General features: G+C 44.2%; 1 protein-coding gene and 1 long non-coding RNA gene across 2 annotated transcripts; one reads left to right on the forward strand and one right to left on the reverse strand.

Annotated features, from left to right (window-relative positions):
* Positions 1-14,894: 14,894 nt before the first annotated feature.
* On the reverse strand, positions 14,895-108,291 carry DKK2 (dickkopf WNT signaling pathway inhibitor 2). Its single transcript, XM_053253360.1, has 5 exons — positions 108,045-108,291; positions 105,502-106,166; positions 24,323-24,473; positions 20,535-20,684; positions 14,895-19,474 (listed from the first exon to the last, which is right to left on the reverse strand). The coding sequence occupies exons 1-5, from the start codon at positions 108,289-108,291 to the stop codon at positions 19,224-19,226; spliced, it is 1,464 nt and encodes a 487-aa protein (XP_053109335.1). The 3' UTR covers positions 14,895-19,223.
* On the forward strand, positions 28,863-67,114 carry LOC128327294 (uncharacterized). The gene is made up of 2 exons (XR_008308571.1): positions 28,863-28,909; positions 66,942-67,114. It is a non-coding gene; the product is annotated as an uncharacterized LOC128327294 (long non-coding RNA).
* Positions 108,292-129,432: the final 21,141 nt, after the last annotated feature.

A 129,432-nucleotide genomic window follows, 5' to 3' on the forward strand; every position in this document is an offset into this window, starting at 1 on the left:
AGCAGGATAGAGGGCATGCTCTCAACTCCTGCCTGTAGGCTTCCAGCGGCATCTGGTGGGCCACTGTGTGAAACAGGATGCTGGACTAGATGGGCCTTGGGTCTGATCCAGCAGGGCTGTTCTTATGTTCTTACATCAATCACTGGCTACTATTCTTAATGGCTATGTGCTATTTCCAGGTTCAGAGGCATATGCCTCTGAATACCAGATGCAGAAGAACAATTACAGAAGTGGGGGAATGCCTTCATCTTCTGCCTATGGGCTTCCTGGAGGCATCTGGTTGGCCACTGTAGGAAACTGGATGCTGAACCAGACAGGCCTTGGGTCTGATCCAACAAGGCTCTTCCTGTGTTCTTAACTGCCTTCTCCTGACTTAGACCATTGGGCAATCTTGCCATGTACTTACCTAGTGGTAGCCCTCCAAAATCTCTCTCAGCTCTGCTGCTTCCTGTCTGATTAACTGGATGTGGACCTGTGTGCCTGCTCTACTACTGAGCTTTGGCTCCTCCAAGAAGCCACATACTTCTTCTTCCCAGTTTGCAAAAAGGGCTGATGCCCCAAATGACACCTCTACAACTGCTGAGGAACATATGGGCTACTGGCCTGTCTTTAAACTGTAGGCCTGCTTGGCCTGCATTTCTACTCCCCACCGTTCCCAGTCATAGAAGGGGTGGGGGGGTGGAGAGCTGAGCTGTCAAGAGCAATATCCCAACTCGGAAACCAGAGGCAGAAGGATTCTCTCTCATGCAGAGCAGAGGAGGGAGGATGGGGAAGCTGCTAGTGATAGCTCAATCTCTCCATGGGTGGGGCAGGAATACAGAGGAAGCCGCAGCCGATGGCAGCCCAGAGTGACCAGCAATTGTGCCAGATTCAAAGAGGAAGAGAGAGTGAGAAGTAGTCGGCCCAGACCAGCAGTCTGAATGCTCTGAAGTGCTATATAAATGATAAGTGTTATTATGATGAACGTGGTCAATTTCCTTCCCCTCCTGCAGTAGCCTCTTCCATATGTTGTAGGAGAGCTTTGAGCACAGAAGTCTGTTTCCTTGCCCTGATCTCGTCACTCTGGACTGGGGCCAACGTGTTTAGGCCTGGGAATGTTAGAAGCTTCGGCCAAACTGTCTGTGCTCCATAATCCATGAGAGCATCTTGCGAACTCTGCTCTCTCAGCCCATTTTGTCTCAATGACTTTGCAACCGTTCTGACATTAGAGAGATTGTGTTGCAGTCCTGCTGTTGCTGGGAGGGTTTCATCAAACAATAAACCAGAACCTGAAATGGGACCTAGAAATGGGGATTACATCTGTAGCCTTGGATGGGAGCCTCTTTCTTGCATTGCTTCCCTGACATGGAATCTTATGATAATGACATTTGAATTGTCCAGTCCAAGGTCTCAGCAAAGACAGGATTAGCTATATGTGAGTCAAGAATTCCAAGGCAAAGAAGAATGGAGGTGCTCTGAGAAAGAGAGATTGAAACCTAGAATGCAACATTTTCTGAATGCAAGATGGAAAGGGGAAAACGACTCTGAGGTCATTTGCCATGTTTGCAGAGGAGACACAGACAGTCCAGTGGCATCCACTTGCCTCTGCTTAGTCCCTAAAGCTTCCTGTCTCACTTCCCACCATACCCTTCCCATGGTTAACCCCAGTGAACCCATAGGAAAATTATATTCTATACATTACAGAGTATAATTTTAACTGAATGTGGGGAGGGGTGCCAAAGTTGTAGTACACCTAGGGTGCCAAAAACTCTAAGGCTGTGGTGGGGCTGGGGCTGAGTGAGGCTATGAATTCAAATTAACTGGGGAAGGAGGTTCTGAATATTGCCAGGCAGCCAGTACCAGTGACTTCTAGGTCTGGGCACAGACTTCACAACCTCATTTCTGCTCTTTATGTGGTTGAGAGCAGTGGCCCCTCTAATTTTTCTCATCTCTGTGCGGAATGAGTTTTGTTCTGGGCTGCAGTAACAAGGCAGCATGTGCGCATGTGCATTCAGAATGGGGCCTTCCTGATTCAACCTGGTAAAGGTAAAGTGTGACATCAAGTTGATTTTGACTCCTGGCACCCACAGAGCCCCGTGATTGTCTTTGGTAGAATACAGGAAGGGTTTACCATTGCCAACTCCCGTGCAGTCTGAGATGATGACTTTCAGCATCTTCCTATATCTCTGCTGCCTGATATAGGTGTTTCCCATAGTCTGGGAAACATAGTCATCCTATGGGAAACATTTCCCATAGTCTTGGGCAGTGTTCCCTCTAACAGGGATTCCCAGATGTTGTTGTCTACAACTCCCACAATCCTCAAGCCAAAGCCATTGCAGCTGTGGATTTTGGGAGTTGTCGTCAACAACATCTGGGAATCCGTGTTAGAGGGAACACGGGTCTGGGAAACATACCAGCAGGGATTTGAACTAGCAACCTCATGCTTGCTAGTCAAGTCATTTCCCATGGCTGACCTGAGCGGGATTTAAAACTGAGCCAATTTTGGAAGGGAGGTATATACAGTAAATAAAATAAATAAAACTAACTGAGTGGACCTCAAAAAACTTGTGAGCGCATGCACATGTGCACGCCTTAGAGGGAACAGTGGTTGAGAGATATGTCTCAAGCATGAATCTCTTGTGCTTGAGACATACTGCTTTTTAAAAGGGAAATTCAGAACTGTAATTTGCACACATAGCACATGCCGCTATAACACACACCTGTGCATTTTTCTTGTTGTGCATACATCACTTTGTTGCCTAGAATCACTTTCCATGACATTTGGAAGCCTACATACAGTTGGAGAAAATCCTCAGACCCTGGGAATTGGATAGCACTGTTGCAGAAGAATGTGATAGACTCCAAGCGGTGGAGTCTGCAGGGAGCATCTTTTGCAGTGGGGGGAGAAATGGGTCTGGGTTCTAGGGGAACTTGGATTACTCACTTTACTTTTCTCATTGTTATCAATAACCTTTTACATCATCTAACATAATACAACATTTGCATGACTTGAACTTTTGAACTGCAGAAGTGTTGAGAACTGCACTTTTTCTTTTTTCTTTTTTTTGAAATTCAGGTTTTGTGGCTGGCTGCGCATTTACAAAAAACTGTGCCCCACATTGATTCCTCAGAGGCTTGACCTATTTAGACATTACATTGTGTGTGTGAACAGATGTCCGTAGGACTTGTACATGTTTTTGTGTGGATGACTGTACATGAGTTCATTTTTAAATGAGGGGTGAACCTGGATACAGGCCCCTTCAAACGCAGGATACGAATAGGAAGTGTACTACTGTAGATACCTTGATCATAATGTGTGAACATTATGCACATGGTTACACTGCACACAGAGGGTATTAGCACTGAATAAAATGCATGAATAGGGCTATGTTTTCCTGTAGCAACTGGATATGGTAAGTTAGATTGACAGAGTGGTGTCATTGTCTATACCAGGGCTGGGCAAACTTGGCCCTCCAGATGTTGTTGAACTACAACTCTCATCATCCCCTGAGACAATTGTCTATACATAACACTGCACCACACAGACGTGTGGCACTATAAGCTAATTCACTGTTTTCATGGCACTATGGTGGATACATCAGTGTTTGCTAAGGTAAGCACATCAAGACACTCTACACACAATCTGTGTGTAGAGTCTAACCGGGGTCTGTGGGGAGAGCGGGCTTAGCCTGCTCTCCCCGCAGACGAGCAGGGAGCTTGCCATGGGCAGCCGGATCAGCCATCCACACGATTACCGGCTCCATCACAGGGCTCTGTCATGACGGGGCATTCTGGGGAGACCCCCCGAGGCCAAGAGGCTTGCTGTAGCCTACCGGTCAGGTGTCTTCTTGTGAGTCGGTGCAGCATGGAGCCACGCTGCAGCGTCTCCCAATCGGAAAAATGGGGTTAGTGGAGCGCTTGCTCCGCTAACCTCGTTTAATGGGGGTGGAGTGGTACTTAGTGAGGTTTGCTACCGGGAGCCATGTGACTCCCTTAGCCCACTTTCCTGCGGTTGTGAGAATATTTATTTATTTATTTATTTATTTATTAAAACATTTTTATACCGCCCAAAACTTACATCTCTGGGCGGTTTACAACAGAATAAAAACAAAATAAAACATTTGTTAAGACAAAAATGGGAGGGTGGACACACACATTACAACAATTAAAAAATTTTAAAATAATATTTTAAAGCAGGATTAAAACAATTAAAAGAACATTAATTAAAAGCCTGGGTGAACACATGTGTTTTTAAAGACTTTTAAAAAGCTGTCAGAGATGGGGAGGCTCTTATTTCACTAGGGAGCGCATTCCAAAGCCTCGGGGCAGCAGCGGAGAAGGCCCGTCCCTGAGTGGCCACCAGACTAGCCGGTGGCAGCTGCAGACGGACCTCTCCAGCAGATCTCAGTGGGCGATGGGGTTCATGCCGAAGAAGGTATTCCCTTAAATACCCAGGGCCCAAACTGTTTAGGTCTTTATAGGTTATAACCAGCACTTTGTATTTTGCCTGGAAACATATAGGCAGCCAGTGTAGCTCCTTCAATACAGGAGTTATATGGTCTCTCAGAGATGACCCAGAGACCAGCCTGGCTGCCGCATTCTGGACCAGCTGTATTTTCCGGACTACGTACAAGGGCAGCCCCACATAGAGTGCATTACAGTAATCCAGTCTGGAGGTTACCAGCAGATGTACCACTGTTTTGAAGTCATTCACCTCAAGAAACGGACGCAGCTGGCGTATCAGCCGAAGCTGATAGAAGGCACTTCTGGCCACCACATCAACCTGGGACACCAGGGAGAGGCTCGGATCCAGAAGCACCCTTAGACTGCGTACCTGTTCCTTCTGGGGAAGTGTGACCCCATCCAGAACAGGCGATCAAAATCATCTCTTAAGTTCCGACCCCGCACAATGAGTACCTCCGTCTTATCTGGATTCAGTCTCAGTTTGTTATCCCTCATCCAGCCCATCACCGACTCCTGGCAGGCATTTAGGGAGGTTATGCCCTCTCCCCATGATGCTGACGTGGAGAAATAGATTTGGGTGTCATCAGCATACTGATAGCACCCTGCACCAAATCTGCTGATGATCTCTCCCAGCGGTTTCATGTAGATATTAAACAACATTGGAGACAATATGAAGCCCTGGGGAACACCATACAAAAGTTCAGATTTTGAAGAACAGCAGTCTCCAAGGGACACCATCTGGAACCTGCCCGAGAGGTAGGAGCGGAACCACTGCAAAGCAGTGCCTCCAACTCCCAACCCCCTCAGACGCTCCAGAAGGATACTATGGTCGATAGTATCGAAAGCCGCCGAGAGGTCCAGAAGGACCAACAGAGTCACACTTCCTCTGTCAATTGCCAACTGGAGATCATCCATCAGGCTGACCAAAGCAGTCTCCACCCCATAGCCAGCCTGAAAGCCAGTTTGAAATGGGTCAAGATAATCAGTTTCATCCAAGACTGTCTGGAGCTGGGAGGCCACCACCCTCTCAATTACCTTGCCCAGCCACGGAAGGTTGGAGACAGGCCTGTAGTTGTTCAAGTCCGAGGGATCCAGGGTAGGCTTCTTCAGAAACGGTCTAATAATTGCCTCCTTAAGACAAGGAGGCATCCTACCTTCCCTCAGAGACGCATTTATAATCTCTACCAGGCCTTCTACAACAACCCCCCTGCCAGATAATATAATCCATGTCAGACAAGGGTCAAGAGAACAGGTGGTAGGCTGCACCATTCCAATCAGCTTGTCCACATCCTCAGGAGTCACAAACCAGAACTGATCCAACCTAATCACACAAGAGGAGTCACTGGACACCTCTACATCAGACACTGAGGGAATTGTGGAGATGGAGTCTAAGTCGGCCTGAATACGAGAGATTTTCCCCACAAAGAATTCATTAAACACATCACGGCAGGTAATCGATGGTTCCAGATTCTGATTTAAGGGAGGAGGGGCACTCACTAGCCCTCTCACAACCCTGAACAACTCCGCCGGACGTGAACTTGTGGATGCAATACGGGCAGAAAAGAATCACTTCTTTGCCACACGTATGGCCTGAACATAGGTCTTCAAATGAGCTCTATGTTGCAATCTGTTGGATTCAAGCCGAGTCTTTCTCCACTTGCGCTCTAGAGCTTCAGAATAGCCTGAAGTGTGAAAGAGAAACACAAAGCTCCAAAAATATGGTGCATCCAAACCAGGAAGCTGATCTGTATTCACTGTGTGACCTCAGAAAGAACAGAATAGGACACATCTCCTCCTCTTCATACCTGAGATGCTAAAAGGTGAGGCAGTTCTAAATGATCCCACGTAATTCTTTCTAAGATTCACCTTCAGCCTGGGAATTTCTACTTTCAGATCTGCCTGCAAATGTTATGAAGAGTGTTTCCTGAGCCGTTTTGGCTCTCCCACAACCTTGGCTTGAACAGGAAAGTCCAGGGGTGCTGTGAAATGAAAACAATGTGGTAAATAATATATCACGACTGTCAGTGTGATGCACACAATGGCTAGAGCATACTTCAAGGTAGCAGCAGGACAGAATGGAGATTTCCCTGTTCAGTTCCTAAAACAAAAAACAGGTCTGCTTCTTAAACTTAAAGGGAAACCATTGACATGGAGTGGTTTCTCATCCATGCATACAGATTGATGGAGCTGGCCATTTAAAATCTGCTCATGCTCTTTTATTTCTGTTTCAAATGCAGACTCAAACATTTGAACAGAGGAGTATTTCAGATACCACATGCAGACACATTTCTATAAGTTGCCAATCAATGGCAAGAGGGCTTGATCCATTCCATGCCATAGGCTTTGAAGCCCTGGATACTCCCACATGCTTAGGACCAGTGTTCTCTCTAAGTTTTTTCATCTGTGTGCAGAAGGAGTTTTGTTCTGGGTTACAGTATCAAGGCAGTGTGTGTGCATATGCATTCAGAGTGGGGCCTTCTTGATTCCACCTGAGTGGGATCTAAGATTAACTGAGCACACATCAAAAAATGTGTGAACATACGCACATTTGCACGCCTTAGAGGGAACACTACTTAGGCCCTCTCAGAAGGCTGAGACTTGCACATCATTCATGGGGGTATCCCAGACCCCCCCCCAGTGACCAGTAACAGGGATTCCCAGATGTTGTTGACTACAACTCCCACAATTCCCAGCTGCAATAACCTTGGTCTGGGGATGTAATCAATATTGGGTAATCCCTGTTTTGGGGAACACTGGTGATATTTATTTATTTATTTATTTATTTGACATATTTTTATACTGTCCAAAACTTACATCTCTGGGCAATTTACAACAAAATAAAAACAAAAAGTAAAAGATTAGTTAAAACAAAAATGAAAAGTTTACAACATTACAACAATTTAAAAATTTTAAAAGAATATTTTAAAACAGCATTAAAACCATTAAAACAATTTTAATTAAAAGTCTGGGTGAGCAGATGCGTCTTTAAGGACTTTTTAAAAGCTGTCAGAGATGGGGAGGCTCTTATTTCACTAGGGAGCGCATTCCAAAGCCTTGGGGCAGCAACGGAGAAGGCCTGTCTCTGAGTGGCCACCTGACAAGCCAGGGGCAAATGCAGACGGACTCTCCTGATGATCTCAATGGGTAGTGGTGTTCATGCCAAAGAAGATGTTCTCTTAAATACCCAGGGCCCAAGCTGTTTAGGGCTTTATAGGTTATAACCAACACCTTGTATTTTGCCCAGAAGATACATGATTCTGGGTAGCAGAATGGGAAATTTGTAGAGCAGAATTACTCATTAGAAAAGGGATTATGCTTTTCGAGCACAAATTGTTACATTTTTAAAGGGATTGTTCTGGCTGTTTAACCAAAGTGCCTCCCCGCCGCCCACCACTTTCTGAAGAATGTTCCCTGTAATCCAAGACAGTCTCCTGTGTCAGGTGACTCTGCAAGCAACAACCAAGTCCACACATACAGGCAGTGAGGTTGTATTTTCTCATTTATTCCTGGCAGATGCTGGCATAATGTGCAGTGGTATGGACCAATCTGAGGTTGTCACAGCCCTGAAAGGCAGCCCTGGTGCCATAGAGAATGGGCGGTTGCTCAGGAAGCCACCGTTTCCCCCCATGTGCGTCAATGAGATTAGCTGTAGTTGGAGTAGCACAGCTGTCCATTCTCTACCGTATCATAGGAACATAAGAAGCTGCCACATGCCGAGTCAGACCATTGGTCCATCTAGCTCAATATTGTCTTCACTGACTGCCAAAGGCCCTCCAAGATTTCAGACAGGACTTTTTCACATCCCTACCTGGAAATGCCAGGGATTGAACAAAGGAAGCTGCCTTATACTGAGTCAGACCATTGGTCCATCTAGCTCAGTATTGACTGGCAGCGGCTTCTCCCAGGTTGCAGGCAGGAATCTCTCTCAGCCCTATCTTGGAGAAGCCAGGGAGGGCACCTGGAACCTTGAGCCCCATCCCCTAAGGGAAATATCTTACAGTGCTCACATGTAGTCTCCCATTCTAATGCAGACCCTGCTTAGCAAAGGGGACAGTTCATGCTTGCTTTGCTACCACAAGACCAGCTCTTGTGGTAGCATCAAGGCTCCTTTGAAAGGTCTGCAACAGCCCCAGTGTGATGCACAGTGACACTGTACCACTGCACACATCATATCAGCCAGAGGCTTTAAATGAGGGCTTTAAATCAACACTCATGCCATAAAGGCAAAAACTCCAAAAAATAGTGGCTGACACCCAGACCAAATTACTCCTGAGTAGTCCTACTGAAATTAAGTCATCCTTTAGAGTAACTCCTGAGCGACTGAGTGAGGGACTTAGTCTGGATGTCTGCCAGTGAACTGCCAGAACAAACATATTTCCAATCTGCTCCACCCTGTGATGCATTTCTTTTGCAGTAGGGGGGTGCCCTTCCACACTATAACCAATAGTGTTGAAGTTCACAGAGTAAAACTCTTCAATTGCTCTCTTCTCTGTCTCTCCGGGATGCAGTCTTTTAGCAGAAAGGGGTGGACCCCAATGAACACTCCTGTCCATAGGGTTACCCAGATAGACATGTCTTTTGAAGCATTTCTTTGCTAACTAGTACAAGATTGTTTGTAAACACTTTGGAAAATTCAGTGCCCCCCAGAATCCCCCTTCACTAACTGGTCTTGGCATCCATTGAGTAAGATGGACCCAGGCATAGGCGCTCATACCCCTGGACTTCTACACTGAAGTCCAAGGCCTCCACACCCCCTGGGGGCCCTCAAATCCTCTTTAGTCTGTCCTGGGTGGTGTGGTCACCATGTCACACTGCCGGCCCACACTGTGCTAGGCAGCTGAGCATGACTATGACCTGTGCCAGTCAGTTGCTGTTTGCCCCAAAGAATCCACATGTTAAAAAATATTGCGTGTGTGTGTGTGTAGCAGGAGGATGCTTAACTTGCAGTGGGTTGTGGGGGGGGTGGCTCCAAAGGCCTTTAGGTCCAGGCTCCAGAATTACTTAGTTGCACCTCTGGACCTAGGAGGGAAATTCTGGTGGCTCCTAAAATGCTGGATCCTGCGTGTGGAAACCACCCCTTTCTTCAATAGGTGCTCTTTAGGGGGGCAAAAATGAGCATTCAATTGAGAAATGAATGGTGGCTGTAATTTGCAGTTTGGCAGTAGGAAAACATCCCCCCTCCCCACCATGTAAAGCATGTGTAGAAAAGCAGCTGGGTAAAAGCAAATTGGCTGGACGTTTCTGCTCAGAGGGTCACCCGCTATGGAAATAAAGCCTGCTGGATTAAAAAATCTCGTGTCTGCTAAAGCTATTGCTAGTCCCTGCACTCCAGTTCATCACTGAACCTGCTGCGTGAGGTTCACCATTGAGTTCACCACCTTGTTCTTCTCTTTGCTTTCCCATCCAGGCTCTACATTCTTCATCTAGATGGACATAACAGGAAGGAGGAAGAGAAGTGGATGGAGGCAGTTAGGGGACAGGTAATAATTCCCTTCAGAGTTTTGCAGCTGATACTACCTACGTCCTGTGTCTTGGAATTGGCTGCTTCTACATTTGATTATTCCCATTCCTGATGGTGATTCATAAAATAGTGTCCAAGTACTTTTATTGACCAGTCCTGTCCTTTGCATGTGGCCACCAATCCAATGTCTTTATAAGATTTGGGCAAGATGACAAGGCTGGTTTGCCATCAAAAAGAATGAATGATGCCAATCAAAGATCTCATGTTGCTGCTTATCAGCTACACACTGTGGCAGAACTCTCCAGTCCAAACACCCTTCATCACTTCAAGAAATGGAAAAGGCAAATGTACACATTTCAAAAAATCTCTCAGATCTGTGTTCAGACATTCAGGCAATTGTTAGTCAATAAAAATGAAAGCATATGTGTCAGAGTTCTATTTTCCAAGGTGAATCACCCCATGAATGAATTGGGGGCAAATGTAATAGAATAGGCTTTGATCTACATCTCAGTCAGGATTGCAAATAAATCACACAGATATCCAGATGGTTGCCTAAGCTTACAAACACCATATACACAGTTTGGAAGCAGAAGCATGGAGGATGAAAAGATACATTGGGTATCTTTCATTCATCCAGACTAGTACTTCTGTGAATTGAAGAAGTTCCGCTCTTGCAAGGGTGGGGGTGATTTTCACTTCTCCCACCACCACCACTGCTCTGCTGCCCCCTGCACACATGCCCCAAATCTGCTCCTGATGGTCCCTTACCCTCTGAAATAATTTTTTGGGGTACAGAGGGCTGCAGTGAGAAGGGTGAGATTGGATAAAATCACTTTTCAGAGACAACCACAGGGCTCTGTGGTCGCCAGGAGTGGACACCGACTCGACGGCACACTTTACCTTTACCACTTGCTTGAGCTGAGCGTCTTCCATTTGTGCAAGTACCCACCCACTACTGTTTTCCACTGCTGTGTTAATGGTTCAAGGTCATGGAAAGGGGAAAAGGAAAACAACTGGAGGGCAGAAGCATGCAGGAGGCTCTTGTACGTAAAGTGGCTCTCCAGTGAAGCACAATTCACTTTAATTAGGCAGAAGACTTTGATGAGCAGGCTTGAATTCTTTCCAGGAGTGTGAACAAACAATAATTATACATTATAAAGGGAAGATCTTTTTACAAAGCTTACTAACTTTTCTGTATGTATGTTTCTGTTTATCTTCTGGGCATTTTACAGTGTTATGTAGATGGTGCAATAAAACAATTAAAAAGACTCATTAGGTTTCTCTTTGTTGAGAACAAAAATAATAATAATCAGAATGGCTATTCTGTAATAGGAGCCTTTGAAGCTCAGAAAATCAGATGCCTTTATCTTCCTACTATGCCTGTATGCCTGTAAAAGGGAGGTGTCTGATTAAAGATGGGGAGCTGAAACATACAGCCCATCTTCATACTCTAAGCCACTCTGAGCCATTTTTGGAAAGGCGGTATAGAAATCAAATAAATAAATAATAAATACTAACACTAATGAAATCAAACACTAACACTAATGAAATCAAACACTAACACCAACACTAACTAAATCAAATAAATAATAAACAATAACACTAACACAGAACACAAATCATTAGGACTGGTTCTCACTCAGTCTGATGTACACTAGCCAGAAAGTCCCAGATAGCTGAGGTCCATGTGCTCCCATGGAGTGAGTCATGTGAATTCAAGATTTTTTAAGCCAATCCCAGAGCCACACCATGACTGACCATCATTTAACCAGGATCATTGATCTCAGATCTGAACTCGGCTGGTCGATACTGATTAAATGTTGGTTGGTCACAGCACAGATCTGGAATCAACCTAAAATGTCTGAGTTCATAGAATACACATGGCTTGGTGATCTAGAACAGGTGTCCCCAAACTGCGGCCCTCCAGATGTTGCTGAACTAAAACCCCCAGCATACCCAGCCACAATAAATTGTGGCTCGGGATGCTGGGAGTTGTAGTTCAGCAACATCTGGAGGGCCGCTGTTTGGGGAAGCCTGATCTAGAATTTACCAGTAAGCAGACATTGGACTGATTGAAAGAACCAGCCCAGTGTATGCAGTGGTTTCTCTCTCCAGATCCCTGTTGGTGAGAGCCGTGATAATGACGTGTCAGTAGGGAATGTACATTTTGTTCTTACAGCAAACAAACTTTGGTGCAGCACCTTCATTTTTCTGCCCCAGGGATATGTGGCAATGCTTCTCTTCTCAGTCACCCTCTTCAAATTGTATGCTCACTTATGGGAATGAAGGGCTACTTTAGCTCATGATTTGTGTCAGAATTAATTTTCTACCTACGGTATGACTAACATCTATGATTTTTTAAGATATGCATCAGTGCCATTTTTTTAAAAAATGCAGGTCAATTTCATGTCAGTTTCATTCCACCTCCAGAGCACAGTCAAGAGGAAAATGACGCAGTGCTCACAATTCCAAGCTAAAAGCTGTGGATCAGGACATGTGGCTGGATCCCATCCATGTTTACTCAAACTAAATCTCTTTGGTTAAATGGAACCTACTTCCATGTAAGTGTGCAGAGGATAGGATTGCACTCTTAGTCAAGATTGTTTTGTGTAGAATGGATTTCAGTGACCTACATGATACACATGCTAGCAAAGCTGTAATGCTGTGCCCTGGGCCTGCCGCAGTGCAGACTTCTAAGGTAGCCCTGATGCCTGTTAAGATCAGGTGGTAGCACGAGCAGCACCACTGCAATTCCCCCCATTGCAACAAACGTGGAAAACTATGGAAGTGCTAATTGTATGATTGCCCCCATCTTAAGAGGGTCTGGGCTGCCTTAGAAATCTGCAGTAGCCACAGGGTGCAGTAATGCTGCATAACAAGTTGGCGATGGGTTCTAATTCCACAGTACTGTGAATACTTATTAATGTACCATTGATCACACTAGAACTTAAAGATAGTGTGTCGTTGAGTCATATGCCTAGAATTTGACTATAAATCTTAGATGTATAGAGAAAATAAGGTTGGTTGCATCAAGCTGGCCTTTCAGATAATAGCTTATGGCCAGATCACACATAACAAAAGTCACCTAAGAAGTTGTACACCTCCCACATGCATGTAATCATGTTTTACATATTTATAAACCGTTGCGTGCCCATGCAGCAATTTGCATGTGTATGGTTGTCATATGTGTTGATCGACATGTGGGAGCTGTGTAATTTCCTACACGGAAATGACTTTTCGTGTAGGATTTTTGTCATGTGTGGGGTAGACATTATTCACAGCACACTTCATGTTCAGATAGAAAATATATTAACCACTGGAGGGCTAACAGTCTGTTGTAGTGATCGAAGGAACCCAAGTCCCCTGTTTTCTCTGCCATAAGGTTATAATTCAAATGCAAGTTAAAATAGATTAATTTTAAAGGTGTTTTGTGGTCTGTGTAAGAACCTAGAGGTCAAAGTGAGGTCCTTGCTGCCTTTTCTTCTGTTCATTTTGTGCAATTAACCTGCTTTGGACTGAACCAAAAATCATCGTTTTGTGGCAACATTTGGATCTAGTGGCTATTCTAATATTAAAATGAGTAAAAACATATGGTTGAAAACATATGGTAAAAGCACACCCTGGACCTTCAACTGGACAAGGGTCCCTAATGTCTGCTCACCATATGTTTTCAGGCATACATCTTCCTCCTACACATTATGGTATTCACTGGGGCACACGGTGAAGTAGAAACTTGACTTGCCTATAACAGTCCTAAGACAACCAGCTTCTAACTGTGCTTGAACTACAAGGAGGCCAGAGGAGATCTGGTCCTGTTTGCTTTTGTCATGGTCCCCTAGCTACTATTTTTTAGAAGGCGATGGGGAATATATTTGGCTACAAATGGGAAGTCAAGGAATGCGACTTTTGGATTTCATTATGAGCCCCCACCCCCGGTCAAATAATTCAAGCACTGAATTCTGGCCAGGATCCAAATAGTGAAATGTTCTGTGAAGTCAAGGAGGATTTAGACCTCAGACATCACTGCTCCCTGCTGCATAGTTAACTGCTTTTGAAACTAAGGCAAGGTTTCTTCAACTTGGGTTGTTGGGCTACAACTTTTATCCTCCCCAGCCACAATGGCCTCTGGGAAGCCAAGTTTGAAAATTCCTGAATGAAGGTGATTCAAAAGCAATTTGTGATGTAATGCAGAGCTCACTTGCTTCAAGAAAAAAGTCAGAGTAGTGCAAGCCAGTAGACTCCATGCTCCCATGTGAACCTGCCTGGCAGCTGAGATCAACATTCAAAGTAGGGATGTGCACAAAATTATTTTTTTTTTAAAAAAATCAATTCGAGTTTGAATCAAATCAGCCTGATTCAGTTCATACTAGAATCTGCTACCCTTGAATCAGGGTAGATTTGATTCCAATTAAATTTGAATTCAAATCAATTTGAATTCAATTCTAATGGGCTAGGGGGCAGCAAGGCAGGTTGGGTGGCAGGGCACCATGGGTGCTGCCTACCACCCAAACCATAAAGCGATTAGGCAAATGGTTGATCTTTTAGAATTTTTTTTAGTTTTAAGTGATTTTTTATTTTTCTGCCATAGGGAATAATGGGAATTCAAAGGGGCCCCATTATTTCCTGTGTGTAATGCCTTGGTGTTCGAAAGCGGGTTGTGGGTGTAGAGCACCATAGGTGCCAACTACTACCCAAGCCGTAAGGCAGTGGGGCACCCTGGTGATTTTTAGGGAATTTTTGACTCTCTGGTGTTAAATAACTTTTTCTCATAATGAATCCTTATGAAGAAGGAGTGTAACATCTGTGAATTTAATGTGTTTAGACTCTTGGATGTTACATTACTTCTGTGTGAAACAGGATGCTGGACTAGATAAGCCTTGGGCCTGATTCATCAGGGCTGTTCTTATGTAACACAAATACAAATATGTACTGCTTGCCAATCTCAAATGACCAGTGATCTTGCATAAACAAGCAAGAATGCAAAGACAAATGTGGAAAACGGGGCACTTTAATATATTTAATCTTATAATACATTTCTTTCTAAATTACAAAGTCAACAAGTTGCAAGTATAGTTTGCTACAAAGCTTTTCGTACGAAATATCTTCTATAAGAAAATACATCTCATTAAACATTTCCTGTAAATAAATTACTTCAAATACAAGGTCTTGCAGGAAAAAAAGGGAAGGGCATGCAGAAGCTGTCAGATAACATTTAAATGAATGGGAGCTTTACTTTGTAGCTGCTGGCTGTACTTAGGGATATGGACTCCTTCCCATAATCTCACAGAGGCAAAAGGTTTGCAGATATGTGGTTCCATAAGTAAAGGGTGTCTCACTGAAACAATACACTTTATCAGCCTTATTCCAGATTTCATTGCACTTACACAGACTGGGTAGCACTCCCTGTATCAATCTCAGATAAGTCCCAGTGTGATTCAGCATTCAGCATTTGCTTTTAAAGGTTTAAATTCATCCTCCATATAATCTTATCTTTTTGAATATAAAAATAAAAGCTTATTGACCATGCCTCAGACCTAGGAAAAGTCTGTTTAATTCTGTTCTCAGCTAATTACATCCAGGGCATAAACTATTCACGTTGCATACAAATGATTGTAATGAAGCCATGACCTTTTTTATTTTTATTTAAATGAAAAGCAGCACGGGGAGGCTGCAATTTTGTATGGAGGAGTGGTGTGTGTGTGTGTGTGTGTGTGTGTGTGTAAGAAAGTGCAGTGGTGGCTAGTTTGGGGGGGGGGATGAGCCACAGATGTGGCTGATCTGCACTCCCCTCACCCAGTTGTTGCCCCACCCAGCTGCCTCCCTCCTTCTTGCCTCACTCCACCACAGCTTTAACCCCATGTGCATGGGCTTCACATTCACCTGGTTCCTGTGTGAATGTGTAGTGACTGTGCAGCCTGCATGCCTGGGGTTAAAGCAAATGCAGGATGAGACAAAAAGCAGGCAAGGGGAGTGATAATGAGCTGCACCTGCAGCTCATTTCCTGCCCTGCCCTGCTCTGATTAGCCCCTCCACTGTGGGTGGGTGTTTAATCCTTTTCCTGCTGCTGTTTCCTTGCTCAAAATTCACTCCAACTTGCTTCCTCTCCATGGGGTTCCAGTTGTATCTGTACAAGGGTAAATACATGTCTGGAACCTTCTTGGGGAGGAAAGCAGCTTGTGTAAGGGCCAGCAGAGAAAGGGTCAAGTATCCCCTACCCCTGCTGCTCCTTTCCATTAAAAAAACACCCCTGTCTGGATATGTTCAGACATAAATAATCTCAGCCCAGGTTCTCCCCGCCACAGCCCACCAGCCGCGCTCCCTATATCAGCACCTGGCATAAGAAGTGGTTAGCCACGCCCCCACACCTGACATCAGACACAGGGGGGCATGTCAGGGGTGCAAGGCACGGCCCCTGAGGGGTGGCTGCCTGGGTTCTTTGAACCTGTTCGTTCAATGGTGGCTCCGCCCCTGTGGAGGATACTATGCGAGGTCAAGAGGCTTTAGCAAATATCTCTTTTTCTTTTTCCATCAAAGAACAGTAAAGCTGGGAAAGGAGGGGCTAAAAACTTAGGGAATTCTCAGCATTCGCCTTCTTTAATGACATGGAAAAATATTCTTTTTTATTCCATATATATGAGCTTTTAAAAAGAGAAAATGTATCAGAAGGCTAATAATGAAGAATTTTGATTTATGTATGCCAGTAACAAACAAACAATAGGTCTGTTCACACAACCATTTTGGGGTGGGTTGTAGGGTTAGAGAGCTCATATCCCAGAAGCAGTAGATGAGCGGAACCCCGGTTTAAGTCAGCAAACCCAGGAAATACATGATTAAGCCAGCATTGTTGAAATGGGGGGCTGCAAGTATGGAAATTCCCTGCCAGCATGCTTTGCACTGCCAGTAGACCGAAACATCTCATTATATCATCAGCTCCCCACTGATTGGACACAAAGAAGCAGGAGGCAGACCCAGCCCTGTGGAAGCAGCTGCAGCTACAGAATCATAGAGTGTGCTTTGCAGAATGGCCCAACTACATACCTGCCAACATGTCTCTATCTTCCCATTCTGGTGAATGGGAAAATAGGGACATGTTGACAGGTATACATCCATGGTCGACAGCAGTGTTCTCTTTAATTTTTTTCATCTGTTCCTGGAATGAGTTTTGGTCTGGGAGGCAGTATCAAGGCAATGTCTACACACGTGCGTTCAGAATATGGACTTCTTGATTCAACTTGAGCAGAATCTAAAATTAACTGAGTGAACATCAAAAACCATGTGAGCGTGCACACATGCACACACCTTAGAGGGAGCACTGGTCAACAGTCTCTGTAACCACAGCTCTATTTTTTCTAGGCATGATAGGTCCTGAAGACTGGATACAAGATGTAAATGGATCCATATGATCAGAAAATAAAGGTAGGAGAGTTCTCCTCTCCTCCTACCTTGGTTAAGAGCAGATACAACAGCTGGGCTACCCTGCTTTGAGCAACCTGGGGTGGATGGATTTTAATGAGTTCAAACACTCATGAAAACCAGGATAGAATACTTCCTACCCTGATTTTGATGACTGTGAACAGGCCTAATAATTTGCAAGATACATTGGCATAAGGTGGATCCAGAAGGGCTCCAAAATATGGCTTGCAGAATGTGTTAGACTTTTTCAGAACTATGTATTTCCATAAGGATTTGTTCACATTGCAACTGCAAATGACATGCCATAGTGGGGGGAAGTGGCAATCTGAATCCACCTATAGAGTAGCACAATTTTTTCCCCCAAAAGGAAAAAATTGTACACTGTTCTCTCCTCCAACCAACCATATTGCTTGGGAAGCAATCCGGCTACTCAATTCCACCCCCCACCCCCTGATACGTACATATATAACACATTTGAAAACTAACTGAATATACTAAGAGAAAATACAGGGGTGCTAGGGGAGAAGGTCAAACAGCAAAAGTCATCATTCATTTTTGTCAGTCTATTAATACTGCTGCGGTGATAGCAATCCTTGTCATCTCCTACAGTCAGTGGAAAGCCAGGAGCAAATGCTGCTCTACCCACAGCCCTAGCATGCATTTGAAAGAAGAACATGCGTTCACCAATTCAAGTTGTAATATTTCATCACATGATGTCATTCTACTAGAAACAGATCACGTCTCCATATCCACCCTGATACCTTTTCTTTTATTTATTTGCTTGACATTGGTGCATTATGTTTCTAGTTTACTGTCTCCAATCCCATAGAAGTTCTGTACTAAAAGTTATACTAACACTGTTATTTGGTAATATTATAAGTCTGTGGATATAGGCAGCCTCCTCTAGAGGTAAAGACGCAGAAGAGTTCACAATGCAGCCCAAAATAGCCCAGTACTCACAACTAGCAGCCAGTGTTCCCTGTACGAGGGATTCCCAGACGTTGTTGGTTACAAATCTCATATTTCCCAGCCAAAGGCCATTGCAACTAGGGATTATGGGAGTTGTAGTCAACAACATCTGGGAATCCCTCTTACAGAGAACACTGCTAGCAGCTCAATATATACCATTCTGGATGCATCCATAGACAGTTTGACATTAGCCCAACATGTAGTAGCAGTAAACAGAGACAAATAGAAGCCATTCGCTGAAGTAAATAAAGATGAAATGATTACGGCATTGCAGTCCAAACACTTAGATGTGAAACATGATCATCAGCCCTGCTTAAACACCTCTGTTCGAGGCAACTTCTGCCTTGAAAAAAAATTACTGTGCAGTGAGATGTTCCTTTTGTCACAGCAGCCTGCAACGTCTTGCACTCTTACTTAGTAGAAGTACTTTTCCATTCAAGGGATTGTGTAAAGTTAACAGGTAAAGACATTCAAAGTCACTTTTCCCTCTACCTCTAATAGCTTCGGTTGACCGGATTTGTTTTCCCCTACTACCTAACAATGTGTTGGTAGAAATGTCTTTCAGCAAAGCACTGCTTTGTGTTGTAAATATGTAGTGTAGCATTTATTTTACAATCATAATGGGAAAACCTAACCACAATTAATGCTGAGAAGACACAGGGCCATACCCAGAGCATGGTAACTGTCAAGACGTCATTGGAGTTGTGCTTTTCTGCAAAAGTTTGGCACCACTGGCAGAATGCCACTGTGTCGTGAAGAAAGTCCAGCTGCCGTCACATTCAGCCCCAGAGCAGAAATGTAATTCTGTTGAGGAGGAGGCTTAGTCCTGCCAACCATGGGCCAGTCTGTTCTTATTTACAATCCTCATGCTTTGCCATGCTGAGATGCGTCCCGAACGCAGGTTCACAGTCTGTTCATTGCACTCTCCCAGATTCCCTCAGATCTTCTGGCACACATGAAGTCTGGCTTTAGAAGAATAGGTGGCATCTTTCCAGATTTTGCAGGACAGTCCTTTGGCACAGTCACATCTCTGGAATATCTCCAAGCCGTGGGAGCCTTTCTTGCGCTGCTTGGTGCACACCTCCCCCTGATGCAACACAGGCTTGCAAATTTTGGTCCAGAAATGGCGAGCACAACAAAAGCCCTCAGCACAGTCAGAGGACCTGAGGCAGCGGTCTCCTTCCCGACCTCAAGGAAATGACGGCAGGAGTTAGAACACAGGAAGGAGGAACAGAAGGAATTCAACATCTGCTTTCTAAATACATTCAGATAAATATAAACTTGTACCACTGTGCAAAGGTGTCATTTAGGGAGCAAAGTGGCAATCCCCATCATCATTGCTCTACGCCAGAGGTCCCCAACCTGTGGCCCTCCAGATCCAGCTGAACTACAACTCCCATCATTCCCCGCTACAATTTATTGTTGTAGTTCCGCAACATCTGGAGGAACACAGTTTGGGAACACCCAACTGCTCCATATTTTGGGCAACCCAATTATTCAGGCTATATAAGATACACTTCTCTTTATCATTTCATATTGCATATTGTATTATTTAAATCTTTATGCTATCCTTTTTTTTATTATAAGAAGGGTAGGTTCTTATAAGAGGCTCAGTTGCAGATCCACCCATCTCTGACTTCTTTCACTTGCCTCTGTATATTAATATCCTTTAGTATTCTTTTGGCATCGTATTTCAAATCTATCTCTATGACAGATGAGCTAAGTCACCATATTTTCAAATCTTTCTCTGCAATGAAGATGATGGCTGGAAACATTAAAAGAGCTTTTTAAATTCCAGACATTGTTGACTACAACTCCCAGCATTCCCAACTGTGATGGCCTTTGGCTGGGAATTATGGGAGTTGTAGTCAACAACATCTGGGATTCCCTGTTAGAGGGAACCCTGTTTGAATGTTTGTACAATGGAGCGGTGGAGCCTGCTTTTTGTTTGCCATTGTAAGAACCCCTCTTAATGCTTTAACACAGGCCTGCTCAACTTCGGCCCTCCTGCAGATGTTGGCCTACAACTCCCATAATCCCTGGCTATTGGCCACTGTGGCTGGGAATTATGGGAGTTGTAGTCCAAAAACAGCTGAGGGGCCTAAGTTGAGCAGGCCTGCTTTAACAGAACGCCGCTGCACTAACTCTCAAATGGTAATTATAAGCATTTTATAGCAAAAGACACTCCCTTGTCAGCAAACAACTACCATGCTGTATAAAGTATGGTCTACTGATAATCCATTCCTACCTTTTGAGTGTGTCAGCTTGGACTGTCCTTTACCTATATTCTGCCAGCCCAGGTCCTTGGTGGGATAGTTATTATTTTTCTTGTTGCGAGGTACTTCCAGGGCCGGGATATGGGGTGTGAGAATGCTTTCAGTCACTGGTATGCAAATACCTAGGTCGACAAGAAAAATGAGTCAGAATGCTGGGGAAATTGAGATGTTCCTATGAGATTATAGACGGTATATTGTGTAGTGGAACGAGAACAAGAACGCCTGTTTCTTAGGAAACAACTGCGCCAATCTGAGGTGATGAGAGAGGATGTTCTCAACTGTCTTGAAAAACTGAAAATTAACAAATTGCCTGGGCCAGACGGCATCCACCCAAAAGTTCTGAAGGAACTCAAATATGAAATTGCTAATCTCCTAGCAAAAATATGTAACTCGTCCCTACAATGAGGCTCTGTATCAGAGGACTGGAAAGTGGTTAATGTAACTCCGGATTTCAAAAAGGGATCCAGGGGGGATCCAGGAAACTTTAGGCCAATTAGCTTAACTTCTGTGCTGGGTAAATTGACAGAAAGCATACTTAAGGACAAAATTGTTAAACATATAGAAGAACAGGCCTTGCGAGAACCAGCATGGCTTCTGCAAGGGCACATTTTGCCTCACCAACCTTTTGGAGTTCTTTGAGAATGTCAACAGCCATGTGGATAAAGGTGATCTGGTTGACACAGTATACTTCCAAAAAGCTTTTGACAGAGTTCCCCACCAAAGGCTTAGCAGTCATGGGATAAGGGTACAAGTTCATGTGTGGGTTGGTAATTGGTTGAAGGACAGGAAACAGAGGGGTAGGAATAAATGGACAGTTCTGTAAATAGAGGGAAGTAAGAAGTGGGGTCCCCTGCTTCTTATGGTGCAGCCACATTTGGAATACTGCATACAGTTCTGGTCACTGTATTTTAAGAAGGACATTGTAGAATTGGGAAAGGTGCAGAAGAGGGAACCAAGATGATCAGGGGCCTGGAGCACCTTCCTTATGAGGCAAGGCTACAGGCTCTGGAGCTTTTTAGTTTGGAAAAGAGATGACTAAGGGGAGACATGATAGAGGCATATAAAACAATGCATGGAGTAGGGAGAGTGGACAGAGAGAAATTTCTTTCTCTCTTGCACAACACTGGAACCAGGGGCCATCCTATGAAAGTGTAGGCCTTGACATTTAGGACCAACAAAAGGAAGTAATTTTTCACACCGTGCATAATTCATCTATGGAATTCTCTGCCATGGGTTAGGGTTAGAGGTGATGGCCCCTAGCTTGAGTGGCTTTAAAAGGGGCTTAAACAAAACATGGAGGACAGGTCTATCAATGGCTACTTGTCTGGTGACTATAGTCCACCTCTAGTCTCAGAGGCAAGATGTCTCTAAATGCCAGTTGCACAGGAGCAACAGCAAGAGAGCGGGCATGCCCTCCCCTCTTGCCTGTGGGCTTCTCAGAGGCATCTGGAGGGCCACTGTGTGAAACAGAATGCTGGATGATATAGACCTTGGGCCTGATCCAGCAGGGCTGTTCTTATGAGAGTGGTGCTATAGCTCAGTGGGAGCACATCTGCTTTCCATGCAAAAGGTCCCAGCCTTGGCATTTCCAAGTAGGCCTGGGAAAGACTCCTGTTTGAAACCTTGTAGAAGCTGCTGCTGCTGCTCATTATAAACAATAATGAGCTAGATGGACCAATGGTCTAGCTAGATCGGAGAGGAGAGCAGGTCTTGTGGTAGCAAGCATGACTTGTCCCCTTAGCTAAGCAGGTTCTGCCCTGGTTGCATATGAATGGGAGAATAGAAGTGTGAGCACTGTGAGATATTCCCCTCAGGGGATGGAGCCGCTCTGGGAAGAGCAAAAGGTTTCAGGTTCCTTCCCTGGCTTCTCCACAATAGGGCTGAGATTCCTGCCTGCAACCTTGGAGAAGCTGCTGCCAGTCTGTGAAGACAACACTGAGCTAGATAGACCAATGGTCTGACTCAGTAAATGGCATCTTCCCATGTTCCTATGTTCCTGGGGTCTGCTTGTGCTGGTGCTTTATCTTAATTTTGAGAGGAGAGCTGGTCTTGTGGTAGCAAGCATGACTTGTCCCCTTAGCTAAGCAGGGTCTGCCCTGGTTGCATATGAATGGGAGACTTGATGTGTAAGAACTGTAATAGATTCCCCTCAGGGGATGGAGCCGCTCTGGGAAGAGCATCAGAAGGTTCCAAATTCCCTCGCTGGCATCTCCAAGATAGGGATGAGAGACTCCTGCCTGTAACCTTGGAGAAGCCGCTGCTGCCAGTCTGTATAGACATGTCTGTATAGACATTGTTCGAACAAATGGAGGAACAAATGGAGGAACAAACTAAAGGACGGCCAAGGACAATTTCAAATCTTAAACTTGAATGGCTTTCAGATAGTAATACTGAGTTAGATGGACCTATGGTCTGACTCAGCTTCCTATGTTCCTATGTACGTATAAGGAAACTTCCTATGTTCCTATTTGCAAAAACAAATTAAATAATTAGTAGGTCCATTCCATATTTGATTGGATACATTATCTCCGTAATGGACAGTGCATGGAATAGTCTGCCTGGTGCAGTGGTGAGCTCTCCATGGCTGGAGGGGTTTTTTTTAATAAAGGCTGGACCAGCCACCCCTCAGGGAGTCTGTAGCCGTTTCCTTCACTGAACAGGCGGCTGGACTAGAAGACCCCTAAGGTCCCTTCCAACTCTAAAATGTTTGTGGCTGAGGTGAGATTTGAGATGGTGAGCTTTTAGCTCACAGCTCCCACCTGCTCTCCATGATACCAAAATTTCTTTCCACACTTTCTAAAATGGGTCTATCCCACCTTTCTCACCCAGGCAAACCAAGGCAGCCGGCAAATATTCTTTTTCTAAAGTAATAATAAACAAACACAACAAAATGCAACAAAAATTACACAAGAGTACAAAAGACAACCCAGGACCCCAAAAATCTCAGCAGCCCCATCAACCTATATGACAATGTCAGCCCACTTCAACGCTCAGCAAAAAAGCAATGTTTTTAAACTGGCTGCCTAAAGGAACATAACGTAGGAGCCATATGGGCATCCAATGGAATGGAACGGGCAAACCCCTTCCTGAAACGTTGGAGGAACAAAGGATCATAACAAGCTGCCCTCTACTGAGTCAGACTCGGGGGCATAGCTATAATTGAGCGAAAGGGTTCAAAGAACACAGGGCCCCAACTCCTGAGGGCCCTGCAGCTCCATCTCTCCCTATTTTCTTCATTATCTCCCTCACTCTGGGGGGCCGCCAGAGAGAGGGATGAACACGGGCCCCCTCTCGCCTAGCTACGCCCCCGGTCAGACTATTGGTCCATCTAGTTCAGTACTGCCTACACTGTCTGGCAGCAGCTTCTCTGTACTTACATACAGAAGTCTGTCTCAGCCCTATCTGGAGATATCAGGGAGGGAACTTGGAACCTTCTGCATGCAAGCAGGCAGATGCTCTTCCCAGAGCAGGCTCATCCCCTAAGGGGAATATCTTACAGTGCTCACATATGTTGTCTCCAATTCAAATGCAACTGCACCAGGGCAGACCCTGCTTAGCAAAGGGGACAATCATGCTTGCTACCATAAGACCAGCTCTCCTCCCCTAGAGAGCACTGCTGCTAGTCAGTGTAGTAGACAATACTGAGCTAGATGGACCAATGGTCTGACTCCGTATATGGCAGCTTCCTATGTTGACATGATGATCAACTGAAATATTCCCTGGATGCATTTTGCCATTTATATTTATAACATGCGGATACCATTGTTGCAGCGGTTTCCAGGGCAGCACATGCCATCTCTGTGGCAACGCTTCTTTTTCCTCCTACAGATCATGCAGGCAGATGTTGCTTGATGGGGACTGTGGCAATATTTCCCAACTTCACATTCCTTGTCATTGGTGCAAGGGTATGCCTAGAAAGTGGGAAGGAAAAAGGGGGAAAGAATAATGAGTTAAAAACCTCGCCAAAGACTTGATGGAACAAATGGAGGAACAAACTAAAGGGCGGCCAAGGACAATTTCAAATCTTAAACTTGAATGGCTTTCAGATAATAAGTGTTTAATGGCACCAAAAGAACTGGATTTATGGCCCTGTAACCAACACTTGTGGGATCTGAAGGATATCAGAGAAATAAATATGTTTGCAGCAGGAAAGAATGCTAGACCAGATGGGTCAATGGTCTGTTTGGGTGACAATATGTGCCCTCAAAGGTTCTTGTTGTTCCACGAGTTCCTCCAGCTGACAAAGGGTGGATAACTCAGCAACTGGGAGGAATACATCTTATTAAGTGACAAGACTGGTTTCCTGTCACACTTATTTAGCTAATACATCAGTTAAAACTAAAATAATAACAGACATCTTGAAAGCCCTACTCAAACATAGTATAATCTATGTACAATCTATGTATGTACAGATCTGCATACATGTACATTGACATTCCAAAGGTGGATGGAAATGACCTCCAAAGCCATTTCTGGCCACCTAGGAACCATGGATACATTCAAATGCAACGTATGAGGAGGTTTTGAAGAGGCCTATACCCAAATTCCGTTTTAAAACTAACACATGTACAGGCATTCACACAAACACATGTCAAACCTGCATGCACATACAACATAATGGGTCAGTTCACACGGTCATTGGGAGGGCAGGAGGGCTCCATTCAAGATGAGGTGTGAGGCAGAGCAGGCAATCATCATCCCAGATGGAGCCCTCTGTGGCCAGGCAGCAGTTTCGTGTGACCACAGCCAGCCCCAAACCACCTGGTCCTCCAAGGATCAGGATGCCTTCCCAGTGGCCCCCACTTTGCTCTCAGTCGAGCTTAGGCTCATGACATCACCAGCCTCAGTTCCATTGGGTATGTAAAGATATGTAAATAAGATAACTCTTGTAAGTAAGTAGCTCTTACATACCCACTAAGTATGTAAAGATAAGTAAGAAGATAGCTATACAGGTGGACCTCACTATATGAACAGTTCCGTATATCCGTGGGTATCTAATTGACACCTGGCCCCATTATCTGTGGATACAAAAGGGTTCAAACTCATGTATCTGTGGTTCCTAGGTGGCCAGAAATAACTTCAGAGGTCATTGCTGGCCGCCATTTTTTTCAAGAAAAGCCACTTTGTGGCTCATTTGTTTTAAGAGCATATATTTTTTGCAATTTTTCATGGAAAATGGAGAGCATTCCTAGACAGCTGGACACCCATGGAGTATGGAATGACACTCTATTTGCCTTTTTGCCACGTTCTAAAAGCATTTGGGGCCCTTTTTCCAGACTCCAGGAACCTAACCCATTCAATCCCATTGACTTTAACGCCCCATTATCTGCAGTTCCCCCATGGAACCGAACCTCCATGGATAATGGGGTTCACCTGTACCTATAGCTAGGACACGTGCAGAATGTTTTTCTCATTTCATATAGACTATGTCCTGAAGAGCTGCACCTCAGATATCATATACATTTGCCCCAATTCAGCTGTTCTTTTTGTGCACAAAGGCTTGGGGTGCACATACAAAATATTCCAAATTCACGGCCATTCGCATACAACTATGACTCTAAATACAGCTTGGCTCCATGGTATTTAAGAGAGTTCCTTCTTTGTCATGAACTCTTCTGCTTACTTGGATCACATGGGGAGGTTCGCTTATGGCTACTACCAGCTCGTTTGGTGGCGATGCAGGACCGAGCCTTTTCTGTGGTTGCTCCAGGGATTTATAATGTGCTCCCTGTCAGTATAAGAGCTTTTCCATCTCTGGCTGCCTTTAACAATCACTTAAAGACAGTGTTTTCTAAGGCCTTTTGCTAAAACTATTTTAAAATGGTTTTTGTTAAAACTATTTTTTTTAAGTGCCATGATTTTGAAATAGTTTTAATTGTCTTGAGTTTTATTTTTTGTTTTAAGCTATGTAAGCCGCCCTGAGACTTACAGTTACTTGCACTTGTAAATTCCACTGAAATTAAGAACATAAATTCCATTCCATTCCATTAATTTCATTCCATTGAAATTAAGAACATAAGCACATAAGAACAGCCCTGCTGGATCAGGCCCAAGGCCCATCTAGTCCAGCATCCTGTTTCACACATTGGCCCACCAGATGCCGCTGGAAGCCTACAGGCAGGAGTTGAGGGCATGCCTCTCTCCTGCTGTTACTCCCCTGCAACTGGTACTCAGAGGCATCCTGCCTTTGAGGCTGGAGGTGGCCTATAGCCCTCCAATTATTAATGGAACTTTAATTAGTTATAACATTCAGCAGAACCTTATACAGGCTTACTCTGAAGCAATTCCACTGTGTTCATCCGGGATTCAAAAGCAAGTATGCAGCCTTTCTCTATATCCTAGCACTCCTAGGGCTATCAATAATTTCATCGCATGTAATGAGGACAAATAATCTCCAAGACGTGTTATTTCCAGGTAATGAGAAGTGTTAAAGGTAAGCACTAGTACCTTGAAATGGGCTCAGAAGACTGCAGCCAGCCAATGTAGTTGTCACAGAATTAGTTAAATATGTTTTTGTTTCCCCACATTCAGGAGGTGAGTTGTGGCATTCTGCACCAATTGCAGCTTCTGAGTCATCTTCAAGGGCAGCCCCATGTAAAGCGCACTACAGTAGTTAGTTCTCAGGGGTATAGAACATGCAGCAACTCTCTCAAAGATCCCAGTCCTCTCTAACATTCTCCTGCAAATCCCTCAGAGCATTCTAGAATCCTATAAGCTCCATACATCTCTAGCATGGACCATCACTCTTCTAGTCCTGTGGAGATGGGCAGTCATCCGGGCTAGATTAAGGCATGCTGAGGCCCTGGGCTCTGTGAAGCTTGAGGCCCCATAGCATTTAAAAAAAAAAATCTAACAAAAAGGATATTAAAAATAGAAATAATAAATGATTATTTTTTTTACATATACTTGGCAAAGATGCAATGAAAAACTAATAATCTAAGAAAAACTATTAACTTGCAATAATTTCTATTTGCATTAGAAATACCTTTTACTGAAAATACATTGTGATCTCTTAACTTCAAAAATTTCAGAGATGCTTATGTACAAAAACACAAGAGCAGTTAGCTCTCCCGTCACACCAACTCAGGGGCAAGCAGCTGGCTCCTGATCGTGGTGTTTTTGGTTAATCCATTCCTCGATCCAGGCCAGCTTTTGAATGGGGCTCTAGTTACTTGTATTCCAGTCCTGGTGTAGAGTTGGGGCTAACAAACAGCTAGCAGCAAGAGCACTGAAGAGCAGTCTGCACTTGCCTCTTTGTATAGTAAAGTGTGCTGCCAAGTCGGTGTCGACTCCTGGCGCCCCCAGAGCCCCCAGAGTGGTTGTCTTTGGCAGAACACAGGAGGGGTTGACCACTGTCATCTCCCGTGCAGTATGAGATGATGCCTTTCAGCATCTTTCCTATATCGCTGCTGCCTGATATAATCTGGGTTTCCCATTGTCTGGGAAACATAACAGCGGGGATTCGAACCGGCAACCTCTGGCTTGATAATCAAGTCAGTTCCCTGCTGTGCCATTAGGTGGTTTCTATTTCATTAAACTATTCATATTTGTTATTCCACTCCACCGCCTTGTCCTTACATACCACAATTCTTTCCCTTGGATTCGACGCTGATCAGGGTATGGAGAGTGTATGATATTTATTGGCACTGGAGTGAGAGAAAGGGTGAGAGAAAGACACCCAGTGCAGGGGAGAAGGCAGCAGCAAGGGGCCAAGGGGCCCCCTCTCCACTTCTTCCCTAGGGCCCACTTCTACCTTGCGATGTGCCTGGTACAACGAATGGCAAAGCTGTACTTACCAAAATGTATATACGATAATTGTATTTGTTTTATACACACTTTATTTACAGTTCCAGTCACCAAACTGTTCAGGACTCTTTGTTATTGTAACCAACTGACTGAGCACCCTTACAGCCTTCTGTATCTTGGCCTTTACCCCTCCTCCTTCTGCATACCAGGATGTTGCCCTCCTAAATGTAACATGATCTCTTAAAACAACACTACCTCAAAACCATCAGTAATAAAACATACCTTTATACTCCCCCCCCTTCTCCTTTATTTTTTCAACCAATTATGTAAAACTTGAAATTTAGTCATTTTCTGTATTCATGAGGCCCTAAGCTATAGCTGATTTAGCTTGTGCCTAAATCCGGCACTGACAGTCATAGCCGCATGTGACTTAATAATCAGGCAATGACCAATCGTTGACACAATAATGCAGGGGAAACTACATTTCCCAGCACTAACCTGTATCACAGCTATAGCAGCATGCAATGTGCTGGCCTCTCTCTCTCTCTCTCTCTCTCTCTCTCTCTCTCTGCCGTTCCATTCCACTAAAGTGGCAAGCCACGTAAGTAGATGGGGATAATGCAGTTTAGAGTGTGGGGAGTACTTAATTTTTTTTGAACTCATCTCACATTTGAGATGTCTTACTTAATCTCACAATAAAGCTAAAGACAGAGTATGTCTTGGTTTGTGAATGTTTACTGCATTCCCCCCCCATGCTGTCAGGCTATGGTGTTTAGCAGGAAAAACACCACACCAAGGCAATTGCCCTGTCACAGATATGCATGTGACACTTCTACATCTTTTGTGCACCAGCTACTAGGAACAATATTTAATTATTTGGGCAATCATTAAAAATCCTTGGGTACCACTGTATCTGATTAGGGGTTATTAAATTACATAAGCAGATATAATGTGCTATCTCATATTAATTAATTCAAGACTTTCACCACACATGTTACTAACGTGTGAGTCTTTTTAAACTCATAAAGTTGGCATGCCACTCAGGAAAAGCACAAGCTGAAAAAACATTTTATGGGAAACTCTTGAAGCTATTTTCTGGAAAAGCCCATGTTTTGATGCAATTTAGAGTTTGCTTTTCAGCATATTTGATTGAAATAATTAAACACATCATTTCTTCAGATTGTTTTCTCTATTCAATAACACAAAATAAAACAAAAATATCATTAAACACTGGCCATGATCCAGAGAACTTGCTTTACATTTTTGTGGCTAAAAAACAGCTTGTGCAAGAGGAAAATCAGTTCTGAAGAATCTGACCTGTAAGTACAAGTTGGTTTGCATCAGTGTTCCCTCTAACAGGAATTCCCAGATGTTGTTGACTACAACTCCCATAATCCCCAACTAGAGGCCATTGCAGTGGGGGATTCTGGGAGTTGTAGTGAACAACATCTGGGAAGCCCTGTTAGAGGGAACACTGGTTTGTATAGATAATTATTTCTAAAGGCAGCTCAAATTTCATAATTACTCATACAAGAACATAGATATCTGTGCCGAGAACTGTGAGATTCTCCCCCCCCCTCCGGTTCTATTCACAGCTCTCTGGATTATGGCAATTGATTAGTTTTTACACAGAATATATTCTAATAATAATAATAATAATAATAATAATAATAATAATAATAATACCCAGCAAAAGGTGCAGTTCCAAGTAATTATAGACCGATAACCTGTCTGCCAACCATGTTCAAAATATTAACTGGAATAATAGCAGATGAAGTGATGCAACACTTATTAACTAACAAACAGCTTCCAGTTGAACACAAAGGAAATTGCCCGAACACCAGAGGAACAAAAGACCAGCTGCTGATTGACAAAATGATTTTAGAAAATTGCAAGAGAAGAAAAACAAATCTAAGCGTTGCATGGATTGACTACAAGAAAGCCTTCAATTCACTGCCTCACACATGGATACTAAAATGTTTAGAAACAACTGGTGTCAGCAAAAACATTCAGATATTTATTTTAAAAAGCAATGAGCATGTGGAGTACACAGTTAACAATCAATGGCGAGACACTTGGACAGGTTAGCATTAGAAGAGGCATTTTCCAAGTGGACTCACTATCCCCTCTGCTGTTTGTAATCGCCATGACCCCACTTTCACAAATATTAAACAAAACAGGCCTCGGATACCAAACATCTAAAACATCAAGTCAAATCAACCATCTGCTGTACATGGACGATCTGAAGTTGTATGGAAAGTCCCAGTCAGAAATCGAAACACTGTCCGTATATTCAGTAGCGATATAGCAATGGAGTTTGGACTAGACAAGTGTGCTGCATTAATAATGAACAGAGGGAAAATAACAAAAACAGAAGGAATAGAACTGCCCAATGGAAGCAAGATCAAGAACCTGGAAGAGAACGAACCTTACAAATACTTGGGCATTTTCCAGCCTGATAACATCGCACACACTGAAGTTAAAAGAAAAATTGGAAGTGAATACATCAGGAGAGTTAGAAAAATCCTCAAGTCCAAACTCAATGGCGGGAACACCATACAAGCCATAAACACCTGGGCTATACCTATTATCAGATACACTGCAGGAATAATAGACTGAATAATAATAATAATTAATAATAATAATAGACTGAATAATAGACCCAGGCAGAGCTAGAGATGCTAGATCGTAAGACCAGGAAAATCATGACCATCAATTATGCTCTGCACCCCCGCAGTGATGTCGATAGGCTATACCTCCCTCGCAGCTCAGGTGGAAGAGGAATGCTGCAAGTCCATCAAACAGTAGAGGAGGAGAAAAGAGGCCTTGAAGAATATATCAAGGACAGCGAAGAAGATGCACTTCAAATGGTCAATAATGCGAAACTATTCAACACCAATGAAAGAAAGCAGGCCTACAAGAAAGAACAAGTCAAGAACCGAGCAGAAAAATGGAAAAATAAGCCACTGCATGGGCAATATTTGCACAATATAAGTGGAAAATCAGACATCAGCAAGACCTGGCAATGGCTTAAGAATGGCAACTTGAAGAAAGAAACAAAGGGTTTAATACTGGCTGCACAAGAACAAATGCAATAAGAGCAAAAGTCAAAAAATCCACCACAAACAGCAAGTGCTGCCTTTGTAAAGAAGCAGATGAAACCGTGGACCACCTAATCAGCTGTTGTAAAAAGATCGCACAGACTGACCACAAACAAAGGCATGACAAAGTAGCTGGGATGATGCACTGGAACATCTGCAAAAAATACAAGCTATCTGTAGCCAAAAATTGGTGGGACCATAAAATTGAAAAAGTTGAAGAAAATGAAGATGTAAAAATATTATGGGACTTCCGACTACAAACAGACAAACATCTGCCACACCACAATACAACAGATATAACTGTAGTCGAGAAGAAAGAAAAACAAGTCAAAATAATCGACATAGCAATACCAGGGGATAGCAGAATAGAAGAAAAATAAATAGAAAAAATCACCAAATACAAAGATCTACAAATTGAAATTGAAAGGCTGTGGCAGAAAAAGACCCAAATAATCCCAGTGGTAATTGGCGCCCTGGGTGCAGTTCCAAAAGACCTTGAAGAGCACCTCAACACCATAGGGGCCACAGAAATCACCATCAGCCAGTTACAAAAAGCAGCTTTACTGGGAACAGCCTATATTCTGCGACGATATCTATAACAATTGACAATAAAATTCAGCCATCCCAGGTCCTTGGGAAGGACTCGATGTCTGGATAAAACAAACCAGTCAATAACACCTGTCTGACTGTGTAAACAAGAAAAAATAATAAAATTTAAAAAATCACCCTGAGCCGTTTTTTGGAAGGGCAGTATAGAAATCGTTCTTCTTCTTCTTCTTCTTCTTCTTCTTCTTCTTATTATTATTATTATTATTATTATTATTATTATTATTATTACTATTATCTGTGTAAAATAATAATAATAATTATTATTATTAGTTTGATTTCTATACTGCCCTTCCAAAAACGGCTCACGGTGATTTACACAGAGAAATAATAAAATAAATAAGATGGCTCCCTGTCCCCAAAGGGCTCACAATCTAAGAAGAAACATAAGATAGACACCAGCAACAGTCACTGGAGATACTGTGCTGAGGGTGGATAGGCCAGTTACTCTCCCCCTGCTAAATAAAGAGACTCACCACATTAAAAGGTGCCTCTCTCTCTCTCTCTCTCTCTCTCTCTATATATATATATATATAGAGAGAGAGAGAGAGAGAGAGAGAGAGGCCCACATGTTATGCAGCAATGAGGATGGAAAAAGGGCTACACCCTCATAGAGAAGCTGGACAGTAGCTGTGGTGAAGCTGGTGGTGTTCCACAGTCCAGCACATGGGGACGGGGTGGAGGAAGCCATTTTCACTTCTATCCCCTCCCTGCGAAAGCCCGTCTTGTTTTTCAGAAATATGATTCTAAGGGCTGTGCAAAATGCAGTTTCCCATCTTGCATGCTGAAGAACAAGCCTTCCATCCAGCTATTCTTCAGCTTCTCTGCAAGAATTACCCTTCTTCTGCCTTTATATCTCTGTACAACATGTGGGGCACAACATATTTTCTTCTAAGGAATAGAAGATGATGCGTCCTCCTCTTCCTTCTTCTCCTCCCCCTCCTCTCTCTTTGTGCACATGCAAAATTTAAGCTATGGTGACAAGTTTCCATACACAACTTTTGAACAGAAAATAGATAATTGAAAACATCATTTTTAATCCCAATGAAAGCATCAACTCGTCCCTTTACAAACATTCTGTGTGCATTAAGTGAAGATGCATGGGGGTGGCATAATGACAAGAGGTTCCACCCCAACCTAAGCAAGTTCATTAGAACATCTGTAGAAAGCCCCCCTGAGAGCACTTGGGGATGTATAAATGTTTCCTATTTTACAATATTCTCAAACTGAATTTCTTGTAAAAGCTCTCCAGTGAAAACAAATTATTCAAAAAGGAAGCAAACGTTTCTCATGACTAACTGAAATAACCTTGTATTCATCTTACATAGGACAGAAATGAATTTCTTTATTAATAATCAGTTAAGCTCCATTGTTGATCCTCGTCAGTATCTGTAGATAGTGATGTCTCCTTTGTCTTTTAAAAAAAAACACAACCTTCATATTCTCACATAAATCTTTCCCTCTAACAAAGAGCCACATTTTGGCAAAACATTATAAAGCTGAAACACTTATCTGAATTTATTGTAGCCACTTTGATCTAGAAAACTTGGCATGAGGATCATCTTTCTTGTGAGAATCCCAGTAGGGCATTTCTGAATATGAGGAGGGAGAGCAGGAAACACTACTAAGGAGTATAAAAGATGCTCAGAACAATCATTTTAAAGTGTACAAAAAGGAGTACTTTTAAATATAATCAGATTTTCATTTGAGATATGGACAAGGACTTTGATATTATTTATAGTTTCTTCAAAAATATCTTCATATGTGAATGAAAAAGCCAAACCACAGTACTGACTTTATTATTTATTTCTTTTATTTCTTTAAGACCTTCAGATTTATTGTGTAAAAACAGGTGATAAAACCTTGTAAAACATTGTTTAAAATGTTGTTTAAAGCATAATAAAAACAGACGTTTGGGCATCTGCCTCAGTGTTGTTCCCAAGAAATACTTGGGAGTCCTTTTAAATATGTGTGTTGCATCGCCAGCTTACCAATTTTTTTATTTATTTAATACATTTGTATACCGCCCACTAATGAAAACTCTAGGCAGTTTACAGCATAAAACAAACCAAGAATGTTAACAGTTAAAACATAAAACCAGATTAAAATATCCATTAAAACACCAACTAGCTAAAAAGATGGCTAAAGAGATGTGTCTTCAGTTGTTTCCTAAAAGTGATGGAGCAGCTCTAATCTCAGCAGGAAATGCATTTCTCAGTCCCAGAGCAACCACAGAGAAGAAGTGCCTTTGAGTCGCCACCTGACGTGCTGGTGGCACCCTCAGATGAACCTCCCCTGAAGATCTGAATAGGTGACGGGGTTCAGAAGAAGGCATTCTCTTACATACCATGGGCCTAAGCCATTAAGGGCTCCAGAAAACTATTGGTAGTCAGTGTAACTTTCTGTTCAATCATATCAATATCTGCCACTCTTGCAACAAAATCTACTGGAAATTCACCCTGGATCAAAGCATCTTTATTGTTGTCGCATTTGCATTAAAAATCTGGTGAAATCTGCATTCTCCCACTATTCTGCTACTTTCATGCCAAAATAATCCACTCTCAGAATATTTTAGCCCAATTCTGCTAAACATTTCCTGGTCCCACCTGATATAAAGAAAAATAGGCAAGCACAAGAACATCCAAGTGTTTACAAAGCTTTTGGACAGCAAAATATATTATGCAATGTGGCCTTGAGTTACATGTATATGGTTGCGCCTATATGTTTGCCCACTTCTTTGTTTGTTTATTTTGTTTGTTTGTTTTGTTAATGTATGGCCCATGCTTCCATTCTTAGGAATGCCCACGGTCTTCAACCTACAAACATATAATTCATTAACTTGCCCCAATAAACATACACATGAAAATATCTGCTGCTTTGAATCAAAGTGACTATTGAAAAGTATTGGGGAAATGAGACATACAGTACAGTGGAAGTGGAAGCTAGTCTATCTATTAGCAGATAGACTTTGAACAGGCTTAGACATTACACTAAAAAAAAAAAAAGCTTCAATCTTCACGTTAAGATCACAAGCCCTAGACTCATGCAATGGACAGAAAAGTGAACCTTCCCTTGTTTAGTTTAAAACAAGTTGGGATTTGCTGGGTTTGCACTCATTGAGAAAACCTAGTTTGGTTTAAGTCAGGACTAGAACTTGCACATTCCCTGCCTTTATGGGAAGGAGAAGCACACAAACCTGAGGCTCATGATCACATCACGAAACCATGCTGAAATAGTGGCTTAGCATGATGTCTGAACTTAGCCTTTCTATGGAAATATCTGGCTCTGGATCTTGGCATTCATCTTGCAGTTTTGCATGGCTAGTCTTCCTTCTGCCCAACAGTACCTTAATCCAATGATTTCAAATGGACTCAAGAAACACACAGAGGACCACAGAAATGTCCACATTCCTTCCTTTGCACGCAAGATTTGCAAGGGTCCTCTCAGTGATTGGCCACTGTTATGTAATCTCACCCCTTGGAGAATTCCAAAGTCCAAGCCAGATCTTTCAAAAACTCTGTATGACCATTTTCTTTGGCCTGGATTTGGTAACTGAGGTTTTGTTAGCATGGAGGTTGTTTTATATACAATGCAATGGTTATTTAATTTTGTAAAGTTATATGTGGCTGGTGGATATCCTTGCCCTGAGACCTAAGGATGGGGTGCCAAAAGAGTAACTAATTAAATTATTGTAGCATTCACGTACAGTTTGATGTTCTTTCCTTCCTATTCAGCCAACAAAGTTTGTCTCTAGTATTGCCATTGCAAACAGGGTAGATTTGAGGGTAGATTCACATGGCTACTTATTAAGCCTGTGCATCAAAAGAAATATTGGTTCTAATCTGAATCCCAATACCAGAAAAATAAACAATGGCGATCAGAATAGGACTGGAGTGGGCTGCATATTTTACCGATATATTATGGGCCAGGTTCTTTAACTCCCTGTGCTCGCCTGTCCCCTTCCTTCACCCTCTTCCTTCACCCCTTCCTTCACCTTCCCCCCACCCTCATCCCATCTCCCTTTCTTATCTTGGACTCTCTGCGGGGTGGAGATCAGCAGACAAGATCTTCTTCATTCCCATGGAGCCCTGGATCAAACCGAAAGCTGCATTCCCTTCCTGCTGCTTGGGGTTTTTTTTCCTTTAAGGTTTAGCAAGTGCTAAAATCTGGCGCCGTAAATTTGAGACATGTAGTTCTGTTAATAGGTGTAGTTATGACACAGTGTGATGCAGATCTGTGTGAACTATGGTTAGGAGAAAGAACCACTATATGTCTGTCTCCTCAATCAGCCTCAAACACCAAGTTTGCCTATCCGCAACCTGAACCATCAGGAACCAAACGTAGAAAGTTGCCAAATACTGAGTCAGACCATTGGTCCATCTAACTCAGTATCATCTACAATGACTGGCAATGGCTCTCCCAGGTTTCAGACAAGAGTCTTTTGTAGTCCTACCTGGAAATGCCAGGGATCGAACCTGGGATCTTCTCCATGTAAAGAGATTCTCTACTACTAAGCTACAGCCTTTGAATATCCACCCCCCATCAATCCATCCTAAATGGTCCCTTCCTGGAAGGGGGGAAGTAGTATGAACTCACCTAGAATTCACTGTTATATGGATATGATTTATTTCACTGAAAACTATTTATGGCTGAAGTATGCTGCAAACACTCCCCATGCTAGAGCAAGGGAAAGGAAAGAGGACTCCCAACATCTGATTGTTTTAAAATGTATAGAGATATGAAGAAAAAGCTTTTCAGGGAGTCTCTGGGGAATGTTTCTCTCATTCTGTGCCATGGCATGTTCTTCTTGGATCGTTCCTCAAGGAATATGGTGTGCCAGCCAAGTCATGAAGAGGCCTGGACGTTAAAGGCAGAAAGAGCCTCCAAAAATAGTGACTTAAGTTGTGCTTGTAATACCAAGGGCTTTGAATGAACCATAAGGATACCCAAGGGAAATTATAAAGTCATAATGAAAAGCCAGAACTCCTGGATGCAAACGACAGTCAGTCTGTGGTAAAATGAGCCAATCTATTTTCCACTTTCAAACACTAGCAATAACATCACTTGGAATTGTTGGAAAAGATCTTCATAGAGCTCAAAAGCTTATATGTTCCCTCCAGCAGAACTTGTAACCTTCAACACTAATAGAATTGGTTTCCTAACACATCTCTCTCACAATATCACTTTCCACAAGTGTTTTATCTTTCCACAGTTATTTTTTAAAATATTCATGCCAAGTGACCTGAATGGGAAAAGACGATCCGCCACAGAGAACATTCTTGCAAAAACAGCCTGCCATCTTTCTGATCAGACATCAACACTCCCTTGCTGTCTTTCCACTACCACACTCAATTTCCACCTTGTGACAAAGGTGTCCAGAGACACCGAATGGGCCTGAAGACAGGAACCAGACACAGAATGGGCTTGATGGTAGAAGCCATAAAGAACAATGTGGCTTCCTGTCAAAAGCGTACTACATCTTCTGAATAGCATCTTCTGAACTGCCTGCTTGAATTACCTGAATTACTAAACAGTGGCCAGCATGGCGTGCAGAATAGTTGCCAGAAGACTCTGCCCCAGAACCTGCAGATTCATAAACAGCAGAAGCAGAGGGAGGCTGGCAGTGGCCCGTGTTTGGCTGCCACCGCAGCCCCCCTGCCCCCCACATCGGACTTCAGATGCAGGAGGCCGGCTAGCCACACCTCCCGTGTCTGACATCAAGCGTGGGGGCGTGGTCTCCCACCCAAATAGGGCCGCCAGCCATGAGTGTGGCAGTGCTGCTGGGGCTACAAGCAGGAACGCTGCAGCCCAGCACGCCCACATTTCTGGAGAGCGCTAGCGGGGGGGGGGTTGACAGGTAGGCAGCACCTTCCTTATCATTTAAAGCAGCCCCCGCCCTCAGAACCGGTTTGAACACCAGTCGGCGGAACCGGTTCGGCACTCCAGGAAGGGAGCGCCGAACCAGTTCCATGCACATCCCTAGTGGGCTAAGCCATTCATGAGGAGAGGAAGAGAGGAGGCTGCTACCCGACACACACTCCTCCCTTTTCCTCCCCCGCTCTCTTCCCCCCTTCCAATATGAAGAGCAACAAAAGATCTAGCAAAGGCCTCTAGCTGATCACTCTTGTTTGATTTTTGTCTTGTATTGAGCAATTGAACTATGCTTTACCGGGAGCCAAAATTCTATTGCTTTTCACACTGAGGAAGGAAAGGTTGAAGCAGAGCTCTTTGCCTTTTTCCAGGCCTGAATCACTGTTGTCTGCACATCCGCCTTCCAGTCCCCTACTAAAGATTAATGTTGATCAGGATTGTATAATTACTCTGAAAGCGGGCCTAATCTGCTGCAGTGAGGCACCTTTAACAATAACAATTTTTAGAAACTCTTTCTTACTCTGCACAGCTGCCAGATGGATCCTATCACACACACACGCACACACACCCAGCTGCAACTGTTGGTAGTGTCAGAGTATGTCTGTGTGATTTATGTTGTCAAAACTGCCACCCGTAGCACTGTCACCAAGCACTTACAGTAAGCAATGTTCTGAAAGCCATGAAAAAGATCCACAGTGACACAACGGCTTTATCACTTGATTTTATGTCATATATTAGTGCCTCACCAAAGACTCCCTAAAAGATAAAGAAACTTAATGCACTTTGTTCCTCATCCAGCTTCTTTTCAAAAGGCTCTTGCTTCTCTTTCATCTCTGCCTTCTCTTTCCCACCCCTCTCTGCTAGTTGGCTTTTTAGTTTTATCTCTGACTGGTTATTTATCATCTGGCCCAGAGTTAGCCTTCTGGCTTTTTCAACAATCTGTTTACTGCCCAGGGTGAACAGTGGCTTTCAAAAACAGATAGGAATAATTAAACCCCCAAATACGTTAGGTGAGTCTCTGGCTGGACTCAGGCATAATATTAAGACATGATTACCCCATAGTCTAGCATTGTAAGCACAAGCTTGGGAATTAGGAAGAACGTAGGAAGCTGCCTTACTGAGTCAGACCACTGGTTCATCTTTCTCAGTATTACCTACACTGATTGGCAGTGGCTTTCCAAGGCTTCAGGCCAGAATTTTTCTCAGCCATGGGATTGAACCTGGGACCTTCTGCATGCCACGCTGATGTTCTACCACTGAACCATGACCCCAACCATATTGCAGGCCATATCACACATAAGGAGAATAAATTTTCTGTTTCTGTTCTTATTCACAAAGCTGATTAGAACAAACTGTGATCCACTGAGTGCCACAGAATGACAAATCACAATTTGCTTTAAACCAGGGATAGAAGCAGTAAATTCCCTTTTCCTCATGTGTGTACAGTTGAGGTGAATGTTAGGAACACTAAACTATGGGTTAATTGTGATTTAGTGCCTCACCTGAACTTGGTCTATTTTTCTGCTTGGAAAGACTAAGTAGAATTTCATACAAGATGAATTTCCTAAATAGAAGTTGTTTGTTTTAAAAACATATCTTTCCTTTCATAAATATTCTGAGCTGATTTACAGAGTCTTATATATAGAATAAAAATGCTACAAGTAAAAAACAAACAAACCCTCAATAGAACAATTAACATTGCTAAATACAATGCCTGTCAACAAGAGTTAGCCCTTTAAAAACAGTTTCTCAGACAGCAGTAGGGGAAAACATCTGCTGGAAAAGATATGTTATAAGCAAATGCTGAAAGGTCATCAAGGAGGGGACAACCCAAATCTCTCAGGGAAGGGAGTTCCACAGAGCAGCCAAGTAATGTTATATGGGTTGCATTCTCACAATCATGGTGATCCTTGTTAAAGAGTTCAACAGGATTGCTGAGGCTCATAGAGCCGGTTGTGAGAACACAGATTTCCCAGGCAATCCTGGTTAAACTAGGATTTAACCATAAGAACAGCCCTGCTGGATCAGGCTAGTCCAGCATCCTGCTTCACACAGTGGGCCACAATTGCTCCTGAAAAGCCCTGAAGCGAACAGGTGAGGGCATGCCCTCTCTCTTGCTGTTGCTCCCTTGCAACTGGTATTTAGAGGCATCTTGCTTCTAAGCCTGCAGGTGTCCTATACACAACAGACCAGTAGCCAGTGATAGACCTGATAAGAACACAAGAGCCCTGATAAGAACATAAGACCATTAAACCACCTAACCAGTATAGATAACTTCCTAGCCTGGTTAAATGTGTTTTAACCACCGTGGTTTGACCAGGATGGTCACCAGGATTGCCTGGGAAATCTGTGTTCTCACAACTAGCTCTGTGGGGCTTAGCAATCCTGGTTAACCCTTTAACAAAGAACATTGTGATTGTGAGAATGCAGCCATAAGACCTAACATTCATAAGGCTGGGTTGGATTATCCTTTCTTCACCATCCTACCACCTGAGATAAGGACTTGTGTGTGCCATGCCAGGACACCTTTCCCTAATTGCTTGGCGGAAACAAAGCACCCTTCAACATGTGCTACAAGTATGAGTTTAAATAAATCTCCCCCTCATGTGATTAGGGAAAGGCCTTTGTCTGCCAGCAAGGCGGGGTGGGGGGAATGACTTGTGCGCTCATAATATGCACACGTTCTTATGACATATGCTTGGGCTGGTGGAACAGCCCACATCGCATTTATTGAGTGTGCAAAGTGTTGAACCTAGGACTCTGGCAGCATCAGCACTCAACTGCAATGTCTCATAGTGACCACTGGGGGGATGTTTTAGGGTCATGGATAAAAGTGCTGGACTCCTCCACTACCCGTGTTTCCCCAGGACAGTGTCTTATATTAATTTTAGCCCCCCAAAATGCACTAGGGCAATTAGCGGTACATCAGAAATTACTGCTAGGTCTTACTTTCGGGGTAGGTCTTACTTTTGGGAAAACGGTATTTCTTCTTCTAGTGTTAGTCTCAATTTTTGACTCTCCAGAGAGGGCTGTTTGTTTTGGTCTCTCTCTTCAGCCATGCGCTATAGCTAAAATAAGCTGCAGGCTTTTTCACATTTGTTTGTAACCTTTTCTTTAAATATATCCTTGTAGTTCTTCAGTACTAAAGAACTGTCTCAAGACCTCTTGCTTTGCTGCTTTCTCACCAAACTGGTATTGCTCTGCTATTTGGGGACTGAACTGCCATTCTTTCCCTGCACAAAGCACTTCACTTTATCTTGATGCAATTCTTACAACAATCCTCTAAATTAAGTAAGTATAATTAACTCCATATTGCGGTTGAGGCAGAAATGGCTTGTCTAAGACCACCTAGTCAGTTGGACAGAGGAAAGATTTCGAACCAGAGAAGGCCTGATTTACAGCTCAGGCTCCTAGCCACTACACTATAGGAGCTCTCATAGATAAGCTTGCAAATCCCACATGTAGTTCATTACACGTAACAAGCAAACACATAGAGAGAAGATACTTCCAATGATAATGGACTACAGCAAGCTCTCTTCAGTTAAAGGAGACTGCCACATATTAGGGGAGGAATGAATGGAAAATCAGTGATATCCTGATTGCCAACAGAAACTTCTAGAACCATGACAAATTTGTATTTTAGTGCCTATGAATTGATAAGTGTCAGAACTGTGTTAGTTTATTTATTTATTTTGATTTCTTGTTACATTTATATACCGCCTTTCATTAAAAACAATCCCAAGGCAGTTTTTGAGTAGTTGAGTAGTTATAGTTATTTCTGTCAGATGAGTAATTATTATTATTTATTTCATTAACATTTGTTATTTCTTAAGTTCAAAACATTTTATAATGAGCTCTTTCTTTAAATAATAGTCTCCTTAAGTGACTCCTTACTCCTTTTTAAGCAGAGTGCCGTACTCACAGTCATAGTAGCTAAAGGGAGATTGTTTTAGGGTGGTTTGAGCATGATAAAAGTAAATGTGATATTTAAAAATCCATCTAGAGCTGAGGGGAATCTTGAGTAGGCAGATCTGGGCCTCTCAGGTGGGTGGATTTTGAACCATCTGGGGGGGGGAGATACCAACTGCGACTGATATTTTCAACAACAACAAATATTTATATACCATTTTCCAACAAGTTTGCAAAGCGGTTTACATAGAGAAATAATAATAAACTAGCTGGGCCGGGCGCAGAACATCTGCTCCTCTAGTTTCCCCCACCTGCCTGCCAGCCAACACTGCTGCTGGTTTCTTTCCTGCTGCTGCCACCTTCTTCTTCCACCTACCCTCCCACCTGCCACCACCATTTTCTTGTCCTGCCTGCCGTTGCTGTTTTCTCCCCCCAACCCCTGCCGCAGTCTCCCCCCCCCCGCCGCCATTTTGTTTCCCGCCTTGCCTCTGGCACCACCGCTTTCCTCTTCCCCTGCTGGCAGCTTGCTCATGAACTTTCATGAGAGCTGCCACACATGGAGTTAGTGACAGCAGAGAGGAGAGCTGGTCTTGTGGTAGCAAGCATGACTTGTCCCCATAGCTAAGCAGGGTCTGCCCTGGATGCATCTGAATGGGAGACTTGATGTGTGAGCACTGCAAGATATTCCCCTCGGGATGGAACTGCTCTGGGAAGAGCAGAAGGTTTCAAGTTCCCTCCCTGGCTTCTCCAAGATAGGGCTGAGAGAGATTCCTGCCTGCAAGCTTGGAGAAGCCGCTGCCAGTCTGTGAAGACAATACTGAGCTAGATAGACCAATGGTCTGACTCAGTATATGGCAGCTTCCTATGTTCCTATGACAGATACGCCTAAGATATATAGATAGAGAGGGGGGGAGAGAGAGAGAGAGAGAGAGAGATTAAGAACTCTTTTAAAAATATTTTAAAATCTTTTAAAAACCAGAACATTTGATTATAAAAGACAAAAAAGAAGCTGAAATTCTGTCATCTCCTATGTTGTGTTCCGTGCTATTGTTGGAATATTATTTGCAACTTGCCTTAACAGTCAAAAAGCACGATTGGTTTGTACAGCACAAGCTGTAGATGTCTTGTCTATGACGCAGGCAGCTGTTATTCTCTCCCCCGCCCCCCCACGCCTCCAGGATATTTTACATTGCTTGAAAGTATGTCCCAGCGGGAAGAGAAATCAGGCCAAGGCCACAAGCCAGATCTCTTGAGAAGTGTGAGTGAGAAATATGGTACTTGGAAGCAAATCGGAACCTTTGGGGTTAAAAGCAACGCTTTGGCTTGTTTACAATGCGCAGGTGCGAAATTTGTTGATTGCTCACTATATAAGATGGAGGAACTGCCAGAGGGGGGCTGGCCACACCCAGAAGCTTTTTGCTAGCAATGAATAAAGCTTTCTTTAAAACCTCAATACTGCTGTCTGGTGAAAATTCACCTAACCAAGAAACGAGTGACAGGGAGAATCTAACACTACGTACATGTGAAAGGAGAACAGTACAAAAACTGAGGAAATAAATTTAAACCACACACACCCTACCAGCAAGCTAGATCAGGGATGACCTAATCTGTATTATCTGGACCAATCTGTATAATTAGTAATCTTGGAATATCAACTCATATTTGCAATGCAAGCGTATTCTTTTAATCGACAGACTGCTGGTGGAAGTACTAGGTTTGAGTCTCATGGCCCTGCACTAAAAAGTATGGCATCCACAATTAAGCTTCCCAACTCTGACTGCAGTTATTCCTGGTTATTGTTTCCTTCAGCACTTTTCACAATATCAGGCTATTAAAATTTCCAGGATTGCTTTTGCTAGTCAGTTGGAAATTGATGCAATTTCCTGGCAACTCCAGACCAAAGCTGGAGGGTTGGTGTGGTGTTTTTGGTTAAGCCATTCCTTGATCCAGGCAAGTTCTTGAATGGTGCTTTAGTTACTTTTAGTCCAGTTCTGCACGAGAGGCAGGGCTAACAAACAACAAGCAGCAAGAGCATAGAAAGCCATCTGCACTTAGGTTTCTGTAAATAATAGCTATTTCATTAAACTATTCATATCACTGATTCCACTCCACTTCCTGGTCCTTGTGTGCCACAACTATTTCCTCTGAATTCTACACTGGTGACGAGAGTGGCTAAGAACCCTTCCATAAACCAACAAACAAAACTCAATAACAAACCAACAAATCAAAACACTTCTCAATAACAGAAAGCAAAAGAGAGAGGAAAGGCCTACAAGACACAAAGAGGACAAAAGGAAGGGAAGGTACAGAAACAAAGACACACCATTCTTCTAAACAGGCATTTCTTTCTCTCCCTACTTGGAATTCTGAATTTCTCATCATAGAGCTAACAGACTGTGTGACACAAGACTTTTGTAGTAGCCTGCTTTTGAGTGCAGCAGCCAGCAGCCATCTTATCTACTGAATAGTCTCTTACCTTGCCTGGAGGAATGGAGTGGCAGCCATTTTGAGGGCTTCTTTTATTCAGTGGCACAGCATACCTTTCCAGCAGTGACTGGTTCGTCTTCCAGTTTTATGAGCTTCTGCCTTTGTTGTTATCAATATGCCTCCTGCTTTTCCTGAATTTGCTATTCATGACTCCCACTCTACGTAGGGACTTTGATGAGACCACTGGCTTGAAAGACTGGGAAATCTATTTCTTATGATAAAGGAAAATGTCCCCGCCATCAAGCGGGCAATGCTGTTACATTTTGTAGGCAGTGAAGTTCACCAGATTTTTAAATCATTGCCTGATTCTAGAAATGGTGATGATTATGAAAAGACAAAGCTAGCACTCACAACGTTTTTTAGGCCCTGCAAAAACATAGACTTTGAGCAGTAAATGTTAGGGGTGTGCACAGAACCACGGAGCGGCCACACACGTGCGCGCACATCACACAGACATGAAGCGCGCGTGACGTGCACATGCGCAAAAGGCTTCTTAAAGCCTTTTGCAGCCAAGCGGGGGAAGGGGCGGCAGGGAGGTATCCTGCCGCCCCGATTACTAAAGGAAATATGTGCGCTCGAGTTTGGAAAGTGGCGGGAGGGGTAAGTAAACCTTCCCCCGCCCTTAAAGTAACCCCCCACCCCAATCCACCGGAACCGCCCTTGTCCGGACTGGTCCGGAGGGCTGTAGAATGGCCTCCGGACCGGTCCGGGCACATCACTAGTAAATGTTCCAGCAAGCATGCCAAAAGTAAGAAGAAAGTACTGATGCATATCACACCTGTCTTCGTCACCGTGCAAAGTCCTGTGCATTCACAAACACAGACAATGAGATAAAGGCACAGATAGTACAAGGATGTTCCTCAGCCAAGCTTCAGTGACAAATTCTATGTGAACCCCAGATGACCCTCACCAAAATATTGGATACTGCTCGACCAAATGAAGTATCTGAACAACATGCCCAACTGATTGAGCAAGGCAGCCATGCCCTACAAATGGAAACTGTACAAAAGGTTCAGAGGCACCCCAGTTGTAAGTAGCCAACACTTACTTACTTACTTACTTACTTACTTTATTTATTTATTTTTATAAAATTTGTACACCGCCCCAAACTTTCGTCTCTGGGCGGTTAACAATAGCATAAAAGTTAAAGACATATACAAAAAACTTAAAACAATTTAACAATTTAAAAATAAATCTGAAAGTAAAACCTAAAAATGTAGGAAGCTGAGAAAGCTTGGGCGAAAAGATGAGTTTTCAGGTGTTTTTCGAAAATTGCCAGAGATGGTGAAGATCGTATCTCAGCAGGGAGCACATTCCGCAATCTCGGGGCAGCGACCGAGAAGGCCGGCCTCTGTGTTGCCACCAAACAAGTTGGCAGCAACTGGAGACCAACCTCCTCAGATGACCTCAATGATCGGTGGTGCTCGCAGTGAAGAAGACGCTCTCTTAGATACCCAGGGTCTACCCATCCTCAAGCTACCCATCCGTCTTCAACCATGCAACATGTGCCTAAGCAGATGGCCTAACGAGTTTGTTACAACTGTGGTGGATCTTATCCCCACAAGGACGTTTGCCCTGCCAGGGGCACAACATGTCATGCCTGTGGAAAAAAGAACCACTATAGAGTCTGCAGGTCCTTACAGATTACTTCATGTCCTCGCCAGCAGGGTCATGGACAGGCAAATGCTCTTCAGGCTGATCTTCCTGGAGGAAATTACTCATCTGGAGAACTGTCTGTTTTCCAGCCCCAACTACTTCTGGTCATAAGTGTCTGCCTCATTGCTATGTCTGTGCAATGAAGGACACAAAGTTAGTGTTTTATTTGATACAGATGCAACTATCAGCGTGATGGCCCAGTGTGACTATGATGCACTTCCTCAGAAACCACTGCTGTCGTACTCAACCATGAAAGTGTACCCCTAGGCAACTCCAACTTCATTTGCCTCTGTGTGCCATGTTCCAGGCACATTTTACCTTCCAGGACACATGAAAACTGGTTGAGGAAGAGTTGACACACTTGGAAGAATGTAATGTCATTGAGCGTGTGGATGCCCTACCCCATAGGTCTCCCCCATCATTGTTGCTCCAAAACCTAAACAGCCGGGCAAAATCAGGAACATGTGTGGAGTAGACATATGCCTCCCCAGTCAAGTCATCAAGTGGGAAAGACACATCATCCACTGTGGATGACATCATTGCTGATCTTAATGGAACCAAATTTTTCTCCAAGCTTGATCTTACTGCTGGTTACCATCAACTTGAACTCCACTCTGATTCCAGATATGTCATGACATTTTGAACTCATGTGAGCCTTTGCTGCTACAAATGCCTCGTTTCTGGCATTTCTTCTGCTGCAGAAATATTTCAGAATGCAATTCATGAAGTGCTAGCTGGACTTCCTGGTGTGCTCAGTGTCCGTGATGAAGTGTTGTTGTTTGGCACCACAGAAGAGGAACATGACTCTCATCTTACTGTATCTGCAGGCGGAGAATCTGACTTTTAACCAGAGCAAATGTGAATTCAAAAAACCTACCTTGGAGTTTTTTGGCTATATCTTTTCCAAACATGATATTTCTGCTGACTGCCCCCCCCCCCAAGTAATAGCAATACACAATGCTGCTGTACCTACTACTTTGCAAATTATTCTGGTAGATTCATCCCGCAGCTTGCCACAATTTCCCAGCCAATTAGGGATCTTACCAAAAAAGATCATGGGAATGGTTGGCTGGACATCAAACTGCTTTCACAGAGCTCAAGAATGCCCTTGCAAGTTGATGTTGTTATTTCATACTTTGACCCCAACAAACAGACTGAAACTTTGGTGGACACTAGCCCTGTTGGCCTGAGTGCCATCCTCACACAAGTAGATCAACATGGCCATAATTCTACCATAGTGTATGCTAGCAGAACTCTTTCATGCACAGAATGACAGTATTCTTAAGCAGAGTGAGAGGTGCTTGCAATTGGGCATGTTCTGATTTCACTTATATATTTATGACTGTACCTTCACAGTCATAACTAATCACAAGCCTCTGGAACCTATGTTCAACAATCCTTCCTTTCAACCTCCAGTGTGTATTCAACGCTGGATGCTTAAATTGCAGGGATATGACTACAGGGTCAACTATCGCGCAGGTAAAGATAATCCATCTAATTACTTTTCCAGACATCCTATCTCCCGCACAGCTTCCAATCACATCACTACAACCAATGCAGAGGCATGTGCCAACTTACTTCTCTCACACACAGTTTCCAAAGCTCTCTCTTCGCAGGAAATAGAGACTGCTACATGTGATGACTCTTGCCTCCAGGTTGTCATTAGGACCATTTGCACTGGTCAATGGAACACATTTTTTAATTATTTAGTACAATTGACTTCTGAGGCACAAGCCACCACTCAGTCCTTTGCCAATGTGCACAGTGAACTTACTGCCACAGACAATGATCTCTTCCTTCAGGGCACTCAACTGGTTGTTCCACAGGCTCTCTGGAAACATGCCCTTGATTTGGCTCATGATGGTCACCAAGGTGTGGTGAAAACCAACCAATGAAAACCAATGAAAAAGCATTGTAAGGAGAGAAAGTATGGTTACCTGGAATTAATGCTCTTGCTGAATAATGCGTACAATCTTGTCCTCTGTGCCAGACTGCGGTTCCTTGTGCAATGTGGATCAAGAATTATTTCATTTCCTCCACAGCTACAGGTCCACGCCCCATTGCTCTACTGGTGTGGTACCAGCTACCTTAATGTTTGGCAGAGAGGTTCGGATAAAACTTCCCCAAATTGACATTCCACTTCACACTCGTCAGGACACTGTTTTACATCAATGGGGCGAACATGCAAAGAGTGTGATGAAGCTGTACACTGATCAATACAGGCGAGCCAGCATGGTGTAGTGGCTAGAGTGCTGGACTAGGACCTAAAACCCCATTCAGCCATGATATTTGCTAGGTGACACTGGACCAGTCACTTCTCTCTCAGCCTAACCTACTTCACAAGATTGTTGTGAGGAGAAACTTAAGTCTGTAGTACACCGCTCCGGGCTCCTTGGAGGAAGAGCGGGATATAAAAATAATAATAATATACAACCATTGAAAGTGGGTGACATGTTTCTGGTGAAAAACCTTTGGCCTTGGAACAATCTCTCACTGCACTGTTATCCTGCACCATATCAAATAATGCAGATAAAAGGTACTATGATCACAGCCCTGGGGTAATAATAAAATCGCAAGAAATGCATCTCACTTCAAACCAGTGCAGAGCACACATCAGGCTTCCAGCTCAGATGATGATGACTCCATACCCAGTGACAATATCATCCCATCCGTCTCTCTTGATCCACCAGTGTCTGCAACCCCATGTGCTCCTCAGCAGTGCTATCCATGTTAGCCACAAATGATCAATCGTCAAGCTCCAAGCTATTTGTAGGACTATACTACATAACAGTACATAGGAACATAGGAAGCTGCTATATGCTGAGTCAGACCATTTGTCTATCTAGCTCAGTATAGTCTTCACAGACGCAGCGGCTTCTACAAGGTTGCCGGCAGGAATCTCTCTCAGCCCTATCTTGGAGATGCCAGCGAGGGAACTTGAAACCTTCTGCTCTTCCCAGAGCGGCTTCATCCCCTGAGGGGAATATCTTGCAGTGCTCACACATCAAGTCTCCCATTCATATGCAACCAGGGCAGACCCTGCTGAGCTAAGGGGACAAGTCATGCTTGCTACCACAAGACCAGCTCTCCTCTGACATGACTAGTAGCTGGTCATGAATCTGTGGACCAGCCTTTGATCTGTGTTCTTGTTTTATGTGTATAGTTTGATGTTCCAATTCCCCCCACCCCATATTTTGATCGGACAGGTTTTTTATTTGTGGGTAAAGGAGGGATGTGGTGCTTTTACTTAATCTGTTCCTTGATCTAGGCCAGCTCTTGAATGATGTTTTAATTACTTTTAATCCAGTCCTAGACTAGAGCCGAAAATAACAACCAACCAGCAGCAAGAGCATTGAAAGCAGTCTCCACTTGCCTTTCTGTACATACTAGATTCTAAAGTTGACAACACCACCACCAGTGCCTGTGTGGACAACAATCTCCTTTGATCATCACAGAGGGATAGTCACATCATACTAGTTCAATTAAATAGAATGTGGACCTTCTATGCACCATCCTAAAGGCTGAAAAGTGTCAGGATAAAACCAGCTGAAGTAATTGCACCCAATTACACAAAGGAGTACAGCCAGACTGCTAGGTCTCACTCACCTCACCCTGGATAAACGTGTAATTTGCTCTCCCAAAGTGTACACATGTAACTTTAAATATTTGTGCAGTTGCGCTCTTATGCAAGGTTACTGGCTCTATCTTAAGACACTTGCACCAGTGCAGGCCAATGGGAAACCCAGATGTCAGTCTGTGCAATATGTCAGCCAAGGAATTCAATGACTTTATCTGCAGTTTGGAATCACATAATCTTATAGAAGGCTTTCAAGAGGCTGTGCTTTTTTATTCCAGGTTAATTTCGATCAAATCAGAATCACCCATTTGTTCTGTTCTCACAATCAGTAATGTAGACTATTAAGTTTCCCACCCCGAGAGTTTAGGGCTATTTTTCAAGATGCTGGTTTTAAATCTATTAAGCTATCAATAACTTTGCAGAATGTTCCAGGTTCAATCCGTGTAAACCTCCCTGCGCCATTTTTGGAAGGGTGGTCTAGAAATTGAATGAATGAATGAATGAATCCTTGCCATCTCCAGGGATAGCTGGGAATGACTTCTGCCTGCCATCCTGGAGAGCCTCTTCTGGTCAGTTTATTAATACTTATATACCACATTTCAACAACAACAAAGGATTCCAAAGTGGTTCACAAAGGAAAGATGGTTCCTTCTCCCAAAGGGGCTAGGTAAAGTGTGCTGTCAAGTCGATTTTGACTCCTGGCGCCCACAGAGCCCTGTGGTTTTCTTTGGTAGGAGTTTACCATTGCCTCCTCCCACACAGTAGGAGTTGATGCCTTTCAGCATCTTCCTATATCGCTACTGTCCGATATAGTACCAGTGGGGATTCAAACTGGCAGGCTTCTGCTTGTTAGTCAATCATTTCCCCACTGTGCCACTGAAGGTGACTCCCAAAGGGGCTAGCAGTCTAAAAAGAAACACAAAGAGGAATGCTGTGTTGGAGATGAATAGGGATAGTTGCTCTCCCCCTGCAAAATATAAGAGAATCGCCACTTCAAAAGGTTTTTCTATGCTCATTTAACAGGGAGTAAATTTAGCAGTTCAGCCAATACTGAGCTAGATGAATCAATAGTTTGACGTGGAATAAGGTAGCCCAGCCATTATTGTGAACACTTGTTCAATGAGTGTACAGTGTACACAGGTACAGCAGTACACTTCCTATCTGTACCAGGCATTTAAGGAGCATGTACCCAGGTTCACTTTTAACCTGAATGCAGTCAAAGCCATTCAAACAAACACATTTACAAGTGTACAAATATCTATATCTGTACAGCAAAATGTCTGAATCAGGCTCAGGATGATTTGACAGACAAATATAAATATGTTTAATGGCTTAAAATTGTGGTGGTGGTGAAGGTGGGAGATTTTCTGATTGAAGGCCTGGAGTCTTAGGGTTTGGAGCAGTGTTCCCTCTGGCAGGGATTCCCAGATGTTGTGGACCACAGCTCCCAGCATCCCCAGCTGCAGCGGCTTGTGCTTGGGGGTTGTGGGTTGTGGGAATTGTGGTCCACAGGGGGTCCCTGTTAGAGGGAACACTGATTTGGAGCTAAAGTTTGTGTAATAAATTGTTGTTTTTCACCTAATTCCTGCGCGGCAAGTGTGCTTCTGAGCTTGCCTTGCTGTGTTTGTGTGTGCATGTGTCTCCATGTCCCTAAAAGCCTGGCAATGCCTGCACCAAATTTGGTACAGATGAGATGGAGGAGAATTGAGGTGGCAAGTATGACTAGTCCCTTTATCTAAGCAGGGTCCACCCTGGCTGCATATGAAAGGGAGACCAGAAGTGCGAGCACTGTAAGATATTCCCCTCGGGATGGAGCTGCTCTGGGAAGAGCAGACGGTTCTAAGTTCCATTCCTGGCTTCTCCAAGATTCCTGCCTGCAACTTTGGAGAAGTTGCTGCCAGTCTGTGAAGACAATACTGAGCAAGATGGAGCAATGGTCTGACTCAGTATATGGCAGCTTCCTATGTTCCTATGTTCCTAAAAGGTACAAATGCTGAAATGTCTGCCTGTAACAAATGACACAATCTGACCTCCACAGCAATGGCTCCCCCAACATATTGCTCTTTTGCTGACACTTTAGCCTCTTCTCTGCTCTATTTACAATAGCCTTTTGATCTGTCTCAGTGTCCTGGCTTTCTTGAAAGAATATTCTTTGAATGTTTCATTTAGGAACTTCATCTTTCCTCTTCGATGTCTTGGAAACTAATCAACATTAAGTCATTTGTAAGAAATCCTCTGGGCTTGGCACAACATCAGACTGAGAATTGTTCTTTGTAGAATAAATATCCATTAAAGATTTGGGAGGTTTTTTCACACTGGTCATCCTTATTGTTAAGTGGGTGGGCCAGTTGTCATTTCTACTTTTGTGCTCATTCTCTACTCTTGAAACAAAGCTGCCTATAAGGATCCAAGGCTGAAATTTTAACCAGAGGGAGATTATTTTAATTTAGCTTCATTTAAAGGTGATGCATGCTGAAGCCTTAAGGAAACATTTGGAATCTTGCCAGCATTGTAAATATTAGATTAGTGATGTCATCAGAGTTTATATTGCCCAGCATAACACACATTTTGGCAGTTCATAATGATCATCTCAAATCTAAGACCCAAACATTCTTCTCTGGCTTGGATTTTCACCAGAGCAGAAAAAGAAATAAAGAACTCCTTTCCACCTGCCTGATATCAGATGATAGTCAGTAGTAATGGGGAAACAACACTTCCCAGTGCTCCTGGAGTCTGGATTGTAGCTAGATAGAGCTTTATTTCGGTCATAGACCAGCATACTGGATTGCAGCTATATTGCAAGTGGAGGAGTGGGGCGAGACCTCCCTCCATTACGTCTTCCTGCCACCACTGTAGACCCAAAGAAGGTAAGTGGAAAGAAGATGAATTGGGTTTATAGGAAAGGAGGTGAACAGGCAGGGAGCAGCAGAAGGAAGGGTTCTGAGGTTCACAGTAGAGTTGTATCAGATCCCACTGTGCTCCCAAAGGCATCGGTGAGAGCTGGATAGGTCCAAATCTGGCTTGTATTTTCGCTCAGAATAAATTGGGCAATTTCCTGAGCTTAGGTTTTCAAAGCCAAATTCCAAGTCTGATCAGGGGGTTTGCCCACCGCTATCTTAAATGTAACCCACCTCGCATCTGTACGTTGGGACTGGTCAGCAGTGGATGAAGCATGTACTGTTGCTGCTGCTGCTGCTACTCTTACTGCTAAATTGTTCAGTCAAGTCAGTGTTGACTCCTGGCGACCACAGAGCCCTGTGGCTGTCTTTGGTAGAATACAGGAGAGGTTTACCATTGCCATCTCCTGCACAGTAGGAGATGATGCCTTTCAGCATCTTCCTTTATCGCTGCTTACCGATATAGGCATAGTCTGGAAAACATACCAGTGGGGATTTGAACCAGCAACCTCTGGCTTGCTAATCAAGTCATTTCCCCACTGCGCCATTAGGTGGCTTACTCTTACTGCTACTAATATTATTACTATTAATGTCTGACATCAGAGCAAGGATGCACTGGTTCAAGAAGAGCAGACTAACAACACTTCTAGACTAACTGCACCCATGCGCCAGGGAAGGGGCAATTTTTGACACCCTCCCCTTCCGCAGGAAGCCCTCTGTGCCACCCAAAAATATGTCCCTGCAGGCCACAGTCTCTTTTCTGGTGCACCAGTGCAGTAAGTCTGCTCCTCTTGTTGCACTGGGCACTTCCTGGATCTGAACGTCAGCCAGTAATAATAAAAATATGCATGTGCACCAGAGTGGTGTTCTCCACTTCTCTGCAGGAAAGGGAAGAGTTGATAAAGCACCCTTCGCCAAAGAGAAAGGATTTCCTTGTTCCCATTGACAACAAAAGGCAAGATAAAGATGTTGCTGAGGAGGAGCATGGAGTCAGCCCATTTCACATGATGGATAATATCCTTTCAGAAGATGAATAATAAAAATAGGTTGTACACTGTTGTACACTGAGCTATGCAGTGTACATCTATGTGTGTAGACATAATATATATTTGTGTGATTCCTAAATTCACACACAAGTGTTGATATTCACATATGCCAAATAAAGCCACTGAAGACCTAAAGTGATTATTATTACCCGGAATGATGTAGTAAATGAGCAGGATCAGCAGAATTACTGAGCTGGAACCCACAAGGCTTATCTAAAATTGCATACCAAGAGCATTTAAGATATTCAGTGTAATTGTTTGTAATGCTGACCTATGCCATATGGAGGGAGGGAGCGGGTAACCAAATTCCAACCTCTTTTTAACCCTCCATCCAATGAATATTATCCTGTATTACAAAAGGAGTAAAGGTCATAAAAGTTGATGCAACTGATTATGAACTCTCTTGCCAGTTCTGAAAATTGTTGAGAAATGTAAACCCCAGAGAGATGCTGACTTCTCGCTTTCAGTGCCCAAGGCTCAAGAGCAGCTGATAGCTTCCTTCCAAACTCTACTAATTCCAAAATTTACACCCCTGGGATGGCTGAATGAAAGGGAATGACTGCTACAAAGTCAGACTTCCTAACACAGGAAGCTGCTGCTGCTGAGAAACACATCTATAAATCCTATTTCAGCACTGAATGTCAGACATCAAGATTCATTAGTAATAATGTTATATTATTGTAAAACAACTGCCTCACTCCATATATGTTACATTCTGAGTCAAACACGGATTGCTTTCAAGAAGGTGGCAGAATTCATATTAGCTCCATGGATAAATGACTGGAAGGTCATCTCGTCTAACTCTTGATACTCAGGTAAGTTGTGCAACCTTTTACTATTTCCATTAAGTCGGTGACATGATGAGGAAAATAACTCAAAGGAGTCCCACTGAAATTAAAATGACAAGTTAGACACTGCCTCTTTTAATTTCAACGGGACTACTAGGGGTGTGTGAGCCGGCTCAGTTCGCGCCAGGCTCAACATTGAGTCAGCTTGGCTTGACGGGTTCGGGGTTGAACTGGACTGGCCTCGGCCAGTCTGAGTTTGACCCAAACTGAGCCTGGTTCGAACAAAGCTGGCTTGGAGGTATACTGATAAAGGGGAATCTGGTGAGAATTCCCCTTTACCATCAGGGGCAGGGGGGATTTCCGACTTAGAGAGGGGGTGGGAGAGGAGTAAATATATACTTACAAGTATGAGCTGCCAGTTTGGGCCTCTGCACAGGCATGGAGGTCACTAAAATGGCTTCCATGCATGCGCAGAGGGCCGAAGTGGTCCCAAACCAGCCCAGGCTACTCAGGGGGAGGCCAGCAGGGGTGGGGGAGAGCCACTGTGGCCTCCACAGTTGTAGCTCATATTTGTAAGTATATTTTTACCTACCTCCCACCTCCTCTATACATAGGAAAGCCTCCCTTGCCCCATACTGGTAAAGGGGAATCAATACAAGTTTGAACTTGAACTTGATCTGGCTTGACTGGGCCAAAATCAAGCTGGGCCGGGTGGGCTCGAATCCAATCTGGATTCAAGCAGAACTGGCAAATCCAGTTTTGCGCACACCCCTGGGGACTACAGTACTTTTAGTGATTTGCCTGCAAGCTGGGTGTTTTGACTGAAGGGGGGGCTCCCCCCCCCGCCCAAGGAAAGGTTTTGCAAGTGATGAGCAAACTCCCAACACCTCCGTATGGAACTAGGCTCAGCAAATTGAGCTGTTTCCTCAAGTAACTGGGACCTGTTGCACCTCTATCAGGAGCATGATAGCTTCCAAACTCCAGTCCCCCAAATTCCTTATACCCTGTCTCAAGAACCTCTTCTGTTCTCATTTAATAAAGCAGTGGCAAAAGCAGTGTTCAAGCCAATACTAATTCCAGATGCTAGGTGGTCCATCAAACTAAAGAAGAACTTTACAAACGAAATGCCAGCTAGGAAGGAGTGGGAGAAGAGCTGTGCAGCCCCCTTCTGGGCTGCACACACCCCTACATCTGACATCAATGCAGGAGGCATGGCTGGTGTACCTATGTGGGCTGCAGGGAGGGGAGGGGCTGGCAGTGGCAGCCTGTCCCAAGGCCACCAACAAGCTCTCTATGCCCTTGCTTGAGTTCTTATTGCTTCTTGCCACTGCTTCTCCCTTTCTAGTGCTGGACTGTGCATCTGATATACAATGCAGACACAATGCCCTGTGGTGGAAGCTGGGATATGGCATGAGCACTCTGGAATGATTGATTGATTAAGTGCCATCAAGTCGGTGTTGACTCTTAGCAACCACACAGACAGTGGCGTAACTAGGGAAAACAGCGCCCAGGGCAAGCACTGAAATTGCCCCCCCCCCACCGCCACCCCCGCCACCCCCCCAACATACATCTGACTGACATACGTTTCAGAAAACTTTTATTTTAAAAATTTAAAAAATTACAAAAATTACCAATATCATACATGTGGTCAAGCTCCTATCTACCACTTCAGATTTATTTTTTAAAACTATCCAAATTGTGGGGCTATCATTAATTTGTTTGGATAGCTCAGGTTAAAATGCTGGAAAACGACAAATTTCAGTATGCTGGGGCTCATGAAATCCCCAAATATCATGCGGAGTTATACTTGGAAAAACTAAAAGAAGTGCCTGTCTAATTCTCTGCTATGCATTGTAGCATCACGATTACATAAGTTTTAAAAATAAATGGAGAATTTGACTTTTCCCAGATACTCTGAAAATAATTAAATGATATGCAGAGTAAACTGTGTCACTGCTTGGAATATATTCTAGTATTTCAGAAAGACAGTAAAAATGAGAGAAAGAGCAAGAAACTCCCAGTGGGCCTTAATACTAAGGATTTCACATTGATTCAAAGACAAACTGACCATTAATAGCCATATTATTAAGACATCACATTTAACTCACTTATCACAAGAAGCAAAGTAAGAGCAAATAGATACAATCTTAGCTCATAAACTTCAGCTCAGTATTCACAAGCCCTTATTCTCTGTACATAGTGCCAATCTGAATATGTATACAGTGACATATTATATTATTTTTTTTAAAAAAATTACCTGTAGCCCCTTCAGGGGACATCTTAAAGGCTGTGGGGGGTCTGCAAAGTTCCTCCCTCCTCCCACTGGCCTCTAGGGCCTCACAGGCACCATTTGAGCATGTGCGGTGGTCATTTAATTTTTTTTTTTTTAAATGGCTGCTGAAAACAAAATGGCCACTGTGCATGCTCAAATGGCCTCTGCGAGGCGTGGCATGCCCTAGGGCCTCACAGAGGCCATTTGAGCATGCCCAGTGGCCATTTTGTTTTTGGTGGCCATTTTTAAAAATTATTTAATTTTAAGAAATTGTGCCCCCCCTTCAAGTGGCGCCCGGGGCACGTGCCCCCCCTATAGATACGCCCCTGCACACAGATAGATTCTCTCCAGGATGATCTGTCTTCAACTTGGCCTTTAAGGTCTCTCAGTGGTGCATTCATTGCTGTCGTAATCTAGTCCCTCCACCTTGCTGCTGGTCATCCTCTTCTTCTCTTTCCTTCAACTTTCCCCAGTATTATGGACTTCTCAAGGGAGCTGGATCTTCACATAATGTGTCTGAAGTATGATAGTTTGAGCCTGGTCATTTGTGCCTTGAGTGAAAATTCTGGATTGCTTTGTTCTATGACCTGTTTGTTTGTTTTCCTGGCTGTCCATGATATCCTCAAAAGTCTTCCCCAGCACCAAAGTTCAAAAGCGTCAATACTTTTTCTTTCTTGTTTCTTCAAAGTTCAGCTTTTGCATCCATAGTGTGTCATGGAAAAAAAATCATTGTTCAAACTGTTCTGATCTTTGTAGGTATAGACACATCACAGCATCTAAATATCCTTTCCAAGGCTTTCATTGCAACCCTACCAAGTGCTAGTCTGCAGCGTATTTCTTGGATCCTTGCTGGATCCTTTACTGTTGATGGTCGATCCTAAAAGGCAGAAGCTATCCACCACTTCAAAAGTCTTCATTATCACTTCTGAGGCTGGTTGCTGTACCCGTTGTCATTAGTTCAGTCTTCTTTCCATTTAGTTGTAGTCCCATTTTTTCACTGTACTCCTTGACTTTTATTACTAGAGCTTGCAGATCATCTGCATTCTCAGCTAACAGAGTGGTGTCGTTAAGCTGATGTTGGAATACAGGGCCTCAATATCCCAAGGTGAAACATAGTCTTGGGGCCCTCCCCACCAAATGCCGACAGTAGTAAATCACAGCTGTAGTATGTTGGGGCTCCTCAGCATTGTGGACTCCTAGGGAAGTGTGCCCCCTTTGCCTCCCCTGAACTCCACTTGAAATGTGGTCATTGATGGGCTAGAGATCTAGCCACCACCACCACAGGCTTTCTTGAGAATGGTTCCACTGTTACTCTGTCACCATGAAGGTGTATCCCAGATGTGGTTCCAAGGGGTAGGGTTATAGCCCTATGTTTTGGTCTCAATCAGCAAGCCAACTGATGTAAGGATGATCTTTGTTTAACATTTTCACATTGGTCTCACTGTATTTTATGCACAGGCACTCACTAAAATGCTCAGCAAGTTATGCATTTCTTGAGGAATGCACAGTAGTGTCCTTATCAGTTATATCACATATAATTTAAGAATGGCTTTGGAAAAGCTCAAAAGAAAAGCAACAAAATGGTTTTAATGAGAATCCATTAGACTCCCATTTTGTTCCTGAATAACAGTAAAGCTATTCACAGCTGTTGGACCCTTGCAGAAACTCTGGAAAATAATTTATGGTATATGTTACGGTCCAGCACTTACACTATCTGTCCTGTTGGGAGGAAAGTGATGCATATGAATGGAAATGTTTGACCAACAGAGGACCACACCCTGCCAAAATCAAAACGATGACATTAACTAACTTCCTTACTACAAAAGGCTAAGAAATCACGAACCATAGTTAATGTGACCCACTCCATTGGCTTCCATGGGATAGTTTATGTGTTTCTAATTAATTTAAGGAAAGGCTTTTTGTGTGAATAACAGTTTGTACAATGGGCCTGAAAATGTTGCACAGCTTTAATGTCAAGTCCATAAACTGTATTTCCATGCTGGGAGCACTGGACAACACACAAAACAAGACAGCACCATTACACCCAACAGAGCATTGGTGTTACAGGCACCCTGCTGCTGTGCTTTGCACTAAAGAATGGGTACCAAACAGAAGAAGCAATTTTCGTCAGTCTCCCCTGCCCCCAGAAGTGTTCCCTGGGGGCTGAAGATAAGTCCCTAGTGGTTGTGCAGTCCTCAGGGATCAACTTCCAGGTCACAGGGACACTTCCAGGGGCAGGGAAGATCAGTGAACATTGCCATCCCCGCTTTGTGAACCTAGATCGGTCAAGGTTGCAGCTCACAGAATCACTATTGAATACGCGTACAGGGTCCCCCCTTTCAGACAAACATGCCCCAACATGTCTGTGTTTGTTGGGAATGAGGGGGTGATTGATAGCGGGGCAGTAGGACATCATCCGTGCTTTCATTCTTGTATTCATGAGTGCCTGCAGCACTTATAATGTCTGAAGAGGACTTGCAGCCGCAGCAACAACAAGCTTCTGGGGATGGCTGCTACCTGCCATGTCTCATTTGCTGCTACTGGCCTACTGGACATGAAAGAAAAAGAAAAGGAGAGGAGAGCTGATTTAAGGAGAGGAGAGCTGGTCTTGTGGTAGGAAGCATGACTTGTCCCCTTAGCTAAGCAGGGTCTGCCATGGTTGCATAGGAATGGGAGACTAGAAGTGTGAGCACTGTAAGATATTCCCCTCAGGGGATGGAGCCACTCTGGGAAGAGCAGAAGGTTTCAAGTTCCCTCCCTGGCTTCTCCAAGATAGGGCTGAGAGAGACTCCTGCCTGCAACCTTGGAGAAGCTGCTGCCAGTCTGTGAAGACAATACTGAGCTTGATAGACCAATGGTCTGACTCAGTATATAGCAGCTTCCTATGTTCCTATGTAAACCCACATCTACTGCCATAGTAAGGGGAAGTGGCCTGCCCAAGAGGCAGCTGCCAGTTATGGCTGAGTCCAATCCATTCCAGAGGGTCAGGGCCAATACCAGCGATGTTCTCCCAAGGGTGTGTTGTGCTGACTAGCTTACTTTAAAGTGATAGAGATTACTCTTGGAAAAGCCTGGACAACATGATCAGCTTGTATTGGCACCGGTGCCCAGCCGGTGTCCAACAGGTTCTGGGAGCCAGAGTTGCCAGAACCTAAGGGGGTATACTCATGGGTCAAATGGGCCGTAAGCCAGAATTTGGCTTTTTTAAAGCCAAATCTGGCCACCTAGTCTGGGACTCGAAGACAATAAGCTCACACCAGGGCAAATGCCATATATGTTTTATTAGGTAGGTCTCTTTATTACCTAAAGAGAATTACAGAACAAAGGATGTACCATACGTCCCTTCTGCTCATCAGGAACCTGAAATGATAGCGGACAGACCCCCTGAAGCTGGCTGCTGCTGTGTAGCACCTTCCTAGGACCTCCAGGCCTATGCCGAGGTTCAAATTACTGAGGTGTCCTGCTGCTTTTTATACTTTTACAGAACTCATAAACACCACCTGGAGATGTTCTGGTGTTAAACCTTATCAGTATTTGGGTGAGACCCAAACACTTGAACAACTGCCAAAGACATTCTAATTAAGATACCGTCCTTGGTGCACACCTCATCTATCCTCCCTTCTGCAGGTGGTCAATTAGGGAGCATGTTTTTTAGATTGCTGTACTAATTGGTACAAAGATATATGAAGTTCAAACATGAATACGAAATGAAAAATATGATTACAAGCATGCAGGTAGTTACAAGGTCTTCAGTGAAAAACAAGACTATGAAGTTACAAAAGTTTAAACTGGAACCTTTTCAAAAGTATATGAAATCTACAAAGTCCTATATGTGTAGAGGGAAAAAGTGGACCACACCACTAAACCTCCTCACCATATCTTCCACGGTGCCACTACACAGCTCAAAGTGGTCTTGGAGGAAACTGATTATCTAAATGCATTTCAGACTGGCTTTACGGTAGGCTATGGAGTTGAGATGGCCTTGGTTGGCCTGACAGATGACCTTCTTGAAAGGGAATTGGGAATTGACAGAGGTGTGACTCTGTTGGTGCTTTTGGATCACCGCAGTTTTCAATACAGTCGACCATGGTATTGTTCTGGATCACCTGAGGGATTTGGGGATAGGAGGCATTGTTTTACAGTGGTTCTGCTCCTACAGCTCGGGAAGGTTTCAGATGGTTGCACTGGGTGACATTGTTCTTCAAAACTGGAGCTGCTATATGGAGTCCCTCGGGGCTCCATTCTGTCAGCAATGCTTTTTAACATCTACATGAAACTGCTGGGTGAGGTCATCAGGGCATTTGGTGCTGGGTGCTATCAATATGATGACACCCAAATCGATTTCTCCTTGTCATCTATATCAGGAAATGGCATTAGCCCCTAAATGCCTGCCTACAGGCATTAATGGGCTGGATGAGGGATAATAAACTGAAGCTGAATCCAAGCACGAAAGAAGTGCTCATTGTTGAGGGTAGTAACAAGAAAGAACAGGTTCGTAGCTTGGGAGTGCTCTTGGACCCAGGTCACGCGCTAGTGCCTCCAGTTGAGGCTGTGGCCAGGGGCGCTTTTTACCCGCTGCAATTGATTAGACAACTCTTCCCATTCCTTGAGGAGAATGGCCTGAAAACCAGCTGCTAACCTCCAGGGTGGACTACTGCGATGCACTCTATGTAGGGCTGCCTTAGTACTCACCGGATTCCCATTTACAAGTATATCCCCCAAACTGGTTCAGCCAGGTTAGATGGCTGAATTGGCCCAGACCTGGTTCAGCCAGACCCGGAACCAGGCCCGGCTGGTTTGAATCTGGTTCGGATTCTAACCGAACCAGCCAAACTGGATCCGTACACACCTCGATACATAAGACCAGTTCAGAAAGTACTTTTCCAGTGAACATGATTAAAAGGAGGGTGCACAATGAGCATGCCCTTCTTGGCTTTTCTTCATGCCCATCCTGATGTCCTCCTGTCCCAGCACACTCCTTTATTGCATGGTAGTGGACCAATTGCTGCTCTGCATATGACCCAAAGCTGGTCGTTGGGCTCTATGTAGGGTGGTGTTTCAGATGGACCAGCGCCCCTGTGTAATAAAGGACTGTACTTTTAAGACATCAGGAGGGGTGCCATCTTGATGCATCCTCCTTTTAATTGTGTGGGCCTGAAAAGTATCATCTGAGTTGACTCATATTTTTCTCTTCCACCAAGAGATTACTTTTGAAGGCACCTTGCAGTGGTGGTCCACTTTTGATAGATTTTTATGGCCCCATCAGCCAGAAGGTGGGGTAACTTAAGGAGGATTCCCAGGAAATAAGATTCCTACGGCATGGAAAACAAGGAAGCACATGCTTTTCCCATTTGTGGTAGCAGTTTCCTTCTTGGGTTTGCTCTTCACATCTCTAAAAAGAACTCTGTGAAGGAGGGGAAGTGGAGTGGAGTGGCTCTTTTCTGTGTGTGTATGAGTATATAATGTAAAATCAGCAATGTGACCCCTGGATAAATATGTTCTGCCACCCTTGCTCTATATATTAAATGCAGATTAGATTTGATTTCATCACAGACCCAAGCACATGTCCTTGGAAGTAATTCCCATTGACTTCAATAGAATTTACTTCCAAGCAAGTGTGACGAGGATCACAGCCTAAGGAAAATTTTCATTTCCTTTCCTTCTCTCTGTTTGAAGCCATTTTCTATGTATTTTTCTTTTATGAGCTACCAAATTACATATGACCAAATGTACCTATTTAGTGAAAATGGGTTCCATTAGTTTGTAACTTTAGCCAAACATTGTTTTCTTTTGAAGGAAGATAATGGAGAACAGGTGGGGATGTTTAGCATCAGGCTGCTGTTTCTAGAATTACATATCTTCTGGGAGTTACCAGCAATCTCTGAAAGCTGTCAGGAGGACTCGGGAACAAGTATGATCCAGAGCACATTCCATACATAAAAAGCCTTTTTGAAAATTTAAGTAGGTGAGACAGGAGAAAACTAGCTGGCTGGCAAAAGGATTTTAAAGTGTCCTTGTTAAAGGTCAGAACTTCCTTCTGTGTCCCACATTAACTCCAACTGGCCTGTAGTTCTGCAGAAGTAGCATGCCATTCTTAACAGCTTTCAAAGACATACTCAAAGCACTTGCGTTCTTCCGGTTTGAATTCTGAAATGTTCGCAACATTTACACTGTTCACTGTTCCTTTCTCCAAAAGGAACGAAGAGAAGTCTGGTCCAAGGAGCTGCATGCTCACCTTGAATGCTTACTTTTAAAAGATTTATCAGGCTCAAGAGCAGCTTCATTCATATGGTTCAAATGAAAGATAAAAATAAACTATGAAGAAAAGCACATGTGCCATAGCCTCCTTTTGTACAAACAATGCCTATGCTTCAGTTCAAACATGATATAGTAAGAATCTTTTGGCATGATCCAGCCATACCTATTATGATCTGCAACCAAATACTTTAGTTGATTATTTCAAAGCAATGTGTGAACAACCTTCATTGTGATGTTTTTCCTGGGCACACAAACTTCCCCTATCTGCCCATTCTCTCTGCCACTTTTCCTTCTTCCATCTGGCCTTGTCTACCCAATTTCACTTGACCACACCTTCCTCCAACATACTTATCCTGCTTTTTCAGAACCCTTCCTGCTCCTTTCCCCTGCCTTTGTTTTCCCTACCCCACTCTAGGATCTGAGCAGCTCAATCAATGACAACCAGCAACTGTCATGTCAGCCCTGCCCCTCTGTGACATCAGAGCAGCTCAGCCAATCCCTATTTTAGGTTTCATCACTACCATCATGACACCACTTCCTGTTTATATTATTTATTTATGTATACATATGTAGCTGGTTTTTCAAAGTCTTCAAAGTAGGGTGCAACATAACAAAATGAATGCTAAACAAAAAAAATTAAATACAATTTTAGATGTAAATCTGTAAGGATATCATGGTTGTTAGCATCTAGATCCATAAAGAGGTCCAGAAGACTCAACAGAGCTCAGGAGACTTCCCCATCTCTCTTTTGGTGAGGCACCAGTCAAGCAAACCAAGGCAGTCTCAGTCCCAAAACACAGCCAGAAGCTGAACTGAAATGGTTCCACTTCCAAAAAATGTACTTGATCTGGGAGCACCTGCAGCTATCCAGCCACAGCCCACTCTATATCTTTTGGGTTTTAAACAGCCCTGTAAATGAATTACCATATAGATTGGTTTCAGTGGGAGAGGGAATAACTTTGTTGAAGTGCCACTACAGCACCCAGTTTTTCTTAGCGAGAGGGGAGTACCTCACTCTGTGGTGTGTGGATATACATGGTATATAGGAATGTGCTAAAATAATCGGATCTGACATCTTGCAGTATCTTTAGGATGCCACATTGGTGCAGCATCCCCAGGTTTTCTTTTTTTTTACTTCTCAGTCTTGCCTCATCAACAACCTGTATCTTGCTCAATTCTGTGCCACACATCATATAGCCACATCATATATAACCACAATGCTACAACCAACAGTGGTTTGGTTCCCACAAAATGATGGCAAGTACAGAAGAGCTGCCAGTTCCTGTTGGGTGCATGCTCCCATACCTGCTACCATTTCTGTGTTTTCATAGCCCAGGAATTTTGGGTGGGGAATGCCGGGGTGCCTCCATCAACCCGACATTTAACACCAACATTTGCAGTTGGCTTGATGGCTTTGGACTGAGGTTAGTAGTACCCGATATTTTCTACTTGACATTTCTGGGTTCTGACAACATGGGAACAATAGCAGGAGTGGGAGCATGTGCCAGGAGGGAACCAGCAACTCTTCTGTTAGTTGTCACCAATACATGGGTGGGAACCTGGGCAGTTATTATTATTGCTAATATAGCAGCACCAAGCAAGTCTGCTGTCCCAGGTCAGCCTGCAAGAGCAGTGGAGCTCCACATGTTATGACGTTGTGCTGATGCAGCAGTCATTGCCTCTGTCATAAACACATATATGCTAGCTCAGCAACCCACAGAATTTAGCTGTTTGCCTATTTTTTTAGAACAATACAAAGGTTCTGATCTTGCAGTGCCAGAAAAAGCAAAAAGGTTTCATGGCCTTTCCTGTTTCTAGAAGTTTTTGCAAAAAAATAAAAAAAATTAAAATTAGCCCCATTTTCCCTCAGCTTATAGTAAATTATCCATCTAAAAGGACTTTCTTTTCTATGTCAGTGTTGTAAACGGCAAAGCCACAGTTCCGACAAATATTTGAGTGTTGGTAAAACAAGAGATTATAGTACATTGCAACTTTGATGTTTTGTCCGCAGACCATCCATCATTAAAAGTGAATCGTGAATATATACATGCATGACATGATTATAGCTCTTTGGCCTAAATCATTTATAAAGATTTGGTTCAGCTGGTTTTGTTCAACATGCTACATGATTAATCATAAGGAGAAATAAGACTTGCACAGATATTGCTTTTCTGTCCTCTTGATGCCCACAACACTGCAGTATAATAGTCATTGACAGTCGTGAGGGTAGGGGGAAGAGCAAATTATTCGGTGCTAGAATTAACCATTTAGGAGCCAGCATGAAAAGGATGAATATCTTAATTCTAGCAACACATTGGCCAAAAATAAAAGGTATATCAATGATGTCCTGTGTCCTGGGGCATTTTGGTGTACCAAAGACAGACTGAAATGTGCTTCTGGAAATAAAGTTGCCATGTTGGATGCATCGATCACTCTGTGCTTCTCAAAGTGAGGAGGCTCAAACAGCACTGATTTCTCTTCTCCCTTTTCTGCCAATATAGGTCAGTTATATATACAGTGCAGAGTATTCAGGAGTCTACAATGGCCAAGCCTGAAACAAGTCCCAGGCAGGAAGCCCTAATTCCCTGATCCGCCCCATGTGACAACTGTCTGGTAAAACTCCCAAATGCATCACCATTGCCCAGAAAGGAACTCTGGGAGGCAACATTAACTGAGCTAACCCTCAGCTGAAAGAAAGACAATTCCAATGAAAGCTGGGATTCTGTGGATGTTGAGATGGACCTCTGGGACATGCAAGAATGTCTTGCAGTCTCTGATGCCCAACTATACCCATAGTATCCCATTCAACACTCACTGCTCTTAACTACAAGATCCCCAGTGTTAAGGATATCATCCATGTGGTCCAAAATGCCTGTATTTATCAAGGACAGTCCCTATTTTCTAGAATATGCCCCTGGTAAAGTACTGTCTCCATATTGTGTCCCTATTTTTGAGTTTTGAGGACATGTTATGTATCTAGCAGTTCAGTCTTTTGGTGAGGCAGCAGATACATGTCGACTCTAGTGCACATAAATGGACACAACAGGCTTGTGGGTGAATGGCCAGTGGATCGCTTCTTTTCCATGCCCATTCCCTATACCCATATAGGGGTATAGGGAATACCCTATTCCCTATACCCTATACTCAGGGCTAGGGTATAGGGCTATTCCCTATACCCTATACTCAGCTATACTGATAGTAAATAAATGGTGCAGAATTTGTTTGCAATTGTAGCTATTCTTAATCTATATTCTGTAATCATACCCATTGTGTTTAAGCACTCTACTGAAACATTCTCAGAGTCTTTTTAAAAATAGTTTAAATACAGCATGTAGAGAAGAGGCTTTAGTAATGTGTGGGGTTTTTGTGTGAAGGGATATGCAGTTAGCAATCCTTCTAATGTCACATTGATTTTAATTCAATCATTTCTCAGAGTATTCACGAACAGGGTCCCTTTACAGCAATGCTAGTCTAATCCTAAATCTAATCCTAAAGCATGATTACTAATGGCCGGAATGGCAAATAGATATTAGGCAGGCCTCTAATATTAACAGTTTGGAGCACAATCCAGTCAAAGATAAGCATGTGGTCTTCTGTTGAAGCCAATTGTAATTAAAAGTTCAGCATTCAATTCAGTTAAGTTCAGTGGGAGAACACTTGCTTGAGTTTCCCACTGACATCCATAGAACTTGAAAAGTGCTTCACTTTGGGTGGATCATCCCCATTATTATCAACCACCTGTACTTTTACAGTTGCAAGGGGATAGACTGTTATTTTCTCTCCTTGTGGAAGATTTGATGAGATGCCAATAAGTCACTTAAAATCACAGAGGAAGCAAATGCTTTTTATCATCAGAATGGATTTAGTAGAAATTACAATAGCCAAGGAAACGCAGACAGGACAAATACAGAGAATGGAACGTATGATTTCAGGAAAACCTCATCATGTGCTTAATTTTTTTGCAATTGGAGCATGATGGTTTTTCCACCATTCTTCAAAGAAATGAAATCTTCAATTTCAAAAACATGTGTTGCCAAATAAATCTGTGCTGAATTATATCTTTCTGAACTAGCTGGAAGACACTAATCTTTTTTCCCTTAGCACCACCATTTCATCAAGGCTCCAAAACATACCCACAAACAAATTGTTTTATCTCTTTGTTTAGGGCTGTATTTTTGCCTGTGCGGTACACCAGAACCACCTTGAGGCGACTGCGCTTTGCAAAGATTGTCCCTGAATTTGAGGCAGCACTTCTAGACCTCTCAGCAAGCAACAATCTGGATCCAATTTTCAAATGAAAGGCCACTTCATTAAACATTTTTCTTTTAAACTATGGAATGGCTTTGCTGATGTTGGGGGTACAGGCTCTTTTCAGGCTGGGAAATTATTATTTATTGCAATGTTGATGGAAAATGTTTGCAAACTGGAAGGGACAAACCTCCTTTAAGGGTCAACTGATTTATATGGGCAACAAAAGCAGATGGTCAGCAAGTATTAATCTTAAGCTGACATGGCAGCTGTCTGCAAAATTTATTTATTTATAAGATAAATGTAAACCCTGCCTCTCCAATCAAAGACAGCTCAAAGTGGCTTACATAAAAACCTAGTAGCTGATATTCTGACTAATGGTGTCCTCGTGGAAGGACATTGCACTAGCAAGGTCTGTGTGTTGGGAGCTTGCAATCCAGATGTGATTTATGCTAGTGTGTGCTAGCTTAAGGATATAGCACAGGGATCTTGTGCAAAGGGAACATCTGTTTTAGACTAGTCCTCATGCTAGCAGAAGATGTCAAGTTGCACAACACTCACTGCACAATATCGTTGACCAACAACTCCACATCATCATTGCCCAAGACTGTTCTACAACATCCCATTATACAATACTCATTGCACAACCTTGTATATGTTCCAGAGAAGTGTATATGTTGTCTGTGTCTCGGCTGTGCAACATTTGCAGGGGAGCAACCTCATGAGAAGGCTTGCCCTCACCTTTTGCCTTTGGGCTTCTCAGAGGCATCTGGTTTCACTATGTGAAACAGGATGCTGGACTAGATAGCCTTCCAGTCTGATCAAGTAGGGCTGTTCTTATGTTCTTAACCACAAGTTCACACAGCTCTGTAACCATCCTGTGTTAGTGCGACATCGCGCAGCCATTTGTCAGGATGTCAGCCAAGATCATTTACAGCAAAAATTAATTTAAAGGCTAAAAAAGAAAGAAAGAACAACTGAGAGATTGTCACTGCAACAACTCCAAAATAACGAATTAGAGGTCAGCTGAAACAACCAGGGCTGACATACTACACAAAAGTATGTCAGCCTAATAATGTTGCATTTGTGTGATTTGCATAAATTGCACATGTTGCACAAATGCAAAATTTGTGCAAATTGTGTTACATGGGACTATGCTAATTATTTTCAATGTGTAACACAATTGCACCAACACAATGTTACCAGGCTAATATACCCTTGTGCAGTATGTCAGTCCAGGTCTTTAACAGGTAGTGAAAGGCAAGGAGACTGCAAGTCAAACAGATCTACCAGGACAGAGAGTTCCACATCTAGTGACCTGGGAATATTAGTTCCTTGTTCTGAAAATGCAAACCGATGAAGCTTTCAGCAGAGGAGGCACCAAATAATGAGGAAATGTCACATTTTCAATTATAATGTGCTCATAACACATGGATAGCTCTGTCCACAAGATTGCATAACATGGTCCTTTTTAAAAAATTTCATGATAAAAATTACCAAGGAGTTATTCACACGGCTTCGGGGTAAACGTTGAGCGAAGCCACTTCGAAGTACACTTGCGGCATTGAGAGATGCTGTCTCTCCCCTGTGCTGTTGCTTTTCTTTTGAAACAAGTTTACATGCAGGTGTCCTAGCCAATTGGCGGCGGGTGGGGGGAGAGATTACTGAAGAGCTACATCTGCATTTCTGAACAGAGTATGCCTCGTATCATGCTAATGATTCTATGCCAATGCCTCTCCCTGTTTGCTCTGGATTTTCAGAAAAAGTAGCTTAAAACCAGCATTTTAACAATCCAGAAATACCTTGAGATAAGCTTGAATTAGCAAGAAAAAGCCCAACTTGTGTGTGGAGTGGGTCCAAGGATCTGGACCCGACTTCGGGGTAAGTTTAGATGGTGTGTGAACACAGTGTGTAAAGCCTCCAAGCAGTTATTTTACTGACTGACATCCAGACTAATGCTGTGTGCATTCTACAGGGAAGGAATGATTTTCAATGGATCTCCCCTTCTCCCTGAAGCCCACTGTGCCTCCTGTGAATTGTTGTGTGAATTGAATTGTCTCAGTTAAACAACCCACTGCAGTTGCATCCAGTAGCAGCTCAAAGGTCTCTTCCTTTGCAAAGCTCACAAACTGAGTCTAAAAGCCCACAGAGGGGAAAGCAGTCGGTGGGGTGGGGGGAAAGGCGGGGGTAGGGGTTGAAGCATTAGGGGGGAAGTAGCAAACAATGGAAACACTGTGCTTCTCTCCCCTTTTTCATTATAAAGTGCTCCCTCCTGAGGGTACTTTGCAATGGAAAAGGGGACATTGGCTGAACATGTGGCTACAGCAAGCCTGCTCAACTTTGTCCCCTCAGCGGTTTTTTGGCTTCAAATAGGAACATAGGAAGCTGCCATATACTGCATCAGACCATTGAGTTATCTAGCTTAGTATTGTCTACACAGACTGGCAGCGGCTTCTCCAAGGTTGCAGGCAGGAATCTCTCTCAGCCCTATCTTGGAGAAGCCAGAGTGGGAACTTGAAACTGTTCTTCCCAAAGTGGCCCCCATCCCCTGAGGGGATTATCTTATAGTGCTCACATGTGGTCTCCCATTCAAATGCAACCAGGGCAGACCCTGTTTAGCTAGGGGAACAAGTCATGTTTGCTACCACAAAACCAGCTCTCCTCGTGGCCAATAGCCAGGGATTATGGGAGTTGCAGGCCAACATCTGTAGGAGGGCCAAAGTTGAGTAGCCCTGGTCTACAGTGTAATGTACAGTTTGGCCCTCAACATTCCCTTACATGGGTCTAATATTCAACAAAATACTTGTACATATGAGCATATGGCCAAATGAAGAAGGCCATGAAGATTCCAGAGGAAACTTTATTTACGATATCTTGCAATGGCTAATGATTATCTTCTGGAGCCAATACTAGGTGCATGTTCCTTACCTATATATTAGTGTACAGTCTGTTCCCAGCATATTACCAAAGGAGCCTACCTCTATATAGCATAGGTCCTGAAGATCAGTGGGAAAGGCCCTGATTAAAATTACTGTCACTCAGGATGTTAGGCCAATTAGTGGTCAAAGTAGAGCCTCAGTTATGGTCCCATTAATTTATCATTATTATTGAGAATAATATTGAGGTTTTATAAATTGGCTTTTTATTGCAGAGTTTATTATGGACACACTTGTTCTTGTTTATTTTCTATTATGAACTATTTGGAAGCTTATATGTTGCCTTGGGGAGATGAGATATAAAATCAGTCCATCCTTCAATCTGTAAATAAAACTGCCATCGTAAAATCATCTCATGGTGAATGTACTCAGACCAAAATACAATTCAGTCCAGCATCCTGGATCCCACAATGGCTAACCAGATGTCTGTGTGAAGCCCAGAAGTGGCTTCCTGCACGATGCCAAAACATACCATGTAAATTGGTCTTTGCTGCACCAGTAAATAAGGGCTTACAAAGAAGTTTGTTATAATTTTAGCCATGCAATAGCAAAAAAGGGTTCATCTGCCCAAACAGGAGGGTGTTTCATGCTTAAAGGATTAAACAAATGGATGTTGTTTAATTTTTACTGATAAAGATGGACTTCAGTTTAAACAAAGCTTTAGCCTGTGCATTGGCCTTCTGTTCTTTAGCTTCTTAATATGCACTAATACTATTAGAAGCATAACATATTTTTCCCACATGTAGTGACCATATTCCCAAAAGTCATGGAGTTTTGCTCCCTTAAAAGTTCTGAGGAAGGTAGAAACAACTCCTTCAGCGTACCTTCTCCACAGGAATTGCATCTGCTGAATGCCATCTTCAGAATTTGTAGGGACAGCGCAGAACCCTTATCCCTTCAGGAATATGGTCACCCTTTTCCTAAGGTTTCTAAATAGCTTGTGTTCTTCTTTAGTTTCGGCATGTGCGCCCCCTAGCAGTCACTATGAAAATGTGCAAGAGCTAGAAAGAAATTTTAAATCCCATGAGATTTGCCTAGAAACAAGCTGGGTTTTTGAGGCTAGCATCTTCTTTGTGTCCCCCTACACTCAAGGGAATGTTTGATGGCTTGCATTTACTATATAACTATTTGTTGATGGATGTTGTAATATAAATTTGGAAAGACGGCGACTGCTTCCTCTCTGTTAAAAGGAGACTTATAAAAATCCACACAAAAAAAACTTCGTCTACCTATTTAATGTAATGCAATGAGTTCAAGTTATTTAAAATTTTATATGTATAAAACGGCAGTTATATATATATTTTCCTCTGGCAGAAATAATCACGACTTTCTTAGCCAATGTTTATTTTCATTTCCCCCCTCAAATCTGAGACATTACAAAAGAAATTATTGCAGTATTACATGTCACATTTTGCATCAACATTTTGCAGCTCTTCTTTTCAAAGAGGTGCAATCCATCACAATTTGAACACTTTAAGGTTCTCTTGATCCGAATGGGAGAGATTTAAACAAACAAAGCTCAATCTCTCCCACTGAAATAAACTGTAGGTACTTAATTTTGCCTGGATCAGACCCAAACTTTGTAATTATTTGCATTTACTGGCTTGCTTTTAAAATATTACACAAACATGGTCAAAAGCTATAGTTCACTTTAAAAAACAACAAAACCCTGCATTTAGGGGACAAATTCAGGAGTAAACTGATAAAAGATGGCACCCAATAGAAGCTACAAAGTTGGCTTGGTTCATACAAAACAGGCAAGCTATAGTTTTCTGAGACATCAGGGCAGAGTAGAACAATTCAGAAGTTATGCAAAGTGTGGACACTGTACTCACACACAGCATCCCTCAGTGTGAATTTGAAAGCTCCACTTCCACAGTGATGAACTCTAGAACCTGCCCCTGCTCTCCATGCTTACAGCATTTGTCTGGCATTCCAGCATTCTAAGCATGAGAAGAACCGCTCCAGGAGTATAGTGGTTTTGGTTCAAACTAACACTTTGATGACGGAGAGCAGTAGGGTTGGGTTTCAGAGCATGTCAGCATGGGGGCGCTTTCAGGGGCTATCTGGAGCACATGTAGTGGAACCATCTGAATGAACAGCAGCCCCACACAATAAGGGTACATGCCAGGAAGTGTCAGGACATAAGAGGATGACATCCCAATGGGTGCACTCTCAGTATGTCCCCTTCACAATCATGCAGGCTGGGGGCTGTATTGTCCAAACTGGCCCGGTATAGAGACAGCCAGTTATATACATGCATGTGTAATCCCAGCTCTTGTTATTATACAGAATAAAAGAACTTCAGCCTCTTCCATTACACTATTTGATCCATACCTCAGCCAGATTTGTTAGCAATGCAGCTGCTATGGGTATGAATTTGGAAGCAGGACCCCAGCATCCTTTCAGCTCCTGAGCATAGCTGTGTCTTCAGTTAAGTTACAGGGATAATGAAGTCTGATTTCACTTTTCCATGAGTGAATACACTCAAGAGTTCTCTCCAAAAATAGATTCTGTGGGTGCCAAACATTATGTCAGAACTGGCTCTTTAAGACACTTGGATGCCTCAAAATTCCGAGTCCCTTCCCTGAAACACTATCCTATCTCACTCGCATAGGGTTGCTCTTTTTCTCAAGTAGCTTTCTAACCATCCTCAGCCACTGTTCCTTACATGTCCAGATATGGAAATGTAATCTGTTGCCCAGGGAAGGTTCCTCTTTTATGGGTTGCAGGGCTCTGATAACAAGGGTGGGGGGGAATACAGTGGAAGAGAAATGTCACTTCACTAAGTAATGGCTTTTCTTTTCTTACTGCTGTCTTACTTTTTGACTCAGAAAAACGAAGGGGAAGAGAAAGAGTTTGCACAGAGAATCACCTGACAGCGGCTGTTTTCTTCGACAGGCAATTTCACTGGTCAGGGTGGTCTGTTCTGTCTCACTGAACTCCCTTTGATCTTCACAGTCTCTCCGTTATTTTGATATATTTGTTTATTTTATTAAAATGATTTATATCCTGCTCCTCACGTGGTTGCCTCCCACAGTTTTAAAATATAGATAGACAACATCCTGATCAACACAGTGTGCAGTACTATGTTCAAGACTAAAGCATAGAGGGTGCTTGTGTGGGAGAGGTTGCTAATCTTCCCCTTCCCTCTGAAGGAAAAACTCTGTGCCACCTGAAAATATGTCCCTGAGGATTGCATGCAGAGCGAGACTGGCAACAACCTCTTTAGTCTGGGACACAGTAGCTGCACACATTTATTTGTTGGTTTGTTTATTTAATCTTGAATTTGTAGACACACACACACACCCCAACTTCTGTGTCTGGGCAGTTTTCAACAACATAAAACAAATTAAAAATGAAAAACCTTAAAACAATTTAAAAATCACAGTCAAGTTAAAAAGCTTGAGTGAGGTTTTTGACACGCTTCCTTTATTTTACGTGCACTGCACTAGTTAGGATGTCGGCCATAGTTTTCAATCAGGGTTATTAAGCATATTTCTATATTGCCTTTCAGCAACACGAAGAAGTTGCAAAAGGAATGAGCCGATGGTTCACTTCCCAAATGGGCTCATAATCTAAAAAAGAAGCACAACTCCAGTAACAGTCACTAGAAGGGATATTACGCTGGGCTGAATAGGGACAGTTTCTTCCCTCTGCTCAATATAAAATAATCGCCACTGTTGAAAGTGTCCCTTACTATGGCACTAATAGTGGTAATGCTTTCTTTAAAAAAAAAAAAGCCCTCATTTTTCACCGCTAGTAGTGGTGGCAGCAAAATTCCTCTCGGTGGCTGCTAGCTGCCATTTGTTTTTCCTCAGGTGTCCCACGTGCAGTATCATTCAAAGAGATTCAGGGGCAGGGAGCAGCCCCCATTGGCAGCGGCCATTTTTGTGGGACTGTGGGGCGATTTTATTTCTGACACGTTTCTGCAATAAGTAGAAGCAGCCTTCCAGCTCCACTGAAAACCAGAATATATCCTGAAAGAAAACCTAGCAAGGAATCTTTGTAAACCACACACACACTACCTATCAATCCTGTGTCAGTGCTGTACTGAAAATTCAATTGGACATGGGGGGTGGGGAGAGAGAGAGAGAGAGAGAGAGAGAGAGAGAGAGAGAGAGAGAGAGATCAGCTACTCTCAGCTCATCTGCCTGGGTCTTGATCATACAAGCAAACTGGCACTTCTAGTTTAAATCCTGAAAGATCCATATTTGTTTATAGACCAACCTGGCACTCAAAACTCAAGAGCAGTACCACAGACCCAATAGGCCAGTTCAGATGAATGCAGCCCCCACCAGCTGCCTATGTGTTTAAAGGGGGATTATTCACATGTAAAGAGTGATTGTCCAAATCACCCCTCTACACATTCTGCAAATCCCTGTTAAACAGGGTTTTGCGGCACTTGCAGAGGAACAATTTGGGTGATCTCAGGCAGGTAAAGGATGTGTGGAGAATGCATCGTCACATCCTTGGGTGACATCGGTGGGGTGGGTTCTCAGTGGGGCCACATTAACAGATGTAGGGGTCCTATTAATCTGAACTAGCCCAATGGTGCTTGAGCATGGTAGCTCAAGTGTTAGATCGCACCTTCTTCTGTATGATCCCCATCGCACATTGAGGACATCTGTAGTGGTCTGTCTCCAGTTACCACCAGTACATCTGGTGGCAACTCAGAACTGGGCCTTCTCTGTTGCTGCTCCTGGCTTATGGAATGCACTCCTGGCAGGTATCCACAGTTTAGGCTCACTGTTGGCCTTTAAGGGAGCCCTAAAGACTTACTTTTTAAAATTGTTTTTAAGTATTTTAATCAATTTTAAATTGTGTTAAAATTGTTGTTTTAAGTAATGTGTTTTAAATAACACCACCCAGAGCCTCTGGATGGGGCGCTTTATAAATGTAATAAATTAATATTAATATATAATAACAACAACAACACACTGGAACATCTGCAAAAAATACAAGCTACCTGTAGCCAAACATTGGTGGGACCATAAAATTGAAAAAGTTGAAGAAAATGAAGATGTAAAAATATTATGGGACTTCCGACTACAAACAGACAAACATCTGCCACACAATACACCAGATATCACTGTAGTCGAGAAGAAAGAAAAACAAGTCAAAATAATCGACATAGCAATACCAGGGGATAGCAGAATAGAAGAAAAAGAAATAGAAAAAATCACCAAATACAAAGATCTACAAATTGAAATTGAAAGGCTGTGGCAGAAAAAGACCAAAATAATCCCAGTAGTAATTGGCGCCCTGGGTGCAGTTCCAAAAGACCTTGAAGAGCACCTCAACAGCATAGGGGCCACAGAAATCACCATCAGCCAGTTACAAAAAGCAGCTTTACTGGGAATAGCCTATATTCTGTGACGATATCTATAACAATTGACAATAAAATTCTGGCATCCCAGGTCCTTGGGAAGGACTCGATGTCTGGATAAAACAAACCAGTCAATAACACCTGTCTGTCTGTGTAAACAAGAAATAATATTTTCACCCTGCTTCCCTTAGCGGCCTGCCAACCAAGGGCACTCTAATCCCTCGATCTTGGGGTCCAGGTCCATGGCCTCCAAGGTCCGGGGGGGACTCCAAATGGCCAAGGGGGGCTTCCAGCAGCCACCACGCACCCACCCCGCCGCACCAAACCTTAATTTAGGACACCATGTGGCTGAGGGGTGGCTGCTGAGGGGTGGCTGCCGGGGGTAAGCCATGGCGGCTTTCTAACTGTGAGGCATACCTCACAGTTGGAAAGAGAGGCTAGGCCAAATGGACAGTCCCAGTGTCGCTCCAGTTGCCACCGGGAGTGGGGAGAAGGGCTGCTGGGCTCACCCCACCCCACCCCCTCAGTCACCCCTAGGCTGCGTGGACGGAAGTTCAGCACAGCAGGAGGCCCCCCCCAAAGTAGGTTTGGGGGGGCTTCATGGGGAGGGGGCTCACAGCAGGGGCGGTCCGGGCACCAAAATTGCCTAGGTACACCCCTGCTACTAACCCCATCACTCTATCTTCCCTTGCCCTAAATAACTTCCCACTCCACAACAAAGCTGCCCAGGCACAGGACAAAATGAATGATCAGAGTAAAATAGCTGAAGCCTCAAGCTGCAGCAGAACCCCAAAGAGGTAATCATCAAGTGCACAAGAGAAAGTGGAGTGGATACAGTATCCTCTCTCTGTGAGAAATGGTAATAATATGCCCAATCCTAAGAACTGTAATTCATTTTCAGTGTTAAAGTGCACAAGCCCTTCCGATTAAAGTGTAAATATGCCCCAAAGACAAGAGACATTAGAATCACAAATGCACATGAAGGGACACTGCTCAGACACATCCCCTATTCTGACTTGATGTGCTGGAGGGTTCTAGAAATTGAATAAATAAATAAATATCAAGGAATCACTCAACCTAGGTGGTGGCAGCACCCACCACCCATCCCAACAGGCCTCACCTGTCTCAGTTCTCTGCTTTCTCTTCCCACTCCAATGGAACTCCAGAAACGTTCTCATTCTTACAGTATGCTAGAAAACCCATGCATAGTTGTACCCTTGCACTCAGCCTGACACTAAAGGAATGATGCCAAAAGGATAATACTCCTTTTTCATGGTTTCTTGGTTTTAAATAGGCCAAATGACAACTCTGCATTTTTCAGATCCAACCCAAGATGCTATGACAAATGAGGCAGAAAATGGTACTCAAACTCAGTTTTTAAAATGTAACCGTAAATTAAAATGGCTGATTTACCATCATTTAATGGTGTTGGGATTCTGCTGTCTGACATAGCCACATCACTCTCTTTAATGGTATGCTTAGGTCTGTATTTAGAAAACTGGTCTTAAAACAAATTATATTATTTAGCATTTGATTTGTTTTGGAGTATTTAATTGGGCAATAAATTGATTTTAATGAGTATTTTATGTTTGTTCCTTAACCTGTTGTTACCAGGCTAGTCCCTGGGGCTATGAATTCAAATAAATATATTTCACATATTTTCCCCAACATGAATATTTGTCTTTGGCTCAGAAAAAGTAATTATGAAACAACCCCCCCGAGTTTAGCCATTGCAAACATTTCCATAGCCAGAAGGTAGGACATTGTCATAGAGTGGTGGAATTAGGCAAGGCAGTCTAGCAGAATTCCCCCTCCTCCTCACATCACTCACAGACACACAGAGACACACAGACACACACAACACACGTCAGCCAGTGCCCCAAACCAACTAAAATGTTCCTCTTTGTACTCTGGGATAGAGGAACTCTACACTCAATGTCCTCAAAGCAATGTAGGAGGGATACATGTGTGTGTACGTATTAGAAACCATACCTTGTAATCATCAAAAGCCACAGTAGATGTGGGGTTTGCCACATTTGTTACACATACAGCACTATTATTGTTTATCTCTCCAGGGGACTATTTTCAAACTTGCGCCCATTCTGCAGTCTTCCCTCAGGGGACCTTTCTGAGCACTGGTTATTCCTTGGCTCCCCCGCCTCTTTTGGAAGCACTTAGAAAGAGACAGCATGAGGAGGCAGTGAAGGTCCCCTCAGGATAGATGTTTGGAGGGTTTGGGTTTTTCAGTGCAGTATTTCTGTAAATAAAAGCTGGAAAGGGATATGCCATGGGGCTAAAAAATCTGCAGCTGGGAGGCCAAGGGAGTGGGGAGGCTGAGTGGGTGGAAAGGGATTCTAGGGGGAACAATGATGATTATTTTTTTAAGGCAAAATTAACATATGTATTAACCATGGCTCCAGATGGAAGGGGAAGGGCATAGGAGAAAATGATTTTTTAAATGATTAAATATATTTATTAAATCACAACTTGTAACAGGAAACTGCAGCTGTGGAGAGAATGAAGAGAATGAATATTTCTTCAGACCATATGCAAGCACTTGCTTTCACCCGGCATAGGAAGCCAGACCTTTCTGATTCAACATCAAAGTGGACAAAGGTCTACTTCAAATCCATAGTAACCTTTTATTAGCATTCTTAAACTTCCTGCAAGCTTGCTTTAGCAGCTTTAAGTAAAAAAATGTGGAATAAGCCTTCAAGAGAGCCCAAGACATTCAGTCCAACCTCTCCGCTCAAGGCAAGACCTCCCCCCGCAACTCCCTCTGTCTTCCCCAATTAGCCCACATGATCCGGACCTCCAGACCATAATGAACCAGAGCAGAGATGGGGATGACCAAGGTACACATCAAAGGTGTCTGGGGATTTTAGAACAGTCCCACTGTATCGGACCAAAGGTTGATCTAGTCCAGTGCTCCACCGTGGTGTTCCTTCTGGGAGGCCCACAAGCAGGGCTCAAGGTGATGTCACACACCCCTTGCTCCCCAGCAGCTGGTACTTACTGTCTTGCTGCCTCTGAAGCTCAGCCCAGCCCAGCCCATTCTCCCTTGGCCCCTGAGGCAGTCTGATGGACTGCTGCCCACTTGTCCTGATGGCATGTAAAATGTCAATCTCTCCCCCACCGCGCACACACACACACACACACACACACACACACACACAACTTATTTCAACCTGTAATAGCCCTTTCCATGCAGCATAGCTGCGGATATGAACACATGGATGGCATGAGCGGGGAGGGTGTCTGCTGGCCATGCCCCTCCATGTTTTTAATCACAAACTCTCAGAGTATATAAAACACTTCCACACACGTCAGCTTCGAATGAGCATGTGGAGGACCCACAGGTTCAGTCCCCCTCTCACAAACCATGGAGATGGTGTGTGAATAGAATTTTGCTCTCACATAGGAACATAGGAAGCTGCCAAATACTGAGTCAGACCATTGGCCTATCTAGCTCAGTGTTGTCTTCACAGACTGGCAGTGGCTTCTCCAAGGTTGCAGGCAGGAATCTCTCGCAGCCCTCTCTTGGAGAAGCCAGGGAGGGAACTTGGAACCTTCTGCTCTTCCCAGAGCGGCTCCATCCCCTGGGGGGATTATCCTACAGTGCTCACACTTCTAGTCTCCAATTCATATGCAACCAGGGCAGACCCTGCTTAGCTAAGGGGACAATTCATGCTTGCTACCACAAGACCATATCTCATCCTCTCCTCTCCTCTCCTCTCACCTCAGAACTCAGAGGTGTCAGAAGAAATCTGTCAAAAGAAATGGACCTACCCGGAGGCTTAACTCAACTCACAAGCTCCCATTGGCTGAGCAGGTGACACGTGTCTCTCTGGCTCAACCCTGATTGAAGGGGATTAACTCCCTCCCCCCAGCTTGCCCAGCAACTCTTGAAAAATCATATACAATCCTATGCAAGTCTGCCAGCTAGCTATCTAAGCTGTCCACTCAACTAATAACATCTGAGCCGTGAATGAAGTATTCTGTGTTGTGAGGGTGCCTGCAGATCAGAACTATTCACACACACTGTGACAACAGGAGCTAGTTAAATGTTTTTTTATTATTATTTTATGGCTGTCCTTTCCCTCTAAACCATGATTCCTGTTCCTAATGTTCCAATAAAGCCGTTCTTATATTTTGAATCAGCGGGGTTGGTTGTATGTTTGACAGCTCTGACAATATATCTTCCATATGTGATTTACACAGCATTCTACTTCGTAAGCTAGAAAGGGATGCTTGCTCTGCAGCAACAGGGAAGGCTGGAGGCAGCAGTTTCCCAATAAAGCAACCCAGAGAGACACAGGTCACCTTACTGTGTTTTTAGGAAGTAGTGGCAGCAAAAAGCTCAAGGGAGCACTTGGGAATGCTGAGACTTTAATAAACCTACATTTGCACCCTAGGATCTCCACAGAGGTTCTTCCTCAGCCAAATTGGGAGGGAAACCCAACCGGTCTGGTAAATCCAGACTAACAGAGATGGTGAAAAGCATCAAATCCAATGTAGGGATGTGCAAGCCCCTTGAGAAATGCCGCTAGGCTTACCAAATTGGTTTTGCTTCAAAATCTTTCACGAAGAAACTCCAAATTCAGTTTATATAAAGTTTTAGGAGGAACTCGAATCATATACTGTGTCTTGCAATGCAAAGCAAAATGTTTTCAACATAAATATAAAACTTGAATAAAAAGTTAAAAGGAATAAACAAAATACTTCTAATATTCATATTTGACATCCAACTTTAGGGCCCAGTTTTTCAGCCATTATGCCTGCATAATCCAGAGTGACTTCAAAAAGAGTTGTTCATATACATAAGGGCAAAAAGGGGGGGGGAGAGACTTTCTCCCCTCAAGTTTCCCTTAAAAAAAGGAAACTTCCAACATCTCAGAGCAGCACTAAGTTTTGCATACTATACACATGTGCTGCAAAAATACAGTCACTCCAGAAGTAGGAAAAACCTTGCACGTAAGTTTGAACTTTGAGGCTGTTTTCCTGAGCAGCCAAGACCAGGCTAGGGCAGCTAAGCCCAGGCTAAGCTCGTGGAAACTGCTGGGAGCCACGGGGTTCCCATTGGTGCTTTGGCGGCAAACCTGGCTAAGAAGCCAGGCAGTGAAATGCGTTTAAGGGAGTGTGCGCTACCTTAAGCCCATTTACTTGACCATGTGTCAGCCCTGGCTGCTTTCAGCCGGTGCTGAAATACTGATCGGCACCCACCCATCACTGGGGGAATCCCCACAATGCACCACACACTCACACAGTGCATTGTGGGATTTCCAGGTGCTGGGGCAAAGGGCCCAACCCCACAACTCCACGCTGCCTGGGGCAGCAGCAGATCATCTGGGTGTGTGCGATTCGTGAGCCCAGCAACTCTCCCAGGGATTGTCTGTGGGGAAGGGAAGCATCTGCTGCCTTCCCCGCCACCTGCCCTCAAGCCCTCTCACATGATTGTGAGAAAAGGCTCTGTCTGTTGTTGTTTTTAAGTTTTCAGACTGGACATTTTAAGGATCAGATGTGTATACAAGCTCCATATTATCAATGCATCTACTGAGAATGGCTTTCAATACTCCCAGACAGGTTCTCTCTCTCTCTCTCTCCCCTCCCTCCCTCTCCCGCTCGCTCTCAAGCCCTATTCACACACACTATGCGGTAATGCACTACTGCAAGCTCCTAATGAAGAGTTGGTGGTCTTGAGTAAGAGTGCTGTCTGGCGGTCTGTCTGCCAGCCTTACTGCAGGTTGCCCGACGGACCAGTCGGGAGGTGAGGGGACTCTGGAAGCAGGCGACAGCACAAGAACAGAGAAGGCATTGGGACCTCCCGGCTCAAGAAGCAATCCAGCGGCTGCTGAAGGCATGAGCAGGCAGCCAACAACCGCAGCAGCAGGGCCTAGACCAGGTGGAGAGGAAGAGTCGCAGGACTCTGGAGATGGGCTGTGACATCGACCTAGACACGACCTAGGAGGCGGATCGGGGTGATGAGCAACCCCCTCCACTGGGTATTACATACATAGGAACATAGGAAGCTGTGATATAGTGAGTCAGACCATTGGTCCATCTAGCTCAGTATTGTCTACACAGACTGTCTACACAGAGTATTGTCTACACAACCTTCTACAAGGTTGCAGGCAGGAATCTCTCTCAGCCCTATCTTGGAGAAGCCAGGGAGGGAACTTGAAAATTTTTGCTCTTCCCAGAGCAGCTGCATCCTCCCGAGGGGAATATCTTACAGTGCTCACACTTCTAGTCTCCCATTCATATGCAACCAGGGTAGGCCCTGCTTAGCTAAGGGGACAAGTCATGCTTGCTACCACAAGACCAGCTCTCTTCTCCTCAGCTCTCTTCTGAGGCCTTTGAACCCCCACAGAGGGGCTTTGCACAAGGGGACGACCAGACCGATTTGGACAAGTGCAAATACTTCAACTAGTTAGTGCACACACACTTCCCCACACACGCCCAAAGTGGAACTTAAATTGGAATAATGTAAGCACCACGCCAGCAGTATGATCGTGTTAATTAAGTATTTGCATTCTAGCACAAGACCAATGGCATTTCATTAGGAGCCCACAGCAGCGTGAGCAGCTGGGAACCTGCCTGTGTTAAAATGCACAATAATCAGACAAGCAGACACAGGGCCAGTCTGGAGGATACTTTTTTCAGCCCACACAATTAAAAGGGGGACATGCAAAAAGTGTTCCCATTGTGATTTCTTATGCAAATGTCTCAACACTCTCCTAGCACATTCCTTTTGATCACATGGAGGGGCTTTTCATTCAAACAGCCATGCTACATGTAGAACCAATACTAGTTAATATGTGGGTCATATATAGAGTGGCTATTCAGATGAACAGCACACACACGCACACACATACATGTGCACACATGATAAAGGAATGTGCCAGAAGGGCAGGGGGTCATCTGCAAAATATATTCACAGCGGGCATGCTCTTGGGCCATGCCCGTTTTAATTACATGGGCTGAAAAATGTATTGTCTGAACTGGCTCACTGAAGCCAATATATACTACAGAACCAAGAACCACAGCAAAAGGCAGCCAAAAACAGAACTATATAGAAAAAAACCAAACAATATTTTGTTCATAAATCTGTCAAGCCAGAAATGTGTTCCGTTGGCAACGGGACATAGGATGCTACCTTATAACGAGTCAAATTATTGGTCCTGACTAGTTTAGGAAAAAGACGACTGGGAGGAGACATGATAGTGGTCTAGCAAATCATGCAGGGTGTGGAGAAAGTGGACAGAGAGAAATTCTTCTCCCTCTCACATACCACTAGAACCAGGGGTCATCCCATGAAATTGATTGCTGGGAAATCTAGGACCAACAAACGGAGGTACTTTTTCACACAACACATAATCAACTTGTGGGATTCTCTGCCACGAGATGTGGTGACAGCCAACAACATGGATGGCTTTAAGAGGGGTTTGGATGACTTCATGGAGGAGGGGTCTATCAACGGCTACTAGTCGGAGGGCTATAGGCCACCTCTAGCCTCCAAGGCAGGATGCCTCTGAGTACCAGTTGCAGGGGAGTAACAGCAGGATAGAGGGCATGCCCTCAACTCTTGCCTGTGGCTTCCAGCGGCATCTGGTGGGCCACTGTGTGAAACAAACAGGATGCTGGACTAGATGAGACTTGGGCCTGATCCAGCAGGGATGTTCTTATGTTCTTATGTCCATGCAGCTCAGAACTGTCTACACTGACTGGCAGCAGCTCCCCCAGGTTTCAGGCAGGGGCCTTTCCCAGCCCTACCTGGAGATACCAGGGTTGAAACTGGGACCTTCTGCATGCAAAGCAGATGCTCTACTACTGAGCTGCAGCCCCATCCCAATCCCTCTAGAGATGGGACCAAGTGGATCTCCCAAGGTAAGAAGCTCCAAAAGCTGAATGCCACAACTGAGGAAGCTGGCTCACATGTTCTTCCCAGCTGTGTCACTGATGGAAGGACAAATGATTGTTAAAATGTGTGAAGGAAGAACTTGTACATCTCTCCATTCAGTTACAAGTATGACTTGGCTGTTTTCAGACTTACATTCCTGGCTGCCACTGCAAGTATCTCACCCGCAATTAGAGACTGGTATGTGTGAAGTGGGAGTTCCAACACTCCTCAGTTCCATCTCATGGGAGGTTTGGTTTGTCCTCTGCTGCAGTGCTGGCCATTATTATGAAAGAGAATTCACATTGTATATTTTGACTGCGCCAGGATGCAAAAATATGTTCCTTTTTTTATACTACTATAGTAATAATGACTGGGGATGTGCACGAACCGTTTCAGTACCTCTAATCCGAGGCGGCGAAACAATTTGTGTTGCCACAACTGAAAAGTTGCTTTAAGAAACAGGTAAGCGGGTCCTTACCTGCTCCCCCACTGCCATTCTGGTTGTGGTGCTGAATCTCCCCCCAAAACGTGCACAACTGCCTCCTTGTTTCCAGCAGCCTGTGTGCACTGTTGTCACGTACCTGTGATGTGCACATGCACGAGTGCTCGTACATCCACAGATTGCATGTATGTGACAACAATGTGCACAGGCTGCTGGGAACAAGGAAGCAGCTGCATGGTTTTTTTTTTCAGGAGACACAGCGCAGCAACCGGAACAGCAGTGGAGGAGCGTGTGAGGACCTGCCTACCTGTTCCTTAATGCAACCACTCGCCCCCCCAGGCCCCCGTGTGCATGAAATATTTCGTGCACATGCCTAATAATTACATCTTGAAGTACATGTGTACTAAATAATAATACTACTACTACTACTACTACTACTAATAATAATAATAATAATAATAATAATAATAATAATAATAATTTCAGCTGTCTGTTGAGGTACTCTTACAATTTTGATCAGTCATTGACCAAGAATCCCTTGATCTGCGAGTGAATCCCTCAGTCTGCCGAAAAATCTTTATAATAAATGATATACCAGACTTCATCCAACAGTAGTTCTTTTCCAGGGAAATGATACCTCAAAGCTCTATATTTCATTACTAACCTTTGCCCTTCCTATCAGGCAGCCAAAATGCTGATTGCTGAAAGGTGAGCCACGAAGATGCAATACAAAAGAGGGGAAATCAAAACCAGAATGTTGGCCATCGTCTGAGTCTTGTATTCAAAAGCCTTGACTCACCCCAAAATTAGGGAGTCCCACCTCACACTCTGCTTCCACCACTAGCACCATATTCCTGGTCAATGGGAAACCACTTAGACGCTTCTCAGGAGAACAACACGGTGCCGTTGCTTCTGGAAGGCTAAAATCAAAACAGACACGCAGAGCTGCCTGTCTGAATTGGCACCACTGTTCCAGCTGCAGAACACATGAGGCGCTAGTTTTGCCTTTCTTTTTTTTAACGTCAGCAAGGCCAGGAAGGGATTCATTAAAAAAGAAGAAGAAGAAAAGCCACAACTCTGCTTGTAACATCCTTGCAACCCTGTCCAGTTTTATACAGAAAGCATTCGATCACTATATGAATAAAGGATTATGGGTTGCTGGTGAAAGGAATGCTTCATGCCGATGAAATGCATCCTCTCTAGCAGTTGTCTTTCAGATCGGCAGTGCACCACTGATCTCATAGCTACCAAACAACAGCTACAATCCTCAAGCTAGAAAAGGAAGCTGGGAGTAGTTTGCATAGCGCCTAACTATGGGTGGTGGAAAATAATGATTGATTTACACTAATCGGCAATTCTCATAGACATTGTTAAGATGAAAAAGTAAATGCAAATCCCAAAGAGTAGAAAGGCTTAAGAAAGCATCTCCAAATGGCAAAGAAGTGAGTTGTATGGCAAGAAAAGAAAGATAATACAAGGATTCTTTGTGATTTTATTCGTGAGTTGGTGAGGTGGTGGTGGGGCAGGTGGGGGGGGGCGGAGAGAGAGAGAGAGAGAATTGTCTACATAGCCCAGAACTGAAGGGTCAGCACTTGGACAGGAGACAAAGGGTTATGCTACCACTATCAGAACTTATATTTAGTTCAGGGATCATAGAAGATATCCAGTAGGCAGTGGCGACACCAGGGGAAATAAATTGAGAGGGGCACAGAAGGAACAAAGTGCTTTTCTGGGTGGGCAAGCTGTTCCCCACATTAGAGGTTTAAAACACAAATGAGGGACAACTGCATTTTTTTTAGTGGGGGGTGGGTTGCTTATCCACCCTTGCCCTCCCTCCCTTGCTATCCCACCCCTTGTCCACCCTTGCCAGTAGGTAGGGCTTTATTTACTTCATTTGAGGTTTCCTGATAGGCCTTACACCACCCTTTGAAACGAAGTGATTCAGAGTTAAACTCACATACCACACTGTGAGCTGCCCGTCCAAGAGGATGTCAGTCAGTGAGGAGATTCTCACGATCCACCAAAAGCGGGATAAGGGAGCCTAGCCCACCTTTGGAGGGTCGTGTGCTGCCACAGGAGCCGTTCGGCTCCCGGCAGCAAACCCTCCTAATTCCCCCTCCCCTTAGAACTCTTAGACCAGGTTAGCAGAGCGAGAGCTCCACTGACCCCATCTATTTGAGCGTGTATTGCTGGGGCGCAATTCTGTGCCACAGCAACACATGAGGAAACCCACCCCCCCGGGAGGCTGAAACAAGCCTCCTGGCTCTGGAGATCTCTCCAGGCTCCCTTGTATACTCACGAGGGGCATCCTGGAACTTCTGGGGGCCACGCAGCCCCCAATCCCCGCCGTCCACGCCGGCTCCGTGACGGAGCCAGCAGTTGTGTGGGAAGTCCACTCTCCCCACAGACCCCACTCAGGAGAGTCTCACTGATCATGAGACTCTCCTCAGTGACTGTCCAAATCGCACCCTTAAAGTCTTGACAGCCAAGACTTCTAGCTCTCCTGTTTCACACAGTGGCCCACCAGATGCCTTCGAGAAGCCCACAGACAAGGGGTGAGGGCTTGCCCTCTCTCCTGCATCTTGCCTCTAAAATAAACCTTTTAGTCAAATCCTTGTAAGATTTCCTTGTGTGTATGAGGGAAGCAGTTATAAAACAATGTCCTAATAAGCCTCAGTATAAGGCAGCTTCATATGTTCAGGTGAGGTGGTAAAATTGCGTCTGAACTGCACCACTACAAGTGGGGTGGTGGTGGTGGCTCATGGCCATATTAGTGACAAAGCTCAATTTTTCAAGAACATTGTCACAGCTTGAGTAACTCATACAGCTGTCCCTTTCTGGCTATACAAGCCAGCGAGCTGAATAGGAAGCTGATGTCTGTAACCACATCCTGTGGCAGAGAATTCCATAGGTTAATTATGCGTTGTGTGAAAAAGTACTTCCTTTTGTCAGTCCTGAATTTCTTGGCAATGAGTTTTGTGGGATGACCCCTGGTTCTAGTGTTATGTGAGAGGGAGAAAAATTTATCTCTATCCACTCTCATGCATTTTCTATCTCATCTGTTTAGGTTTAAACTCTGGTCCACTCACTGGTTTTGAACAATATGGAACTATTGTTAGAACCTATTAGAAAGATGTAAATAAGCCTGAGAACGAGGGATGTATGCCAACAGTGCAAATCCCTTTGCTTAAAAAATGGTGTGCAACTTTTTGTGATAACATTGATTTATGTAATAGCATTGCTATATCATTCCAAAGTATGAAATAATAACCACAAAAAAAGCATTTCATAAGAGATCTAAATAAAACCAAATTCAGCTGAGAGAGACGGGTTTCCTACCTTTTTCTAGACGTCTGGCATCCGAGCTCAGATAGTTTTGTAAATAATACTTTTTGTTCTGTTTTGGTGGTAAAATGATAAGATACAATTCCTAATGCTGTGTAGAACTGAGGAGAGCTGGTCTTGGTCTTGTGGCAGTGAGTATTAATTGTCTCCTTTGCTAAGCAGGGTCCACCTTGGTTTATACATGGATGGTAGGGGTGTGCACAAAACCAGGTTGCCCAGTTCAGGTTGAGTCTAGACCGGACTCAAACTAGATTGGGCATGTTCAGTTTTGGCATCCCACAACAGTTTGCGGTGGCGGGAGGTTCACAGAAAAAATTAACTTTAAATATATATGTGTGTGTGCGTGTGCGTGTGTGTGTGTGTGTGTGTGTGTGTGTGTGTGTGTGTGTGTGTGTTACTTACTGCCATTAGATTCAGCTGCAGGGGGCGGGGTCTACAGATGTCCCCCCACTTATGTACAAATTGCCCAGTTGGGGCAGTCTTCGGCCCGTTCCAGTCCAGCCCTCTGTTGCAACCAGGGTGGGTTGGTCCAATAGCAAACTGATCCAGAGGGGGTTCGGTTTGATATCGGACCATCGGACTGAAGAGGATTGATGTCAAACCTGTTCGACATCCCTAGTGGACGGGCGACTATCCAGTTGCAGGATGACAATGCCGGTTGCAAAGGAGCAACAGCAGCAGGAGAGGGTATGCTCTTGCCTATGGCCTCCTCAGAGGCATCTGGTGGCCCACTGTGTGAAACAGGATGTTGGACTTGATAGGCCTTGGGCCTGAAACAGCAGGGCTGTTCTTATGACTACATGTGAGTACTGTATTCCTCTTAAAGGATGGTGCCATAATTCAGTGGAGGAGGAGCTGCATGCTTGCAGAAGGTCCTAGGTTCACTCCCTGGCATCACTAGATAGGCCTGAGAGAGACCCCTGCTTGGAGAGCCACTGAGCTAGATGGACCAATGGTCTGACTTCCTATGTTTCTATGCTCCTAGACCAGTGGTTCCCAACCTGGGTTCCTCCAGATGTTGCTGAACTACAACTCCCAGCATCCCCAGCCACAAAAAAAAAAGATAAGTAGGGATGCTGGGAGTTATAGTTCATCAACATCTGGAGGAACCCAGGTTAGGGAACCACTCTCCCAACTTGGTCACTTGTTCTTTGGAACATAAAAGAGCAAACTGAGACTAAAGTTCACTTGCAATTTGTTGCAGCTGCTGTGGCAAAGACCCCCTTGGAAAAAATACTATAATTTCAAGAGGATCCTTCTGGTTAAAAAGCCATTTCCTTACAAGGGAAGTTCTGGAAGATAGCAAAAGGGAGGAAAAACAAGTCCCGAAATTTACAAGCGCTCCTAAAAAGCATTTTGGAAGCCATGTATTAATTCAAACAATTGCAAAAACATTTACTAAGTTAAGAAGCATGGTCCTTCCAATGAAATTTTTAATATAGAGTCAATTTTTAACCCAGCTTTTGACAGACAGCTGTTCTGCTTCAGTGAACACATTACCCTTAACAAGATGCACATGAGGTAATGTATCACTAGGTTTTGTTCCGGGATCTGCAGAAACGAGGGCTGGTGGCTGGCCAGTTTTGCTTTGTTGCTCCTCCTAGGGACAACAGGAGCCACTTCTGGGGGGCGGGGAATGGTTTCCATTCCATATAAATGCAAGTCATAAATATGAACCATCCCAGACTCTTTCACAATGGCATTAGGCTAAATGAACTATATCTCTGTGAACAGTATTTGTTGCAAATGGCATCCCTGGATCCTCCGTGAACAGATCCTAACCTACACTATTTTATTTGCTATTGGCACACATTCCCCAAGACCTTGGATGAAAAAGTGTTGACTCTGTAAGTGAATCGTAAACTGTTGTATGTCATCTCTTTGTGGTTTAAAACTGGGGGCTTCCTATTGGTAGCCAATGTGTAATGTCTACTCCCTCATTGGCTAAAGAACTTCCAGAACACTGAATAAATATTTGTGCCAGAAGAACGAAAGGTGGTGGTGGAGGGACATCATCTGGGATTTCTACACACCTGAAGACCTCCTTCCCTATGTTCACACATAACTAATAATACTGTCATACAAACAGCAGTAGAATGAAACCCGCTAGTTTAATTGTGGTTATATTTATGAACTGATATTTCAATACTTGAAGGATTGCTTTGTCTCCTAAGAGAATCATCTGTTTGCCATGCCTGCTTAATGTCCTGCGTCAAACCCTCATCTCAGTTACACATATTCTTCCTGAAGGCATACATTCCCCAGCCCCGCTTTCTCTCTAACACACACTTTTTGCAAGCTGTCATTTATTCAAATGACATTTTTCTCCCCTCTCCATGAACCCTCATTTCCTCAGTGACATTATTAGAGCTCTTCTCACGATCTGTAAGAAGAGCTCCGGGATGGTCTGCAGGGAAGGAGGATTTAACTTACCTTCCCCGCAGATGATTGCTGTGGCTTTCCTGGGCGACCGCAGACAACCCACCCAGACGACCGCAGGCCCACCAGGCAGCTCCCAGGGTTGGGGTGCCGAGACACACCGCCGCCACATGTCACCCCACCCCCAAGAGCCCCAATAATGCACTGTGTGAGTGTGCAGTGCGTTACTAGGATCCCACCCCACCCGAGTGTGCCAGCCATGGCTGCAAACAGCCATGGCTGACACATGATCAGAAAAACGAGGGTAAGGGAGTGCTCACTCCTTTAACCTCATTTAACTGGGAGGCTACTTAGGTGGGTTTGCCACTGTATAGCCACCAGGATCAGGCTGGTTTTGCACGCTCGTGTGAATAGCCTCATTGGTAAATTGACTGTATCTCAGCTCAGTTATGGGAGCTGAGTAGCTTCTCAGAAACAGCTTCCTACGTCAGTAAGTTCTCAAAATCAAGTTGTCACACCAATTTTCTGGAGAACATTTAGCAAGAACAAATACCTTTCAGGCCAAAAAGCTTTGGGTTTTGTTTTGTTTTGTTGCAGATGGCTGAAGGTAGATCTATCACTGCCTGTGAGGTATACACTCATTTCTCTCTCTCTCTCAAGAGCCCTGATGCTGTACTTGAGCAGAGGATGCTGTACTTGGGTTCAGCAGTGTCTGTCATGAGCATGTGGACGGACTCTGAGGAGGAGGAGGAGGAAGAGACGGAGGGGATGACAGCAGAGGTGGGAGTGCAAAGTCCAGAACTTGCAGAGGAGAGTGGGACCAGCCCATGCAAAGCTGGAGAAGAGTTAGAGCCTGTCATGGTAGCTCCTATGGAAGAAGGATGGCTGGTCTCAGCAGTGGAGAGATGTTGCTCAAAGAGACAGCAGGAGATTAAGGACTGCATGTGCAGAATGGCTAGGCTAACATAAAGGCTGCTGAGTCAGGGACAGGGGCGTAGCAAAGTTGGAGTGGGCCCAGAGACAAGATTTTTAAATGCCCCCCCCCCCCCTGAAGCTCAGCTCATGAAGTAAAGAAATCTTAAATGAGGCTGAATAGTGGTAACAAAAAGCATAGTAAAATTTACACACACACACACACACACACACACACATGCCACAATAGCACATCATCCTAAATTATTTTTTAAAAGGTTTTATAAACTGTGGATGATGCAAGTCATTTAATGGTACTAGAGAAAGGCGTGCTGTTCTAGTAGCTCCAGGTCTTAACACTCACATCAATTTTGGAGGATGAATACAACTGAAGGAAGCCCGGGCAGATGCGCGGCTGGGGTGAGTCAGTCATGTGACTTGCCTCTGGACCCACCCACCCCAAAGGCAGTGGGCCCCCAGACAACTGTCTCCTCTTGCCCTATTATGGTTATGCCCCATCATTAACCATCATTAACAGCACATGGTTTCAGCCTATATTAGCCAGCTTTGCCACAGCCGCTGTGCTGGTATCAACGTTATTCTTCACTGAGATACTTGGCTGTGTTCCTGTTTGCCATGCATGTGTTTTGACCTTAGACCATTTGGACTCTGTTTTAAGGGCTCTCCTGAGCGCCAGTAAAGAATTCAAATTCTGGATTTCTGCCGGGAGTGCATTCCATAGCCCAGGAGCAGCTACAGAGAAGGCCCACCTCTTGAGTTGCCACCAGACAAACTGGTGGTAACTGGAGATGGACCTCCTCAGATGACCTTAATGTGTGGTGGGGTCATGCAGATCAGCCTCAAGGCTTGAGGTCGACATATCCTCTGTGATTTGCCTGCTGCAGAAGGGGAGGGAGCCCTCTGCTCCTGCTTGACTGATTACATGCTGAAGTTCAGTATAGCTTTCCCCTCAGCCTGACTGACAGACTTCAGAAAATTAGCTTTGAGTGCTCCCATTGAAATTAATAGAACTAAACTTGTCCCATTAGTTTCAGTAAGACTGTTTTATGAGTAACTTAGTGTGGATGTGAGCCAGTGACCACAGCAGCCTGTCTTGCAACTGTCGCACTTGCGTTAGAGGTTTTACGTATATATGTGTGTACACACCCACCCAATTCAGGGTTACAGCTATGAGATGGGCTACTCCAGTCACATACGTGCCTACATGTCCATATTTTCCCATTCACCTGAATGGGAAAATAGGGACATATTGACAGGCATTCAATCACTGACTTACATCCAGATTAAATTATCATCAGCAGTCTTATTGAAAATAATGGGACAAATTTATTTGTCCCATTAATTTAAATGGGAGTACAATACTCATGAATAACTTAGTCTGGATGTAAGCCAGTAACTGGAGTAGTCATTGGCTTACTGTCCAGTAGTACAGTCTCATAACTGGTGTGTGTGGGTGTGTTTTGAGACAGTAAGTGTACACTTTGTTGTGTAATCATGAGGATGAGCAACATACACCATGATCCTAATAGCTTTTACTTGGAACTATGTGTATCTGGGACTAGGGGTGGCACCAGAGGGGGCTGGATGGGAATTGAGGGCAGCACAGACATTTCTGGATGAGTGAGCTGAGTTCCACATTAATTGCTGAAACAGAAATCAGGAGGAAACTGTGGGGTGGGGGCAGCAGAGGATAAACTAATTTTCTGAGGGGGTGCTTGCTCAACACCACCCCTTGCCTGGGTCTTAATGGAGCTTACTTCCATGGGTGTGTAGGATTGTGGGGGTACCGATCTTAAGTGTACCTTCAAGACTGCTTTGGATGGTGGTCCAAAATATGAAGCCCTTTATCACTTTTGGAGTGAGCTATGAGCTATTCTCTCTCTCTGTCTCTCCCTCCCACCCACCCCCGCCCCATTCTAAAAATGGAGTGCCATTTTAAAAGGGAAATGCTTATCGTGCTGATCCTTCGGTCTTTTCCCTGCGCTACTGGTTTGAATTACAAGACCATCCAATCAGGATCATCTCATCCTGGTGGCTTTTTTACATGGTTCAGCCAAGTAGGGCTCTGATCTTGACTAGAGGCTGGTGCTTATTATAGCAGAGATAATAAAATACATTATGGTATTTTCCCCCTTTCAAGTTAGCATATTAAAAATAAAATAAATCAAAGGAGACTCCATATGACAAGGTGAAATCACTGATCCGCCGTTTTCCAAAAGAAAAGGGAAAGAGGCAGCAAGAAGCAAGAATGTTTCCTAAAAGGCTTGGGTTTTATGAAGCAAAGCACAATGGCAAACAGCTCTCACTACTCATCTAAAACTGTAATTGCTTCTGGCTTGCATTGTTAAATTTTGCCGAGGTCCTGTGGTTAAGAATTGGTATTCTCTGGGTTGCTAATTATTTGAGATACTACTGTGGTTACATGTCTGGCATTCAAGAAGGCCTATTACTACTGTGCCTTCAGGATACTGTGGTCAATTATTCAGTATTATGCTATTTTATTTGCCCACACTAGTATGAAATCCCATCTAGTGATTTTCTGAAGATGTTTCTACTGTCGTTTTAATAGTGACCTCCAGCTTGGGGGAAGTTGGTAAAAAAATGACTAGAAGGACCATTCAAAACGGAAACATTCTGGTTTGGATTTAAATTCTCCATCCACATAGAATGTTGAGGTTAAGTGAATAAAACAATCACAAAACATTACATTAAACCAAATATAGATAAATACAAAATCAAGTATTACAGATAACACAAATCCTCAAAAGATTCACATCACATTTTTTGTTCTTGGTGTGTTTGCCCCCTCCTACACACATATTTTCGATGCCATTTTTCTATAACGATTTTCTTTTCATGGCATAACTTCTTTAAAACCCATCCATTTCTTATGCACCCTCATTAATCTCTTTGAATACTCTCTTTACTTGGAGACAGTTCTTCGTATCTAGAGGATGAATCTGAAGTGTTTCCCATGTGTTGAAATAGGATGCCACACAAAAAAGAAGGGGTCTGATGTTTTTCATGTCCTTTATGCATTGGAGGGAATCTGTCACTTCCCATGACATTGACATCCTGGGCATGTTAGAACCCAAATATCTCTCACACTGCTCCAGTCTACTTGGAAGGCTCTCATCAGGTGAGATGGCTTTCCCATGCCAGCAAGCCATCTGGGGGATCATGTGGGCTGCCCAGAAAGGTAAGATACAGCAGGAGAAAAACATGTGTTACCTCCAGTCTTCCTGGATGCCTGGATGAAGTGAGAATGTTGGCATGCTCAGATAGATGGGCTCCATTGAGCTGTGGTATTTGCCCTACCCTGCTGACCTCTACCCTTTAGCACAGGGTTTCTCAACGTGTGGGTCCCCAGATGTGATTGGACTTCAGCTCCCATAATCCCCAGCCCCAGTGGCCTTTGGTAGGAATTATGGGAGTTGAAGTCCAATTACATCTGGGGACCCACACGTTGAGAAACCCTGCTTTAGCATCATTAAATTCTAACTAAGTCACCACTGGGTGCTACTTGGAGTGCTTCTCTTTAGTGGATAGGAGGCTTCCCAGTTTAGCGGAGGGTAATAATGCCTGCAAAGTTGTCTCCTAACCATAAAGAAGTATGGTCAATAGACCAGATAATAGTCTGTTATTTATTCATTTATTTATTGAATTTTTATACCACCTTTCCCAATTTGGCCCAGGGCAGTTAGATAATGGTCTAACAGTAACAGATATATACAAAAACAAAACTTTGCAGGCAACAGTACCAGCAGCAATAATAACCCTTCTGACCATGCACAGCCCCCAAATTTCATTATTTACAGCAGGGATTCTCAAACCTGAGTCCCCAGATGTTGTTGGGCCTACAGTTCCCATCATCTCCAGCCACAATGGCCTCAGCCATTATGGCTGAGGGGAGTGGCAGTCCAACAACAATCTGGAGACCCAGGTTTAAGATTCTTCCCCTACGGGTTACATCACCACTACCTATAAACAAGAAGTAACAAAAGGAGCTACCACTTTCAGGAACCATCTTTCAAACAGTCCTAAGAGATCCCATCATCTCAGTTTATTTATTTATTGCAAATTTAGGCCAGGGTCTCCCAACCTGTGGTACTCCAGATGTTGCTGAACTATAACTCCCAGCATCCCCAGCCACAAAAAAATGATAAGTAGGGATGCTGGGAGTTATAGTTCATCAACATCTGGAGGAACCCAGGTTAGGGAACCACTCTCCCAACTTGGTCACTCATCCTTTTGAACATAAAAGAGCAAACTGAGACTAAAGTTCACTTGCAATTTGTTGCAGCTGCTGTGGCAAGGACCCCTTTGGAAAAAAATACTATAATTTCAAGAGGATCCTTCTGGTTAAAAAGCCATTTTAAAACCAGGTTGGGGACCCCTGTTTTAGGCCATCTTTCATCCCAGAGACCCCAAGGAGGCTTCTGACTCTCTCTCTCTCTCTCTCTCTCTCTCTCTCTATATATATATATATATATATATATATACACACACACACACACACACACACACACACACACACACACACATTCATTGACTCCTGTACCTTTAATAGCCGCATGACAAACAGCTGGTAAAACTTTCCCCAGAAGTGATGGGAATAACAGCACCTGATCAGCATCTTGGCAACTCTGCTCAAGATCAGAAATGAAGCAGCACTGTGAATGCCAAGCCATTGCAAACCAAGCAAGCCAGATGGATGGCAATCTCTTTGTGCCCAGAATTTAATGGTAGCTGGGGATGTGTGCCTCACCACAGTTACACATACAAAATCCATATGAGCTCAGTATTACGCATATTTATGTATGCCATTTTTATCCCAACTCTCACCGAATGGCCTCAAGGTGGCTCACGTATAAGACACTAACATACAGCAAACACACATCCATCATGCAAAATAAAAACAGGTAAAATAGAGGGATTAGCAGGTAAAAGCAGGAAAGGGAATGTCAATAGCACTAAAAGCCATTATAGGCATAAGCGCACAGGCCAGATTTCTCCTGGCACCTGGCCAGGTGAGCATGTGCAGGAAAGGAGTTATATAATTTGAGCACCACCATAGGAAAAAAAGCCCTCTCTTTGGCAGCCCAGCTACCTAACCTAGCTTCCAAAGACATTGCTTTCTGGAGAAGGGTCTCAGATGAAAATCTCAAAATGGTGGGCAAGTTTGTGTGGGAGAAGAGATGTGTTCTAGTCAACCAATAAACAACCACCCCGCACATTGCAATTTAAAGTGGTGGCTCTCTTATATTGATTAGAGAGAGACCAACTGGGCCGTTTAACTCTAGCACAGCATTCTGCCAGCGGCTACGGCTGGTGTCTCCTTTGTGTTTCTTTTAAGATTTAATTAGCCTTCTTGGGACAGGGAACATTTTGACCATCTTCTAATTCCTTTTCTATGTAAACAGCTTTGGGAACTTTTCTGCTGAAAGGGGGCATATAAATATTGGCTGACGTTCTCCTCAGCCCTCTGGTGATGGAAAGAGGACTGTGGGTTCACAAGAAGCCTTCATTGTCCTTTTGCTGAAGGCTTCTTCTGCAGAAACTGGGCATAGAGGAGGGAGGGAGGGAGTTTCGCATCTCTCCTCTGCCTCCAAAACCCCTTTCCACTTGTTTAAATACATCTCCAAGTGTCCTCCTCCCCCTCCCTCTCTCTGCTTGCTCCACTGTCTGCACAAGAAGTCTTCAGCGCAGGAACATGGAAGGCTCCTTGTGGAACCACAGCCCTCCTGTCACCAGAGAGCTGCAGTGCAGAGAATGATTAGCCACACTTAATAACAGTAACTGGATGGGTGTAAACTACCATAAAGCAGACCAGAGAGATATGGATCCACCACCACTATGTCACTAGGGTTTACACTGAACCATCGTTTGTAAGGCTTGAGCCCCAGAACCTGCTTTGAATACCAGAATTGGAACTAATAAACATTCCTCTGATCATGTGTAGAATGCATTTCCCTCACCACAGATAAAGTATGTCAGGAATTAAGAGCAGGACTTCTAGGTGAGTAAGCAGAGGCAGATTAAGCCTTTTGCTGCCTGTAAGCAGCCAAAGATTTGGTAGTGGACGTAGTGGTGAGGGGAAAGTCCCCCCTTTGAGCTTTAAACCAAGGCAAAGTTTGCCGCTTCTCAAATTTTGCCACTTTAGGCAAGTGCCTACTTTGCCTCTCCCTTAATCACCACTGTCAGTAAGTGTGACATGTAAGTAGACTTGGGTCAAAGAAACTCATTGATAATTGTACTAAGGTGTACTGGGTATGTTCTGTATGTGACTGATAAAATTTCATTCATTCATTCATTCGCTCATTCGATTTCAATACTGCCCTTCCAAAAATGGCTCAGGGCGGTTTACACAGAGAAATAATAAATAAATAAGATGGATCCCTGTACCCGCTGGGCTCACAATCTAAAAATAAATAAATAAGATAGACACCAGCAACAGTCACTGGAGATACTGTGCTGGGGGTGGAGAGGGCCAGTTACTCTCCCCCTGCTAAATAAAAGAGAATCACCACGTCAAAAGGTGCCTCCTTGCCAAGTTAGCAGGGGTTAGAACTTGGACACAGCAGAACTGGGCTCTTATTGAGCAACATACTACTTATCCTTGTATCCTTGTCTCTATTATCTCTAGCTTATGCATTTAACACTTTAATATGCTTCTCTATAAAGTGGATAGAAGAAGAATAGTCTGAACTGAGTGAGAGAAGGCACAAAGAGAGAGCAAGGATTTGGCTGGCCTAGTCTATAATCTCTTTTGCTCTTTGCTGTTAAGCTGGAGGAAAATTCCAATAACGCATTTTGAATCAATGAAAGAGGAACCAAAATATTCCTTCCACAGAGGGCAGCCATATTCAGCCATTAGAGCACAAACCACAAAAGGCTCTGTAGGACTTTAAAGGATAACACATTTATTGTTCCGTAAACTATCATGGATGACAGCCCACTTTATAGGATACATGGAACATTAAGCTACAAATGTTTGTCAGTGTTTAAGGTGCCAGAGAACTCTTTGCTGAAATATTCCTTGTCACTTTGACATAGTGATTTTGCGTACACAAAGGGACACAGCTACATATGTTGTGGGAGATCTTTTTCTTTGGTTAAAAGCCACCACCAGGAAGTTCTTCACATGGGGCTTTTAAAGCCCTTTAATTCACATCTGCTCCAGAATGGAGGGGGTATGTTCACATATCCGCCAGATTTATCCCAAAGTCCCTGTTAGTTATTGGGGAGCAGTTCACACACAATTTGGGTTTTTCACTGCGCATTAAGTGTGTAGCCTGATTTATATCCAGCATGGTGTAGTGGTTAGAGTGCTGAACTAGGACCGGGGAGACCCAAGTTCAAATCCCCATTCAGCCTTGAAACGAGATGGGTGACCTTGGGTCAGTCACTTCTCTCTCAGCCTAACCTACTTCACAGGGTTGTTGTGAAAGAGAAACTCAAGTATGTAGTATACTGCTCTGGGCTCCTTGGAGGAAAAGCGGGATATAAATATAAAAATAGATAAATAAATAAATAAAATAAAATAAAATATCCAGGGTTTAAAAATGCACTATTTGTGTCGGGTTTTTGGACAACTTCGAGTTTGCAATAACGCCTCCCTATAAGGTTACGATCTGCCCCATCTCTGGCTATTTCTAAAAAACATTTGGAAACCACCACCCCCCTTTTTTTTACCCAAGCTTTCTCGGGTTTTTAATTTTTTTAAAAAAAATACTGTTTGTTTAATTTTATGGTTGTTAAATTATTGTATTGTTTTAACTTTTATATGTGTTATATCTTGAACGGTTTTAACTTTTATATGTGTTTTAATTGTTGTTGGCTGCCCAGAGACGTAAGTTTGAGTGGGGTATAAATTTAATACATACATACATACATAAACTCACAGTAAAGCCTGCTGTGTGCAAAAGCCCCAGGAGGGTTTGCTGTGAGGCCACTCTGCTGGGGGAAGTGGAGTTTTAACCCTTTCCGTCATGCCATTTATCTGATTAAAATTGCCAGCCACCAAATTAGCCAGAAGGGGGAAAGAGGTGCAATATTGTCATAGCATATGTTTTGCATGCAGAAGGCTCCAGGTTCAATCCCTGGCATTTTCAGGGCCTGGAAAAGACCCTTGTCTAAAACCCTGGACAGCCACTGCTAGTCTGTGTAGACTGTCTATACTGAGCTAGATGAACCAGTGGTCTGACCATAAGGCAGCTTCTTAGATACCTAACAGCAGCTGTGGGGGCAGGGGGAGGGCTATTTAGGTTTAGGTGTTTCCTATAGTCTGGGAAACATACCAGCATGGATTTGAACCGTGTGCTTGAATCCCTGAAAAGGGAATCCTGGCAAAAATTGAAAACATTGATGCAATTATACCATCATTACAAGACTTAACATTGCTTGAAGAGTTACTTATTAGAACTTCCCTACCCATCCTTTAAGGAATGTTTCATGAGAGAATCTCATGAGATTTCATATGCCTTCAGCATTCTTAGATGATGATGATGATGATGATGATGATGATGATTACATTTATATCCCGCTCTTCCTCCAAGGCGCCCAGAGCGGTGTACTACATACTTGAGTTTCTCTTTCACAACAACCCTGTGAAGTAGGTTAGGCTGAGAGAGAAGTGACTGGCCCAGAGTCACCCATCTAGTTTCAAGGCTGAATGGGGATTTGAACTCGGGTCTCCCCGGTCCTAGTTCAGCACTCTAACCACTACACCACGCTGGAACACTCTGCAGAACAACCACCTATATATTTGTTGACAAGATGTGATAAAGATTCTGGAGAGTATCTATTTCACAGCCTAATGTACATAAAGAGCTAAGAGAAATCTTTATTTATGGCTTTACAACCAAATTATTATACTTTACAGAAGCCTAGAAAAGGTGTTTTCTTCTTATAGGTGTAGACGTGTATAGGGCAGCTCTGATTGCTAAAGCTGCTGAAAGCCTTAGAAATAAGGATAATGTTGTTCCTTGTTTCTGTGACGAATGTATGCTTCTAGCCCTTTTAAAAATATTTTTTACTTCTGTGTGCGAAGAATCCAGCTTTCTCCCAGAGGAAATTGTGATGACCTTTGAGAGATGCAATAAAAATATTTGACTCACTGATTGAAGGGAATCTGACAAAATAAGTGTAGAAACCCTCAAGGGATTCATTGTTCCTCTCAAGGAGTTTCTTGTTACTCTGATTGGATTTGCATATGGGTCAGCACTTCTGTAGGGTTTCCTTTCACTTCTGACTCTCATAGTCCACACAAAGTTAGACACACCTAACTCTGCACAGAATCAAGCTGTCACTATCCACATCCTAATCTTTGTGCATTTCCTGTACATATGCATTTGCTTCTCCCAAGCTTGTGGGTTCTTTTGTTTAAGCAAAAAAATAAGCACCATCTTTGTACGCATCTGTGCACCTATACATATCCCAGTGCATTTGGTGTATGTCATATGCATACATTATAGGCATTTGAAAATGCTCAGATTATACAGATATGCTCATCAGAGAGCCAAAACTGGCTGTGTTCCCTGTGATGTGTACACTCCATGGGAAATCCAAGATTGTTGCTGCATAATGTGTGAAACAGCCCACACAGAGACATGGAGCAAGAGTGCAAATTGTGACAGCTCATGTATTGTAGACCTCATGAGAATTATCAGTAGATCACAAGAAAAACTGCTGGTCTCGACACACCCTAAGTAGTACAGTACTTACAAAGTGTTTCGGAAGCAAATTGATTCATCAGCCCAACCCAGCACACATTGTATATTATGCTTTTGTGCCGACTGGATTCATTTTTAATGCATGGACCGGAATCATTCCAACTACACTCCATTAATCTACAATGGGCTCACTTTTTGTAGCTTTCTAATAGCAAACAAAGCTTTATTCAATTTGTACTGGGCACTGGGACTCTAACTTTTATCCAAAAGTCATTTTCTCACTGAAAAGGAGGCACTTGTCTTAAAAACCATACATCTTCCAAATGAATAAAATGCCATAAAATGCTACAAAAACACAAAGCAAAGGGCTAAGAAGAAAAATAAAGAAAATAGTCAAAACAAAAAGCCTTGTTCTTTTAACAAACATGTTCTTGTGTTCCTCAAAACAATGTTTTATAGTCTAAGCAAGTCAAGGAGAACTACTAATCTAATAAAGGTCTCCTTAAAACAAAATTATTAAAATGCTATGTGCTAATTATTTGGGATATATGAAACTATAATTCATAAAGGCGGCAGCTTTGAAGCCATGAATGTCACATTTAAACTTTCAGCAGAGAATAGAGGGTAGACTCTGCAGAAGCATTAAACCATCTTAATTTCAAGTGAGAACAGAAGTAATGACTAAAGAACATCCACTTACTTGCTCTGCAATCCTAAACATACTGGATACCGTCCTATTTACTGTAAACTCCAGAATGTACTTTAGGACCGATTGCCCATAATTCTATATGTGACTATGGGTTTCCCATATAATCAAGTTCCCCACACTGATGCCCTTCTTCCCATGGGTCCCTCCGGGAAAGTGCTTTGCTTCCAGTCCTTAAAATGGTTATTTCCAGGAAATAAGTCCCACTGATTTCATGTTAACAAGAGATAGGTAAAGGTAAAGTGTGCCGTCAAGTTGATTTTGACTCCTGCCCCCGCCCCAGAGCCCTGTGGTTTTCTTTTGGTAGAATACAGGAGGGGTTTACCATTGCCTCCTCCTGCATTGTATGAGATGATGCTGTTCAGCATCTTCCTATATCGCTGCTGCCTGCTATAGTACCAGCAGGGATTCAAACCAGCAACTTTCTGCTTGTTAGTCAAGCATTTCCCCACTGAGCCAACAAGGATATATTGGGCCCCCAACTGACCCTGATACTGCATCCCTGCTGGAAGAACTACAAAATACATTCAGCGGGAACAAACAGTAACGGGGTTCTTTTCTCTTTTTTGAGAATTGCACTATTTCAGCTGCAGATGAATATCTGAAAACTTCCTTCCCCTCATCCAAACTTTCTGCACACAGAAAAATATAATGCTTGGGAGAAGGCAGATCTGAACCTTTTCCTCCTGACATATTGATTTTGTATGTACAAGAAGGTTTGTTTAGATGTGGTAGCATTCAAACAGATGGTTCTGAAGCCTGTGCAGTACTCTGCTGTGAAGATACAGCATTACCTTTTGTTTTGGCAGAATGTATAAACTGGCCCCAATTCATATAAGTTAGAGGGAGATTCAATCCCAATTTGTTTAAGATTTGTATCCCTTGAGTGAAGTCCCAAACCATGTTACTGATCCAAGTAGCATTTCTTTGACTAGACCCACGGCTTCAGTAACTAAGGGCTGATGCCTTCAACAGGAGTACTGTATGAGCATTGTCACAAAAGGATCGCACTTCGCAATTCTACATTTAAAAAGAGGCTTCCAAAAATAAAGATATTCTTGCATTATCCCTTGAAGGAAAGACTCTTGTCATTTTAACAGCATGAGAGTGTTTCAAGTACTGTTGCAGGAATCCATGTGGATGCTCATCTAATCTATTTCACTTCTGGAACTTAGATCTGATCTTTTCCAGTGATAACCAATGGCGGGTTTACAGATACTAACATGTTAAGAGTGGCTGCCACCGCTATTTCTGTTATGTCTGCTACTGCCATCTGATATTTATTTGATGTCAATGTTGCGTAAGCAATGGACGTAACATACAAGTCATGTGCCTCATGCTCAGAGGGCTTATGGTCTACATTAGTATGACAAGGGATGGGAGACAGAAATCGGCCAACAAATAATGAACACTAAATACCTCAGTGTTGAGAATAGCGAAGGAAGCAGTAAGGAAGGACTAGGATGAAATGTCAGGAAAGGCTTTGCTTAAAAGTGGTTCTTGGGGAAGAACTTGAAAGAAGAAAAAGGACTTTCAGGTAGACATTTTGGATAGTAAACCCTTGCTAACTGAGCAAAGAGTCACTTTTTAAAAGTGATGATTCTCTTTAGCTAGCAGGCAGAGAGCAGGCCCTAAGGATAGGCGGGCCCTATCCATCCCCAGCACAGCATCCCTCCAGTGGCTATTTCTGGTGTCTATCTTATGTTTCTTTTTTAGATTGTGAGCACTTTGGGGACAGGGAACCTTATTCATTCATTCATTCATTCAATTATTTATTTATTTGTAAACTGCTTTGGGAACTTTTGTTGGAAAGCGGTATATACATATTCATCGTATTTTTATCATAGTATCTTGGGTAATGGGGCGAGAAAAGACCTCTGCTACTGCCGATCTGAGTAGACAATATTAAGCAAGATGGGCTGAATTGCTTATAAGGCAACATACAGGGAATGGAGCTGAGTGTAGCACAGCAGAAGAATACATACTCTGCATGAAGAAGGCCCCAGGTTCCGACCCTGCTGGCCTGGGAAGGACACTGTCTGAAACCCTGGGAAACTGCTGCCAGTTGGTGTAGGCAATATGGACCCAGACAGAGTGATTCCATATAAGGCAGCTTCATATGTTCACAATGTCATTTTAATGTGTACAAGAATGAAACAGTTCCAACCACATGGGGCAGCATGGGGCAAGGCATGGAAATGGGAGAAGCAGACAAAGGGAGGGAAGAACTGATGAAGTTGTGATAATATAAGGACCCCCCTCCCCGCTTTAATGCATTGTCTCTTGTACCTTCTGGGGTGTCACAGAAAAATCCCATCAGTATGCCATATATTATTGGGGCAAGATCAAGATGGGGATGAGGCGCTGAAATATTTTTCCATTACCTATTTCACTACCCTACCCACCAGAGAAGAAGACTCAGTAGCCAGCATAACGCACATTTCATTGACTAGTACAGAGTAGTCACACGTCATTTTAGCCTAACATTGTTTGTCACTGTCCTTAAGGGGTCAAAAATACTGTTGCTCTTCCCCCACCCCAATAACTATCCCTACAATTCCCCTAAGGAGTGTCAGCTCTACTTAGTATCAATTTCAAATCTAAGACTTCTGGAAGTGTTCAGGCTCTGAAATGACAGTATGTTGTGCGTAGCATCTTATTAAAATATGCATCTGCTGTTAAATCTCTGCTAGAAAAATCCCTTTGTCTAATGGATGGGTGCAAAATTAATGGAAAAGGGAAAGAGTTTAAAAGTCAAACAATGAATCTGTGCATTTTCCCTCCCAAATGTTACATTTCCCCCACCCTTGGGAAAAATACAAGTTTCATAACAAATCCACTTCCTCATATTAAGAAGCTCTTGTGAAATATGTCAGCCAGTGGAATAACTTCACAGATTCGAGCTCCCATTTGAAAGATGCCTGTTAGGGATACCTTTGGAGTCCCTTCCAGGGCTGACTGAATCTTAGCAATTCATTTGAACCACTTCCGTGGATTTTAGCAATTCAACTCACCTATCAAACTGCTGTATCTCAAGGGACTAAAGCTGTCTAAGGCAAAGACAATCAACCACGCATTTTTCTCCTTCAGGGGAACCATGCATACTTTTTGACACCCTTTATTTCTTATGGAATTCAAGCCCAAGTGGAAGGAGAATACAAACAAAAGATAACTTAAATAAAGATGCTGTGTTCCTAATCAACCCCTGGGTAGCCAGAAGGGGAAGAGGGAAGGAAGCATTCTTAGCAAGTAAACTGGATGGATTACCACCCAATCACTGGCTCTTCAGTTACCCTTCTCAGTCTTTAGGGCCATCATGGCCACCCAGGCTATGAGCTGAGAAAATCTCAGCAAAATCTCAGTGAACATATAAAGGTCAAAACAGACAAAATGCAGGAGATCCCTGTCAACTTAAGAAACTTTAAAAACATTTTTTTAAAAACCCTTTAAAGCAACTGGGAAGATGGGGAATAAGATCAGGCAACTATATACTGAAGGACAGCTATTTAATCTTTCCCTCCTCTGCTGTTTCCCCCAATGAACTCTCATCTGAAGCTGCAGTTATAGCCCTGCTGGGAGTGGAAGACAAATAACTGTATATCTCAGCTGCTGTGGGGGGATAGAGGATTTGACTGGGGAAATGACAGGGAAGAGGGAAAGGGTTAAATGCGCTCTCTCCCAGTACTGCTGCCTAGATCCAGTTCCCCATCTCTCCACGGCTGCTTTTAAGTTCTAAACAAACGCCCCTGCATCCTATGTTTTAGACAGAAGATCCTGGTCAGCTACAAGTTTTATATGGGGGGCTGGACAGTGTGAGCTCCTCTGCAGCCTTCAAAGTGGTTAGCACTAACTCCTGTTTCTACAGCCTTACTCCTTCTGCCATCATGCTTCACCTCTCCTTGCCTCTGGATTGACAACTGGGGGAGGACGCAGGCTGTGCCGTCCATGGAGCTGGATTTGGCCCTGGGGTTCCCCAGTTGCTGCTGCTCCCTAATCTAAGATTGAGTGTTGCTACTCTTATCCTCACCTGGGAGAGCAACAGCTGATCCAGCAACCAGAAACACATGGATGCCTGGATCCTAGGCACATCTAGATGGAAGTCCATCTCCTTTTAATTTCAATGGGACTACTGTGAGTAATTTTCCTCAGGATGTTGGCCATTGTGTTTAAGCTCATAGGCTTGCTTGGAACTAACTCCTAGCTATGACCTGCCATCCGTCAGAGTTGCACTTCATGGCCCCTTTCCACTCCCGAGCTTCTAATTTGCTGCCTCTATTGTGGTTCCATTCTGAAATGTGCATTGTTGCGCTTTCTCTGCCAATTGCAAGCACTCACCCTGAACAACAAACAGCAAGGTGATAGCAACGGATCATTCTGCTGTAGCCACTTATGGCTGCTGTGTAAAATGAATGGCCCCCCCACTATGGACTGCATACAGGTCTGGCATTCATTGTTCCCATTTTGTTACCACCTGAGCGGCTTCTTATTGCTGGCAAGGGAGATGCCAGAAAGAAAGAGCCTTCATATGAAGAAGCAGTATACCCCTGACTGCAAGAAGGTGGGGGCAAACTGCAGGATTTGGCTGCCTCGGTCATGCCAGCCCCCAGAGGCATCTGGTTGGCAGCTGCTGTGAACGGAATGGTGGCCCAGATGGGACTGATCCTGCAAGGCAAAACATATCTTTCCCCAAAGATGGTTTCCTGAGAAATCTTTACACATCCACAAATATACAATACCTCGCCTCAGTGGCACGTAAAAGAGGGGTGTGAGGGTGTGATGGGAAAGGAAGGATGACAGGAAAACTGGAAGAAGGAAGAAAGAAAAGTGTCCTACCTCGCCTTGCCGGTGGTAATGCTTCAGCCCTTTGCCCACCGGGCCTACGATCTTGCCCTTCTTGCTGCTGCCCAGAGCCAGTCCTTGGGGGAAAGTGGTCGAGCGGTTGGTGGCCTGCGTCGGAGCCTCGCCCACGAGGGTGGACTTGATGGAGTTCATCTTCGCGCCGTCCAGCTGGGAGCTCTCCGCGAGGAGGACCGCGGCTAGGAAGAGGAGAGGGCGCGCGGAGAAGCGAGTCCAGCTCCGCATGGTTATCTCCCCTCTTCCCAGGAAGGGAGGCTGCGTCTGGCTTCGTTCTCCCCGAGTCTGCGGCGTGGGTGCGCTCGTGTCTGCAAAGACCAATTGTGGCGGTGTTTTAAAAGCGCGGATGCTGGTGGATTTAAAACACGGGAAAGAAAAGCCCCCCGAAAGAGCGCAAGGATGCGAATCAAAGTCTCCCGGCTGGCATCTTGGATTCGCCCCCTTTTGGCAGGAGAGCCGGTCCCTGGAGAAAGGAGACAGCCGGGCGAGCTGCTCCGGGCGGAAGGCGGCGGCTGCTGCGCCCGGGAGGGAGCCTCCCCACCCGCGGAGCTCTGCTGGGGCTTCAGAGGGAGCGGGAGGCAGCCCGCGATCGGCCCTTGGCTGCCTACTCCGCCTCCTGCTGCAGGAGCAGCCAGAGGGGGAAACTCAAACCAGATCCACTCCGAGGAAGGGCTGACCTGGAAAGCAATCAGCGCTCGCTCGCTCGCTCGCTCGCTCTCTCCTTGCTGCAGCTGCTGGAAAGGGGACGCGATCGCCTCCTTCCCTTCAACTTAGCTGGTCCCGGACATCCCGACGGAAAGCAGGCGAGAGAGCCGGACGGAGGACTGAGCGCCCAGCCCGGGAGACGCAGCCAGGCTGAATCTACCTTCTGCTCCGCCCGTCGCTCGGCTGTCCCCGCAGCCTCTCTCTCCTTCTGCCCCCTTCGCGTTTTATAGCGTCCCCCGGCGGAGTTCTCTTTGCCTCCGCCCCCCAAAGCCGCGGAGTGACAGGGAGGGAAGCTGACTCATTCCCTCGCCCACTCCCCACGTCTCCTCCCCGTCCCACCCTCCTCCCCCTCCCCAGATCCCTCCGAGCTGGGAGACAAGTGGAGGCCAGGATGGAATCCCCCCGGCACCGGTTTTCGAGGCCCAAAGGCCGTGTCGCGAAGACCGTGCCTCCGAGCGTGTGCAGAGCGCCGTGCCCTCATCCACACTTCCTCTTCCCTTGCGTCTTCAGACTAGGTTTTGGGTTAGAGGGCAGATGAGATGGCTTCCAGAAGGGCGAACCTTCTCTTTTAAAAATGAAACCCTCATCCAAGGGGAAGTCCTATCAGCAAGACATGTGCACTGTGCACACATTTCCCAGCCCGCACCCAGATTTCTATGCAACTCCGAAGGTTTGCGAACGTTCTACACAACAGGGGCGCAGGTCCTCCCTTAGCACCGGAGAAGGTTCCCCTAAGGTGCGTTTCTGTCCCTCAGCAAATATGTTCTCTCCCCAAGTGTCTTTCCGCTCCCCCTAAAAAATTTAGGTGCGTGGTTCCTCCGCAAGCTTTCCCTCTGTCTGCACCCCTGCAAGAAACTCGAGCTTTTAAAATGTGCCCTAAATATGTCTTTGTAAGTATCGTGCACGGCTTTAACTTTCTCTTTCGTCCGTCACACATACACACAAGCACACATCCACTGATTAGTTCTCACCGGGATTGATCCCAAACATGTTCTAGTGGCACTGAATTCACTAGAAAACTGCTGTTCCCAGTTACGTTGACATTTGAGTCTTGTGGCACTTGAAAGACTACAGATTTATTGTGGAATTTAAATTTTAATGGATCAGATCCCATTCCATTAGATGCATGAAGTGTTAACTATCCATAGACAGAAGCATGCATGCTTACCTACATCGACAGACCAGACCAGACCATATCAAACTAGACCAGTCAGCATGGTTATACAGAATCAAAATGTAAGTGGCGCCAAAATACTGCCAAATGCAAGAGATAAAACTTGTAACATTTATGCAACACTCAGATGCATACAAGATAAGCTGAGTGGCAATCAATCAATGGCAGTAGCACAATTATTATCGAAGAAATGGCACAAACCTCATGCATAGAAATGTTGCATAGAAATGGCAAAGACCTCATGTTTCCTGGCCTTTATAGCCCATTCCTCTTATGCGTGTTTTCTCAGAAGTAAATGCCTTTCTTTCTGCGCAAGGACTTACTGTTTCAGGTAAATGTGCATAAGATTGCAGCCTTCTTTATTTGCATTATAAAGGTAAAGTGTGTGCCATTGAGTCTGTGTTGACTCCTGGCGACCACAGAGCCCTGTGGTGGTCTTTGGTAGAATACAGGAGGGGTTTACTATTGCCATCTCCCACGCAGTATGAGATGATGCCTTTCAGCACCTTCCTATATCGCTGCTGCCCTATATAGGTGTTTCTCAAAGTCTGGGAAACAGACCGGTGCGGATTCGAACCGGCAACCTCTTTGGCTCGCCACATCTCTCTCTCTCTCCCCCTCCTCTGCATCTACCAAGTATTACTTGGTGCATTTGACGATCTCTCCCGGGGAAGGCATATGCCAGCCGCACTCAATCTGTTAGTCTTGCAAGTGCCACGCAAAACTCGTCCATGTACTGCTTCCGTTGCAGCAGACAACCAGGGCTGGCCCTTTGGAATGTCACACTGCGACCGGAGGTACCTCTGAGTTGACATCATAGACTGCACCGCATCTATTCCCAGCCAGGTGCCTGAATGGAATCCGCCGCAAAGGGGCTTCAGTCCACACATTTCGTCTCGACTATAGGTTGCGGATCTCCGTTCCGTCGCACACTCGGCTTTTCAGGAACCGATGTCCTCCTGGGGGGGGGGGGGGCGCTTAGAAGCAGATCTTCCTCTCTCTAATATGCAGCTCAGTGTAGCTATAATTGAGCAAAGGGGTTCAAAGAACCTGGCACCCCCAGCTCCTGAGGGCCTGCTCCACCCCTCCCCATTTTCATCATTATCTCCCTCACTCCGAGGGGCCACCGGAGAAAGGGGCAAACATGGCCCCCTGCCCCCAGCTACCTCCCCGATGCAGACCTTGTCTGGAGGTCAAACCCCCGCACCTACCCACCCATTCTCTGCTTGCTCCCTTATTCCAATCTGGGAGTTGCGGGGTGGGAAGAGGCAGTTCCCCCGCCAACTGAGCCAGCCCCCAGGTAAATGGTGGTTTCAGGATTGCAGTCTTTGCCCCCACCCCAGAAAAAGTCCGGCAGTAACCCCAGATGTGTGGTAGCTGGTTGTGCCTAGCAAGTGAGAAAAGAGGCGCTGTCTGCATGCGCTCAGAAGCACTCGTTTCTTTACAGCACACACACACACACACACAAAAATCAAAATAATCCCAAGAAGAGGCACAGAGTTAACGTCTTCATTAGGATCAACCACAATAACCCACAGTCGTGAGCAGCAGCTGCCAGTTTATCCCGCATGCGCCCAAGAGATCTTAGGCTTCAGACTTGGGTCTAATTGACTTATAGCCGTTGCACAGGGCTGAAGGGTCAGACAGGCGTAAATCAGGGGCATAACTATCATAGGGCAAGGGGAGACAGTGGTCTGGGGAGGGGCCCATAGTCAAGTCACGTGACTGACTCCCCCAGCCACACACCCGCTGGGGCTTCCTTCAGTTGTATTCATCCTCCGAAATTGATGTGAGTGTTAAGACCTGGAGCTCCCAGAACAGCATGTCTTTCGCTAGTACCATTAAATGATTTGCATCGTCCACAATTTACAAAACCTTTAAAAAAATAATTCAGGATGATGTTCTATTGTGGCACACAGGTGTCATATATATATAAATTATACTCTGCTTTTTGTTACCACTAGTCAGCCTCATTTAAGATTTCTTTACTTCATGAGCTGAGCTTCAGTGAGGGAAGTGGGGGGGCATTTTCAAATCTTGTCTCTGGGCCCACTCCAACCTTGCTATGCCCCTTGTGGCGATCCTTCACCTCCGTAAACTCCGGAGTAGCTGCTCCAGGCTGCCAGAGTAACGGGCTCTGGCGTCAGTGGCTTGAGGCAAGAGGAGCTTCCATGGTGGAGTTCGTTTATAATCCATGTTTCAGTTTAAGGTCATTGCTGCCCCAGTAATGTGGGGTCCAAAGAGAGCGCGGGTGGGCGAGAGAGGTTAGCTCTGGGATGCCCGCATCCTTTCTACTGCTAGGTTTTTCCCCTTGGTGGGGGCTTCGGAAGGATGGGCGAGGTCCTTTTGCCATTTCCTTCCCTACCCGTGTAAACAGGCCATCCCTTTTCAGGCGACTCTGGACCATTTTAGGTTGAGAATCGCCCAGGAATCACCCCCCGCATCTCTCTCTGCCTTCCTTCCTTCCCTTCCTTTCTTGACCAAACCAGAAGATGTTAACGTGTAGAGGGAGCCCCGTGGTTGCTGTTCCCGAAATCTCTCCCCCCCCCCCCAAAAAAAAGCCGCGAGGCAATGGGTGATTCAGATTGGGAGGGCAACGGGTGTGTGTGTGTGTGTGTGAGTAAACCTCCCCCCTCGCCGTGACCTTGATGCAAGTCATCCTCTCTTAAGCTGCCATTAACTTTTGAAGGGAAAGGGAAGAACCAGACGACCCACCCACTCCGCTCCCTAAGACTGGCCCCAGAGACTCCGCATCTTTTCCTCGGGCTGGGGAAGGGATGGAGGAGCCGGCCTTGGGCAGGGGTCCACCATTCCTAGGAGGGATCGACCTGGTGGTGTGCAGCTGCGTCCCGGCACGCAGGTGGTTCCTTCCAGAGGAGTGCAAGACATCCCTGGGCTGACGGCCACGCCCTTGCCCACGATCACTCGCAAGAGATTTCAAGCGGCCCCCACCTAAGGCTCGCTGGTCCCGAGAATTGGCCCCCAGTTTCTCTAGACTAAGCCCATTTTGTTCGGGAGATCTGTTATTCCCGTGACGTCTGGGTCTTGAATTCGATTCCAGCACACTGAGAGGAGCTCCGCAGAAGTCAAGGAGGCTGCAGCCCTCCTATGAACCTGACTTACCTAAGTCAGCTCAGTTGAAATGGATCGGACTTACTTCCGAGTAAAAACAACCATAGATCGGACTGCAAGTCCTCGCGAAGTTAGGGATGGGGGAGGGGGGGTCAATTGTCAAACGCTCTCTTGGCTGTAAGTTCCGCCATGGTTCCTAGAACCGACTTCCAAGGATCCGGGTGCAGGTCTGCACCTTTTGGTGTCTTCATCTTTCTGACGCTTTGCCTCTAACCCACTTTGAGCTAGCCCCATTAAGCTGATTTACAACACACACACCCCTCAGCCCGATCGATGCCAGAGACCCCGCATGGAATCGGGCTGAAGGCGCCTTTAGGATAGCAGTTTCTTACTTCCAAGAAAGGGTAATAAATCGTCATTCTTATGGGGAGTCTTTGAATCTTCACCCTTTATCATTCTTTACATAGAGCCATCGATGTGCGCGGTGCTTCTGCAAACTACAAGAACGCTTGTAGGTCCTTGCCCCGACAGGCTTACAATCAGTGATGACGCCAGGGGGTGGGTAGGGACGGAGTGGGGCACACAAGGGGCAAAGTGCATTTCTGGGTGGTCGGGCTGTGTGTCCCACATGTTAGATGTCTGAAACAGAAATGGGGGTGGGGGATGGGGCGGCGACCACAACCACACACACAACTCCTAGATTGGAAATTATTATATTTTCCCCGGGTGCCCCAGCAGTTCTAAGTTTCCTAACTGGCAAGCCCCTAAATTTTCTATCTCGCCTCAGCTTTGCATTTGGGAGGGCTGAGATGGATGCATCCGGGTTCCCCTGACGAAAAACTGAGATCGCTTCATGAGCCCGAAGAAAGAAGAAACGTTTCCAGTAGGACCCGCTTCCCTAGTCGTCCGTCCTGCTGTGTTTTTTAAGATCAAGCGAAAGAGAGGCCGATTTGGCACAAAACGTTTACACCGAGGCTGGGAAAGGTGATTTCTCTCAGTGTGGCGGCGGCGGGTAATGGAGAGTAAATTCTAGTTCGTCCCCATGAAGAGGGGAGGGCGGGCGGGCGGCTGCTGGGTCGCACATCGTTTTCTCCTGCGCGCTTTTTTGCACCTGGCTCAGTGCACGGTGGGGATGGGAAGAACGTTTTCTAAAAAGTGCTGCAGAAGATGCCGAAGTGTGCAGTGTGTGTTTTGTGTGCAACAAGGAGTCATAATATTGCCTCGACAGTAGGAAGAAATGGTGACGCAACTGGGCAACCAGTTAGAGATGGCCATTGAGGTATTCTCAGGGCCGGCTAGGGCAGCTAACCCCAGGGTTGGCTGCCTGTGGGAACCACCAGCCTTGCAGCTCCCAGCAGTGTCTCCGAGCCAAACCTGGCTAAGAAGCTAGCTGGGCTGTTAAACAAGGAGGTTATTCGCACAAAATCAAAAAGGTCTGGGTGCTGTGTGTGTACTCCCAATTTTCGGTTGCATGAACGCAAGTTAGGAGGAAAACCTGGGTCAAGGTGATTGTGTGGAAGCAAGGTAGGAGGAAAACCAGGGTAGCTTTTCCTCCTACCTTGCTTCCACACAATCACCTCGACCCAGGTTTTCCTCCTACCTTGATTCCAGACAATCACTTCTACCCAGGTTTTCCTCCTACTTTGCTTCCACACAACCAAAGGTGGGGAACAAACAAACGGTGAAGAACACGGTTTTTGATTGTGTGAATGACCTCCGGATTAAGGGAGCAAGCACTCCCTTGATCCAGTTTCATTGACCGTGTGTCAGCGCCAGTTGCTTTCAGGCGGTGCTGAAACACTGATGGACACCCACCCATCGCTGGGGGGGGGGTCCCCACAATGCACTGCAGAATTGTGCAGTGCATTGTGGGACTTCCAGGGGCCAGGATGATGCATCGTGGCCTCACACCTCTGTGCGGCCCGTGGCAGCTGTTGACTGGGCATGTGATTCGCGCGCACCCAGCAACTCCATGTGGATCATCTGTAGGGAAGGCAAACTTCTGCTGCCTTCCCCGCTGCCCACCTTCACTCGAAGGTGGCCTATAGCCCTCCAACTAGTAGCCGATGATAGACCTCCATGAAGTTATCCAAGCCCATCTTAAAACCATCCAGGTTGTTGGCTGTCACCACATCTTGTGGCAGAGAAGTCCACAAGTGGATTATGTGCTGTGTGAAAATGTACTTCTGTTTGTTGGTCCTAAATTTCATGGCAATCAATTTCATGGGACAACCCCTGGTTCTAGTGTTAGGGGAGAGGGAGAAGAATTTCACTCTATCCACTTTCTCCACTCCATGCATGATTATATAGACCTCTCTCATGTCTCCCCGCAGTCGTCTTTTTTCATGTTTTTGTGTAAATGACTATAAATTAAGGATGTGCGTGAACTGAGGTTCGAGCACTGGTTCAGCGCCATCAGGAGGGAAGTGGCAAGCGGGAGCTTTACGAAAGAGGAGGGCAGTTCCTTACCTGCTCCCTGCCACCCCATGCAGCTTCCTGCTGGAGCGGCACTCGTCCCAAATACCCACACACAGCTCCAGCATGCAGTTAGCATCTGCATATGTGCAGGAACCATTTGCATGGTCAGCATGGTATATTATTTATCCACACACAGGGTTCTACCTAAAGATCTGCGAGTGGATTAATAAACTTGATGCTAACTTTCTATCCAAAGATTCTTCTCCTCCAGATGATGTAATTTTCCTCTGGACCAGGGCTTCACAGTTTTGGCCCTCTTCCAGATATTGGACTACAACTCCTAGAGATCATTCACACAATCAAAGACTGTGTTCTACTCGGGTTTGGGAGCTGGAGCTGTGTGTACTCCCAACTTTCAGTTGTGAGGAAGCATGGTAGGAGGAAAACCTGGGTAACCTTTCCTCCTACCTTGCTTCCACACAATCACTTCTACTCAGGTTTTCCACTTACCTTGCTTCCACACAACCAAAAACTGGGAGCACACACAGCTCCCAAACCCAGGTAGAACACAGTTTTTGATTGTGTGAATGACCTCCTATAAACCCTGACTATTGGCCATTGTGGCTGGGAATGATGGGAGTTATAATAGTCCCATAATGCTGATGGTGGGCCAAAGTTGTGCAGCCCTGCTCTAGAGGATTTTCTCCTTGAGAGAAAAATCTTCCGGAAGATGATTCCTGAAGAAGTTCCTGCATTAGTCCTATTGCTGATCTTCTGGACAGTGTAGTTACAAGGGAACAAAGCCACAAAGCCTGAGTTTGTTTATTTGCAGTTTTATTTTCAGTGTACTTCCCTCAAGATTGGAGATTGCCTTCATTGGCATGCAGAATTCTCAAACTGATGGGTCTAGTGGGCTTTGTTAATGGATTGATTGACCTGTTTGGGGACAAAGGTGTCCCCCTCTCCCAAAAAGGTTGGCCTTTGTTCTTCCAAACCCTTGTGTATTTGAAAAGGCCACATGTACCTGATGCACATCCTGCCCTTCAGGTGTGCTTGACTTTCTTGGTCTTCTGAGCCAAGGTATTCTATTCTTCTGTAAATTACATTCCTGTTTACAGAAAGCTCAAGTCAATCACAGCAATCAGAACAGTTTCATTGATAATAAATAAGGCAGTGAAGCAATCAACATTGGAGGGCCACACTAGACATTACATCAGAATCCACTCAGAATCCATCCGAACTGAATCCAATGAGTCATTGGAGCTCCCCACCTTTTCCCCTTTAAAAAAAAAAGGCTGGGTGAGGCTCATTTACATTGGGAATGTGGCAGAGGGGTAGGAGCCTTTAATCCTTCAAGATGTGGATATGAAGTTTAGAAGACTTTAAACAGAGATTAGATAATGCAGGAAGGACTACTAATCTTGATGGTTACATCCTTCCTCCAGATTCAACACCAGTCACAGCAGCAGGAGAGGGGGCATGCCTTCATCCTATGCTTGTGAGCTTCCAAGAGGCATCTGGCAGGTCACTGGGGGAAACAGGGTGCTGTGCTAGAGAGGCTTTGGCCTGAACCAGTAGGGCTCTTCTTATGCTCAGTCTAAATTGCTCTTGCACAAAAGCTGCTATGAGAGTGGAGAAGGAAACATGCAGCCAATGTCTCATACAGATTATGTTCAATGCACATACAATAGGTGTACAGTGTATGCACATACAGATCTGTACACACAGTTATTCCGATATTTCATTCAATGCATGTATAATTCAATTTACATTTACATTTAGATCCCGCTCTTCCTCCAAGGAGCCCAGAGCAGTGCACTTACATACTTAAGTTTCTCCTCATAGGAACATAGGAAATTGCCATATACTGAGTCAGACCATTGGTCTATCTAGCTCAGTATTGTCTTCACAGACTGGCAGCGGCTTCTCCAGGGTTGCAGGCAGGAATCTCTCTCAGCCCTATCTTGGAGAAGCCAGGGAGGGAACTTAAAACCTACTGCTCTTCCCAGAGCGGCTTCATCCCTTGAGGGGAATATCTTGCAGTGCTCACACATCAAGTGTCCCATTCATATGCAACCAGGGCAGACCCTGCTTAGCTATGGGGACAAGTCATGCTTGTTAGGCTGCAAAAGAAGTGACTGGCCCAGAGTCACCCAGCTAGTATAATGACTTAATAGGGATTTGAACTCGGGTCTCCCCGGTCCTAGTCCAGCACTCTAACCACTACACCACGCTGTATAAGTAGTACACTTTCTAACAATACCTTTCATTGAGGGCGCTTGTACCCCGATTCACTTTTAAAGTGAACACTTGTAAAGATGTGCACGAACTGAGGGTTGAGCACTGGTTCAGTGCCAAACCGGTTCGGACGAGGTCTGAACCGGTTTGGTGCTGCAGGGTGAGGAGCGGCAAGTGGAAGCATTAAGAAAGAGGAGAGCAGGTCCTCTTTCTTCCTTGCAGCTTCTTGCTGGGGCTTCCTGCTGTGGCAGCACTTGTCCCAAGTACCCACGCACAGCGCCAGCACACACATGGTTCAGATGCGTATAAATCAAATCAACATTTGAAGGTTTTTGTGATATCTAAAAAAGACTGAAATATGGATGACAGTTCTGAAGACAAAATACAGGCATATTCTACATCAAGTTTTTGAATTCCCTTTTCAAAAGGAACGGATCAAACAAAAGTACAAACTTATTCTAAAGGCACTCCAGTAGACCTTCCTAAATTGGTTTGTAAAGATTATGTTAAGTCTGCAGGGGTAGGCAACCTTGGCTTTCCAGCCGCTATTGAACTATAACTCCCATTATCCCTGGCCACAGTTGAGCCTGGTGATGATGGGAGTTGTAGTTCACCAATAGCTGGAGAGTCGAGGTTGCCTTCCGGTGTGTTAGGGGATAGCTTATTAGTATGTTTGCGGAAGCAAATTAGAACATTAAACAATGGAAGTGTGCTGAAACAGAAACATAACACTGAAATGACTTTATCCTGAAATGGAGAAGATAGATAGATAGATACACACACACAAATACATGGAGCTATATAAAAATTATATATTTATATTAAGAGGTGAAAGTTTAATCAAAGGAATAGTTAAAGCATACTGGCATAGCTACCTGTGGACTATGAAAAGGAGAATGGTCAATACATGGGAAATAGACGTCCACATCAGAGCTACCATGTTGGGTTGGCATATATATAGATCCAGTGTATTGTATTGTGTTTGTATTGTTTGTTTTCCTCGATTTCTGTCCTTGAAGAAAAGAAAGTGAAATGACTATTGGGATAAATCAAACTCCTCACCACAGAGAAGCACTGACTGCAAGGCCATGTCTGGGGATTCTGGGAGTTGTAGTCCGACAACATCTGAGGGCCCAAGGTTAAGAAACCCTGATCTAGATCACATGAAAAGGAAAAAGCGAACTAAGGAAAAGGAAAGAGCTAAGGTATCCCCTGCTAACTGAGCAAGAGGCATCTTTTAAAGTGGTGGTTTTCAACTACTTACAGGTAGTAGGGGAGAGTAACTGTTCCTATTCAACTGTTCCTGTTCCTATTCCTATTCCTCCTGCACAGCATCCCTCCAATGGCTCTTGCTGGTGTCTACCTTGTGTTTCTTTTTAGATTGTGAACCCTTTTGCGACAGGGCACCGTCTTATTTATTATTTATTTAATTTTCTGTGTAAACTACTTTGAGCAGTTTTGTGGGAAAGCAATATATAAATACTACTACTAGTAGTAGTACTAAAGAGAGTGTTGGCTGTCCTCAGAGGCCTCACAGAAGTTGAGTCAGTGAGGGACTTGTGGAGTGGGGCCCCGTGGAGATTACCAAGGAGTTGATGATTAAATATTTACTGTGACCTTCAGGAACATTGCCACCAGAAACTAGCAAAATCACTCAATATTGGTCTTGCTCAGATTTGCTAGAAGAGGTTGGCCATACATCAATGTTAGAAATAGGCTATCCTGTCTTAGGTAGAGGGTTTGGACTAAATAATCCTTTTTATCCCATTGATTCACTACATTTTGGACAAAGAACTTAACCTCTGAGAATTATGAGAAGTAGAATATCCTAATAATGATTTTTAATCACCAGTCCTGGTTCCCTCCAGCAGGGCAACAGGGCAGGTGATTGAAAATAATTATTAGGATGTTTAGGGCCAATAGGCATCTACATTCTTCTGCAACCGGATCTAAATTATACAGTGGATTAAGTAGCTTAGCCAGAGTCCTTGGGCCTTAAAATTCCTTTTCCTCTAGAAAGGATTTCCTGCCCTGGAGGGTGAATTCCTCTGAATAACATCTGTAAAATATGACTTTTCAAAGTATTTCTTTCTAAGTATTTCTGAAGGAGAAATGGCATTCTGAATTTCCAGAAGTGCAGAGAGATTAGATCAGAATGAACATTGACAATATTGCTTTCTACACAGATGCCGCGGGAAACTTTACCAGCAAATCCTGGCCAGATGCAAGCTAGGCTGAGAAGCGGAGAAGACAAAAAAGGTAAAGCTCAGAGCTGAGCACAAGTTAACTTCCTACATACACAAGTGACACGGAAAAGGTCAATGGCAATATTGAGAGCCAGTGAACAGAAAGAGTACTACTACTAGTAGCAGGAGAGATGGACATGAACCAGTTCAGATCCGCCCTCCAGCCATGAGAGTGACCTTCCCTGAGTGACCTTGAGGCATAGGGTTGCTGTAAAGATAAAATTAGACAAACTCATGTTTTCCACTAGGATGGCATGCTAATATGAAGGAGTATGCTGCTACTGTAGACTAGGAGGTGAGTCTCACGATCAGTGAGATGTGCCGAGTGCGGGGAGAGCGGGCTTAGTCTGCTCTCCCCACAGACGATTGTTCAGGCAGCCCTGAGCACCGGATCGGCTGCCCACATGACTGCCAACTCTGTCACAGAGCCGGCGGGGGCTTCGGGGATTGGGGGCCATGTGGCCCCCAGAAGTTCCAGGATGCCCCAGCGTGCGGGGCATCCTGGCGAGACCCCCAGGGTCAGGAGGCTTGTTTCAGCCTCCCAGGGTTTACCATTGCCATCTCCTGCACCTTATGAGATGATGCCTTTCAGCATCTTCCTATATTGCTGCTGCCTGATATAGGTGTTTCCAGTGGGGAACAGTGGGGATTCAAACCAGTTACTTCCTTGCTGCACCATTAGGTAGCCTGAGTAAAGAGGCTCCTTTTTAAAGTGCTGATTCTCTTTATTGAGCAGGGGGAGAGCAACTGGCCCTATCCAACCCCAGCACAGCATCCCTCCAGTGGCTATTTATCTTGTGTTTAGATTGTGAGCCCTTTGGGGACAGGGAGCCATCTTTGTTTATTTATTCTTATTTCTCTATGTAAACCGCATTGGGAACTTTTGTTGGAAAGCGGTATATAAATATCCACAGTAACAGCAGTAGTAGATTTTAATGGGGGTTAAAAGAGTGGGACCTGGGGTGGTTACCCTGCTTGCCCTGCCCATCTTATTGGATGGTTACTATGAATAGCAAATGTGCTGGAATAATCTTCACTGTTCATCTCATGCATCCAGGGGCATAACAAATTTGGAGTGGGCACAGAGACAACATTTTAAAAGGGGCACCCCCTGTCACTGCCTTTCTCTAAAAATTTAAAAATAGTCTTCTTCCTGACATGCTGCTCCCTCTCCCAGCTTTGCTTTATGTGCTCTTGTTTAACATGGAGAGTACCCCCCCACACAATGTTCCTACCCTATACATTCCATTCTACAACCTCAGGATTCTACCATCACTACACTGCAGCATGTGTAGATTTGGTCTCATTTCACATACCTTATCCTTTAACTCAGATCATCTCAGTCTAGCCATTCCTGATTTTCACTGCCATGAGTTCATTTTCAGTTCCTGTGTGTGTTTTTCTCCCCTTAAACAAACAACATCACCTGCTTTTAAAATGAAATCTGTTTTTAATTTTCTGTGAAGCTTTTGAGACAATGACTGAATGAAAGACATTGTATAAAATAAAGGTGTATTGTTCGGGAATGCCGGGGCTTTTTACAGTTCTCCAATCCAGCTGCAATGAATTTCTGCCACCCCATGCAGCAATTCTTATAAGCCAAATATAGTAAGAGATCATCCCATTTAGTATTCCCCTGCAGGGCTTCCTTGGCAGTTTATTTAATTACCTATTGAAAAATATATTTGGGATCATAAAGCCATTCCCTCGTTGTTCATAATAAGAGCGGGCCCAACAAATGTGCAGAGAGAGAATGGAGTCTTGGCTACTTGTAAGGAAAACCAATGGCCCTTTATATGACTACTAAAGCTGAAACAAAATTTGGAACACTTTCAGATCCATCACTTCTGTGATCTGCCAGCCAGTACAGCCATTTTCCTTCTTGGGTAAGACCAGTCTACCACAAAGTATCAGACTGTTTAGCTAAGCCAGGAGTTCTCAAACTTGAGTCTACAGAGGTTGTTGAACTACAGCTCCCAGTGCGGCTCTGTGCTGTGGTGACTCACAAGGAGACCCCTGACCGGGAGGCTATTACCAGCCACCTGGCGGCAGGGTTCTCCCCAAAATGCACCGTGCATTCACGTGGAGCATCCTAGGACTTCCAGGGCCCAGGCAGCCCCCGATCCCCACTGCCCCTACTGGCTCCATGACATCGTGTGGGTGATCGTGTGGGTGGCCAATCTGGCCGCCCAGGCTCAACAGCTGCTCGTGTGTGGAGAGAATGTGCTATCGCCAAACCCCTCCTGGCACTACACACCGATGATGTGTAGACCCTCAAGCTCTCATACTGCTTAGCTTGCATGGAATAGTGTCCAGGCCCTTGCAATTTATGCTCCCCAACAGTTTTTGGGCTACAACTCCCATGCGGGATTATCTGTTAATTGCCCTACAGAAGCTATTGAATAAAGGACAATATTATTCTAAAGTCTCACATTCCCCCTTTCCACTCCCTTAGCATCATTATATTGATTTTTATTCTAGTTTATATGAAATGGCTTTCTTGATTAAGATTGTTCTGAATTAGTTGGGCAATTACAGTTCAATACTACAACTTTTTATCAGATTTTCATTCCCGGTGTTTTTGCTCATGATGCAGGCTATGAATCTGTTACACAGAGGATGGTGAACTTCTTGGCTCTTCTGGTGCTATGTGTGTTACTCAGTAATGGGGAATCAATGTTGATTAGTCATTAGAAACTTCCACTTTGCAGAGAGGCAGATCAGGGGAACTGAGGCAGAAACCAGGAATTTTGGACTAATGTGCAAGAGAATGCAGGCAGGCAACCCCACTCCACTCTACTCATCCACACATAAAAGGAATTATTGGCATCAAAATATTGTTCCTAATAAAGTAGTGACATTAGTTCAAAATATTCATGGACATGTCTTCGTTGTGTCATTCTCCTGAGGGCAAATCATGCATTTACAATGCATCATGACTGCCAGCACAATCCACAAACAATTCAAGCTGACAGAGTTGCATTGAAGTTGGAGATTGACCTCTGAACCAGTTCAGCAGGAGAACACTTCAATCTGTAATACAGTACTACCTTGGAAGCATTTATTTTAGTGGACCTCACTTTGGATCATTGCGCTAGATCTATTGAGGCGAGTAAGACTAAGCTGCTGGCCAACATTCAAGTGTTCCAGCTTAATTTGTTTATGGATTTCAACCTATAAAGTCCAAGTAAACTTGCAAAGAACTGCACAGTTTGTGCCCCCTGAATTAAGTTCATCTTACAGATTCATCTGATGCAGATATGTTGTCTTCTAGAGTAGTTTCTGTTCAGTCCAACCTTCCCCCACCACCCCTGCACAAATTCTGTAAGCATAGTAGGACCTACTCAGATTGCATGAAAACCTTAAAATTATTATTTTTGTTTACACAGTCAGACAGGTGTTATTGATTGGTTTGTTTTATCCATACATCGAGTCCTTCCCAAGGACTGGGATGGCTGAATTTTATTATCAAAGTTGTTGCTGTTAATATTATAGATATCGTTGCAGAATATCGGCTGTTCCCAGTAAAGCTGCTTTTTGTAATTGACTGATGGTAATTTCTGTGGCCCCTATGGTGTTGAGGTGCTCTTCAAGGTCTTTTGGAACTGCACCCAGGGCACCAATTACTACTGGGATTATTTTGGTCTTCTTCTGCCACAGCCTTTCAATTTCAATTTGTAGATCTTTGTATTTGGTGATTTTTTTCTGTTTCTTTTTCTTCTATTCTGCTATCACCTTGTATTGCTAAGTCAATTATTTTAACTTGTTTTTCTTTCTTCTCGACTACAGTTCTGTCTGGTGTATTGTGTGGCAGATGCTTGTCTGTTTGTAGTCGGAAGTCCCATAATATTTTTGCATTTTCATTTTCTACAACTTTTTCAATTTTATGGTCCGACAAATTTTTGGCTACAGGTAGCTTGTATTTTTTTCCAGATGTTGTTGTTGTTATTATTATTATTCTACTTTCAACAACAATAACAAAACCTTCAAGCAGTTTACATAGAAAAATAAATAATGGTTCACTGCCTCAAAGGGCTCACAGTCTAAAAAGAAACATAAGGTAGAAACCAGCAACAGCTAGGGATGCTGTGCTAAAGTTGGATAGGGACAGATGCTCTCCTGTGCTAAAGTAAGAGAATCACTAATGTGAAAGGTGACTCTTTGTTGGGTTAGCAGGGGTAAGCAGGGGAGCTGCTTAGCAGGAGTTAGCAGGGGAACCCAAACAAAAAATGTCTGGGCCCCAATTCACACAGAAAATAATGTGAACTGGGGAGGGCATGCCAGGCTCAGCCCAAAGCTTTCTTCCATGCCTACCATGTGTAAGAATGCATGCTGTGGCTGTGTGGATTGTAGCCAAGCAAGAAGATGGATGCAGTCACCCTTTGGATGTCAAGCAACCAATGACCGGGTCTCCTTCCTAAAGCCTAAAGTCTCAGGCAATTATCTGGGTCCTGAGAGGACAATATTATTCTAATGTCTCACTTATTTCCCCCCTTCCACTCTTGTAGCCTTTTCCACATTTCTGCAAGCTTTTTCTAGTACGGCTTTCCATGTTTTCTTGCTTATTGCTCTTCACAGTTCTCTCAAAGAATAAAATGAATGGGACATGAGGGAAGGCCGGCGGAATTGCCTGTTTGGGGAAATGGCCCATATGAGTGGGGAAAGAGGGACCAATTTACGTCAGTCTAGAAAGATGTGGTTTAGGAGCAAATTGAAGTGTTACTAGAAGTTTTAGAGCAAATTAAAAAAAAAACCTGGAAGTCAAGTCCAAATGAGGAAAACAGAAGGGAGCATAAACTCTGGCAAGTTAAATGAAGGAAAAAAATCTATAATAAAGCAGGTCAAGAGGGAATTTTTGGTGTAGCCCACTAAAGACATAAAAATGAACAATAAGAAAATTTTAAAGTAAGTTAGAAGTAGGAAGGCTGCCAGAGACTAGTAGACCACTAAAACATGAAGAAAAGCACACTGACTTTTTAAACATGAGTATATTCAAAGGAGGACATCAGGACACATATTTACAGGATCTATACTTGACTCTTCCAATTTACATGCTAATCCTGTGGCTATCAAAGGATTTTCTTCCTTGGAGGCATTCAGGAGAGCCTTGAAGACCCATCTTTTTATTCTGGCTTTTAATGAGAGCCAGCGTGGTGTAGTGGTTAGAGTGCTGGACTAGGACCGGGGAGACCCAAGTTCAAATCCCCATTCAGCCATAAAACTAGCTGGGTGACTCTGGGTCAGTCACTTCTCTCTCAGCCTAACCTACTTCACAGGGTTGTTGTGAAAGAGAAACTCAAGTATGTAGTACACCGCTCTGGGCTCCTTGGAGGAAGAGCGGGATATAAATGTAATAATAATAATAATAATGATATCTAGTTTTAATTGTAATTTTAATCTGTTTTTAATTGGTTTTTTATTTTAATTGTTATGTATTTTTAATTTTAGTGTAAACTGTCCTGAGCCACTTTAGAGAGGGAAGTATATAAATCAAATCAATCAATCAATCATTGCAATAATTTAAAAGGTATTAATTAGATGCAATCAAAATTTAAAAATAAACAGATTAAATATTGTGAATCAGGAGGAAGGACAATGAACCTGATGGGTTAAGAGTTGGGAAGAGAGCTGGTCTCTGGGAAGAGAGCTGGTCTTGTGGTAGCAAGCATGACTTGTCCCCTTAAGCTAAGCAGGATCCGCCCTGGTTGCATACGAAAGGGAGACTAGAAGTGCGAGCACTGTAAGATATTCCCCTTAGGGGATGGAGCTGCTCTGGGAAGAGCATCTAGGCTCCAAGTTCCTTCCCTGTCTTCTCCAAGATAGCGCTGAGAGAGATTCCTGCCTGTAACCTTGGAGAAGCCGCTGCCAGTCTGTGTAGACAATACACAGCAAGATGGACCTATGGTCCGACTTAGTATATGGCAGCTTCCTATGTTCCTATGAGTTGTCTAAGACACTTCAGTAGCAGAATACCTGCTATGCATACAGAAAGTCCCGAGTTCAATCTCTGGCATCTCCAGGTAAGGACAGGAAATTTTTGCTCTCTGAAATCCCCTTGAGCTGCTGCCAGGCAGAGTAGACAATACTGAGCTAGATGGACCAAAGGTCTGACTCAGAATGAGGCAGTTATGACAGCGAAGCTGCAGAGCAATTTCTTTGAAACACGTCTGGCTCGTGTTTTCCAGAATGATCCCTGACTAGCGAAATACGTGTATCTCAGAGGAACTGGAAACAGTTTACTTCCTTGGCATGAAATCTTTTAAGAACAAACAATGATGGCACCATGTGTGCTTTAGTCTACAACAGCTTATGCCTCAATGAATTTGTTAGTCTTTAAGGTGCCAAAGGAATCTGTTGTTTTTGCGGTGACAGATGAACAGGGCTGTGTTTCTGGAAGTCTTTCAAGGAAACGCTCATCTGTTTCATGGGTCTTGAACTTCCTATGGCAAACAAAGTAATGCAGTCTGCAGGGGAGGGAAAGGAAGTATGTAACAAAGATTTTGTACCTTAACAAATACCAACACACACACACACACACACACACACACACGTTAATATTGTCTACCATTCCTTGCTTCCACCAGTAGCCCTGAGCAACATTACCATTGCTGCACTATTATGCAGCAAAAGTATTTAGCAGCTTCCTGATCCCGCCTAAAATTACAGTACTGTACATTGGTGAAAAGTGCCGTAGACAGGAAATGGTCCTAATAATACAGAGTTAGCAAGACTGGCCATCCTGGGAGAGTGTTGTGCATGTGTGTGTGTGTGCTGGATAGCAAGGTCATGGGTATTATAATAAACAGCCTGTTTTCTGACAGGAAGAACTGTAGCAAAGACCATGCATTAACAAGAAAAAGGAAAAGCCCTGGATATGCAGTTCCTGGTCAGAAAAACAAGAGAGGAGTCTGAGCAACAACCCAGCTAACACAGTCTCTTATACAGTCAATGAACACCTGAATTATTTTAGCAAGTTTATTCTTGGACAAAGGCTAGAGTGTGGGTGTGGAGAAGGAAGATGCATTGCAGGACAGGGCAGAAGAATCCAGACCGGGTTGGGTGAATCTTTGAAACTGGGGCTGTTTCTGTGTGTATATGTATACATTAATTGGCCAACATGATGCACAACTCAGCTCTGATGTTGCCCATTAGCCGGTCCTGCTGTGCATGCGAGAGGCAGGCCTAACAGTGTTACGCAAGTGGGCAGTCGTGTTTCAAAGATGCATGACCCCCGGAAGCTCCAGCGTGCAGGGCATGCTGGAGAGACCCCCCCGAACCAGGAGGCTGCTTTTCAGCCTCCTGGTCAGGGGTCTACTCATGAGTTGCTGCAGCGTGGAGAAATTCATGATCAGAATGCCCAGGTTAGCAGAGTGCTCACTCTGCTAACCCAGGCTTAGGGGAGGGCTACTTAAGCGGGTGACCCGCTTTGACTGAACTGGGCTCGGCTGCAAGCCTGGTGAGTCTCACAATCAGTAGGAACCAAGCTAAACACCCTTAGCCCACTTTCCACTGATAGTCAGAATAGCTTCATAGAGAGAGAGTAGATTAACAAACAGAAATATAATATAATATAATATAATATAATATAATATAATATAATATAATATAATATAATATAATATAATATAATAATGCAAGACGTTTCAGCTTCCACCTTCTTCAGTTGCTCTGATGTTGTATGAAAGGTACAGCAACTGCAGTAACATGATGGAGTTCCATTATGGAGTGTTCCACAGTCCAGGATTGGCTGTGTGTGTGTGTGTGTGTGTGAGAGAGAGAGAGAGAGAGAGAGAGAGAGAGAGAGAGAGAGTGCAAGCCTGTTGCAACGTATTTCTCATACATGCATTCTTCTAACAAAAGCAACTGTCTTTAGATTTCTGCACTGGTACTCAAAATAACATCCTTGGTAGATCCAATCTACTGTGCTTTGAATTCCATTTCAGAATTTCTAAAGACCAACATTACTTTCAGTTGATTTAATTATCCCTCGTTTCTTCTCTATTGTGTGCATGCATCCATTCCAAAAGGCTGGGAAACAAAAAGTCAAAATGGGTGGGTTTTGGCTTCGAGATTAGCCATGCTTTAGTAATCTGGTGTGCCAAACTGTTTCTTATTAATGGGTCATGTGAGCACTGCTCCTTCTTCCCCCCCACCCCAAGTCTGCCACTTTCCCAACATATCAATAGCAAATGTTCTGTGAAATGCAACTTTTTCTGATGGAGCCCACCCTGACTTTTATTGTGTGATCTTAAGCCACCATCAAACGTTAATATCAGACGAAGCGGAGGCTTTCTGTTGCTGTTGAAGGAAACAATTTTCTTCCTTTAAAAGAGAACACAACACAAACTGTAGAATACATAATTTACCAAAAATTGTTTTGGAGAAGACCTTCTGCCTGCCCTCCCCCCGACTTTTGGACTGAACTGGCAGTTGGACCGGCTAGTTGGATTTGTTGCGGGGGAACACAGGATGACATTTTGAGAATCCTTGTAAGAGAAGTCCCTCATTAAAGTAGCTCATTGCCACAGAATGTTGCAACACAGATGCTGTCTTTGTCAGTCTACAGCCGGCTTGTCCAAGCCCTTTGTCAGCCCACTGGAAATGGCTAGAGGCTGTGTGGAGAAGTCCTTTCAAATGGCTGACACCCAAGTGGTGCAAGTCTGCGGGATGGACTTAAAAGAATGAGGAATGGAGGAGAGCTGGTCTTGTGTTAGTGAGCATTAATTGTCCTCTTTGCTAATCCGGGTCTGCCCTGGTTTGCATTTGGATGGGAGACCACATGTGAGCACTGTGGGTTATTCCCGTTAAGGGATGGGGCCATCACTCAGTGGAAGAGCATCTGCTTGCATGCAAAAGTACTTTTTCACACAACATGTAATTAACCTATGGAGATCTCTGCCACAAGATGTGGAGACAGACACCAGCCTGGATGGCTTTAGGGTTTAATAGGATTGCCAGCTGTCCCTCATTACATAGGATGTCCCTCATTTCTGGGATGAAATGTTTGTCCCTATAGGGACAGCATTTGTCTGTCATTTATTTAATAGTATATAATTATTTAATAGTATATAAGTATATAATACGCCATTGATACTCAGGCTCTTGATTACCACTGCATACACCTCCCAATGCCCCCCCCCAAGCCAACCCCTACTTGTGTCCCTCATTCTGGCAATGAAATATTGGCAACCCTAGGGTTTAAATTCATGGAGGACAGGTCTATCAATGGCTACTGGTCTGAGGGCTATAGGACACATTCAGCCTAAGAGGCAAGATGCCTTTAAATACCAGTTGTAGGGGAGTAACTGCAGGAGAGAGGGTATGTGACACCTCTTGCCTGTGGGCCTCCCAGAGGCATCTGGTGGACCACTGTGTGAAACAAGATGCTGGACTAGATAGGCCTTTGATCCAGCAGGGCTCTTCTTAAGGAGCCTGACTTCCTGACTAACAAAGCACCAGTGTGCTTCTGAAGAGCACCAGTGATGCTGTGTGTGGCGGAGGGGGGGAGGGCATAATATTTGACAATCTTCCTTCCCCAGGGAAATCAAAAACGGTGTGCTCCCAATTTTCAGTTGTGTGGAAACAAGTTTGGAGGAAAACCTGTGTAGAAGTGATTGTGTGGAAGCAAGGTAGGAGGAGAATCTACCCAGGTTTTTCTCCAACCTTGCTTCCACACAACCAAAAATTGGGAGCACATACAGTCTCAAACCTGGGTAGAACACAGTTTTTGATTGTGTGAATGGTCTCACTGCTTTAAAGAATGATAATAATCTTGAATATATAGGAAACAAAGCTTTTGAGACTTACTGGGGCTATTCCCACGATCGGGGAAAATTGGGCTAGGAAAGCCTAACCCGATTTTTCCCAATCGTCAGAACCACCGGGCTCGGCTGCGAGCCCGGTGGTTCTGGAGCGGGTAACCCGCTCAAGAACCCCTGCCCCCCAACCAGGTTTGCGGAGCGAGTGTTCCACAAACCTGGTTTTAAAATTGTGAGTAGCTGTGGCGCGACTATGCACCACACTTACTCTTGAGTAGACCCCCAGAGGGGAGGCGAAAAGCCACCTCCCAGCTCCACGGGTCTTCCCAGTATGCCCTGCGCACTTGCGCAGGGCATACTGGGGTTTCCGGGGGCAATGCAGCCCCCAAGCTCTGCAGCCCCCGCCAGATCCGTCTCAGAGCTGGCAATCGTGTGGGCGGCCAGTCCAGCTGCCCAGGGCTCCCTCCCCGCTCACCACCCCAAACCAGGCCTCACGGATCGTGAGACCCGGTCCACTGTGTATCTTACATCCTCCTTCAACATCTCTTTGCCCTCTTACTGAAGCCTTCAATGGTTTCCCAGTTATAGAGACCCACAGATCTAAAATAATTGTTGAAGAACCTAGTTTCCACTAACATGTGTAGCAGATTAAGTGGTTACAAGGAAAAAAGATGGCTATTCCTTACTACTACAAACATTTTATAATACTTTGGCAGCTTCTGTAGGGAAATGGATCAGTATGGCCTCTGTTTTATTTTGAGAGATCACAAAAATATTGACCACGAGTGATGCTTGGGGAAACATAAGAGAATGATTTATTTCATTATGATTCTCCATAACTCTTTTTGCTTTATATGCAACATAAAAAGTCATGAACAGTTTAAAAATTCATTACAGCACCCCTAACACTGTGCACAGATAACAGTTTTTCAGAAACCTAGGACAGTTGTGCTAGCATGTGGGAACACACATTAATTCTTTTTCTGTGCCATTATGATCTCTGATCAAATAGGTTTTTAGGAACATAAACATAGGAAGCTGTCATATACTGAGTCAGACCATTGGTCTATCTAGCTCAGTATTGTCTAAACAGATTGGCAGTGACTTCTCCAAGGTTTAGTGAATGAATGAATGCATGAATGAATGGATGAATACACAGATTGGCAGTGGCTTCTCCAAGGTTGCAGGCAGGAATCTCTCTCAGCCCTATCTTGGAGAAGACAGGGAAGGAACTTGAAACCTTCTGCTCTTCCCAGAGTGGCTCCATCCCCTGAGGGGAATATCTTACAGTGCTCACACTTCTAGTCTCCGATTCAGATGCAAACATGGCAGACCCTGCTTGGCTAAGGGGACAAGTCATGCTTGCTTCAAAATCTGAAAAACCTCTTTGACCACAGATTATATGGGGAAAGAAAGAATGAATACATGTACTCCTGCACATAGACAGTTCCATTATATCACTCTTAGGGCCCTGAAAATGTATAACTAGTAATAAGATTTAGCATTTATATAGTGATTTTTGAGTAGGATCTGCAGCTTGTTTATGTTCTTGGATACATGAATGCTTTTTTGGTCCATTGTAGATGGGTTGGTAGCTCTTGAAATATGGAGCGGGGCCTGCAGCTGGGTCCTAATTTGCTAGCTACTCTCTGGGGCTTGATGTTTGGGGTGGGATGTGGTGATTAATTCAAAGGGCTACTTAAAACATTGTAGTTTCCCTTCCTTCCTTCCTTCCTGCCTTCCTTCCTTCCTTCCCGATATTTTTATATTGCCTGATATGTACATCTCTAGACGGTGTACAAAATTTAAAACAATATTCAAGAACAGCACAGATTAAAATACATGAGACAATTAAAACAATAGCATAAAACCTAAAAAACCCACTAGTTTAAAACAATTATTAAAACAAATTATTAAAACTGATTCTAATTAAAAACCTGTGAGAACAGGTGAGTCTTGAGGGTCTTCCTGAAAACAAACAGAGAAGGAGATGCTCTTATTTCAGCAGCGGGGAACATATTCCAAAGCCCTGGGGCAGCCAGAGAGAAAGCCTGGTCCTGGGTTGCCACCAAATGAGCCGGTGACAACCTTAACTGGACCTCTCCAGAAGATCGCAACAGGCAGCAGAGTTCATGATAAAGGAGGCGCTCTCTTAAATACCCTGGACCCAAGCCATTAAGGACTTTAAAGGTAATAACCAGCACTTTGTATTTTACCCAGAAATGTATTGGTAGGGATGTGCACAAAACCGATTTGCCCGGTTCAGTTTGAATTCGAACCAGGTTCAAACCAGGAGGGG

Source organism: Hemicordylus capensis, chromosome 5 (genome assembly GCF_027244095.1).
Source record: "Hemicordylus capensis ecotype Gifberg chromosome 5, rHemCap1.1.pri, whole genome shotgun sequence".
In the NCBI taxonomy this organism is placed as follows: Eukaryota; Metazoa; Chordata; class Lepidosauria; order Squamata; family Cordylidae; genus Hemicordylus; species Hemicordylus capensis.

Bases quoted from the DNA above. Each gene is read 5' to 3' on its own strand.
- DKK2 (XM_053253360.1), bottom strand. From the start codon at position 108,291: ATGTGTGGACTGAAGCCCCTTTGCGGCGGATTCCATTCAGGCACCTGG. The intron at 24,474-105,501 runs GTAGGACACTTT...CCCACTTTCTAG, and splicing joins ATTACCACCGGCAAGGCGAG to GCATACCCTTGCACCAATGA. The intron at 20,685-24,322 runs GTATCCGCATGT...TTGTCGACCTAG, and splicing joins TGGAAACCGCTGCAACAATG to GTATTTGCATACCAGTGACT.